At 40.4% G+C, this 133450-nt stretch overlaps 3 protein-coding genes and 1 long non-coding RNA gene across 8 annotated transcripts; 3 read left to right on the top strand and 1 right to left on the bottom strand.

Moving 5' to 3' along the window:
• Nucleotides 1-11899: 11899 nt before the first annotated feature.
• On the bottom strand, nucleotides 11900-70721 carry NCKAP1 (NCK associated protein 1). Of its 4 annotated transcripts, none has more exons than XM_050339293.1 (32): nucleotides 70541-70721; nucleotides 60128-60145; nucleotides 58865-58975; nucleotides 49924-50016; nucleotides 49667-49723; nucleotides 48442-48584; nucleotides 48262-48352; nucleotides 44204-44341; nucleotides 43463-43511; nucleotides 42819-42975; nucleotides 42068-42124; nucleotides 41439-41535; nucleotides 41107-41213; nucleotides 39934-40066; nucleotides 38579-38660; nucleotides 38054-38112; nucleotides 37305-37450; nucleotides 36659-36791; nucleotides 34809-34928; nucleotides 34411-34550; nucleotides 32649-32780; nucleotides 30111-30329; nucleotides 29636-29766; nucleotides 29170-29267; nucleotides 26078-26171; nucleotides 25445-25527; nucleotides 24893-24973; nucleotides 21174-21267; nucleotides 19550-19666; nucleotides 15924-16033; nucleotides 13660-13749; nucleotides 11900-13075 (listed from the first exon to the last, which is right to left on the bottom strand). In XM_050339293.1, the coding sequence occupies exons 1-32, from the start codon at nucleotides 70646-70648 to the stop codon at nucleotides 12959-12961; spliced, it is 3405 nt and encodes a 1134-aa protein (XP_050195250.1). In that variant the 5' UTR covers nucleotides 70649-70721; the 3' UTR covers nucleotides 11900-12958. The 4 variants fall into 4 exon arrangements, with proteins under 4 accessions (XP_050195250.1, XP_050195251.1, XP_050195253.1 ...); XM_050339294.1 differs by having other exon boundaries at nucleotides 49924-50010; XM_050339296.1 differs by lacking the exon at nucleotides 60128-60145.
• Nucleotides 70722-72040: 1319 nt separating this feature from the next.
• LOC126652525 (uncharacterized) lies at nucleotides 72041-86463 on the top strand. 2 transcript variants are annotated; one of them, XR_007631999.1, is made up of 3 exons: nucleotides 72041-72420; nucleotides 83273-83346; nucleotides 85081-86463. It is a non-coding gene; the product is annotated as an uncharacterized LOC126652525 (long non-coding RNA). The 2 variants fall into 2 exon arrangements; XR_007631998.1 differs by lacking the exon at nucleotides 72041-72420 and adding an exon at nucleotides 78799-78889.
• Nucleotides 86464-86618: 155 nt separating this feature from the next.
• On the top strand, nucleotides 86619-93890 carry DUSP19 (dual specificity phosphatase 19). The gene is made up of 4 exons (XM_050339301.1): nucleotides 86619-86841; nucleotides 86930-86976; nucleotides 88255-88407; nucleotides 92687-93890. The coding sequence occupies exons 1-4, from the start codon at nucleotides 86619-86621 to the stop codon at nucleotides 92906-92908; spliced, it is 645 nt and encodes a 214-aa protein (XP_050195258.1). The 3' UTR covers nucleotides 92909-93890.
• Nucleotides 93891-94632: 742 nt separating this feature from the next.
• On the top strand, nucleotides 94633-101753 carry NUP35 (nucleoporin 35). Its single transcript, XM_050339299.1, has 9 exons — nucleotides 94633-94761; nucleotides 95389-95559; nucleotides 96787-96914; nucleotides 98567-98627; nucleotides 99117-99258; nucleotides 99627-99696; nucleotides 99788-99916; nucleotides 100952-101119; nucleotides 101468-101753. The coding sequence occupies exons 1-9, from the start codon at nucleotides 94728-94730 to the stop codon at nucleotides 101543-101545; spliced, it is 981 nt and encodes a 326-aa protein (XP_050195256.1). The 5' UTR covers nucleotides 94633-94727; the 3' UTR covers nucleotides 101546-101753.
• The last annotated feature ends 31697 nt before the right edge of the window (nucleotides 101754-133450 follow it).

Genomic DNA, 133450 nt, shown 5'->3' with positions numbered 1-133450 from the left:
GTATTTTTTTTTTTTTTTTTGGGAGATACCTGGTTTTTGCACACATTGTGCCGGGTGCGGTGCTTAAGCAGGAGGTGCACACAAAGAGCACGTCACCTAGAAATAGTGATGGGTGACCAGCTTTAGAGGAGAGCCTGTAATAATGTTGAGAGGAGAGGCTTAAAAAAATGAGGGAGACTGGGCTTTCTTTTCAGAAGATTAAAAAAACCCACAAAAGATATTGTTTAAGTAAGCTTGAAGAGCAATGGCACAACAAAGGGGGTCCCGACTTGGTCTGAAAGAGCCTTGATATAACCATAGCATGTTTTGGGTTGGAAGAGACCTAAAGATCATGCAGTTCCAAGCCCCTGCCATGGGCAGGGACATCATCCACTAGACCGGGTTGCACAGAGAAAAGGAGCTGACATTAACTGAATAAATCCTTTCTAGTTATAAAGGTACTGAGCAACTGCTCGACTGTGCATTTGTTTTAGCTTTTCTATGGTATTAGGGGGTTTATTATTCCAGCCTCTGCCCTTAAATCGAACCTGTGAGTAGAAACATATCTACAAGCCAGTGCTCAGAAACCAGACCAAAAATGTGGATGGGCTGTGAAAGCAACTATGGATACAGACTCAGAAACACAGGGTCTTAAGCCTGGGAGGGCTTTTTGGCATTTTTTAACTTTATGACTGCAGATGAAACCTTGATCCCTTTAACTCTGCTGCCAAAGTCCTGTTGGCTCCAGCAGAGGTACATGCCAAGCAAACAAGGAGTTGTAATAGGGCCAGTGGAGTGGAGGTATTTTATTTGCCCACCTCCACAGGCAGGTGCTAATTTCAAGGACCAAAGTGTTGTTCACTGCACTCCCAGAAGAAGCTCTGGGCCTTGGAGACAGGCAGAGATGTCCACACACATGTGTGTGTGACAGCCTTGGGAGCCATGGGTCAGGGTGCCTGTACTCCTGAGCCTGCATCCAGGCTGGCAAAACAGCTGTGAGGGCAGGCAAAGGGAAGCTTGCTTGTCTGCAGGGGGAAACAAAGAGACCTCCTTTGACTTACCCTCTCAGCTCCTCAAATTTAGTCACAGCAGAGTCTCAGGCTTCAATTTCTTCTTGCAGTGTAAAAAATAAGTGTTTAAAAAGTATGTGGTGTAATAAAAGCCTTACCCAGCTGGCTGGGAACTGAATATACTGGGACCTTACCTGACAGATGATGGATGTGGGAGTGGTGCATCCCAGAGTATCTGAGTCCAGTGAGATGGGCCAGAGCGATGCAAAGGAACCACTGCTATGAATGAACAATGTGACATTTTCTCGTCTCTGTATTTCTGGGAATATTTTTTTCAGATTGCCTGCAATCTGTTACAGAATTCATAATTACACAGAACAGCTTTTAAAACATTCCTTACGCTTTGTAGGAAAAAAGCACTGATAATGCTGAATATTCCTATGCCTGCTCTAAAGCTATCAATTAAATAAGTTTACTTGTTTAACCCCAAGTCTACATGAGATGACACTGCACATCTTTTTTAAATGGTAAAAATTACTGCAACTTCTTTCTCAGAACATGTTAAAATGTCAACATCCCCATGAGCTCACAACACCAACACATGTTTCCATGTGATCTGGGCTTCACATCTTCCAGTGCTGGTGTGAAGGTACCTCCCATGCATTCAGCTGGCAGAGCTTTGCCCACTGCCCTGCTCTGCTGGCGAGCCCCCCGTGCCGTGGTGCTGGGGGAGCAGGACAGATCAGCTGCCAGCAGGATGGGGGGCTGCTGGCTTATGGGGCTTACTCATCACCTCTTACTGCTTCCAGTATAAATCAGCTTATACCAGGTGGAAAAAAATTCACCTCTGGCTGAAACCTGGCAATGCAGTCACTGCCCCAAACCATGGCTATTTTTACCAAATATCTACACCCCAAAGGCTGCTGAGTTATTTTCTGTTATACAGGGGCACTGTGGCCAGTCTCGACACTTTTTACTGGGTGTGGAGGCTGGGAAAGCAGAAAAGAGACAGCGAGGCTGTGGTTTCATGTTGTGACAGTGCAGCTGCAGTGCTTTGCCCTGCAGGTGGAGAGGTTCCACTAGCAGGGAAATAAAGTGGCTGGATGAAAAGAGCAAAGCAACAACTTGCTCTGTGTCTTCACACGCTGCAGAACACCCAAACAGCCAACTGGAACTAAAATAGGTGCATGCACTTAAAATGGGGACTAGGGGGAGAAAGTGTGCTCTGTGGTATCTGAAATTTGCCACCAGTCTCAAAATAAGTAGTCTTTACTTTGGGTGCCACCACACCACTGTTGGGAATTCTTCTCTCTCCACCACTTTCTTAAGATTCATGAAGAAAACAAAACCTCTCTCCACACTTCCCATCAATAAGGGCGGTGCTAAACCTCTGGGGGTGGGTGGTGACAGCAACTCGATTCCTAAGCTTGGACAACTCCAAAAGGGGTCAGTCAAACTATGGTATCATCATTCTATCAGCTCGATGTCATGCATGGCCAGCAAGAATTTCTTAATAAAATTGTGCCCAGGCAGTAAGCCAGGATCAGCACTGCCTGCCTGGGAGTTTCCTGGTGGGCTTTGGGAGGTTGGTACAGACCTATGAATTTAAAGAATAATAACACAGCCCAGAGTATCACACAGAGTAATTTCCTAGAATAAACAACAGCTCGGTGGGGCTGAGGCCTAAGGCAGGGATTTGCCTCTGGAGTAGCTCCTACAAAAATCACAGGAGAAGTTTATTACTGTGATTATGCTCCACAAGAGTCACGGTAACCCACAACAGTGCACAGCACTGCCCAGCGCCCAGCTTACTCATCCACAGCCCCATTTAACAAAACCAACTGGGTTGCCCTGGAGTGCCATAAGGATGGATTTCAGTGGGAGGTGGCTGGATAACCCTCACAGCTCTGGGAATGGCTGACCAATTTACTTGGGGATGCAGAAGCAGAGCAGCACGAGGAAGGCTGCAAAGAAGATGAAAAGCGATTGTGGGGTTTGTTGTTGCACCTTTCCCCAGAAATGTTCAGGGTCAGATTCGATGGATTGAGCACATCTGAGTAACCTGGTCTAGTGGAAGGTGTCCCTGCCCATGGCAGAGGGTCGGAATGAGATGATCTTTAAGGGTCCTTCCAACCCATGCCATTCTATGAGTCTATGAAATTCAGAAAAGAAAAATCAGAGCAAAGATCAGGAAAAAAAAAAAGTGGAACACGTGTGATTTTATCTTGTGTAGCAACTCTGCCGAAGCTGCAGGGCCCGTGTGTGCAGGTACATTTGTATTTTAGGTACCATGAACCCCACTGGCATAGAAGGGAACATCCTATGTTAGGCTGTTAGATGTTGTAATAAAAATCACCCTTCTCCTTTCAGTTTGCATGTTCTGCCAGCCCCTTGGGATCAGTGACCTGCAAGTGTTCACAGAAGGTGCAAGTTCACCCCGTGCTTGGGGGGCTTCCCACTGTCTTCCCAGTTCAGGGCCCAGTGGGCTGTTGTTTATAAACCAGGGGCTGTGGTTCATGGTCTGCTCCTGCCCATTCCAACTGAAAAAAGGTACAAGTGTGCCCATCTCTATTCAGGCTGTTCCTAAGCATAGAAATAGCTGAGATAAAAATACTTCTTTAGAACAGGTTTTTGTTTTCGTGAACCTTTCTTTAGCAATCTCAGGATTACATACGACTTAATTTGCTTATATACACTGCCTTGGAAAAACAAACACAAAACCACAAACCAAAAACAACCAAGCAACTCACCAAAAACAAAACCCTAAAATACTTCTTACACGGCTGTTGCTAAAACCATAAAATCATTGACTTACAGAGTCATAAAAATGGGATTTATTGTACATTTCCTGTTCCAGCCAGGGTCTTGTTTCAGCTCCCTCAGGTACAAAAAACACAGGGGACTATTCTTTATTTTAATAATTCATGCTCCTCCATGGATTACTCGGAAGTAGCAAGGAAGAAGAAAAGGTTCTTTTAATGCAGTCTTTCAGAAGGTAATTTGTGGGGCTGTTTTTATTAGACAGCTCATCATTAACTATCCCTTGCCCTCAGGGTCTGTATGCCTCATATATAAATTTTTTCATATTTAGATTTCCTCACATTACCTGTCTTCTTGAAGTCCCAGCAAAAAAAAAAAAGAAAAATGTATTTGCCCAGGGTTTTGCATTCATCTTATTGGGTAAAATTATTAGCATGGCTAGGAAAATATGCTGCTTTATCTTTAAATATCAAGAAGCCTAACTAACATGCATTTCAAAGACAAAATTACCCCAATTCTGTTTAATATTGCATATTACAGGTTCTCAGTCTATGCACACAGAAACACTCACATACCTCTCCCATAGCAGTCCCCTTTTGCAGGGTGATTCTGTCTGTCTGCTGATTGGGATTTTTCCCAGATTTTTGTGGCCATCTCAGGGCTTACAGCTTCTCCATACTGAAGTTTGCTACCTGCAATGCTGATTTTCCACCTGGACACTGGAACTTGGATTAGCGTTCCTGCATATCTGTTGAAAATGGTACGTGCTTCTCAGAGCACTCAGCCATTCTGAAGGGACCTAGAGCAGAAGACACAAAGCTGAACCTCCTGCTGTGTCTTTGCCACCCTCCCTGAATCCTCCCAGCTCACTTTCAGTGCAATAGTTGTGCAAATCTGAGCCAAGAGATTCCAGTGGAAGAGGAGTGCTGCTCTTCCTTGTTTAGCTGGAATTATGATGCCCACAGCTCTGCTGACTCTGTGGTTTAGCAGGCATCAAGTGTGCACTCAAGTAAAGCAATGGATGGAACTCCCATTTTTTCCTTTGGGACAGCACATCTTGAATTTGGAGGCAATAAAGACACAGTTAGTTGGGCAGTACCCAGGCTCATGGATGTAGGACTGGGAAAGCATTTGCCAGTGTTTCAGAGCAAAGCAGCTCCATTTTCACTTAACTGCACTGTTCCTGATAGGTCTGTGTTCATTTACCAAATCCCCAGGGCAAAGACAAAGAACCATCTACAGTCACTGAGCTGTACTCACTGAGATGTAATCAGTGTCCTGAAGGCAGTTCTTGCTTAGGTGGGGGGACCTGCTGCTTGCTGCTGCATGGGAGGGCACACCGGGGAGGATGCTCGGCTGCTTTGCTTCCCAGCATACAGCTTTTCTTTTTTTTTTTTTGTTTAAACTCTTGTTCACATGTTTATAACAGCCCAGGCAGCCTCTGTGGTAGCATCATGTACACATGTTCATTTTCAATATGCATTCAATTCCTGTTTCCAATGTGGCAAACTGTTGTCCCCTAATATGATGCCCATGCAGATAACGAAAAATACGTCCTTCCCTCCCACCGTGGTCATGCTAGAGACACAACAGCATCCACCGAGCCCTCTCCAAATTACAGTTACCTCCAGATGGAGTGTTTAAAACAAAAAAAAAAAAAAACCCTTCCACAGTTCTGCAATGCACTATACATTATGCAGCATTTCTAGTCTGGCCACTGCATAAACAATTTGAGAGGCCTGGCTTAAAGGCCATAACCACTCAGAATTTAATTTTGTTAAGCCATAAATTTACTATTTCAGATTTACAACCTCTCTGGTTGCATGACCAGAGCCTGCCTCTGCTGGCTGCTTACCCAGATTTATTAGCAGTGTCCAGCAGCATTAATCACCAAATCACACCCGTGCCTAAAAATAAGCCTTGCACGAACAGTTGAGCTTTGCAGCACCAGCCTAATATTGCCAGGTGCTGAAACTCAAGCTCACCACTCATTTCAAGGGGAGCTCACTGGGTTTGATGTGCCCTAGGATAAAGTATTACCTCTTAAGTAGAAGCCAAACCAGTTTGTGTGTGTATTTTTATCATGTTTTTAGCAGTTACCAGTGGGATCAGAAAGGGCTCTGTATGGAAACCTCAACAAATTTAGGAGAAGGAACATTGCCTCTCCTGACGGCTTTCACTGACACACCTGCAGAGCCATACAAACAGCAGATGCTCTAGAAAAGTCAAAAACTATGAAATCTAAGCCTGTCAAAACAATTTCCCGTTAAGAAGCTCACCCAGGCACACGGGAGTTTTTCACTCCCAGGGTGGGGTTCCCTCCTTACCCTGCTGCCTTGCTTGCTCCATCACACCCCGACAGAGGCAGCGCGAGCGCTCGCTTCCCACACGAGTAGCTCCTGGGTGCTTGTTTTCAACTTCACAACTCAGCTTCTCATCTCATTTCTGGTTTACTGAAAAGATTTAAAATCAGGCAGAGTTGCTGAGGCTGCAGTTGCTGCTGTGACTTTGTGAGGGTGTTCCGTGTTTTGCCGCTTTATTTTTGCTTCTGCGAGAGATATGAATAAGGGTAGAAAACAGGTATAGAAAGATACCCCAGAATTAAGGAAGAGCTTAAGTGGTCTATAAGTATAAACCCACAAATGAGTTAAGTGTGAAGCCATCAGACATTAACATAATCCACAGCCTAAAGTAAGTGCTTGGTCTCTTAGTAGATGTTGTTCTTCTTTTAGCCCTTTGCAGCAGTCCACAGCATTCAGTATGTCCAGTGATTTACAGATTTCAGATCGTAGTTCTTCATCCCACACACACATCAGTTGCGGCAGAACAAAATTCATGCCCAGGAAATTACAGTGCTTATCTCTCTCCAGTTATATGCTCATGACACTAAGTATTTACTTTTAACTAAGAAATTAAAAAAAAAAAAAAAGTTAAAAAAAAAAGGGTGACAGTGTTGAGAACTACATGTTTAAAGTTGCTTTGTCACTCTAGTCAACAACCTTCCACAGCCAAAGTGAAATGGGAAAAAGCTAGTGGCGTTTTCCCAGGAAATATTTATAGGTTTGAAGTGTGGCCATTTCGCTGTTCCTCCCCTAGTATTGCTTTCACAAGATCCATAAAACTAACCTCCCAACAAGCTTTTCTCACCCTAGGGCTGTTTGGGTTTGGGTTGTTGTTCAGGTTGTTTGGGTTTTTCTCCCCCCATGTTTATAGACTGTTCCTACAACAATGCTGCTTTTTCCCCTCCCTCAAGCTACAGGCTTGCTTACTAAAACTGGAAACACATACCCTTTTTCAGCAGTGTAGCTCACAAGCATACATACAAATATTTGCCAGTTTAACTGGGCAGGATTAAACTTGATCAAGGTTTTGTGACTTTGAAAAGCTTGTGCATTTTCCCTGCTCACCAAGGACTAATGAAATACCTGAAGAGCTCGTCCTCTGTTCGCAGGGCTGTCGGTCACCACACTGGAATCATTAGAATATAACTTTAGAAAAAGTTATTTTCCAGTACCATGGGATTTTTTACTGGGAGCTTTCCTTAGGGAGAAGGCAGTAGGGGTTTTGCCTGCATTGCACCTCAGCTCCAATGCTTTTGCAAACTATTCGTGCTGTCACAGCCCCGTCCCGCTTGACTCAGGGGTTTAAAGTGGTCCTCAATGGTTATCAGTGCCTTTAATTTCACTCTGCCCTGCACATGGGCCACTGAGTCCTTAACAACATGTACACCCGGCAGCTGGAGCCCAGGTACCTCACTGTTACACCAGAGGCTGTGTCCTTACTGGCACTTCTCTGTCCCCATCTCCTACCTGCAAAATTACGAAACTGCTACACAACTTCTCTTTTTTACCGCTTGGATCTTCTGCCAGCAACTGGGATTTTGAGAAATGTTGGTTTATGATGCTCTAAGATCCTCCTTGAGAGGCATCTGATACCTATGGCAACTGTGCTAAGTGTCAGCTCTGCCAACAAAGTCCACTTCCACCAGCTGAAGAGACATTGAAAACAAATGAACTCTCATTCCATACACCCGGGCTGTGACCACTTTCAACCAGTGCCTGCGGCGCCGTGGATTAGCCAGCAAACAATTAGTATTGTATGATAAAATTCAAATACATTTTAACTGTCTTGTTGCTAGTTTCTCTCTGAGCTTTTACTAGATACAAGTTGAAATATTTTCTTAGCACTCAAACAAAAATTGGTGTGGAAACAGCGGTGCAATTATTCCCTTAATAAAGTTACCCCTAAAGCAAGTACCACAGGCTCAGCCCATTTGCTCAACCCTTTGAAGTCATTTGTTACCCAAAATAAGAAACTTCTGAGATGAACACTTTCACTTAACTGATCTCATTGTAACGCTCAGCACCATTCCTGACATCTTCCACTTTAGACATACACAGAGTTAAATCTAAACATCACACACTGGTACCTTTAGTGTTTCATAACAGGCATGAGAGAGCTGGTCCTATCCAGTTCTGCTGACTCGAGTTTGGCAAACGTGCTCGTAGTAAGATGCCTCGAAGTTTTACACTTGCAAGGATCCTTTATCTACAAATGATCCCAGAGCCAAGTAAGTTTGCTTCACATGGAGTGTAGAACAAAGAAGACACTTCAGCTGAAATTTTTAAATGCAGTTCTGAAGTCTGTGAGAGACAATTGAGATTTAACCCACAAAGTATCAAATGGCTTCAGAGTCACAAAATGGAATCAGAGTCACTGAGCAATGTCTTTCCGATATTCTCTGAGTACTCTGTCATGAGCACTTTCCTCTCTTACCTCCCTTTTCTCTTCAGTCCTCCTCTGTATCACCATAATTAGCATAATCTTAATTTACAGTGCATTCGTTGTTTTACTTCTCTTTCGTTTGTGTGACTATGCAAGGAATGGTTTCACTGTTGCTGAGTTTGTGTCCTTGCTGTTGTTAAAAAGATAATTGAACTTGTATTAGGAAATAAACCCGATCTTGCCAAACACAAGACTTCTGTTTTGTGCACTGGCTGCCCACTGAGGTTCCCTCAAATTTAGCCAGACTCAAAGGCTAATGACAAAGGCAGAGAGCACAGGAAGAGTTTGCAGGTAACCTGCACTAAAGCCTTTCCCAAATTCCAGCTGCAACCTGAGGTGAGTCCTGACAAGATACGACAGTATGTGTGTGGTTAGTGGACAGTGAACTGGATTTACAAGCATCGGTGTTTAAAACACTCAGCTGCAATAGCTTTGCAGCTCACATCTATACTCACAGGTGCCAGTCTAGTTTTTTATTATTTACCTTTGTTTTTGTGAGAAGGCATTCTGTAAGATTACTATGACCATGAGCAAGGCAACAGCCTGAGAGCCTGCCCAAGAAACCATCCCAACACCGTCACCTCACGTGAAGCTCAACATGCGCTTCTCATTCTGATTTTAACACTCCCAGTTTCTCTCCCTGAGTTATGTAAGACACACTGACACTACATCCAGTGAACAGGTCGTTTTGACCCAGGAGTGCTAGAAAAAGCATGACTAATAGCAAATGAATATGTTTTTGGATACAGGTCAGGGGGACATTTTGATTTTGTTATGAGTGGGTACAAATATTTACAGACTTTGTAACATGACAAATAGCAAAAAGTCAATTCAAGTAAAAAAGGTTCTGCCATTTTAGGGGAAGATTTACCTTTACCATAAAGATGATTCAAAAATTCTACTTAAAAAAAACATAGGAAGAACGCTATTATTTCTGAAAACTGGTTATTTGACAACGCTGAAAACAGTGGTTCTCATCCATGAAACCAAATCAAATGTCATTTAACCAAATCGAGGTCTGCCAACCATGTCCACGTTTCAGCCTTGAAAAAGCCACAAGGATTGAAATGGAAGGAGTTTTTCTGCATTCTTTCAGTCCTTAATTCATCAGTCCAGTTTAGTAGAGAATACAACTGCAATAAATTAATTACTTCTATAGTATCCAAAATGCATTACAGCAGTAAAAGACACCTGAATTAGAACATGAGAACAATCTGAAGCCTATGTCTAAAAACACCTTTTACTGATTCAACAGGTTAATTTGCTACACCCAAAAGCCTAGCTTTGAGTTTGATTCAGCTCGAGGGAACAATTCACCAATAAAATGTTACAGAATTAGTTCAGACACACTTGAACTTACAGAATTTATAAGTTACTGGTAAATAACGGAAGGTTCGCTCTTCAGTATGAAATTACAAAGCTGAATCCCAGGACCAGGGAAACTTTTGGCAAAAATACAGTTTGGACACAAGGCATATGGTCCAGAATTCTTGAATCTGGAATGAATAAGCTCTGAAGTCATACAAGCCCATGATGACCTGCTGGAGAAGGCTCATATCTTCCCTCAAATCGTCAGCCTTGTTTCAAAATTTTCCAGGGAGAAAGAATCCCATCAGTGCATCAAAACTAGTATAGTCCAAGTGTCAAGTTTGGTTACCAATTCCTTTTCCTTTATAGGAAACAAATTGTTACAGCAAAAAAGGTTTAAAAGTAGCCCTTTTTTTCAATGGTAATATTTTGTCTCGACAGACATCTTTTTTAACTATAAAAATAGTTTTCTGGGCAGCAACGGGACATTCTTCTTCCACACTCTCACATGTGATAGAGCCCTCCCCCACGGATCAGACATTTGATCCAAACTGACTCCATATGGGACGAGCTCAGCCCAGCCGTCTGTGCTTCAGGCTCCAGGAATTACAAACACAGCTGGAAATGCACAAAAGGCCACCTGAGATGACTCGACATACAATGGCAACAGCTGAACTTACTGAGCTGTGGACATGGTGTTGCAGGCTCCAGATGAAGGATTCCTTCTCTACCTTCTCCCCCACCAAATTTGGTTTCCCAGGCTTAGGACAGTTTGTGCAGTGCATGGACACAGGTTGCCTTGGGGACTGTGCTTGATGTGCTCTGCCTTCCACCAGCAGGCTGAGCCCTAAATAGCGCTGCAATCCCTCAGCTGAAACCAGAAACAACAGAAATACAGCAAGAACGAAGCAAGGACACCCTCCCACCCCACCCCAAGCCCAACGGACACGTGGATGAGTCCGGGATTCTCCCCCAACCTTCCCGTTCCTCGGTTTGGTTCTGAGCCTGCCCAGGTTCCTGCAGGAAGGGCAGTTAAAAAGGCATCACCTCAGAGGTGTCTGTGCCAGACACCCACATATGTAAAGGGTCCCACAGGAACTACCGAGTCTAAAAGGCTCAGGACTAAATCTAATCCAGTTGTGTCCGAAGCAGCTTCCTGCAGAGATACTCAGTACCTATTTTATCAGTGATTTTTATGTTCTAGGCTTGGTTCAGTAACACCTCAGACAGTGGAAATCCGACAGGTAAACAGACACATGGAATCACTCTGTACTTAAAAAGATTAAAGACACAAAATAGGTTATTTCTTAAACTTGAGTTTTTCAAGAATCCATCTTGAAAATAGGCATTGTTTTTCCACAAAAGGCTACATTACAGTCAAAATTTTAATTGAAATCAGGACATTTGAATGTATTAGATTATAAATATTACAGAATAGAACTGCTAAGTCTTGCATTCAACCTAATTTCTTTATGAACAAACTTATTCATTATGCTACTAAATTATCAATTTAAAAACAGTTCCATGGTTATAACATAAAATGCGTAATTAGGAAAAATATAGATGTACTGTCTTACTTCCTTAGGACAATTTTATTCCAGTACTTTTTTCCTCTGGACAGAGGAAGCTATTGTAACTGAGCACACAACAGCTCTTTCATAATAGAAAAAGTTACCAGCATGCACAGAAGTTGCACCAAGAACAGGGGCTCTATACAATGTCCAGAGCCTGTTGAGGAACACACAGCTTTTATATGCTGGGGATTACAGAGCACAACCATCTGGTCAGCCTTCAGGCGAAATGAGCCCATGCCATCCTGCAGGCCAATTTGCACGACTGATAAAAAAAAAAAAAAAAAAAGAAAGGCCTATTATACATCTGTCTCAGTCATGCCTGATGTTAGGGCTTTAGCAACGTTAGGATTCCGGGATTATTTCAAGTTTTCTGCTTTAACAATACACATTTCTATGGGTACGACTGGCATCGCTACCGACTATATAAATGCTTCCCTCGCTTCATTATGTAAAAGTAAGGTTTAAAGGATAATGGCACTAAACTGAAACTTTTTACATTGTTTTTAATTCCTTCTTCCAACTTTTTACAAGATGCACTATCGCAGAAGCCAAAAGGTGAAGGATTAAAAGAAGTCTTCACATAAAAGCTCTAAGGATTGATATTTAATGAACTGTGAGATGTAAATCAATGCACAACAGCACAGTTTAAGCTTAAAATACTAGGATAACATTTATATTAAAAATAATTCACCTACGGATAATACAGTCTAGTGTTTATTGTATGTTATGGAAGGTACACTTGAATTTCAAAAATTTAAAACATATAAAAAGTGGTTAAGGACTAACATGTTATCAACATGTGATAAATGTGTAAGAATGTTTATTATACAGCAGGGTACAATGGTAGTGTTAATGCCAACAGGGCACCACAGAAGTTAGTTTAAAAAAAATTTCCACTATGCTTTATACAAACACCACCACTTGCTGTTGGTTTAAGAGTATCGGGAGAGGATCGCTGTCTGCAGGATAAGCAGTCCTAGAACATTTTTTTAATGTTAGATAGTGTCATAGTACATAGATCGGTGAACGTTTCAAAATAAAACTAGAAATGCTGTAATTACTTCACAGAAATGCACATCCAATATTTGTTTTCAATAAGAACAATAGGTACAAGATTATAACTCTCCCTATATGAAATAATTTACACACAGATGAAAGCTACACTATCTAAAATAATCACTAAATACATTTTTCTTCTGGGAAATAAACAAGCAGTTTTTGTTTTACATGATCAATATCAAAAAACATATAGCAGAAGTAGTATTTTTAAAACATAACTGATGTTCTAAAGTTAAAAAAAAAAAAAAAAAAGAAAGAAATCAGAAAAAAGATTTTCCATGAATGTGCAACCTAAAATCAACCAAGCTTATATTGTAGTACAACCATATTAAGAAACCACTGATCAGGAATACAACTTTATGGAAAAAGTTTATAATTCACAAAACTGTTCATCAGGCCATAAAGTAAAATAGCTCCACAGTTTACAGATAAAACTGAGGCCACATAGATGCGTGCTATGTCTTATCTCCAGTAAGTAGATACTTAGGCAGAGGATGTGACACTTTGTTTGTAGACAGCATGGTATGCATTTCTCAGCAAGACGTAAGGGAAACAAGACTCCAAGAGATCCATTGTCAGGAAGGGAGACTCCTGCACAATCTGAAAAACACCAGAAACACAGGGTTTTGCAGAACACCTTTTACTGCTTGCTGCTGATAATCTCTTCTGAAGTAGATACTTCTGGCCTGCAGTAACCACCCACGTATTTCGAGGCAAAAACAAAGAGCACAAAGTTTAAATGCAGGGGAGAAACACTGTTATCAACTCACTGCTTGTATTTAGCTTTCCTAGATGCAGTCATCTTCCAAAAGATACAGAATACTGAAAGGAAACCTTTGAGCAGAGAAGATTTTCTCCCACATACTCTGAACACGGGCTCTTTAATGTGAAATTTAGGTTTAGTACTGTAGGTACAAAGTGAACGACGACAATGATCCAAACATGATACAATGTTCTAGGGGACAAAGGACAATGGCAAAAATGTGTGCCATGTGTTTGGAGGAATGAAAAAAAACCAACTCCTGAACCTTGAAATGCCAGGAAGAAGGACATGAGAAATGATTTCCACTGGTCTGCGAGCTGCAACGCCCAAGGTGACACCACCCAAAAACCCCTGGCTGAACGATGCCACGGGAAGCCTGTTCCTCAACTTGGTAGCACAAATAGAACACACAAATGCTCACCATGTCTAGTAGGAGGTAAACAGATTCTCTGTTCCTTGTAGTAGTTTTGTCTGTCTCCTGGCCGATCTTCAGCAGACTGGACGATGCAAGCTACGTAAAAGGAGTATTTCAAAGCAATAAATCAATCAATGCATTGATGGGCTTCTGCTATTTTGTTACACACAGCCAAGGGACTCTGAGTTGTACTAATAATGACAAAGGAAAGGAATCCTGAGCACGTGAACCGCTGGGCTTTAGTCTCAGTGAGCCATATTTGTTTATTCCTAGTAGTGATACGTGCTATTTCAATACAAAATACAAAAAATAAATTAGTTTATTGCAGAGAACTTTTTGGCTGACAATTATAAAGTCTACTGAAATTAATGACAGAACTCCCACGGGATCAAGATCTGACTCCTCTGTCCTTTCCAATATATGCATTTCCAATTGTATATTTCCAATATACATATCAACTTACTGCATTTTTGTGAGATTTAAAGTGATTGAAGTTGTAATTGCTTGAAATTGTAGCCATTTTGCAATAGAAGGAAAAGCTAAATTTTAATGCCTAAGCATTAAAGAAATGTCATCCTAACTGTAAATGAGCAATATTTCATCAAACCACGAGCAACCTATTTTCCCAGCTGTAGAAGACATCCTAGAAACTTCTAACATGCACTTAAGTATTCACTAGCTCAGGATCACAGAAACCAGTAAAGTACTTAATTTACAGATGCCTTGATACTTCATGTCTTCATACCTTACAGAAATTTGAAAAAACAAAAACAAAAAAACAACCTTCCAACTTTCAGATGTACAATCATCATTTATGCCCTCACACCACGAACTGGCAACGTGCCTAAACCACATGTTTACCGGAAAAGAATTTAAATTAGAGCGCTAAGTTTAAAAATCTAAATCAATATTCCTCTCGAACACATTCTGTCACGAATCAATTTGCAATATGAAGTCAATATAGACACTTCAAAAGATGCTTAGCACATACTCATCAGCATTAAATAGCCTCCTAAGTTCCTTCCATATTTAATTAACTTGGACAGGAAAGCAGATCATCTCCAGCAATATATTTTTTTTCCTCGAGAGAAAAGTGTTTCTTTCAGACTAACAGCAAGTGACACATAAAAGGTGCAAGGAAAGAAAGACTAACAAAATATCTAACTATCAAGTCATGGTCTGTGCAGTGAAAGCAGTGGTCTGAAAGCAGTCCATGAACAGTGAAAAAATGCAAACCTCAGACCAAAAGTGTTTTTATCACATGAAACTATACTGGTTTCCTTCACTTGTCAAATGTATGCAACTTGATACAACCATTTCTCTTTAATCTTTTACAGCCAGTTAGTTGCACTAGACAAGGTCAATGGCCATAGGGTTTTTTTCCTGTTTTACAAAATGCAATGAATTTCCAGAAGTGAAAAATTCTTTTAAGGAAAAAAGAAAAAGAAAAATTGTTTCTGTGAACTTCTAGTTACAGAAGGTTACATAAAATAAGGGGGGGTATTTTTGCCCTATTTCAGTGCCAAACAAACAAAAAAAAATCAAGAACCACTCAAAATCGGTAGCAATTTTTAAAAATTTAAGTGCAGCTGCTGTTTTAACCTCTAGTTTCCTTCAAGTATTGGCTAATGAAGAGCCACTTGAACAATTCTATTTCTGCTCAAGCAGCACACCAAAATGTATTTAAAACACATCACCATCACCTAAGGGCTTCTGGTTTTTTTCCCCAAGCATCACTAAGGATTTCAGCAGCTTTGATCTTCAACTTAAAATGAAGCAAGAAAAAATTGTTCTTCCCAACTAGCTCTGTAAGGTGCTGCTAACCAGGCAGTTCATGTTTAAGAAGGGCAGGCAAGTCAAAAGGTGCAGCACAAGAGCCATTCTGGAGTTTATTTTACTTTTCCAAAGAAGGTAACTGAAGTGTCCAACTTCAGGGGAAAAAGTCTGCTAGACAGAATCCTGATTTTGTATGCATTGCACAGGCCTTTTCCCAGTTATGGGCCACACAATGTGAGAGGTGGTATGTGCTAAAATAGTAAAGACTGTACTGAAAAAAAAAATATATGACACTTGTAGTGATTTGCTCCTGTTGCTTTCCAACATCACACACAGCTGGCTGTAAGAACTACTGCTAAATTAAATCTGTGCATAGACTTGTATTAACAACGTGCTTCTCTCTTGTGCAACAAAAGCAGATTTCTATCAAATCAACTGCACTGCACCCCAAACCAATAGTACATTTGAACAATCAGAAGTAAAGTTATACATACAGCCAAAAATTCTTTGAGACGGTCTTCAATGCTTCCCTTGTGGATGGTAAATAAAGCTGCAGCAATCTGGTTGATAGCTTTTGCCAAGCAATGAATGTTGTTGCAATGCCCTGAACAAAAACATAAGGCAAATTACCTCAGCACCGTGTTTGAAAATGACAGTAATTCTTTGGAAAATATCACAAAAGAATATAAATGAAGAAGTCCTCCATGTAAATGAAGAAGTCCTCGTGCCCGGACAGTATTTTCCCAAGACATCCAAAGGCAATCAAGAGCAAAACTGTTGAATTGCTAATTGCCATCCAGAACATCTTGCCTAAAATTCACCCAGGCTTCAGAGCCCTGGAAGGTGATTACATGACACCAGTTTTCAAGGAGAGCAGATGAACTGCTCCTCAGTAAGCCTGCAGTCTCTTCTAGGCAAATTAAGTAAAATCTACCACTTTACAACAAAATTAACAGACACTTGGGCAAGTATCTTGGGGAAGTGCTAGCATATGAAAAGGAGTGGTCTTTGAAGGGGTTAACAAGTACTCAAGCATGCAAACACTGCTGACTCTCACCAATTCTTTTTGACCATTGTTGAGCACTGAGCTAATTTTTTCATTCAGTCATTTATCATAACTCCAATTTCCATGCTTGAATGGCAAGGTCAGCTGGACCCCATCACTCCACATGAGAAAAATCCATTTTCTCCCCATGCATATCACTATGAAACTACTTCAAATTAATTACATCTGTCATTTCATTGCCAAATTTACTCAGTATCGTAGTAAGTTTCTGCAGCTTTTCACTCCTCTAATACCCTCAATAACTTTCCATGATATGAAAATTTTCTCATCTCACTCTTCAGCCCCCCATCCAGGCTGGTATATGGGTATGTTAACTAGTAGGTCCCAATGATGACCCCTGTGGATCCGCACCAGCACACCCCAAAAATTGATACTCCTACTCTGTTTCTTATTTTTATGTGAGCATTAGTCAGGAACATCTGTTCTGCTTAATTCTGATTTAAATTTGTATTTGTTTTTTAAGAGACTGGTTTGGTTTTGTTTTTGGTTTTTTTTAAGTGACTTCATGTATCTGGCTGTAGAAAAAGCATCAGCCAGGGAATTCAGAAGAGGAACTGTTGTCTTCCAACCTACAACAGATTTCAAGTATTTAGAAAAGGCTGTGGCTCTTGCAGACTAGTGTCCTACTCCAGCCTCTGGCTGACAAACTAGCCCTCTAGCCTGGTATTTGATTAGCAGTTCAGATTCCTTACTGGGAGCAAAAGTAAAGGTCTGTTAGTGTTTGAGCCTTTATCTGGAACGAGTGGAGGAAACAGACTTGATCTTGAAGGCAGAGGGAATGCAGACAATGCTACAGCTGTCCAAGCGCTGTCTGTATTTGGGAGATAGCTCTTGCCAGATTAGAAACCTGAAACTCCTTCAAATCTGTGACTTGTTGATGGATAAATTCAGGATTTGTCCCGGGAATTTACTTCATAAAAAGCAGCATTTATTCAGTTCACATTCTGGAAATAGCATTTATATTGTTTCAAGCCAGATGTTCTACAATAAGGGTAGAACACAAGAAGAAGTAGTATTATGCAAGGAAGGCAGGAATGACAAGGTCTATTCTGTTTGTTCGGTTATTTTTGTGGAGTGAACATTTTTTCTGTATTCCTCTTGCCAGACTCTTTTCCTCTCAATAAAAGAACCCACTCAGTAAAGAATTACGCAACGCTGAGGCCACGTCTCACAAAATCAGTACCAACTCCTAACGCAGGCTTGTCTGAGTTCTAGATGTAACTTCTCTCCAGTCACACTTTCTTTCATGCCATCTTATTAACTGGACTTACTTTAAGAACTCACAAGGCTTTGTCTGACTTAGTGTTAAGAGTTATTTAATGTAAAGGAGCCCACGTAAACTGGAGTATTTAAGCTGCATGATACAAAACAAGCAGAAGATAAGAACTGTCTGTTGTTTCAGCCTGCTAAGAACCTGAGGACTAAGAGGGTCTTGGGAAGAGGGAGTTTGAAGAGGGCAAACCTGCATGACCTCTACCCTGCTGGAAAATCTGTAGCTAGCCTGATTCATGTTCTTAGAAATAAATTTGCAGAGAGGGGTAAAGGTGAAAATATAATTACCAGTAAAAACTACCCCCCCCCAGCAAGCCATACAGGCTTTGATGTTTTCAAGGTAAGATGCTTTCAAAGGACAAACTGGTAGCAGAAAATCCTTCCAGAGGATTTTTTTTAACAGAACTATAAGCAAGGAATATATAAGACGTGGTCTTACACACATCAGCAAGTTCATTTCAACCGAGTAGAGAGTCAGTCTGATTGTCCTTCAACTGGCAAGTTTCTACCTGTGCCCCTCACCAAGTCACATTAGATATTCCCTGCTCCTCCCTAAATTCTGAGATTTTCATTCAGGCATCATGGCTGGGAAAAAGCTTGCAAAGATCAGTAGAAATAATGCAGGAGTGCAGATAACATGGAACAACCCTGCAGGTTACAGATTGTTCTTCCCCTTCATCAGGAAAAGCTGTTAACTTGAAAACTTGTAACTTTTCAAATCCATGTTCAAGTTCTACTCATTTCATCGGATTTATCCAACTTTTTCACAACTGGAAAAGGTTACACTGTCTTTTTAAAATGAAACTTGGGTTAACAGATCCCTAATCTCTCAAAACTGAACAAAAGGCTGATTAACCCCATTTAAAACAACAATCTTGGGTCTGTCAAAAAATGTGATTTGCATACCACACTAGATGATACAGAAAACTTGCAGAATTTTTGGTATTTTCCTGGTACTTTGAACTTTCAGAAGTCAGTTTACAATTACTTGGTGAGTTACAATTTTGAGCAGATTAAAAATAATGCAACTTGAAAAAATAATTGGAGAAAACATGCTGCACCCAGTAAATGGATGCAGAATAAACATGGTCTTTTGTGTGAGTCATGCTACACATCACAAAGGAAATAGCTTGGACAGCTGAAAGGTGACTTTTATATGTGTTGGAACAGTTTGTCAGTGTTTTTTAAATTTAATTTTGTGATAAAGAGAACTTTTTTGTGGATTACATGCAAAGAATTTCCTTGAGGCAAAGATTATTTTTTTAAATAAGAAAGCTGAACTACTGTGTGGGAAATCTGTTCACAGCTTACACCTTCCAGATTCTGTTTTCAAAACTTTATGCTTGGTCATATGAACAGCATATTAAATATAGAAAAGACACCTTGTTTGACTGGCCCAAAGCCAGAGTAAAGATTACTAAAATATTATACTTAGACTACAGAGACTATATTATTACATAATAAGTCTCACACTAGTTAATGCAGACTGTGTGCTCCAGCAATTCCACATGCTAGGACAAGATTGCCCCCTACAGTATCCAAACTGTTCTGAAAATTTCAAGCACAAAACTGCTTTTTCACAGAAAGTTATCTCAAACAAGAGTTAAATAAATGCTATTTAAAGTACTTTCAGAAGAGCTTGCCTGGATGAGGGCTAACTGATCTTTAAGTTTTGTTTACTATAAAACGTAATGAAACATTGAAAGCAAATGGATTCAAGAGGCTACCAGGACTATTGTGAGGAGAGCATTCACAGCAAATATTGAGGTGACCCCACATTACCTTCGATGGCAGGGCTATACTGAGACATCACATTACTAGCCAGAGTCGGCAAGGAGACAGCCACGAAGACCATGAGCAGGCAAGCAATTTTATATTCTTCTTCTGGACTAATGTTTTCTAAAAACAAAAATAAGGAAGTTCTGTCATTAAAGAAGTCACCTTGAAATATATCCTTTCAGTTGCAGGTAGATTAGAATGTAAAATGTTCAACCCAACCGAAATTTAAACCCAAAACTAACAAAGACAACGTTTGTGTTGTGGAAGGACGAATATGATGTCAGTTGTGCCAAAAGACACAGGGTGGAGCTGCAAAATGTCCAGTCTGATATCTATGAGAACAAAGGGAAGCCAGTGCCACCCTCTCGCTTTTAACCATTTAGTTACTAAGACTTCATTCTGTTGAGCAGAATAGTAACCTTTTCATGCTGGTGTAAATGCAGTTACCGCTCTGAGGTGAGGAGAGCTTCCCCTGCACTCTCCCTCTGGCAAATGAACAGAGGGTGACCATGAACTCACCCCAAATCCCACAAAACCTTGTGCTTTCAAAAAATAGCAGCAGCATCACGCATTAGCATAAGATTAATTTAAAACAAGTCAACAATGGTGACACAGAACTTGTCTCTATGCAAGCTGAATTACTAAAAGCAAAGTATTTCAGATTGCAAAGGTAAGCATCAAAATACAAGATCATAAACAGTCATGAGAATATACAGAAATTCCCTCTTGTTCACTCAGCTTAACCATTTGAAAATAATCCATTTTAAATGCCCTTTTAGATACGAGGTATTTTACATGGATATACTTCTGTATATACATTACATACTTTCTATATACATATAACAACACTGGGTTGTGGGGTTTTTAAGGTGCACAAAGAAATTGTGCTTGACACTTAAGTTCAAATATTGAAATGCCCCTCATAATTATCTGTGTTTTCCTCTCCCAAAATAACTACTATTAATGCTCAGTAAGTAAGATAGGGAAAAAAGCTGGAGTGTCAAAAAGCACTTAGGAGCCTTAATTCAGGTTTTTGAACATGCCAGAATAAACAACACTGAAAAGCTTGGACAGCAGTGCCTTAAAGCAAATAAGAGGAAGCACTATACATGTTAGAGCATTAACATGTTTATTTTAGCATGTTTTCCCTCCATGTTAACACTTGGATAACACGCTGGTAACACAGTGTTGTGAAATTCATGCAGCACATTCAGCTGACACTTCGACTCCTAACGCTTACTCAGGTGACAGGTTTGTTACAGATCTGTGAACAGAACTGATCTGGAGTTGTTCACAAGACAGTCCTGTTGTCCCTGTCATTAAATTGCAGGAGTTTTCCCCATTCAACTCCTTCAGCATCTGCCTGTTATCCTTTTCTAGGTCAACAAGTCAATTCATGTGTATTTGAAAAGATTGTCAAGCTAACAATCAGCAGGCAGCAGGCACAAATAATTCATGCTCTTATGCCATTTATGAAGTTCATTGAAGGAATACAAAGGCCTCAAGATACACAGGTTTCCCCCCAGCACTGTAAACACTTCTGATGCCTGGGTATATTTACTTTTTTTTACTCTACCACTTTTTTTTTTTTTTTTACATTTGTATTTTTTAAATTGGAACTTCTTACCTGATTTTTGGGAAGACAGTGCTACAACCAAGGCAGGATCAATCTCACAGGGCAGTCCAGCAGCTGATGACAGTTCATATACATTCATTGCCACCTGAGGCAAGAACAAAGACAACACTGAATGCTTTTGTGTAAAGATGATGAAGCACAGTTTTGGTGTCATGGTTAAAATGTTCACATTAAAGTTTGAGGCACTAAGGAATTTCAGAGATTTGGCAAAAGTAAGAGGGAGACTCTGGATTTTGTTTGTTTCTAACCTACACTGAGCAGCTGGGTCAGTACTTTGTGCACCAGATTGTAATTTCTGTGTGTCAAGACAAACAAAGCTTGTATACTTTCCTACATGAGCTCCAAAGAAAACACCCTGACTTCCAATTAGCTCTTTCTTTAATGTACAAAAGGAACTAACATATCTTTTCTACCAGGTCCAAAGTATCAGCTAACATCTGCAAACACAGTGTTTTTAAACAAAAGCGAAAAGCCACAACCTGGTGAAACAGAGTAAGGCAGAAATCTCACAGCATTCAAATTTCATACAGATTCAGTGCTCAGAGATTTCAAGCACAAGGAATTAGACTCCACATGCCCCTAACATTTGGAGGAACTAAGAACATCTTGAAATGTATTCCATTTTCCATGCTACCCCGGGATGTATCTTTTATTACCGTTAACAAGCATTCACCACAGTTGTTTTCTTCTCTTTCCATTTACTATTTTAACAAAGTTTCTGAAACCATAGTTCAGATGAATCTCTGCAAAAACAGGTCTACACCAAATAAAAAGGACTACAGGAAGCACTAGCAATGTGCCATACTACCATTATTATCTGACAAGTTTTACACTCTGCCCATAAATTCTCATGTATAGTTGAGCAGCTGCACGTAGCAAACATTGTGCAGACTATCCTTATTTTTGTGCTCCAGCCTGGCACCTGGACAAGGGCTGATTTACAGCCAACAGCTTAAAAAGAATCATAGAATCATAAAATAGTTGGAAGAGACCTTAAAGATCATCTTGTTCCAACCCCCTGCCACGGGCAGGGACACCTTCAACTAGACCAGGTTGCTCCAAACCCTCTCCAACCTGGCCTTGAACACTGCCAGGGGTGGGGCATCCACAGCTTCTCTGGGCAACCTGGTGCCTCAACACCCTCACAGTAAAGAATTTTTTCCTAATATCCAGTCTAAGCCTACTCTCAGTTTGAAGCCATTCTGCCTTGTCCTGTCACTACATGCACTGTGGAACAAATAACAGCCTGTTTCTAAAAGCCTGTATAGACAGCCCAACAATTTAATATTAAAAACATTCAAGTAAAAGGAGAAGAAATCCTTATTTTGACAGTCATCCCAAATAGTAAGTTTCAGGGATGGAAAAATAAAAATAACATTTCATTACAAGTATTCATTTCATAAACAGCTTTAAAACTATTTATGTTTTGCTTGGTAAATTTAGTACATAGGAAATTACTATGTTATTATGTCCTGAAATATGCCCAATAGGGCAATTCTCCCAATCCACTGTACAATGCCTTGTGAAGATCTGTCTGTTGACATGTCTTCATTTAAGGCAAAACAAAGTTTGCCTTATTGTCCCAAAAGAAGGCTTTGTTGCCTATAGTTGCACTGCTGTATGTGAGGAGGCCAGGACAAAGCTCAGAGCTGCTGATTGTCCCCAGGGCTGAACTGTTCGCAGGCTCCCAGCACAGTCCTGGCCCTTCCAACGAGCTGTTTGCAAGACAAAGCTCTGGCAGAGATCCAGGGGAGCACATGTGAGAGCTCCCAGTATTCCAAACAAGCACTGTGGGCAGGATGACACTGGTTTGGCTTCTTCCCCACGCAGAGTCCTCCAGCACTCCCCAGTCAAGCTGTGCACCCTCCAACCCGCCCACGCGGCATCGCGCCGCACCACGAGACGGGACATGTGCGGTGGCACCACGTGAACACCAGCATGGGAGAGTGTTCCACAGCATTCACAGTTCATTTCACACACTCCTAACTAGAAAAAACCCACACCAACACACGAAATAGGTGGATTTAACAATCACAGCAGAGCTGCAGCAGATAGAGAAAACCAACAGCCAAATATTACGTGAAGCAGAAGCAACCAGGTGGTGCTGCATGGCAAGAGCCAGACTGCAGTGCTCAGCAGGGCTTTATTTAGCAGCAGACAGCTTTCTTTTTTGCCGTCCAGTGATGGATTTTTTTTCCCGTCCAATCATTCCAGTGAGTGTAAATTACTCCACTGACTTCCAGAAAATCAGCAGCCAGCACTATGCTCTCTTGTATCTGCTGATACAAATGAGTTCAGCAACATCTCTGGAGATCCACTGAAATGTTTACAATGATCATCAGCTTAAAAATATCAGTGGTAAAATACTGTCTTTGATGATTTCTGTTGCAGCCTTTATTCCACCCTATTTTTCAGCACTCCTTTGATACCAAGAGGGTGTAAGCAGCTTTCTGAGAAGATCAAGCAAAGGAAGCAGTGAACTTCCCTTCTCATCTCCTCTGGATGCTGATTCCTCAAGTTCAATAGTGGAATGGATGCTTTGGTGATCAATAATTTTTTCTTTAAAAAGGCTTTTATTGAGAAGTGCAAAGGCAACCTGCATCATTTTAGTGTACTTTTTATGATGAGCCTGTACACTTTAAGTTAATTTTCCATGGCATTTCCGCAGAATTCCTCTATTGTGGTATGAATTGCAATGTTTTCTGTGACATCAAATATTCATGGTTGATTTATTAGCATGTGGTTATATTTTGGAATGAAATAGTATGTGAAATTTCAGTAACTTGGTCTGAAAATAAGTCAGAATATAACTGCTAAACAGTGTCTTTTGAATAATGAGGCCCACGATAATAGACTCTGAACCTTTAAAAGGAGAAGGATGTTTCTTATTTAGGCAATCTTCATTCACAAAGAACTTGGTTACTTTCCTCAAGGTTAATAGCAAAATGTAAACTTCAAGTTCAGGAATAACACCATATTTCTGGCCATTAAAAACGATACTTTGCTCAAGAGCAGATTTCTAAAAGTAGTTTCTCAAAAAGTTAGAGAGTTGTGCAATGTATATCCCACCACACATTTTCTGCAAATCAAACTGCTGCAATACCATTAAGAAGCAGGAATCCTTCACACACTCCAATCTGCAATAAGAGATTAAAAACCACCCACTGTGCATCCGTGTCCAGAAGCCACAGGATGGGCCAACAAGAGGTTTTGGATAGGACCATACTACCATTCAGAAGCAAAGTACCTTATTTAAGCTGCTAACTTTTTTTTTTTCCCCAGACAGTGGTTTCACAAGAATTCTCAATTTAAGGTCAAAGTCAAACTTGCAGTTTTTACATGCACAGAGCTCCAACCACATAAAATTTCAGTTTTACCAGCTGTAGTGCTCACACCATGAAGCTGCTCTGCATTCTTCCCTTTACTGCTTAGTCATGTTTTAACACTTGATAAATTTTGCTCTCAATTCTTTCTGTGAGAGTTCTCAAATGGGATTACAGGCAGACAGAGACTTGTGCCTATCCTTTCAGTTGGCTGTAATTTTTTCCCCAGAACATTAGGAGGCTGCAGATCCACAACTACTAAGCTCTTGGATAAAAAAAGGGCATTTTTTGTGCCTGGATTTTTGACACTAAGCATGAAAGTCTTGCCCCTTGCATATTTTCAGTAAGCTCCAAAATGAGTCCATCACCCTTTCAGCCAAACATTACCTTCATATCTGTTTCTCTTGGAATGTGATCTTTGAAGTCCTCAATGGAACTTACAAGGAAAGGAATGTGGTAGGATAAGACCTAAGAGACACAAACACATACAAAATGAGAAAGATGACTTTCCATGTTAATGATCAGTTTGACACTACCATTGTTTTACTGGACTTATTGCCTTTTTAATGAGTTCTTTTTTGCATTTGAATTTGTTCGTGGCTTTAAGACATTAAAACCTAACAAATGCAAAATTAAGCTGTTTCAAACAAAATGAAATAAAAGCTTTTAAAATGTACTAAAGACATTGAGAACATTGAGAGGCAACGTTCTAAACTAAAACCTGGTGTCTTAATGGAACATTTCTCTGAACAGTACTCAAAAATAGATTCCCCCACCCCAACCTGCAGTTCAAAGTTATGGCTGAGTATTGCCATTTTACCCACAGGTCAACTTTTTAAGAGGCAGCATTCCTAAACAGTGAAGCTTCAAAAATCTGCTATCATTCCATTAAATTAAATACAATGAAAACAATTAAGAACATATTTCGTTTTTCCTTACATCTCTAAGTGCTTCCTGTGCCAATGATCGAAAAGACAAGATAACACCAATAATTGTCATTCTCTTCAAAACACTGTCGACAGCTGAAAAGAGAACAATGAACAAGGTGCTGATGTTTAGAAACTCAGTTCTTCAAATAAGGAAATATTTAAAGTACAGAAAACAGCAAGGTACTGAAACAATGGCATTCCTTCAAAGAGCCAAAATAAACAGTGCTAAAGCAGGCTTTATAGCTGAATCCACAGTGGGATTTTCAGTAGAAGACTATCACATGGTGAAACCTGGTACACATAGGTGTCAGTGCTGGATGCTAATACTGGTTCAGTGCTTTCTTGAGGCCAAAAATGTCTGTTTATAGTAATTTTTTTTTTTTGCTATAACTATGTGTTATTATCCCCCAAAAGATGCTCAAAGCTCATCACTGCTATGTGCCCTAATTAACACTGAAATCTCACTTTGTCTGCATGTGAGAGGACTAGAAAAGTTTGAAAAGATCCATCAGTTTACACAATCTCACGTACATTTTGCTGCTTCTGTGTACTTAATAGAGAGAAATGAATTTTTCTACTTTTCTTTACCAAGACAACTATAAAAACCAACTCTATGTTTAGAAGGACCTCACTAGTTACCCACATGATAATCTTTTAAAGAGCGCTGCCATCTGGTCTGGCTTGTCGAAGCTGGTCCTCATTTGTGTTAGAACTTCAACATTCTCCACCACAAGTTTCTGTGAAGAAGCAAGGATTCAGGTCAGCTATAGATCTGGGCATGTTAACTAAGTAAATGCCTGATTTGGGATATTTTGGTCCAGCAGAAAGGCAACTAACCCCCTGGGGTACAGATACACCCACTGTGTTCATAATGGGGCTAAAACATCAGTATTACTGTCAGGCAATACTCTACACAAAAGGAAGCTCTGAATCAAAACCCAGAGGATCAGATATCCCTTGCAACATGATTTTTATTTTGAGCAATGTGTATTACTTCCTAAAGCAAAGGAACGAAACTCGGTAACAGCAGACAATAGCTCCTCATGCCATTCAGTTTTTCATAAGAAAAGTACATATGTATCAATAAAAATGCCAATTCACAAGCTAATCCATTCTTTTGGGGTGCTCCTCTCACTAGCTATGCTGAAATTTAATGTTGGTGAAATTGAAAAGTGGAATTGAGAATGGAAGAGTCAGATTGTTCAGTCTTGGTGCAGTTTACTTGAAAATTTTTTCCATTATAATATAAAATGAAAACAAAGACCTTCATTCAAGTTCCAACACCTTAGCCTGAAACACTCAAGTGCAGCAGTTTTCAGGTCAGTTTGACCAAACAAAAAAGGAAATATGTGTCTATTTCTATTTTTCAACAGCTTTCAGACACGCAACTTGTACCATTATGGTAAATGTAGTAACTTTCCTGAAATCATTCTCTAAACATGTATCAGATTTAGTTTTACATGATAGAGATTGCATAATCCCATCTATAAAATGTCAGATCCAAAAAGGATGCTTGCTAATAGAGGAACTTATGTGTGCCAAGCAGTATTTTTAAACTCTCTTCAAGCAAGAGGGTAGTTTATTCTTACCAAAACTATTTTTGCAGTCTGAGTGCATAGTACCCTATTTCAGAAATGGAAAATATGATTATCTTTCTTTAGATAGAGGACAACCAATGGCAAAGAAAACATAGATCTTTTGTGTGCTTCTGAACATCAAAATTTTTCCTTTTGTTTGAAGATTTCAATTAGTGCTTTTTTATACTAAGCAATATCAAGGTAAAAAAGATGGAGGGAGAAACCAAGCTATGCTGGATTGGGCGTGGCATTCCAAAATGGTTATTAATAGTTTTATTTTTCAAGTGTTTGCATTCCAATCCATCTTAATTACCAGAGGAAGCAGCAGGAAAAATTAACATTCATTAAATATGTAGACCTATAAGCTATTCCCATAAGCTCAAGTCCACCATAATCCACCCAGTGTCCCTATTTTCGTTCTTCTCACCCTCCCTGAGAAGCAAGGAAAGAAAGAAGCTACCCAAAATGCAGCAAACTAACCAACTACAGGAACTTTCAAGGTCCCTTCCAACCCAAACCATTCGATGATGATCATGGGTGCACATGTGCACACAGACCTGACACACAGGATGTACTTCTATGCTGAAAGCCAAAGCAAGACTGGTTGGCACTGAAATCAAGGTAGGCATTTTTAAACCATGAGATGTATCAGAACTTGGCAGATGTGTGGCATTTTAATTTAAATGCCTCAAAACTCGCCAGAAGGCAATATTGAGGGCAATAGCCCGTGCACATAATTACTGAGTCAAGCTTTCAGCTTCACAAAGAATAACCAGTATATTAGTTAAGAATTAAAAGGAACAGGCTGGAATGCAGTTCAAATAGTCACTTAAATGAGGCAATCTTCCCCTCCCTTGCCCCAGTCTTAAACTTCAGATATAAAGCCAACACCTGGTCCCACTGTGGGGAGCAAAGCCAGAATGCTGAACCCTACTCTTAATGAAGTCCCCATCCTATTCTCTTCTTGCTTTCTTCCCCCAAACACAGATGCTTCTCAGTACTCTCTTGCTGAGCCAACTGCACCTCAGCCAAGGAAATGAACATTTTATTACTTCATTTTTTCCATCCAAATAGGTGGTCATACGCATGTGGATCTACATTATGCTCTGGTCACCCTCAGCAGCATCAGAAAATAAGAGATTTCAGACACAATTTAAAGTTCCTTTTAAAAAAAAATACAGAGCTCCAATGTAAATTGTGCTCATTTCGAGGAGGTATGACAAGTCCTCAGTAAGTGCACAACTAGAGCAGGCCTGGTCTGCTAATAATAATAAATTATTGAGGAAAAAATAAATGAATGTTCCTTAGATTGCTGATGTATTCATATGCATTTTTAAAAACAGAGCATGAAGAAATAGTTACAAAAAGCTCCATATTGTAATTAGTGGTTAAATATACTGAAAATTAAGAGATGTGATTACAACTTGGAATTAAATTTGGAAACGACACTAAAAGACAAAGTCATATGAAAAGCAAATCTATTCCAATTAGTGACATTTTAATAGGATGACTATCCTGGGAAAGTAGTACATATTATTAAATTTATTAAAACCTCTTTCCAGGAACAGTTAATTACAGAGGCACCGACTGGGTCCCTTGTCATTGTCTGCTGTTTTGAATATACATGAAATTACCTTCCTTGATATGCCTGTACTTCCAAGTTTTTTTTCATGACACCAACTGTATTATTTGTCTGTGTTGCTGTAGATATGAGGTTTATTTCTCAGAACACAGACATTCATAATACATGGTTACTGTTGAGGGAAAGATACACCTAAAATTGAGGAAAGCTATCAAAGAAAAAAACAACCTGAGTCTCCCATCTATGTAGACGAAACAACAGATGCTGACACACATGGTAAAGAAAGTCCTTAGATAAGACTTAGATAAGTCTAAGATAGATTTCAGATTTTCATGCTTAGTTTGGAGAATCAACAGTCTTGGTATCTAACACAGAAATCTAACACAGTCTGCCCATTCAGCTGCTGAAGAGTGTGGGGTACACAGGTACTACACGTGCAAACAAACTACCAAAAAAAAAGAGTAAAACTCACAGCTTGATCAGTTTGTTTGATGCAGTTATTTCAAAAAAACGGCAAGCAGAAGCACAGCCAAGAAAACTACCTGTCTTTCCACCCACCAGTTTCCCCAAGCTTACCTTAAGCTCAGCAACCTGTGACGAGATGTGCCACATCAGACTTTCACTGAGGAACTTCATGCCATATGGTCCCAGAAGTTCAGAAAGGGCTCTCATTTCTGAGAAATAAAAGAAACTGTTATACTTCAAACATTCCTTCTTCAGTTGTTTGTACCTAGCAAGGGTGTTTTAACTGCAGAAATGTTTTACCCTGCAGTAGAATTTTAGATACAGGAACTTGTATGGTGATGGAACTGAAGCAGCCAGTAGTCACTGATACACCAAATACCCACCTGTGTAGCTTAAATGCAGCAATTCCAATATGACCAAAAATCAGAGAAGCAAAACAAGAGGCAGCATGAATAAAAAGTACTTAAAATACTACTGAAAGTTAACAAATGATAATTCTAAGACTTAACAATAACAATTACTGAAGCAATTCAATAACAATCCCACACAAGCATTCAGTAGAAATATCAAAGTTTACCTGATATGTCAGAATATTCCTCAGCATTAAAAGTCAACTCGTTTTCTGTAGGCAAATTCACAAATGCCTTCATGGCTGGGAAATATGCTATGTGACCATTGCTGACTTGCCGTAGCAAAGTTTCCAAATACCTTATCAGAAAGGGAAGGAGTTGGAGATGAAAAGACACATGGTCATGGACACCTTACACAGATAAAGCATAGTTGTGTGACAAGGGACAGCAAAGCCCACAGACTAAAGTTTTATTTTTATAGTTCAACTAGATGTCTGTATCTTACTCTACATCTCCTCCCTATAAAGCTGAATTTCACAACAGGCAAACCTTAAACTGCTTTCAACTTAAGAGAAATAAACTTGTGATGTTGGAAACTTCAGTAAATTTAAGTAACTCCACTTCTCCAATTCTAGATTTTTCATTAACAAAGAAACCCAAAACTCTAAAAAACTTGTAACAAGCATTCATGTCATGACTTACCAATTTGTGTACAGACTGGTAATGGTTGGCTCACCATGACTATCTAAATGCTGGGTTTGTTGAAGCAGAACGTTGTTAAACACTCGTGTAATGTCGATCTGTACATAATTCTCTATTGACTGCAGGACTGTCATATAGGCTCTCACACTGGTCAACAGCTCTGAAGGCTTTGCAATCTCTTGTGTTGCTTGGTTATACATAGTCATTCCAACAATTGACCTTTTGGAAACAAAAGAATTGGAAACAAATACATTTGTTTATTGGTAAAATTCAACAAGGATGCAGCTGCAGAGAGGATTTTGTATCCACAGCTTTCAACAGAATGCACAGAATGGTTTGGGTTGGAAGGGACCTTAAAGACCATTAAGTTCCAACTCCCCTGCCATGGGCAGGATCACCTTTCCCTAGGCCAGGTCACTCAGAGCTCCAGCCTGCCCTGGAACACATCTGAGGATGGAAAATTTTTATTTTCCTTGAATACTTCTCCAATCTGAAAGTATAAAACTCTGATCAATGCAAATACTACACCAGCACCTCTAAAAACAGTTCTGGATGCCAAAGACAACTGTATCTGTGGTTCCAGCAAAAATTTCATGACACTAAGAAAACTCTGAGTCTTTTTTCAATAAAGCTTTTTTCCCCCCCTAATATATACACAGGAGCAATCCACATGGCACAAGATTTACACAGCAACTATTCTGGCAAACAGATTACTGTTAAAGATTCTTAAAATGCAAAACTTCTGGGAAATGCAATCATGTATTGTATTGAAGTGTTCAAAGCATATTAACTAAGGCAAAAATTATTTGACCAAAGCTGCTGTCATAGTTTCAGTTTGAAATATCTGTAAAAAACCACAGAGCAATAGTAAAGTATGAATTAAAAATATATCTCTTAAGTAAATAAATAGGAATCCTATTAATGAAAAACGAATCTCCCTTTAGCTAACACAATGATTTTTATCTTTATCCAAAAAGTCCAGACTTACTTAATTGGTTCAAATTTTCACTGTAAGTAAAACTGGGCTTCTGGTAATAGATGTTCTATACATTAGTAAAGCTTTCAAGCTAGAGCAGAACTGCACAAAGGACTGTGTATTCCTTTTAAACATATATGGGCTTGATTCAGTATGTCCCTGAAACCAGGTCCTCAAGCAAACAGTATCACGAGGTCATTAAAAGCAAAGTCTTCTTAATAAAAAAATACTTGATGTAGTGTTCATTTTAAGCTTATAATGGTCTCAGACTTTCAGAGTTAAGCTTTTAAGTGGTACATGCTTTTCAAAGGCAAGAACAGCAACATCAACAACAAAAAATTGGTAATTACTACCTTCAGAGGTGAGCAGGATGAGTTATTCTGGAGGAGAACATCTATTTAAAGTAATGCTTTTGTTGCCACTTGGGTGTATGTAAATAAGCACTTTCAAGAGTTTGCTTCTGAGGCAGTCTCTCATTTCAAAATCATTTCAAAATTGGTATAATAACAAGATTAAGTGGCATAATAATAATCTCTAGTCCCATCACACATGAGCAGGTTAAAAGAGTAAACAAATCCTAACAGTGAAACACCAATACTATGTTTAAAGGAAACTGCAAGCCTCTGAAAGAAATTCCACTTAAAGATCTGACAAATTATTATAAATGGAGCATTTAATTACTTTGGTTAGTAAGTCTTATTTCTTTCATGAGGCAAGTAAAAGGAAAGCAGTCCTGGACAGTCATCTGCCTGTCACTTCAGCCCCAGTCCACAAGCCAAAAGTTAAAATAAGCACAGGTGATCAACACTGGTTTAAGTTCATAAACCTGAAGATAAGAGCTAATTTTCATGAAGTTATTTTCACTTTTATGCTACCTGGTCTTATTTGAAAGACTGGAATGCTCCAGTGCCCTAATACTATGTCTTGACTATTAAAGCTTATTAACTCTTATACCCTGCTTCAAATACATAACCAGTAATCTTTGGCATAAAATACATCTAGGATAGCTGGGTGGTTTAAAATTAAGTCCTCTCCAGGAGTTGCCACTTGCCTATTTCTGTGAAAAATGATGTGAAGATCAAAGTAAGAACAGACAGGACTATTAGGTGGTAACAATTTTTATTAAAAAAGTAACCAAAATATGTTCTCAGTTGGCTTTGTCAGGTTCTGATTTTAAGGTTTCCTTTCAGCAAGGCACTGAAAGTGAACTCCAATACTTGAAACAATCCAGCACTATGCAAAAGAATGGTGGGAAGACAAGTCTTTATAAAGTCTTTATAAAAACTAGGCATCACCAATTCCCACAAAATATATAGGACTAGGAATGCAGGATCTGGCTCTTAAACAGATGGTTTGCATTTCAACATATTTTAAGACACCAACTGTCAGTTGTCTATGTCTGCCCACGTAACTTAATAATCATTTAGTTTGAGTTTGACTCATGATTTTCTTAATCCACTTTTAAACCCTCATTTAATGTAGTAAGTAATCAGTATTTCCAACATAAATCAGCAAGGGTTTATCTGGTGCATCAGTGCTGCCAACTCTGCGATGTTTCTTACTTGGTAAAGCGGATTTCCAGGTGAGACGTTAAATATTCTCTTGGGGTAAACGTGTGTTCCCAAACCACCATGTTCGGCACGTAATTGATTGAGAAGCAGAGCTCAGAAAGTGCAGTGTGCAGTTTGTCCAGGCTTTAGGAACAGACAAGAAGAAATTAAGGAAAATATTTAATGTAACGTTAAGTACACATTATCATGCAAAGGACACACTGAATGGATAAGGCCTGAAAAGCAGGTACAGGTCTAACTCTTCATCATCATCTTCTGCTTTGAGACACTTCTCTAGCATGTTTAAAACCAAAGTATTTTGGCTAAGAACACATCCTACAACTGCATATTGATCTGCATCACACAGACAGATATGAGACTGATTTTTTTAATACATATACACGTCTTTTTTTTTCCTCTCAAAAGACCAGATTGGTGTTTTTTCGCCTAACTGATCTAAGCAATACAAGTAATATTTGCTACAAGCCAGTACTAAAAACAAAAAAATATTGGGGGAGGGAATCTGAAGCTACAAGTAAGCTCTTTTCCCTCAGCTTCTCTAATCTTTACAGTGGTGCCTTTGAATTTTTAGGATTTTTAGCTTTTTGCAGATTTTTAAAGGAGCTGTGTAGTAATTGTAGATTTTTAGTAAAATTATATAGTCTGTCACACTTTATAATTGTAGTTTACACTTACCCAATCCTATTACCCTATTTCATATTGAATTTTCTAAGTTCTTTAAGTTTGTTTAGATTCCTTTCAAGGCAGGCCTTCATTCTGTTGAAGAACATTTGCACCCCAGGCCTGAACAACAAGAAACCTTCGAGCCTGGAACCTTGGAGAAGCTCCAAAAGACGGTACGTGTCGTGAAGAAGAGGAAGATGAGGCCACAAGGGGTCTTAGGACCCCCCAGCTCAAATTCCGACGAGGCATGCTGGGGGAAGGATCTGGGGAGTAGATAGTTCTGGGATTGGAGGGATAATACCATAAATTGTGGAACCCCTGGACACGTGTGTACTCCTTGCACCACAAAGGCCTTCATTAAAGGACTCCTCTCTGTCTTATCTCTACTAAATTAAATTTGCCTGGAGGGTTTTTTTTTTGGCTCCTGATCTTAAGGTAACAACAGTCCTCTGATGTTTGGTTGTTGCAACTGTAGCAAAACCACTTCCCCTTCAGCAGTGTGGGGTGTGTGTGTGTTTAGGCACTCCCAGTCACAATACTAAACATTTCTTGTTTCCTTCTTTTAGTTTCCTTCCTCTTCCCACTTCCATCACTCTACCATCCCGTCCCCTGAACTCTCCTTACACCTATCTCATACCTACCTATTCCTACCCTCTTCCTATCTCTTACACTCCAAACTGTGCTCATTAACCTTTCCTCTTCTCTCTTTCAGGTGGTTTTTTTTTGGTTTTGCTATTGATTTATTGCTGTTCTCAATTTTTCTACAGCCACTAGAGCCACAACTCCAACTCAGGAGCCAAAGGTAGCCAACAGTCTTGGAGCAGCAACAACTGTCTGATCCTTTCTGGTCAGGAAAGAAAACAGCCATGGGGATAAATTCAAGAGACACAAATTGCTATTGCTGTATGGAACAGAACTCGGTCTCTGTACAAGGTACAGAAGCATCATATGCTCACAAAATACAAAGCTGCCATATTTACAGTCAATTAAACTAAAAAAAAAAAAAAAAAAGGCAAAAAGCATTCAGTAGGTAAAACACATATGTTTTGACTTGGGATTCAAGGTGAAAGGAAAAGAAGAGATGGCTTACTTTGTCACAACCAATCTGTTTTTCCTCATGCTTTCTACTCCTGGTTTCTCCCTTTCAGGTTCTCCTTTCTTTCCAGTCTGTTTTTTTGACTTCTTGTTCACTGCTTGACTGATAGTTTTGGCACAATGCTTTGGCAGCAACTAGTAAACAAAAAGAAACAGGTCCTCCAAATTAAAAACCAATCTTTTAGCAGACTTCATAACAGAAGCAACACATGCTTCCTTTGACTAAGAACTCACATTTCTAGTATTAAAAATTCTTCTTCAAACTACCTTGAATTTCATAAAAGAAAACTGCCCCAAAACACAGAGAAAAAAGTGAACAGGAAGTAGAACCATAAAAATTCTGGAAGTTGAAAAATCTCAAAGGAGAATTAAAGCAGACACAACCACCCTCACCTGGTCACTCAGTGTACATTGTTCTGTGCAAATGTCTGTGATGAGGTTTCGAGCTTGCTTAGCCATTTCATCCAAGAACATGTTACACAAGGACAGGCTACGATCTCCGATGTGATGCCGCTGTTACAAGGGAAAAATGGAAGCAGATTTTCAGTTTCCCGTTAGTCCTACAACGTTCACACAAAACATGCTGCACGCAAGAGAACAGTTCACTAAGTTGTATAACCAGGGTATAATAAATTAACAAATAAATATTAATAATAGATAATTAATTATGAATAATTAATAACCCAGAATAATAAATCAATTAGCCCTCAATAATTTTGACACCGGGATATTATTTCTCTTTAGAATCAATTTGAACCATGACATTTTCAAAGCCACTGACATGACATACTATCACTAAAAATATTTGCTGTAAAAGGAGGCAAAAAAAGATTTTTAACAAGTAGGTTTTCATGCTTAATTTTGGAGCAAATCTACTTTAACATGTCCAATTACCAAGGTCTCTCTGAATGTCCTCTTCATTAATTTGTGGCAGCACTAAATCTATGGGCAAAAGAGCATGCAACTCAAGCTATAAGAGAAAGCAGTGTCTTTCAGACCACTGAAAAAGTCAATAATAAAGCCTTGCTGCAATAATTTCTGGATTCAGTTCCTTTGTCACTGGATCTGCACAAGCACAGACTCTGTCTCGTCTGAAATCTTCCTTTCACCACTGATGTTTCCTTTACAGCCACACCACCACACATTGTACACAGCACAGCCAAGATTATTTTTCCAAAATGATAATAGTTGCTAAGTCATACAATTCAGACATTGACTTCTGAGTTCTGCTGGCTGCGACAAAATGTCCTTGCTGCAGCTGAATGAACAGTAACTGCTGTCCAGTGGACTTTGGCTACTGATTCTTTACTGTTACTATAATTGTTCTCAAAGACATCTCTTGTCCTGAAGGGAAGCTTTCCTGGAAACCTTTTAGTGGTTGTCTACTATAAATAGCATTTGCAGCTGCTTATACAAGGGAAGTAATGATATAGACATACTATTGCAATGGAGTTTAGCAGAAAAGAATTGAATGTTTAAATTAGAAAAATCCATATTGTGCATATTACACTAAATCTTATTAATCTCATTGTTTCAGATGAGCACTGTTAAGAATAAAAACACTACATAAAAGTAGCCAAGTTAATCCCAGAGTAACTCCAAAGTCAATGCACAAATGTACAAAAGGATCTATTCCATTACAACAGAAAGAATTCCCTCAGAATCAAACTGCTTCCTTTAACAAGGGATCCATTTCTTCCAGCAACACCCCAGTTTTTCATTTTTAACTCTAACCAGCAAGGCCTTGCCTTACCCAGTTCTTACCAAAGCAAATGCTTGCATTATATTGTGTATCTTATAAGATTGTTTTTCTTTCTTACTGAAGAAACACTATTTATAATATGCCATACAGAGAATCTCCTACCTCCTCTTTCCTTTTCCTAACTATGAAATTATAAACCATTTCACAGGAAAAACTGTTGCTTTCAAGTTTTCACAGGCATATGGGATTTATTAGCATCTAAGCCTGAATGACACCAGAAAAGTCATCTAACATTTGCACCTTAGTTAATCTCTCCTTAAAGCCAAGATGATAACATCTTCTCACTTCACAGAAGGATTTGGAGATCTGTGAGTGAAGAATCACGTAACAAGCTATCTATTTGTTTTAATTCCACTTTTACCACTCTCCTCCCTCAAATTTCATTTTGCCGCAACGACCACCTTCTGGCAGTGCTCAGTTCTAGTTCACTGCACTTTGAATGAGAGATGAAAAATAACAAGACAATGTATTTAAAAATTACCTCTTCAGGGCACAGTTCGTGGGTACAGCTCATGAAGTGAGTACAAAGCAGTGGGAATGCAATTGAGTATCTTGATTGAGAGGGAAGCTCCAAGCACTGCTGAAACATCTTCTCAAAAGCACGACTATAAAAACTAAACAGAAAGAATCAGTTATTAATCAGACATTTAAATGCAATACATATATAATTTTGCTGCAAATTAAGTTTACTTCACTAATCAAACGTGCTATTAGTGCCAATTTGTAGTTATACCAAGAACTGTCCCACGCTTTAATAATTTTTTTCATCATCATTTGTTTTCTGCATTCACTTCTTATGCATTTTATTTGCACATCTCTATTATTACCATCATCATTGCCATGTTTTTATTCTGATGTTTGCCACATAGGGACTGCAAAAACTTGCACTTTTTGCAAAAAAGTATTAATGTAGAATCTGCAAACGAGCCCAGATGAATTATGGTACTCCTTGAAGGATCCCTCTAACAGATGTTTAGAAATACCTTTTTCAAATTACTTTTGCTGGAAAACAGAAATGCCATTTTTTTTCTCCCACTGGCCTATCTTCCTATGAATTTTGCCACTTAAAAGTTACACTTGCAAGGACAAATCAATCAAGAAACAATAAAAAAAGTTTAGTAGCATACCAAAATATAGAAAGATCTGAGGTTTCAACCAACATCTCCACCAAAGAATCTACCATTTTCGTGTGGAAAATGATGGTGTTCATCATTTTGCCTAGTTCCCTGTGGTCTGCAAGACCAAGCGAAGCTTTAGAAACACTGGTGTAGGCCTGGAAAGACACACAAAAAAATCTGCTGTTACATGTGCAGCTGTTTTTTTTTTTTTTTTTTTCCAAATTCCATTGTTATTGCCCAATTCTGTTTGTGCTGCGCACAGGACACCTGGGTACTCAAAGACTGTGCAAGTTCCACTTTTATGTTTCTACTAGAGCTTAAAAAAAAAAAAAGCAGCAAACTGACTTTCAATGAAAGCCTCCAAACGTCATTTGAATGTGACAGCAATTCACAGATAAACTGTTAAACAAATGTATTGACAAAACACAAATGTGCACTTGTAAGCCCTCCCTTGACAATGTGGGCAGGCTGAATCACACCCTGCACAGCCGCCAAACGGCTCAGCATCAACACATCCTATTTCTGAGCTGTTACAAACACCCCAAAGGATGATTTGCAAAAATCATGCCAAGCACGCAAACTTATATCAAAATGTAGCAAATTTTCCTCTTTAAATCTTTGTTTGGTTTTTAAGAGGAGGTTATTTTTAGACAGCCTGTCACCCACTTGCAGTCTGAGAGTAATCAAGAAGAGCAGTAATTTATGAAACATTTAGGCTTTAAGTTAGTGATGTGCCGTGTATATTTACCAAGTCTTACCTGCAATCTAAACCAATCTAATCTCATTCCTCTGAAGTCAAATACCTCTCCATCTTCAACTGCATCAGGGAAAAATACAGAATAGAAAACCCTTAGGAAAACAACTACAAATTCAGATATACTACATCAGACCTTCTAAAAAACCCCAAAGTACTAAAGAATTATTTGGGTAATGAACCTCATGCTTTTACCCAAAAATTTCCATCCAGCATAATCATGCTCATAGGAATCGAAAAGATTTACATGGAAATACGTGTAATATCTTTTCTATATTAAATACATTAAAATATTTTGAAATACATAAATTATTAAAACATATTACTACCCAACAGCATTCTTCAAAAGCTCTACCTGTATGAAACTGCCCTGGAAAAGGGACACACCACAAGAAGCAGATACAGTAACAAAAGAGAATCAAGGGAACAAATGCAGTTTATACAAATTATCTGCTTCTACTGATTGCATGAAACCTTTCAGAGGAATCTGCCAGTCTGTTACCATTTTTCTAAGTTCATTTAAACTTACCTTGTTTCACACTTAGTGAAGTCATTGTGTTTACAAAAGAGGACATGATGATTGATTCATCCTCTGGGCATACTGAAAGATTCTAAAATAAATGTTATTATTATTATTATTATTAGGTTTATGAAACAATGTCAGCACCCATGCCCCATATATCAGCTACAGTCTGACAAAAACTTAATCGATGGAATTGATGAAATATTTCAAATAGTGCTACTTAAAGCTTTTAAATTAAAAGCTTTCACTTTTTAATTCACTGGTTGGTGACAAATACCTAGGAAAGTTTGTTTTCAAACCAACAGCTGCTCAAAACAGGAAAATGTGTCAGTAAATGTAACTCTGCATTTTCTGTCCTGTATGCAAAGAAAACCTGGGCAGGGCAGGATACAATGGAGCCCAGTTCAGCATCACTTTGCTTCCAAAAAACCCTCTCAAAACTTTTTTTTACTGACACTGACTTCATCTGAAAAATGGGCTATCGGGTTGTCAAATTTCACAAAATGCAACATAAATCTTTTCACTTTCAGCAACTAATAGGGTCATATTTCTATCAAATAATACAATATAGAAGTTTTTCTTAATTCCAGCAATGACTGACATTTTAACCTAAAGGCTGAAAAAAACCAAATTATCACTCAATCACTTGGTTAGTCTCACGCCTGATACCTGTTATGAATTAACGACAACTAAAATTCAAGCCCATTTTTTATCCTTGTTTCAGTTTGGGCTCCATCTAGTGGGGTCACTAAGGAATGAAACCAAAGCAGTTCAGAAAATTTTATCATTTCTTGGTTGGGTTAACTATGAAAAAGTTTCTACAACCCTCTTTCAGTGATAGTACCTGTTTCACTGTTTCTAAACACAACAGTGCTTGATAATAATAATTTATATATGAATACTTATATATATTAAATTCACATCATTCATAATGGTATGAAGCTGTGTCAGGGGATGTTCAGATTGTGCATCAGGGAAAGGTTTTTCACCCAGAGGGTGGTTGGGCACTGGAACAGGGTCCCCAGGGCAGTGGTCACAGCCCTAAGCCTGATAGAGTTCAAGGAGCATTTGGACAATGCTCTCAGGCACAGGGTGTGACTCTTGAGGATGGTTCTGTGCAGGGTCAGGAGTTGGACTTGGATGATCTTTGTGGGTCCCTTCCAACTGAGGATATTCTATGATTCTAAACAGAAACTAAAAGCCCAATTCTATATCCTAGAATTAAACAGTAATTTAATTTGCTTTATTCCCTAATGTTCATCAAACCCCACAAACCAGGATGCATTTCGTGAAGTCACTCTGGACAAAGAGCCCTTTTTAAAACTTGCTATCGAGAAGCCAGACCCACAGTGGTGCCATACCTGCACGAGCTCATTTAAGACCACAGCATCAAAGCCAGAGAGATACTGCACGTAGTATCTCTGCATCACCGGGCCGTATTTCCGCACGTGTGCTCGCAGCTCCTCCATGTAGAATATGAGCTCGGCTATGTGCCTGGTCAGGAGGGGAAACCATACACATACCACATCAGTGCAACGCTTCTCAAGGCTGTCTCGTCCTCTACCTTGCTTTTAAAACAATTTTCAGTAGGTAGTTTCGGTATGAAGATATTTGTTCCCATCGTTAAAGGAGCTTACATGGGTCATTTACTCCGTGAGGTAAAATCCACTCAACGGGAGGTAAGTTAGCACCATAGTGATCCTCAAAAATATAACTATTCACCACTTTTGTTTGATTAAGAAGCCCTTCTGTAATGTTCAGTTTGAAAAAAACATGTTTCTCAAGAAGTGGTTACACCTGGAAAATACAACTGCAATAACTGCTTTTCTGTTTTGGGTTTTGTTTTTTTTCTCCAAGCCATGAGGTTGGTCAATAGTTGCACAGGCTGTTTCAGGGAGGCTCTGGAATCTTCATCCTTAGCATCTAAATCCAGTGAAGCTATAAATGGCCTTGTGATTGTCACTTGTCTAAATTCCTGCAGTCCTTCAGTTCAACCTTGTGTTCAATAATCTTGAGAACAACTCAAAGTTTCCTGCCTATCCACATTTGTAAGATTTGTAATCACCTTTCTCATTTTTACCATCTGTTTATGGTGATATTAATGCAGTCATAAATTACATGAATAAAGCTTAACTGACTTGAAAGAGTTTTGCCACAAGAGACATTCTACAAATCCACAAATTAAGCTTTTTGACACTTTTCTTGCCTCCTCCACTGATTTAACAATGCAAAATCAGTAACACTGAAGACACATGATAAAGCTTTATTTTTGCTTATTCAAGGTAAAAAAAAGGCATAAAACTTACATAAAATACTTTTATTTTCTAAATTAATTTTTACTGATGTCCTCAACTTTCTAAGGCATTACTTTTAGTTTCCTATTTTGATGGGAAGCTTAATATTCCCAGGTAAAAATTTTCTGAGCAGTCTCAACTCTTCTATATAGCCATCTTTTTCCGAGGCTCCCTTGCCTTGAAATGTATTTTGTCTGTGAAATTCTACTAGTTAGGGTACAACACTACAAATGCACATACTTATCTATGAAATCATCTGCACTCTTCTTTGGCATGTTATCTGCATGACGGAGAAGCCAAATAATTTCATCACGAGCAAAGGATAATGCCATAAATACAAAAAGTGCCTGAAAAAGAAAAATGGTTCACGAGCTTACAGATACAATAGTTGGACAGCTTGTGCACATTAAGAGGCAACTAGTCTCTAAAACCGAATTATTTAAAAAACTAAGTAGGTTTGCTAAGAGTGAAGCGTGGGATTCTTTTCCCCCCCAGACAAACTCAGTGTGGTATTACCACTGAGAAACACACTGTAAGACTGTACAAATGCAAACCATAAGAGGCATCATTACCTTGGGGCCCAACAGGCCTGGCTGATCAGACAGGACAGTGGCCAGCTCTTTGAGTGCAGAACGTAAAAACTTGCGTCTCTCTCTGTGCATTGAACCGCTGCATCAAGAGAACAATCCCAGACATCACCCACTGTGCTAGCCACAGAACATTGGATTTTCTGAAACATTTACGCCCAAGCACAGGCAGATTACACTACATCAGCCTCACAAGTTCAGAATTCTGAAGACTGTGGTTCAATTTAAATTGGCATCCCCATCACTACATTGTATATTCCCAAAGTATCATTAAATTTGAATCCTAAGTTCTCTGCCCCCCCCTGTGACGTGCATTTGACTCCATGACAACATTTCTATTTAATTTGCATTCTCATTAAGTAATCAGACAAAAACTAAAGAATAAACTAAATGCTTCCATCCAGATAACTTGAAAAAAACCCCTAAAACTTGGGAAGTTCAACTGATAGCGGTATTAAACAAATCCAGATTTCAAAGAACAATCAGTACAGCGCCTCATTTGAAAATGCATAATTCAGCATTCATTCCACAGATCCCTTTTATACATTCTTTTTAACTTTGTTTTAAGAAAACCAACACTAAAATCCATCAGGAGAACTTTGTAAGACACTCACGCGTGGGAAACAGCGGCTTCTTTGCACTCTCGGATGTCATTGATACGCTTGTTGTAGCTGCAAGGGAAAAACAACCCAACACGGCAATAAGAATCAGTTCAGCGAGACCCGAGTGCAACTCAAGAGGAGCTGCAATGTTGTAGCAAGCAGGATACAGCAAAAACCTCATGAGATTTATTTCCCTGATTGGAGCTAAATGCCAAAACTGGATACTCAAAGCAAAAAAACTCTCTACTGAAGCGCTACTAATGCTGGGGGTGGAACTCACAACTCTGTTTCTGAGTTTTTACACCACAGACTGCACAAACACTGGCAGCCAGATGCAGTTTTTCAAGCAGACTCTACATTTGTAACATCATTTCCTTTGACTAGATCAAGATGATAGAATTATAGAACTGGGTTGGAAGAGCCCTTAAAGATCATCTAGTTCCAACCTCTCTGCTGTGGGCAGGGACGTCATATTTTTTTTTACACAAGATTTGTGGGCGAGATCATTAATTGTAACTTTTGTCATTTCAGAGACTGATTCACAAGACTTTTTCAGAACTGAGATAAAAAAAAGTGTGGTGGTTATGGAATCAGGCCCTTAAAAGTTATGCATTTAAAGAAACAGTCAAGATACAAGCAAAAATGTTTGCATATTTAAGCAGAACTTAAGTGAAGCAGAAGTAACATTTTTGAAATGGTTCTTCAAGAAATACAGTATTTTTAACAGAGGTTCTGAAAGAATAAAAGGAGAATTAAAACTTACCCTCTTATGTTTACAAACAAGTCTTCTGCAGCTTTGTGAATATGGAATACTTCATCCCGAAACAGAGCCAAGCAAGAGCTGCTTTGAAGTGCAAGTTTCCAAAGGTTCAAAGCTGTAGCATCACTATTTAGGATTCCATGGCACAAAATAAATCCAACTTCAGAAGTTCACATTGATGTATGGCACAAACAAGATGCACAAAGACAGTAAGAGAACAGTGAGATGATTATGCATTTTCTCTTAAATAGTTCACACAGAACATTAATAAACTCTTTAATGGATAACATGAAAAAAATACCCCTCACGCTTCTATGAGGTATTTTTGCAATATTTTTGCAACATTTCTGTAACATGAACTACTTCATGCTGATACTACTTGGCTATTTTCATTACAAGTACTAAAGCCCTCACTGTCAGTCAAAGTGTGGAATAAACTGATGACAAAACTCCATTCCAGCAGCACGTGCTGAATTCTCACTTCACTGCATGTAAAAGTATGATACAGACAACTGAGATTTAATCAAGTTCTCCAGAATCTTATTTGAACACAACAGCTTCTGCACAGTATAAAAAAACAAGTAGTCTTTTAAATGTTAACTATTTTTTTAATACAACCACAAGCTGTTTCAGAATATTTTACTCACAAATGATCCATTTCTCCATTGCATCCAGAGAGAGGTACTCACAGGGCATCTGTTCAAAAAAACAGAACTTGTAGCACACCAATTATATAAAAGACAATACATTTCATGAGCAGTAGTTTTTAAGCAAGAAGGGACATACAAAGTCTTAAATGCTGATGATCAGACTGCTGCTGATCACTAACAGGGCACCGTTTCAATGTTTTAGAAACAGGGTTTGAACATTAAATGAACTTCAATACCCTCCAGCACCTCGAACAAATTTTGTCAAATGTCTAATTTCAACAAACATTGTATTGAAAAAGGCATTTGATGTATACTAATCAATACTTGACAGTCTGTTAATGCTTCAATTTTTTTTCAGAACAATAACCATTCACATCACAACTGATGGGGCAAGTGCAAACACAAATTTTAAAGGAAGTACCAGTTGTGATTTCCAATCTCTTGGCTCACAAACAGCTGAGACAGTACACAGGATTCCCTCCCTCCACACTGCAGAAGTTAGCATTGCTTCCCTTCATTTTCTGATTTTCCAATACTGGAAGTGGAGGCACGAGCTAATGTAACAGAAGCTTTACTTAATGCAAGAAACACTTTTCCCTAGTACTCCATTATTCAGTTCTCCCAGTGAGCCTATTTACTTCTCTGATTAAAAGTCACATAAGAGATAATCCAACAGAAAACTATTTTGTAGGAAACCCTGCTTAACTGTATCATCTAATGCAAATTCAAAGGCCATACTGTGTCAGACTGTGCAGGATTAAGCATTGTGCTGGGGGCACTGATGAGGCTCAGTAGTTGTGCGTTTCTCCACTGGTCAGCTGAGAGATTTCGTCGAGGATAGACCATCTGGAGTGAAATCAGAGCATCTGAAAGGGACTGAAAAAGGAGGGTAATGGTTAGTTTGAATGGTTAGTACTATTTTATCAGTACTCCTGCTTTCTCAGCGTTATTACTAACAATTATCAGAACATTCTACTGAGTTAGTTCTGAAATTAAACAAGGTTAAAACCCATTGCATCCAGTTTAACACATAAAAGACTACTCCAGGCTAAAGGAAGGATGCAGAGAAGCAAAAGTGTTTGATTTCTATTATTTTTAATTAGAGTTACAAGATTCTGAGTTCAGAATTACAGGACATGGTGGGGGGGGGAATCAACAGGGGACAACAACCCTGTCACTTACAACTGGAATTATTATTTATTTATTCAAGTATCCCAATTATTGTGTTATTCCCTTCTCTGCCACATCATTTACTATCTCCTTCCCCTTTGGTAGCAAATTATAATTATTTGAGCAGATAATGTCTACAGGAGCATCTTCATAACAAATGAAGCTTATCCAGGTAAGTGTATCCTGTGTCTTTTCCATTACTTTTGTACCAGTAGTGGTGTTTGTATGAATCCTGAGGGAGCCAGGTCTGAGCAGATTCTGTTGTGACAGCAGAGAAGGTCACTGAGACAAGAAAACCAAAGTCACCTGCCAAAGCTAAAGCAAAGGGCTAAACCACTGCCAGGTTTGCTGCGAAGCAGCGAGATGATAAAAGGACAACCTAAGTGTGCAATTCCACGAGAGTGCAACCCAAGAATGTGTTTCTCTAGCACAGTGCCTGAAGAGATCTCTGACCCCAATTTATACCTCTAGCACAGAATAAGCACAAGAGGGAAAAAATCAGAGCGATAGGCAGCTTTACAAAACATTTCAAGGGAAAGGATTGGTCCACTATTGAATACAAGAGATAATAATGAAAAGTGAAGCATCTTTGCTAAAATGTGCACCAGAAAAGATTATTTTCAAATGAGATCCTTAGCTAAATAAGAGGTCTTAACAAGACAAGAACTATGCAAAGGGAAGTGTAACAAAAATAACACTACAGATTATTTAGACAAATTAGAAGTATTCAAAACTGCTTCAGAACACTTAGGGAAATAGAATCACAGAATCAATGAGGTTGGAAAAGACCTCTGAGATCTTCAAGTCCAACCTTTCACCCAACAGCACCTTATCAACTAGACCATGGAACTGAGTGCCCTCCAGGGACGGAGGTATCCACCACCTCCCTGGGCAGCCCATTACAATGCCCAAGCACTCTCTCTGTAAAGAACTTCTTCTTAATGTCTAACCGAAATCTCCTCCACTGCAGTTTAAGACTGTGCCCTCTTGTTCTACTGCTGGTTGCCTGGGAGAAGAAACCAACCCCCTACACCCTCCTCTCAGGTAGTTGTAGAGTGATGAGGTCCCCCCTGAGCCTCCTCTTCTCCAGGCCAAACACCCTCAGCCTCTCCTCATAGGGTTTGTGCTCCAGTCTCTTCACCAGCCTTGCAGCTCTTCTTTGGACCTGCTCCAGCACCTCAGTATCCCTCCTAAACTGAGGGGCCCAGAACTGGACAGAACTGGCATTACTTGAGGTGCTGCCTCACCAGTGCCGAGTACAGAGTCAGAATCACTTCCCTGGTTCTGCTGGTCACACTGTTCCTGATCCAGGCCAGGATGCCATTGGCCTCCTTGGCCACCTGGGCACACTCTGGCTCATGTTCAGCTTCCTGTCAATCCAAACTCCCAGGTCCCTTTCTGTCTGGTCACTCTTCAGCCTGTAGCACTGCAGGGGGTTGTTGTGGCCCAAGTGCAGGACCCGGCACTTGGCCTTGCTAAACATAACACCACTGGATTCAGCCCATCTATTCATCCTGTCCAGGTCCCTCTGTTGAGCCCTCCTAGACTCCAGCTGATCGACACTACCCTCATCTTGGTGTCGTCTGCAAATTTGGTGATGATGGACTCATTCCCCTCATCTAAATCATCAATAAAGATGTTAAACAGGACTGGGCCCAGCACTGATCCCTGGGGGACACCACTGGTGACTGGATCCCAGCTGGATGCAGCCCCGTTCCCCAGCACTCTCTGGGCCCGGTCCTCCAGCCAGTTCATAACCCAGCACAGAGTGCCCCTGTCCAAGCCGTGGAGCACTCTCTGCCAGGAGTACATTATGGGAGACAGTGTCAAAGGCTTTGCTGAAGTCCAGACAGACACATCCACAGCCTGCCCCTCATCCACCAGGTGAGTCACCTGATCATAAAAGGGGATCAGGTTGGTCAGACAGGACCTGCCCCTCCTAAACCCGTGCTGGCTGGGTCTGATCCCTTGTCCATCCTGTAGGTGCTGTGTGATTGCACTCAGGATGATCTGCTCCATAACCTTGCCAGGCACTGAGGTCAGGCTGACAGGCCTGGAGTTTCCTGGATCTTCCTTCCAGCCCTTCTTATGGATAGGTGTCACATTGGCCAACTTCCAGTTGTCTGGAACCTCCCCAGAGAGCCAGGACTGTTGGAAAATGGTGGAGAGCGGCTTGGCAAGCTCTTCTGCCAGCTCCTCATCACCCCAGGGTGGATCCTATCTGCTCCCATGGACTTGTGAGGATTCAAGTGGCTCAGCAGGTCACTAACTTCTTCCTCATGGATTACAGGGGGAATATTTGGCTCCCTGTCTCTGTCTACCAGCCCAGGAGGACAGTTGTTCTGAGGACAACCTGCCTTACTCTTGAAAACTGAGGCACCTTTGGTAACTATATTCCCCTCTGTGTCCAATAAAGAATGGAGGTTTTCCTTGCCCCTCCTTCTGCTACTGATGCATTTATAAAAACACTTTTTATTATCCTTTATTCAAGTGGCCAGATTAAGTTCAAATTGTGCTTTCACCTCCCCAATCTTCTTTCTGCATTCCCTAACGACATCCTTACACGCTTCATGAGTTGCCTGCCCTTTTTTCCAGTGGTGATAAACCCTCTTTTTTTTTTCCCTAACTCTCTGAACTCGTAGTGACAATCCTAAAATGTTTAAGGATCAAGAAAAATCTCAAGTGGGTCAGAGAAGGAAAAAACAAACAGTACCTAGACACCAAAACAGAGAAAAAAAACCCCAAACCTTGCAAAGTTTAGGCAATAACTTAGTATTTAACTTCAGCTCCTGTCAAAGATTCAAAAATAAATTGCTATGCAATCAGTTTGGAAGCACAAAGAAAATAACACCCATATAAATAACACTTGGTCAGTTATGTTCAGACAAAACTAGCTTCCTCTGACAGAAGAGCAAGTCTAGTGGACAAATGGGAAGTGATAAACAGGATATACATTGACAGAGCTTCTGTCACTTTTCCAAGGTATTCTTATATGAAAATACAGCCTAGATAAAACATCACTCAACTGCAACACGACCAGCTGTGTGAGAACACAAGCTTAAAAACATCTGTAAAGAAAAGGGTAAAGGAATTGGGTTCATTTAACTCATTGAAGGCAGCTGAGGAGAGTAAACAGTGTCAGCTTTTAAATCCAGGTGCTATTGTTAAAGGGGCAGTGGTGATCTCCAGGATTCCTACTTTGAGGACAGTCCAAAGCAAAAACCCTCAGGTCACAAAATCGAAAAATCACATTCCTCTAAAATGGCAAACAAGCAAAACAACTAAGTTCATAGAAACACTGGGAATCTCTTGAATTTCAAGCTACAAACCTACACAGAACACGGGTGTAGCTGTTTTCAGATGATCTGCAACTGATTTTTAATTAATTTCTACTCCTTAGTGAATACAATGGCACCTTACTAGTGGGTCTCACCATTTCTGTACTTCTATAGGTTCTGCTTTTTAATATGTTATCAATTCCCAGCTCCAGACATTCATTATAACTAACACCTGATGTAAAATTTATACCCAATAGCCTTTGACAAAACAAACTCTTGCATATTTACTTTTCAATCTCTGTTTCTCCCAATTAATGGAGTGCATGCCTGCAAAAAGTAGTTACTTACTTTACTGTGAGGTACAAATTCCTCCATCATTTTCTTCAAAGGATTTTCATAATCCACAATCATCTGGCCAAGGCGTGGATATTCTCTGTCACTAAAAGCAACAACAAACAGTTGACTTTAGGTGCAGTTTTTACTGTTATCATTATATAAATTTCTTACACAACAGATTTCTTTTTTTACCTTGCTCCATGGGTCATTTCATGGGCATAGTTATACAGTCCAATGATAGCCTTCCTTTCCTCAATTCGGGACAGCAGTATCATTAGAGTGGTGTAGGTTATAATCAAATCTAGGTAGTTCTTTGTTAAATCGAAGTTTACAGTCTAGAAATAGAAAAACCCTGTAAATTATCGTTCTAAAATTTTTACAAACAAGCATAAAACATTTTCTTTACCTTTCCACCAATTTCCAGCATTTTTTAAATACAATAGGCTCTCTTTTGAATAAAGTTCTTGTCCTGGTTGCATATGACTTTGTATAATCTTGGTTAATTCACTCGAATTCCCAGAACTGTTTGCACTCATGAAAGCAAGAAAGCAAATAAATCTTTCCAGGTTTAAAAGTCACAGGTTACCTGACAGATAGGAAAGTTTTTCTTGGATGTTACTAATCAGTCAGCATTGCCTTGCCTATGAAATCTATTTTAATAAGACTCTGTAATGTAAAAAGCTACTGACCAGGTAACATCATTCCATGGGATATAAACCTGCTCCTTTTTTATATAATGAAACTAAGTCAGCCAAATTTAGATTAATGACTCAAACTAGCAAGGTGACATTATGAACATTAAGAAGGTTGAAACAAAGAGGAAAAGGCATTTGAGGTTTTCTTTTGGGGTTCTACAGTGTTGGCTGTGGAGTTTTGAGGTTTAGGGGCCTTTTTTTTTTGGTTTCGTTTTTTTTTTGGTTGGTTGGCTTTTTGTTCCCTGTGGGTTTTTTTTTTTTGCATATTGGGTTGGGGTTTTTTTGTTTGATTTTTTTTTTTAATATAACTCTTTTAGATGCTTTTGTACTTGCTTTAGTCAACCCCAGAAGTGACCTCCTCACATAGCTTATGTGGACACCAGTAATATTCCTGCCCTGTGAGTCTCATAAGGCTTAAGCATACAAGGAACAGTAGAATCTAAGAATTAATTTGCAGATGCAATAAAGCAAAAATTACAGAAAGATCTGTATGTCTGCTAACAGATAATGCTGTTACTGCTGTTCATAAGAAGCCCATTGAAAACAGTCTGTCTATCTCTGATTTCAAGCTATTATAAAAGTTAGAAATTCTGAAGACTGGTGTTTTTATTTCTCTTGCATTTATATCTAGTAATGTCATGTTTCTTGGGCTAACCTAAGCAAGTCCTTCTCCCCACGGGACTCTGATTAGAAACATTTCTGAAAGTGCAAAAAAAACTTACAATATCAAAGAAGACTTGGCAAACATCAATAGTGTTCAGCAGCTCACAGACATGGTCCTTGAAAAACAAAGGAATAACTTTAGTCTAAAAAGACCTAATTAAATCATTTTTACAATGACTAGTGATGGAGTTTGAGTCTTCCTTCGTTTGAAGAACAGACCTACACGTTCAGCTATTTCATTACATAGTTTTATTTCACAAACAGAGGGACCAAAGCCTGATGTGACGGGAGAGCTGACACATTTGTGACACCTTACCTTAAATTCCATCACATCAACAAACGTGAAGTAGTATAACGCCAGGTTCTTCAGAATCTCTGACTTCTCCTTCTGGAGCTGAGCAAGCTGTTGCTAAAAGAGAAACATAAACAGGCACGCTGTTCTTAGAGGATCTTGAGCAAAGCGCTGAGCAGCAACACCTGTGAAGCGCAGAGGAACCACCGGGCTATGCAAAGAAGCTCTAACATGGGTTTCTAAGGCTGAGGTTCTGTGTGTCTCAAACACACACAGAGTTCTCAGCACACGTCATTTTAACAGCTGCCAACTCTACTTTGAAGATAAAAGTCACATTAGTACACATTAGTACCAGAGTCGTATTGTTTAGCTCAGCTAGAGATGACAATGGGTAGTTAGGAAAACGGTGTTACCATATGTATAATTAGCAAAAGCAGAACGGGACATGAGCACAAATCAGTATGCCAAAAAAAAAGAAAAAAAAATAATGACGTTACTTGAGGTGGGAGAAAAGAAGGCGGCAGGTTACAAACGTTACTACGGAAAAACAGTATGCTTTTAAATTCTGAACTTACCAAAAAGAATATCCAGGCAAAGCCACGTTAAGCATGCAAAATAAAATGTAGATACAAACATAAAATACAGTAACGGTTCTTGGACCAGTTCCATATAAACACAATAATACATTCAAACAAAAGCAACAAAATAAAGAAACAAAAGAAAAAGAAGCAAAACACTAGCACTAGAAACTGGTGGATAAAATGGAAAAGGCAAATGTGAATACAAAGGCATAAAATCGTTCACATGGATCTTTTTTATTATTTTTTTAAACAGACAGTGAAATATCATTTATTTTTCAAAATCTGCTGGGGGAAGCAGACACTTGGCCAACTTAGAACACAAAAATCTCCAGCTGCTATTGAACAGCTATTCTGTTTATCTATGTATTACAGTCTGACAGCACTGAAGAATCCAATTATTTAACTTGCAATATCCAGCTATGAATTAAGTCTCCTTCCTGACACATGAATTGAATTAAAGGACTTGCAACACTCAACAAGAAAAAGTGCCCTCCAAAAAAGCTGCAAGATTTTAAATCAGACTGATCAAGTCAAATAGGATTCTCTTCTCAAAAAGAGCAATCAATTATAAGAAAGAATAAATAAATTGTTAGCTTATTTTCACTTGAGAGATTAGAACTGAGAATGCTACTTCAGCTCCCTCTCGTTATAAAGCTGTGCTTTGTGGTCTCAGTTTTATGTAAAGCATTAAAATTCCCCTAAAAGCACAGAGCAGACTGCCTGGACCACCACTGCATATCCCACGTAAAATAATCTGCTTCTCTCCTCTGAATTTTTAGAGGCGATGATGATTTTTAGAAGCCTTGAGCCGTAAGCCTTCCACTATAGCCAAGGAAGACAGGAATATAGAGAGTTATTAGCAACTTGGAATAACTCCATTATAAAATACTCCTGTCTACTCTTACACCCCTGCAAAGGATCAGACTTTGAAGGCCTCCCCGCTATATTACTGAGTCTCTGTCACGTAGCCATCAGCTGGGACTTTAATGAAAAGGAGTTGCAAGCACTCATGTTTATTTTGTAACTTGTCCTGATAAATCTCATGCACTAGGAAATGCGTTATTTCCATTTAAATCTATTTTTAAATGATGCTACTATTTTCCTACAGAGTTAAGATGATCGTTCTTGGAATTCTGAGCGTTGAAAGGGTCAGAAAGGTTTTGTTTAAAATAGTAGTATCAAAGTTTAACAATACATCAGCTGTGACCACTGTTAGATCAGTATGGGGCAAACAGCTCCATTCACAGGGCACAGCCTGATGGATGATGTTTAGAACAGCTTACAGCATGCAGCATCTTGGAAGTTTATTTGCATTTTTATCACTCAGGAATGTGGGTGTAGCTCTTTCCACACCCACTGCATCAAAACTTTCCATTACTAATTTCCTAACAGCTGTTGACAAACTGCTGATGCTTGTATCATTTTGTATTTGCTTTGAGGCTTTTCTCCTTTGCCTGTAATTTATTATCAAACATTTTCCAGTATCCAAAAAAAGTTTTCAAATAGGATAAACTGAAGAAATAACTCTTAAAAACATTACTAGCATTAAAAGATTATTTTCTCTATAGCTAACCATGCCTTGCTGACTGATTAGATGGAAGTGGTTTACTTATTCTCTATAAATTTAAAGTACAAATTATACCAGCAGTATTTTTGTTTAATGAGGTAAATTAGATTTAAGACCTATGAAAAGCTGTAGAAATTTCAGTATAATATAGCAAGATTAAAGAAACCCTGAAATAATTAATCTGAAATTATTTCTTTTGTCTATTAATAAAATACCACATCTCTGATCATATTTGAGTATTATTTACAAATCAGGATTTTAAATACCAGAGAGTGAAGCTACCACTTTGTGAAGTATATTACCCACAAGATATTCATATTAAACCCCCAAAATCTTTACACAATTGATTATGCACACAGAGAAAGCACATTAAAAGAAGCAAAAAACAAATCAGAAAGTGTAAGACAGACTCACTTAGAGCCTACATGAACAATGGCTCAGAGACAAGAGAATAATGATGCAGACACTGAGATATTAACCATGTGAATAAATACCAGCTCAGGAGAAATATCAAGGCTCAGGAGAAATAGAAGACAACTAGAAAAGGTTGTTCAGAAAGTATTATGTGTGAAAAACCAGAGGATAACTGTACTCCTGCAATTTTTTGTCGCATTTGTTTGACTGGTAGCAGTGGTATGTGAATAAATGACTTATTTCATGGTCCAGGAAGAGACACAAGGGGAATTTTCTGCTTCTTGCATCATTTTTCCTGCAAGTATGATCACTAAACACCTCTATTTGTGTTCTACCATCCGACATCAGAGACATTACAATGTCCTCAGAGAAAACACCATCCCCTAAATCTCACTAGCTACAATATAAGCCCCAAAAAGCAGTACTACAAATTCTGACTTAAAATTCTGAGGATAGGGGTAAATCAACACTGTCAGTGTTCTTGCTGTCATTTATTGCAGTCACTACACTTGCCACCTGTAGAGTCTTTAGTGGAAGATTTGAAAAACTCAATTCATTTGAACAAAGTTCCATGTTTACAAAATCCATAGCAGAGCAGCAGGGAAAGATAGAAGGATCTAATCAAATGAAGAAAATTACTTTTAAATTCTGTAAACTAATTGCAGATTGACAGGTGTGCCCTTGGTTTTCTTATTTCCAGTTAAAAGCAGTCTCTGAAGTGCTGTGCTCCATATAAAAAGATGCAATAGAATATTTAACATGTTTACTAACTAATGTGTGTCTGCTGCAAAATCTATTTTTGGTTTGTTTTCATGTTCTTAGCACTAAGTTAACTGTTTTAAAAAAGCAAATAGGCACCCATGATCCTCTACAACTGTTGCTGCCTCTGGGGTTGATCATATTATTAGTAACAATTGGAGCAGGGAGGCTCCTCTTCATAAACTGACCTACCTGTTAGCCATAAAGAATAGTTTTCCCACCCTCTCACCTTCATTTACAATTTTAGCAAGTTTTTTTACAGTTCATTTACAAACCTCACAATTTTTGGAATGTCATGTCAAAAATACTGTTTAGGTAATAATAAGGGGTGGTTTTTTGTTTCTTTGTTTTTTCAAGGCCAAGTTCTTCAGTTGTTAATCAGGAAATCAAAAGAGAGTTTTAATGAAGGAAGCAAAGAGCTAAAGTATTACACACATTTACTCCTCTGCAGGTATTGCAGATACTATGAAGCAACAGGAGCAAGCACATGACTCGTTTGATTTGCCTTGGCAAGTGACTCATATGGACATTTACAGCAGTGTGCTACAATGATTTATGACAAATAATGATAAAAATTACACTGTATTTGGATGCTACTCCATCTCAAATTCATGCCCAGTCAAAGGTTAAGCCATGAATACAAACATGCTGTAAACACTGCTGACAGTGCTTACAATTTCAAATAAATCCAAGTTACATTATGGGAATTCTGCTCAGTCAAACACTTGAAAGGGATTTCAGGATCTTACATTACTTTTTGGAACTACAAATGAAAAACTGCCAATTGCAAATGGCTGTTAGACTGAAAGATTTTACATATTATACTCCTGATTACATTATGGGATGAGGCCTTTTAAGTCAGTCTTATGTAGGTAACAGCTGAAGACTTCAGACACATTACTGCACATGCAACCAGAACAGCAGGTACGGCTGTGTCAGAGCAAGGCACCAGAGGAGTAATTCCAATTCTGAATCATTTTTTAGGAAAACGCAGATAAAATTGTTTTTGTTGTACACAGTTTATTTCAGAAGAAACTGCAAAATATAATTAATTTATCCTATTCTCAAGCATAAGTAATCTTCACTGTTTGTACAAAGCTGAAGAGAGAACAGTTACTCATCATCTCACTTGACTCATGCAGGAGGTACTCCCATAAAATCAACTGCTGCCTCAGCAGGTTCTGGAAAATCCATCTCCTTTGTGGTCCTTTCAGCACTCTGAACTCCCTGAGCAGGAGCAGAGCTGGGCAGGCAGCTGTGCAGGACACCCCCTTACCTGGAGAGGGTTTAGATTTTCATGGTCAGGAGGCCACTTACTGTGATGGTGGAGTATGGGCAGTTGGAGTTTTATTGCTTAAGAAAACTGGAAGTTACTTGAAAATCAAGTCTCCCATATATGAGATCTATCATCCCAGAAAGCTGGAGAAAAATGTTAAAATTTACTGGCTCCGAGGATAATTTAAAGGAAACAGCTGTCATATCTGTAATGACCATATAATTTCCTCAAAAATAAATGACTGTTTCCTAGTGAAAAAGGATTACCAACACATGAGGCAGCACAGCTGAGATCCCAAAGTTATGTTTCCACAGAAGACAGTTTCTAAATTATCTTCATTAGTGCTGTGCAAATTATGGTATTAAGAGCTTCAGCAGAAACAAGCAAATAAATGATACTTTCCTTGAGGCACTGTACCCCTTGCAGGGGTTGAAAAGAAAGACTTGGAAAAAACAAATGATTATTTGTATTAGGTGTTTTGAAAAAGACTAATTCCTGGATGCACCTCTCACAAATTAAAAATCAAGACTGGTTATAAAGCGTGTACTTCAATTTTTTGTTACAGAAGAAAGCATTTAATAAAAACATGCATTAATGATTTCTAATAAGCTTTAGCCAAGGAGGTCCAGCCACTCTGTGCCCACAACACCTCTCCCACATTCAGCTAATTTGCTATGCAAACAGCTCACAATTAAGTGAAACTGTAAGCCAGAGAAAGCAGAGTAAGCATGTACATTGGGATCTATAAGGAAAAAGGCTACACAGTCGTGGAGAAAAATTGAATAAAATGCCGAGTGAAATAATTCAAAACTAAAGATCCTCACTCAGGCAGGTGGAAATGCTCCCACAGTATGTACTCTGCCCCTATGTGATCTTATTTCCAGTCCCCACTGACACAATACAGCAGAAAATTGGTGCAGTTAAACCAGGTAAATAAACCCTCAGGATATTATCTCCTCAGAAATTCAATGTGTAGTGAATACAAACCACAAAGGAATTGACATGAACAATACTGAGAACACAGCTACGAGATGATGAGGAACCATCCCCTTAGAAACTTCCAAGTGATGCTTCACTGGGGTGCTCACTGCTGAGCAATGACATTTAAAAATTCAAAAAGTTATTCTACGAGGAAATTGCTGAGGAGCAATCTGAGTAAAAGAAAAACATATGTTCAAGAAAGAAGGCAGATATTCTCACTACTTGCCATATGTGGTGTTTGGGAAAGCAAAAAGGAGGCTACGGCTTCATCAGACAAAGACACGGAGCTTTACCTGTGCAGGCAGCAGATTTTACAGACTCTACCCACAATCTACAAAAAAAATGTATGTCCTTTCTCCCTGCACCTCCAGTTCCCCATTGTGAAGTATTTTATTTTGGTTTTAAAAGGCATTAAGTATAACACTGACTGAGAACAGAGTAACTTACAGGTCCTAAGACATTATTTTTTTAGTTCAGGAGGTTTCAATTTCTCTGTGGCAAGAGCCTTGCCTGTACACCTCATAAGAGGCTGAGGTCTAAAAAGCCTTCAGAAAAACCAGGCTGCTTCTGCATCCCTTACTTTGGAACTTGTCTTCTGATGCTAGACCAGGAAATTCAATAAAAAATAAAAGCTACTCTGAGTCAATATAAGCACAATCAGATCACTGACCTGACCAAGAATGATGGTGCTAAAAAGCTTTTCGGAAGGCCTGTGTAGCTTAGAAAGCTTGTTCAAAATAAAGCTTAAGTCAATCTAAAATAAACAGTACAGTTTCCCCAAAATCAGAACATATTTTTGTTTTCAAACAGGACTCCAAAATGTTTGTTTCTCACTTTCTCAGTCCTTCAAGTTCTTGCTTACACACATCCTTCCTTTGCAGATATTTCATACGCTGTGCAGCAACAACTACACTGCTGGCCCATTTCCTCAACAGTTGATTTAAGAGCCCGGTCTTCAACCTGCATATTTTCAAGGTTATGTGGTTCACAGTGGTTATTGGAGAAGAAATGTCAAGTGTATTTTTCAAGCATAAAAATCTATAAGCTATCAGTAAAAAAATATAACATAAACCCTTGTTTCAACAGAATGAAAATTTAGGCATTTCAAGCTCATCTGATTACAGCAGACGCTGCTCATGTTCTTCAAAGTGTTGCTCATTTCTGAGACACAGAACACTGTAGAAGATGGTACCTGAGAGAAAACAAACTAACAGCTAAAAATAGGGTAAAAGAAGAAAAAAAGCCATCAGTACTTATTCTCTATTTGTTCTCTATTTGAATGCCAAACTTGTTTGGCAACATGACCTACTCACATGTCCAAAGAAACTACTAACAGTGTAGGTGCACAGTGCTAAGCAGTGTTTGTTGAACATATAAAATCCAAAACTCCTTCCTGAAAGGCTGTTCCGGAATTTTCACGGCAAGGAGGAAACACAGCTTATGATTTCTCAACTATTTCCACTGCAGTAATCCTTTGTGATATTTCTTTAATTGCTGTGTTCCTGTTCCAGTGAGTTTCTTGCCCTTTTAAACCTCTGATGACCCATTTTCCTACTGAAGGAAGTCCCTGGTGTGCCCTCCTGATACATTGTGAGGTAGTTGTTGGCCAGCGGCAGGAGAGAAACAAAGGAAGATCAAGGAGGGGAACATCTTCCTGACCTTACACCTTTCTGAAGCTAAGGTTTATAAACAAAAATGGATTTTACCTCAAACTAGAACTTTCTCTGCACATGACACAGCTTTTGTTTCATGAGGTATCTGTAATGGGTAAAGGTTTCTTTTTTGGGAGATACAACACTCTACAGGAAACATCTATAAATAACAAAGACAAGCAAACTGCCATCAGCTCTGACCACAGGAAGGAAACCCCAGCTGCCTATTGCTAGAGCTCAAAATCCTACTTTAAACTGTGCTCATACATAAGGAGGGTAGGCTTTTGTCAACTGGCTGGCTCATGGTAAATAAACACAAGGCAATGACAAAACATTACGAGCGTGTCCTATTTTAGAAACTATGATTGTCAAAATACAGCAAGTTAGCTTTGATCTCTTTCCACAAACTTTACAGCACCAAATCCTTAAATATCTACCATTAGTTAAGCTCCAAATGCACAGTCAACAACTGCAGACATTTAGAGCATACATGCATATACATTAAACAAATTCTACATACATCATTTTTTACTTTCAATAGTAGATCTGCCACTCAAATTTAGAGAATACAGAAGCATTTACCAAACAGGGTTAAAAGGGCTTATTCTTTCTGCATAAATTTGATAAAGAAATTCCATATTTGTTACTCACACAATCTAATTCCATGCAAAAATGAGCAATATTAAAGAGTACAAAGCACGCACAAGTTTTAAAGTGAGAAAGCACATGGTTATTGAAATTGTTTCCTCCATAAAGGAAAGTTTTTCTCTGGTTTGGTTTTTTTTTGGATTTTTTCCCCATTGCTATTACTGGAGGGATTACATATAATTTTGAGATGGCAATGTAAAAGAAACTCATTATTCCCATTGTTCTTACCACTACCATTCTGTAGAAACCTGAATGCTTAAAGCAAGCCTAAACCTCCCAAGCACACATGCACGTAGCTGCATGCAGGGAACATGCAAAACCCAACACCTACCTCCACTTTTCACCTTTAGAAAGAAATATAAGCAAGTGAAAAAAAATATAAAAAAAAATCTTTCCCTTGTCTTTCAAATTGAAACTGGAGAACAAGTGCACATCACCTGCCAAAATGCCTACCTGTAATCAAATAATGTTAATCACCTCCAAAAGGCTACAGAGTCTAATTCAGCAATACTGGCTCACTCAGAAAGGTGAAATATAATTTACTACTGGAACTGAACTCACTGTCTCAAAAGGAAACAGTTATATTTCCCTGGTTTTGTACTTTATGAGGTTTCTCCTTATTGATTAAAGCATTCTTTTTTCCCACAGGGACTGACCCCATAGGCAAGAGCACCTGTAAAATACAAACATCTTTTCCCACTGTGCAATCAGGTGTCCTTTACTGATCTGCTGGTCAGGACACATCACAAATAAGTTATGCAACTTCTTCTGCAATCAGTCCGGTCATCAGGAATTTCTCCTGTTAAAGCAAGGCATGATTTTTTCCAAGGATTTCTTATCATTGACCATTCTCTGGAATGGAACAGAAGAGAGCAGGCTAAAAGAAAACTAGAAAGTGTCCTACCCTAACAAAACCCACCCAGAGTTACAGTGTAATATTCTCTCAGACATCTGAATCCACAGCTATATTCCAACTGCAACTATCAGTCTCTGGTGCTTCATCAGAACACATAAAACCTCTCAGACTTGAACAACAAGTGGTGAAAGGGTATTGAGAAAAATACTTATACAGCCATAGGTTACTTACATTGTTGTTGCGTGTTTCTACTGCTGGAAACTTCCTGACTATGAATTTGACAGCAGATTCCAGGTTTTTGTCAATAAGATAGGATGGTTTGGCTTTGGGGTCACCACATGCCTATAAAAAAAATACAACAAAAAGTGAAGTAGAAACACAGTCATCCACCTAAAGCTAAGTGATAGTTGCAAATCTGAAGACAAACTAGAAAGATTCTTTTTCTGTTTGATATTTTTTTTTTTTTTTGGTGAGCAGGTGATAAAATGAAAGGCAAAGTGCAGGGACTGTCACAGCTGAAATATGCAATGGGAAACAGTACAGAGATGCTCTTCTACTGAAAAAGATGCATGGAAGTATCAAAGCAGTTAGTGCAGAACAGCAGTGAGGGAAAAAACTCAATCCTAAAAAAAGGAGAAAAAAAAATGGTTTCCTTTTAATGCTATTCCTGGTTTGAGGTAGTGTTGTATTCATCTGGAGTTAACAAACTGTTAGAAAATTCAGTCATGTCATCATCTGTGGAGGACAGTGTTGGGCACGTTAAATGATTCAGCTATCCTTTGTGAAACAGAACTGAACACCCCACCACCAATCTGCGTTGAATTTTTCTTCCAACTGTTCAGTGCCAGACAACTTTCCATCCCGCAGCCAAACCACCGGTACTTGCCTAAAGCAGCCTATTCCTTAGGTTAAGAACGGAAGTTTTGCTCGTGTTCTTTACTCCTAGAGCAGCATGGGCCGTGCTTTAAAAGCAGGAGTCGAGAAGCTTCATTAAATTTTGATGTGAAGTCGCAGCTATAAGTGTTAGGTCTCTCAAATAACTTACGTAGGCAGATCAGAGCAGCTTCTGTGGACAAAGGACTGAGGAAGCACCTGCTGTTGGCGGCTCCAGTGCATGCTGTCAGACACACCACTACTTCTCTACTACTCTGACTAGCCAGCCATGCCAGACCGTTCAGTTTGGAGGAACACATGAAAAGCAGCGTTACTTACATGACAGAGTTTGCGCTCAAACTGCGTTTGTCTCAAATATTGCCTTAGTTTTATTTTCCTCACGGGGATTGGCAAAGGAGTTTCGTGTCTCATGCAAAACTAAATTACATGCTAGGCGTTCCTACGCAACAGAGGGGACTCGAATGAGGCAGCTCGTTTAAAAACTCTCCCACATTGCTTTCTATGACCGAGTTGTGGACTGTAGAGACAGAAGTCATGGAGTATGAGACCGATTCTGAAAGCGGGCAAGCGGGCAAAGGGAAGGTGAAAAGCTTTGCAAACCTTCCAAACTTGTCCTTGCTGGGAAAGCAGTGTAATAAAAAGAGAGAAAAATTACATATAAACAAATTACTCTTAAATTCTAAAGTATTACATTTAAGTGAACTAATACACTATTACCTACATCCAAGAGAACATTATGACCATCTGTTACTCCAGGCAGCACACTTTCTTACTGCATGGTGATTATTCTAATACTCACAAACAACTTGACAGATACTTATCAGAATTCTACTACTGTGCAAATCACTGCAAATATACTGAGACATGTAACTACTAATAGTATTTCCAAACTAAGTTCAGGTAGGGAGAGAAAACAAGAGTTAACAGACATCACATGCAACTACAGGGGAAAAAAGGAGAGAAACTCAGTGAAGTTTTACATACCTGAAAAAGAAACGGTAGCCAAGAAAAAAAACAAAAGAGTCATTATTGTAAGTTTCTAAAATGTCTACCGGCAGTACATGACCATCATGAGGTATACTAACGTACTACTCTAATATCAAACCTCTCATATTTGCTAGTAATCCCAAAGATACAGTATTTTAATAAAATTTAGTATCTATTATACAAGAATTTATAATGAAAATAAATTCAGCAACATTCACAGCATCAGTTAGATATTAAACAGTTGCTTTGATATCCTTAGAGTAGCAAACAACACGTGCCACAAGAGATCTATTCTGTACACACTTTAAAGTCTTAACACAATTTCAAAAGTAAAAGCTATACTGTAAATAGGCATTAAAAAGTTAGACAATGCACTTCAGATTTATGAAGTTCTAATTAACTCCGTGTCGTGGGTTTGTCAGAACCTTTGTCAGATTATTTCAATTTGTTGTTCTTGCCACACATCATGCAAGTTTCTCTATCAAAAGAAAGATTACTGAAACAAGTTAACAGACATGTATTTGTGCCCTGTTAAATTCCAATATGGTTGCTGTTACACGGGAGACAACAAATCTGCCACTGTTGACTTCATAAATTTTTCAGTCTGAATTAAAACACTCCTTCTACATACACTCCTTATTTTTCCTAGCAACAGATGTTTTTCTTCCTATAAATAAGCTCTCTGAAATGTTTACTAAAACTTACATTCTACCCAGGCCCTTACACACAGATCATTCACATGGAAACAGACCTCTGTAAACACCAACATACACATCCTCCTGTGGCTTCAGGAATTCAGCTGTTACCCTCAGTTTTATCAGTATACATAATATGCTCCTCCTGTACTCCTTCCCACTGTTTGTTAGCTGACATCACACTTGAAGCAACTGTAATTCTTCCTACTAATAAACTACCCTAGATTGATTCGTAGATAAGAACATTCCTGCAAGGTGTTGAAGGTATCCTTCACACACATCAAAATTGCAGCTTCTGGAAAGCTGTGCAAGCTGAATGTGAACTGAATAGACAGAGGATGGGAGACATCACTGAGTGAGCAGGTCAGTGCCATTTTCTTGGCTCTTGCACATTCCACAGCAGCTCAGCTCCTCTCTAAGAACTGGTATTAATCGATGTTGTTAGCTGTTGTTGCATCAGTGAAATTTTCATCCATACTGTTGCCTGCATTCAGCATCACAGCTAGAACAGTCTGTGCTTAAACCAATTCTAAAATGGTGAACAGACCTGTGAAGCTCAACCTCACTGTGGTTCACTCTAGAAAGCACAACAGAATGAACACACAAACCCCAATCCCAGCACTTCTGCACGAGTGTGAAGGTGTGATAAGGCACACACACAACCACAACCCTGCACTGTGGAGAGAACAAAGCCACTGAGGGCAGCAGTCTCAGAATGCAGGTAAGAAATGCAGCTTTTGCTTTCAGTAGCTGTATCAGTCAATATAAAATCCCTTGTCAGTGCTGTAATGGGCAGGAACATCGTGGTAGAACATACAAAGATCACTTGGCCATACACAGCTCTCCAGCATCACATAGAATTCTGAGCATTAGCCAAAAACAGCAGCCCTTTTTTAATCAGCCTCAGATACTACTTTTTCCCCTAAGTGGGATACAATAACCTTCCTTCATTTCTTATTAAAAAAAACCCAATGAAACAAAACACAAAAAAACCCCAAAAAATCACAAACAAAAACCAAACCAAAACAAAAAACAAACAAACTAAAAAAAACCAACCAAACAAAAAAAAAACAAACAAAAAAAGTTCTCACCAAACCAACACGGAATGGTTGCATTTGGTTTTTTGTTTGGGGGTTTTTTTTGGAGAACAGCCACATTTTTTGAGCATCAAAAAAGAAATTCACAAATTAAAAACGTTCTTACTACTGCAGCATTCCTGGAATATAGCTCTGAAGCTACGTGATTCCAGCTGCTTCAGCCCTGAAATGTTATACTGAAAGAATCTCCCAGCAGTCAACTCTGACTTCTTTTGTATATTACTAAACAGCTGTCAAGCAGTTATGCTGAAGAGGATGATGCCAAGCTACAATTAGAGACTAATCTAAGTAATTAAAAATTTTTTTCAATGGACTAAAGCACTACAGCATTTCTTTCCACAGCACTTAAGAGGGGTACCCTGCTATGATAAGCTCCCAACTTGGTGAACAGTGATTCTGTGCATCCAACCCCTAACAAGAACAATATGATTTTTACAGCTAATAGTTTGGTTAAGAATACTCACTTGCTATCATCACTGGCACAGGCATCAAGCTTCAGAGAGATGGGCCTACATCACTGGTTAGAGGTGCTTCATTATGCCACATGTTTTGAATAAGACCAGCATTTTCCTACCTGTCCTAACAAGGTAAATACTATATTATTATTATTTAAAAAAATCAGACTCTCTTCCTCACTTGATGCTATGAGGTTCTTCTGTACTAACTTCACTTTGACAATGAAGAATAGTACATGTATTTACTTTCTAGGTTGTACTCACTCAAAAGCAGCCATCAAGAACAAGAGTTAGCAACAAAAACCTTCTTCAGGCATACACTGAAGTAGCCTCCAAAGAGGAAAACAGAATCCAGTTGAAGTGCCTTTGGCCCAGAATACACTGACTTTATGAGACAGCAAAGAGACCTTTTGCCCAAATACCGTTACAGCTCTCACTGCAAAATCTAAGCTTAACATTTTACCTCCTAGTTGAGGGTAGAAGATATCTGTATCCTACATATATCCAGCTGAAGTGACTTAAATTATGTTGAGGTACAATCACTGTCAGTAGTCAGTGCCCCCAGCTTGCATTTAGAACCCTCAAACTTCACTCGTGCCTCAACATAAACCTCTCACTTGCCCTTGAATTGAGAATCATTACCTGAGTTAAGTGGTGTAGAATGGTAAAAAAGCCTAAATATTTTCTTCTATTGTCAGCAGGGTTATCTCCTAACAATAGAGAAACAGAGCCATTTGAATCAATAATTTCCTATTTTCGTCCCCCAAGCCTCCTACGTCAGCAGATTATCATAAATCATCTTTTGCAGCAATTTAACATGGGTTTTTTATTTCAAGAGATCTTGATGTACTCTTACTGCAGATTGGAGATAAAACACTACTGAGCACAGTTCCACTGGACTGTGACAACATATACAGAAATAATCATAATCAACAAATCACCTCACCTTCAAATTTCATTTGCAAGTGATTCTGCACTAAAAAACTACGTGAATTTAACCAGGAAATGGATGGAATTTCAATGATAGCAAAAACTACACCATCCCCCGAGTTAGTATCTGCACTGGTAAATGGAAATACTCTTAAGATTTCCTGTATTAAAAAATGGGACAATCTCCTGTACATCCCATTTACAGTTTACTACAGCACATTCTTCTGACACGCCTGAAAGACAGGCACATTAAAACTATTCTTCCCTTGGAAGAGCTGCTGGCATTAAAGACTTCACCCTAAATTGTATCTAAGTTTGCATGCCTGGTTTGTAGCTATGCATCCTCTAAATCACACTAAATAATAAAAGGCAAAGAATCATTCAAAGAGACATTTTCACCATTAACTCCATACTACCTATTACACATTCTTTGTTTCTGCCACGCATTTAAAGCTGAGATTATCAACTGGCAACCTCTAGTTTTGAAAAAGCAAAACGACTCAGAAGGAGAGGTGAATAATCAATAAAGAGCTGATTTCAATAGTGGTTCACAATACATTTCCTCCTTTAACCCCTCTGATCAAGCCTATCCCAGCTGCTTGGCTGCATTTTAGGTTTTGTGGAAGCCCAAATCCATTCTTAAACAGGCTGGTCCCAGATAAGCTTTGTGAATGATACTTGTACAAAAGGTAAACCCGCATCTTGATACAAAGTATGCTCAGAGTTTCAACCACAATCTGGAAGCCGAAGAAAGCATACAATTTTTGGACAGTCTCTAAAGGCCTTGGACATATCCAAAATATGGCTCAAAATTATTAGAAATTTAACAGCTATTGCACTTTTCGTTCACCAAGGTTCAAAAGTCTGAAAGATAATGTACTTTCATATTCATTTAAAATTATAACTGAAGGTTTTAAAAGTCAGACCAATGTTTCATAGAGCTAAGCAAGACATCTTCCCTGCTACTACTCATTATTTGGTGTGTGTTCAACCCCAAAGTATATACTTTATTTTAAATCCTAGCATATCTCTACTCAGAGATTCAACCCATTAAAATGCAAACTCAGATGAAATCAGAAGAAAAGGCTAAAAAAGACCTCAATAAATTGCCTATTTCTTCTCCTGTTCCAAAGCAGGATCAACTGTATCTATGTTGCTCCTGGGAGATGTCTGCCAAATCTTTACTTACAGGTCTCTAACAGGCCAAATTAAAAAAACACTCTCAGTCTTTTCCAATATTTAATTTAACTTTCCAATATTTAATTTCATTTAATCCATTACTTTTTGATCTCTGGTCATACTGAATCGCACAGAGTATTCCCCTTCTCTCTGTAGCAGTCCTAAATAGTTAAAGAATTGCATCACTTATTAACTTACTTAAAAATAATTAATAATCCCATTTTCTGAATGGGTGAAATTTTCTGCACCACCCACCCCTCTCAATATTCTCCTCTGGACTTTCTCCATTTTGCCCATACCTACTGTGAAAAATGTGTTTAATCAGACGTGTTTTGGATGCATCTCAACATATGCCACGTAGAACAAAAAGGTTACTTAATTCTTTTTCATCTGGTCTTGCTCACACGTGTATAAAACCTCATGTCATCCCTGACTTTTTTCAGCAAAGCTTAGTTGGTTCACATGTGCCCTGGTACGTCCCTAACCTTTCCCAGCTATTTTCTGCAGCCTTGCTACCTCATTACTTCTGACTTGAAATTTTGCTGAGCACCTCAGAGCTTACAATCCTACCTGCTCAACCACCTCCACATTTATTAACCATACCTACAATTTGTTAAGCTCAAACTGAACTCCAGTCAGGTGCTGTAACTTCTCCCGGTTCCCTATCTATAAATTTATTAAGCCCACTGTAGCCATCACGGTTGTTAATGCCAGAGTGACTGGAACCCGAGGGATGACATGCCCCAGTGAGACCCTGCTGATCCACTGTCTGACAGTGAGATCTTCACAACTGCTCCCTAACACGGTTATCCATCTGCTTTCATCATTACAACTTCACCCAGATTTGTACTTCCTCAGATTGTTTGTGAGAACAATCAAATGAGGTTATGTCAGCGGCCTTGCTAAGGTCAGTATGTAAAGTATCTCCTAAGCTGCCCAAACTAGAAACAAATATGTGGGTTTGACACTGTCTGTACAGTGATTAACTCACACTGTCCTCTTGCGTGTGTAGTACCTGTTTAAGCACTTGGTTCTGTTAATCAAACAGGGGGCAGGTAAAGCGCAAAGGATAAAAAATTAAGGAAAGTACCACCACCACAATACTTTTCCTAAATGTTAGTTAATAAATAATGTCTTAATAAAGGAAAGCGAGGCAATGGGAATGCCTTGTCTATTCTGAATCTAAAACGTGAACTGTTACAACTTTTCAGGTGTATCTTCTCTGCACACAACCTTAAAAATCTCCTGCAACTAAAACTGGATTTGTTTTTGTGTCAGCACATGACGAGACACATGAACAGTGATGGAGGCACATAATTTGTACTTGTAAGCCAAAAAAACAAGGCAAGAAAATTATGGGCATCTACTTTGGATGTGAAAAAAATATAATGTGATATGGTATCCCCAGTCTGTGTTTGCTTCCTGAGCAAAGGAATTTTTTTCTTTCCAACTGCCAGCACTGTGAGTTTGCTTGGGGCTTCCTCCTATGCTTATCAGTGGGACAATATTCTGAGCCATCCCTCCAAGATCACAGACACAAACACCTTAACCTGTAAAGAACTGCCGACATCTATGCTGCCCAAAACACTTCCCAGTGACCTGCAGACATTCCCTCTCCATTCCAACCAACCTTACTATTCAAACCCAGATTACTGGTTAGCTTTTCCTCTCAGCTCAAAGCTCTGCACTCCAGCACAGAGCTCAGTGTCAAAACAGTGATCTAATCCTACACCCTTCCAGCCTTCAGAGCTCTGCAGATTGGAAACTTCTCCACGGTTTCCAGTCACCTAAAATCTCTCCTAGTTTTTTCCTGAAGAACCACTCTAGTGCCTCAGCAAAACAGTACACTTTATTAACTGGTTCTATTAATTAAACAATCAACTGGCTTTAATAATTTCTAAGTTTTAAGTAGTAACATCCTCAATATGGGTAAAAATCCAATATTCCCACTATTACATCTTTAAAGAACTAACTGGCAATCACCTGCTAAATTATTTTAAATCTGGCTTCACACCAAGCTCTGTGTTGCTACCATAGGACTGGGACCACATTTTTAGTTTGGAATGGTAAATATGAAGTCAGCTAAAACCTCTGCAAATATTTATTAAGTTCCTTATCTATGACTTCAGTTCAGTTATGCAGTTCACATCTAAGAATTCATTTAAGATTCTCATTTTTCAGATACTATGTAATCATCAGAGTTGGGAAAGTCAAAAGAATTTATTTCCTTAATGACATTTTAAGAAATAAATCTTGCAAACAAACATAAAGCCTGTACTGTGAAAAACAACAGAACACCGGTAGCAAAGCAATTCATGCTAAATAACAGACTCATCAAGTTTGATTAACATATACTCTAAATAATTCAAAACTTTCACTTTCATCCCTAGCAGGTCTGTTGATAGTAGCACTGCTGAGACATTCTTCAAAATCACACTCCCTAGATCTGCTCTGGCTAAATCTGTACTTCAGGTATTTCAAGATGAAATCTTTCATTGTAAACACCTCTCGGTATCCAAGGGCTTTATAAACAACCAACCAACAGGCCCAGAAAAAACAAGATTACTTCTCTGCCACCACTGCTCTCCAGCAATGCTCTGAGTTGAGAGTACTGGCAGCACTACACAGAGTTCACCAACACAAGCCACGGTCTGCTCTGAAAGGTAACCATGAAATCCAAGCTTCACCTGAGACACCATAACATGAAAAACCCCTGTTGTGTTTGATTTATGTGTAGTTGTAGTGAAGGACTGACAAAAGAATTACAGGGGAAATAAACAATAATGCAAACCTAGATAACTGAGGATAAATTCTTAAAAAGCAGAAGGAACAAACCAGGAGAGAAACCACAATGGTAAGAATTCCAAGTCCAGGATTAATATTGGTCACAATGCAAAAGAGACAGCTGGAAGCAACAAGCAAAGCGTCATCCTTCAAAACAACAACAACTACAAAAAGTCCACGTCTGTACAGATCTAACATGAGTTTTGTCTCATCATCTGCTATTACCTTACTATCTCCACTTTGCGTATTTTCCATGGCACTCTCAGAGGTAAAAGCAAACATACACTCAGATGCTCTGTCTTAAAAACAACAAACTTTCAACTGTTTCAAAAGATAACAGCAGCACAGAAGGTCAGTAAAAGGGAACTATGAACAATTAACAGCTGTAAGCACAATGACATCAAAACTGAAATTTGAATAGGAAGATTAAGTATAAAAGTTTCTAACTGCTTTTAGCAACTGCTGTGACTCCTTGGGAAGTAAAATTTTCCTGCTTCGTTTCTAAGAGTCAAGAAAATTCTTAATCCTTGAAAATCTCTCTTCTCTAGACAGCATCTACAGCAATCTGTAACGCAGCTACGAATACTTCAATCTCTCACTTCCTCTTATTAAAAATAAGTCTTAACCATTTCCTTTAACCACAAAACCACATATTGTGTGGTTCTCTTTAGTAACTTGAGTTTCGATATCATATTCACCGGAGGAATCTATGAGAGAATCTCAAACAGCAGTTTTGGAATTGAGCGATTTCAGAAAGGAAAAAAAATAAAAAGGAATAAAGAAAAACAAAGTGCTCCAAACAGCCAGTTATGCTGCAGCTGGGCTGAAGAGAGACCCACAGTAAAACACAGTAGTCAGTCCTGACACTTCTGGGCTCACCATCAGAGCTAACCAGTTCCCCCTGTCAAGCAGTACTGACTGCAGCTAAAGAAAACAACTATTTAAATCATAACTCACTACATGAATACACACAGTTCTGCCTGGGACATCTCCAGATTTGCAAAAATACACGTCACATAACAGTCGAGACACTTGGTCACACCTCCTCTCTCTCTGTGTGCAAGGCCTATGCAATTTTGGACTCAGTTCTTGGAACTTGCAGGAAAAAATGGTGTCACCTCCAGTGCTGATGCTCCCCTACGGAGAGCCTGTCCACCTGCATCACTTCACTGACAGGAGTAACAGCAGAAGCTACCACCATGTGGGCCAACATGCTCAGGACTGTGCCATCCAAACATGCCAAGCATGTCTGTAGGCACTGGAGCGCTTAATAGGAGGAAGTGTCCCTGGGAATGAAAACAGAGCCTGCACTCACAACGGCTTAGGCACAGCCGTGTATGAAGATGGGTTTTAATTTTTCCTGTCCTGTTTCCTGCCCCCCAAAGCAGGGCCACGCTCAGGCAAAATTCCCCTGGCCTGTTTTTCACCTGGTATATTTCTCGCCAAGTCTTAACAAGTGCACACACAAATGACTTCCCCGTTTTGATGGTTTTCCCCATATATAGGGAATTTCTGTTGTTAAAAGTGTAACTAGATTGTTGCCATTATTAAGCTGAAATGATTTTCCAATGTACAAAGCTGCAAACTAAAAGGAACCCTTTGGAGAGTCAGGAACTTACAATAATTTAGTCAGAACGCTTTATCTATGTCAGTGAAGATTTGCAGAAAACACTCAAGCGCACATCAAACACCGAAACAGCTTTGGATGACTTCTGAATACTTTAATCACTTGGGTTGGGTTTTTTTTGCTGGAAAAATACCTTACTTAAAAGCCACAATGCACGTGGTAGCCCTTAGGAGTACAGGTCTCCCACGTCAACAAAACTCTTGGACCAAACACATCTTTGAGCTCATATCGGTCAGGCAGGGTCACTCCTGACAGAAAGCTGTTTCCATAAGTCAGAGAGATCAAATAAGCACCTAAAACTCTCAAACTCCCTCTGCCATTGCAATTGAACCCAGCATGGGAATAGGGATGAGACTTTAATCGGGAAAGGTGTGTGTGCTCGCTGCTCAAAGGTAATAGCTAACATTTTCTTTGAAGTATGACAAACCTCTTAGAAATATTCGTGTAGAAGGCAAAGCAATAAAACCTAAGTAGTATTCACTACTGGAAGTGGACAGAGCGGCCGTACACTTTCAGATGATGTATCACACGGTAGGAAAATGAAGCCGGGAAGGATACATGAAGCACCCGGCACGGGGTGGGGGCATGAACTACGTTCTTCCCTACAGGAAAGCACAGCGATGACTTCCCGAGGAGAAATTAACCGAGCAGGGAGGCGGGACCCATCCCTGCCTCAGCAGCGAGACCTGCAGCTTCCTGCACGGCCGAGCCGCCTCACCGAGGCCAACACCGATCCCTTCGGGAGCAGCTCCAGCACCCCCGGCCGCTTCAAACACCCGTTCCATCTCACGCCGGGAGCTGCTAAGCAACCGCGCGCCTCGAACTTATCGAAATTAAACTTACTAATTTTACCCCAAACCCCCTTTTTTTCCCCTTCGGTAGCGACAGGTTTCGGCGTGGGAAAAGCCCGGGCGGCGCTGCCCACTCGCGGCTCCCGTGAGTCACGCACGGCAGCGGGGCGGGAGCGGCTGCGGGGCCGCGCCGGGACCAGGCCCCGCTCCCGCGGCCGCCGCCAGCACCGGCCGGGCCTCCCCCATCCCTCCCTCCGCCCCTCCCGGAGCGATGCGGCGGCCGCAGGGCAGCCCCGGCCCTCCCCGGCCGGGCGGCGGCCCCGCCCAGCCCCCGGGCCCCGCCGCTAGGCCGCGGCACGGCCGGCAGCGCCGCCAGCCCCGCGCAGCGCCGGCCCGAGCGCCGGCGGGCACCGCGCCGGGGCGGCTCCCCGTCCGTCCCCCCCCGCTCCCCGCCGGGGCCCCCCGCACCTTCTTGATGTTGTAGAGCCGGGTGAGCATGCCGACGCCGCGGTCGTTCAGGATGGTGAGCTTCTCCGCCAGCTTCTGCTGGCTCGGCTGCAGCACGGCCCGCGACATCGTGGCGCTCTGCGGCCGTCCCCGGCGCTCGCAGCCCTGCGGCCGCCGGCCTGGCCCGGCCCGGCTCTGCCTCCCGTCCCGTCCCCTCCCTCCCTTCCTTCCCCTTCCCTTCCCGTCCCTTCCCGTCCCCTCCCGCCCGGCCGGCGCTGGAGCCTCCGCGGGGCGTGGGCACGGTCACGTGGGGGGCCTGGCGCGCCCCCTGCGGGCGGGCGGCGGCGGCGCGGGCTGTGGGCGCTGTGAGGGGGCTCTGAGGGGGCCCGGCCCCGGCCCCGAGGGGTGCTGCACACCCGCGAGGAAAGGCCGTTCTTCCGCAAGGTTTATCGCCAGTAAAGCTGTGGGTGTCCCATCCCAGGAGGCCACAGAACCATAGATAATAGAAGCGTAGTATCGTAGCGTGGTTTGTGTTGGAAGGGACCTTAAAGATCATGTAGTTCCACCCCCCTGCCCTGAGCAGGAACACCTTTCCCGAGCCCAGGTTGCTCCAAGCCCCGTCCAGCCTCGCCCTGGACACTTCCAAGGATGGGGCAGCCACGGTTTCCCTGGGCAACATGTTCCAATGCCTCATCACCCTCGCAGTAGAGAATCTAAACGTAACCTCTTTTAATTTGAACCCATTCCCTCTTGTCCTGTCACAACATGCTCTTGTAAATAGCCTTGCCCCACCTTTTCTGTAAGTTCCCTTCAGGTGCTGGAAGGGTGTTCAAGGCCAGGCTGGATGGAGCTCTGAGCAACCTGGTCTGGTTGAAGGTGTCCCTGCCCATGGCACAGGGTTGGAATGAGATGGCTTTAAGTTCACCTCCAACCCAAACCTTACCGTGATTCTATGAAAACCCCATTTTTTCACTTAATGAACTCCATTTTTTCACTTAATGAACTCCATTTTTTCACTTAATCAATACCATTTTTTTTACTTTAACAACGTGTAAGTCCTACGCTTTGGCCACAATAACTCCCTGCAGTGCTGCAGGTCTTGGGCAGAGTGGCTGAAAAGCTGCCCAGCAGAAGAAGACCTTGGAGTGCTGGTCACAGTGACTGACCACGAGCCAGAGCGTGCCCAGGCAGACAAGAAGGCCACAGGCACCCTGGCCTGTGTCAGAAATAGGGTGGCAGCAGGACCAGGGAAGTGGTTCTGACCCTGTACTCGGCACTGGTGAGGCTGCACCACGAGTGCTTTCTTCTGTTTTGGGTCTCTCACTTTAAAAAGGACATTGAGGTGCTGGAGTGTGTCCAGTGAAGGGCAGTGGAGCTGCAGAAGTGTCTCGAGCACTTGTCCTAAGAAGAACACCTGAGAGAGCTGCATATATTTAGTTTCAAGAAGAAGAAGGTCAGGGGGGACCTCATCACTCTCTACAATTCCCTGAAAGGAGTTTGTGGTGAGATGGGGGCTGGTCTCTTCTGCTATGCCTGCAGTGAGAGGACCAGAGGAAAAGGTCTAAAGCTGAGACAGGGGAGATTCAGATTAGATATTAGAAAAAATTGCTCACCTTTAGGGAGGTCAGGCATTGGAATAAGTTGCCCAGGCAGGTGATAGGGTAGTGTTTAAGGGACATCTGGATCTGGCACTGGGTGAGATGGTTAGTGGTTTAAGGGTTAAAGTAGTGATACTGGGTTGACAGTTGGACAGTTGGACTGAATCATCTTAAAGCTGTCTTCTAATCTTGAAAGTTCTATGACTTTCAGCACTGCCATTCACAAGACTCTCACCGTTCCCCTGAGCTGTTGTTCTAGAGCAATGTATGGCAAATTCAGAGAAATACCATTTCTCCAATTAGGTGAGTCACATTGCTGCTATTTTTCCTCTGGAAGCCACAGGAATTAAAAGCATATATTTTAAAGAAATGGTGAGCTCTCCATGCCGTGAATGCCAATAAGAGACTGCCAGGGGAGCCATCCCTCACTGCAACCTGTTAGTGAGGCGGTTGCAGCACTGAGCAGCAAGCACAACCAGCTGGGATGTAGGGCTCCCTAGTCTAGGGAATGAGAGATAGGCTTAAGAATTAACCTTCTAATCTCATTTTTTTTTATAATGGAACCACCATCTGTGCCTTTTTTTGCATATTAATACTTCTATTTAATTTTCGGTTTGCATGTTTGCATTAGAAATCAGAATCAGACTGTTTCAGTCCTTCAGATACTTTTAACTAATAGATTTGAGAAAGCAGAGAAATGAATGTGAGAAGCCTAAATGAAATTAAATTGTTACTGACCTCCCTCTTCACTTTAGCACTTACAAGTTAATTTATGATTCAGAATGAAACCAGGAAGGAAGAACTTGGAGTTCTAATCTGAAGTCTGCTATTGAGTCATTCTTTGGCCTTTATCAGATGATTTTCTGCCTCAGCTTTGTGTCCAAGAGTCAGGAATACCTAGCAACAACACTGTAATGATTAATTAGGTTAGACCTGACCTTTCACTACTGGAGTCTATGGAAAACATCAGAAACCTTCAAATCGGCATTTAAATTTCTAAAGCATAAAATGCTACGTGATCTCAAAGTATTTATTTAATGAGTAATATCTACAATAGTATTTTACACAAAGCATCTTCCTCCTCTTATAAATTATTTTTCAAATATAAAATATACTATTTCTAGTGGAAATAAAGGTGTTTCTCGTGTCCTTGTACTGCAAAATAGAATCATGGAACGGTTTGGGTTGGAAGGGACCTTAAAGAGCATCTTGTTCCAACACCCTGCTGTGGGCAAGGACACCTTCCACTAGACCAGGCTGCTCAGAGCCCCATCCAGCCTGGCCTTGGACACTGCCAGGGATGGGGCAGCCACAGCTTCTCTGGGCAACCTGTGCCAGTGTCCTCTTAGTAAAGAATTTCTTCTTAATATCTAATCTAAATTTACCCTCCTTCAGCTTAAAGACATTTAAGAACAAATACTATTGCTGAAAGCAATTTTTTTTTTGTTCCTCACCTACAGCTAACACAACAGCAGCCTGATTTTTAATTCCATATTGAATTATTTTCCAGCCCTATGGGGTGTTCTGGGAGTTTCAAACTGTAACAATCAAAGAATTTGTTATTTATATACAGCCAAGCAAGTGGAATGGTATCAACATTGTGACAATCTCTCAGGAGTTTTTTGTGCATCATAATGAAACATCCATGACCTAACATCCTAATCTTTCTTTCTCTGAAACTAATAGAAACAGATGATCTGAATTATCACTGCAGTGTGGCTACACACGGACTTTTAACAATATTCTTGGTCAATGTGAATGTGTGTGCTTAAGCACTCAGTGGTTTTGTCATCACTTTCAATGGCAGCAGGGTAAAGCCCACGCTGTCAAACTGCTTTTGCTGCAACTTCACGCAGAAACTTCGGCAATACATGTAGATTTTCCAGCAGGAAGATTTGTTGCATGTTTGGTTATAGAAATTTCTGCACTGTACGATCTGGGTTCACCAGTCTAGCAGCAAGCATAACAATAAAGTGGAAATACAAGCTTTGTCAGTACCAGCATAGCTCTTACAGGTGTGGCAAAATTAAAAGAAGGGCAGAGTAAGGCTAGTAATTATTTTTAAAACACACAACTAGTATTTGCTTGATGATTTATTAGTTATTAAAGTTTTAAAATCTTTCTATGTTTATTCCAAAACTATGAGTTTAGGGCAAGTTTCAGGCAGCACTTCAGATTTAGCTCACACTCAGCTCTGCTCCTTTTAAAGTCAGTTTTCTGTTCAGTTCAGGGTTAAATTGTGCTATTCACTATGTGGCTTTCAGACAGCAATGAAAATCACAGTATCATAGAATGGCCTGGGTTGGGAGGGACCTTAAAGGTCATCTCAATCCAACCTTCCTGCCATGCAGAGGAACACCTTCCACTAGACCAGGATGCTCAGGGCTCCATCCAGCTGGTCCTTGAACACTTCCAGGGATGGGGCATCCACATCTTTTCTGGGCAACCTGTTAACATGTTCCAGTGCCTCACCACCCTCAGAGTAAAGAACTTCTTCCATATTATCTAACCTGAATTTCCCCTCTTTCAGTCTGAACCCATTCCCTCTTGTCCTTATCACTACAGTTCCTGATGAAAAGTCCCTCTCTGGCTTCCTTCAATACTGGAAGGCTGCTATGAGGTCTCCATGCAACCTTCTCTTCTGCAGGCTGAACAGTAAACAGGGATGTTGTAGACTTTTCTAGCACTGCTATTTTAAAACCTGTAATGGGCAATTTACAACTGCAGAGTAGGCTGTTTTGCCACCTAAGTCTGCTCCACTTACACTTGACATCCCTGTAGAAGTATTTACAAATATATACATTTTATCCTTTCCTGTCAGTTCTTGCTTGGTTTAACTTCTGGCTGGGGAGCTGTTCAAGACTCCATGGGCAGGATTTTCAGTGCAATGACAGACACCAGCTGCACTCTCCATGAGTGATCCAGCACAGCCCACTGCACGGCCTCTGCCCCTTTGTCCAGTGGAAGCAAAGATGCAATTTTTACAGACTCACTTTGTTCAATATTTCCTTTTCAGGTAAAAACAAGTCAAAACAGGAAGGCAAACTGTTATTTCAACAGACCAGAATTTTTAAATGGTCCTCATAATCCCAACTATTTGGTCATGCTACAGTATTTATCTGTTAATAATACATAAGTATTTATGACATTGTTGAACTTGCATGGAAAGGCATACAAGCTGAAAAATTTACTACATAAAGGCTATAATGCTGTTGAGAGACCCTAAAAATGTAATAAATAGCATTGAGCAAACACAGTTGCCTTTGTCAGACAGATGTTTAATCTTAACTTATGCTTAGAGGAGCAATGGGTTCAAAAGACCTATCAAGCTCACTAAACCAAGCTGACAGATTGATTATATTTTCTTGATAAATTCAAACCCTTTTCACTATTTAATCCATCACAAAGCCAACGTGTGTGCAAGTTCCTATGTTCTCCTTTTACCTCTCATTGAAGGTATCTGGGCATTATTTTAACCAGTTTTTCCACTAACATGCAAGCTCATGTGTGTGCCAGCTCCCTGCTGAATTTTGTGCATGTGTTGGAGTCCTTCTGGCTGAGGCTGTTTATGGCACACAGCACTTGCTCAGAGATACCAAGCCTTTGAATGTAAAAGAACATGGACATAGGAGAGGGAGGACAGGAAGGAGGTGTGCAAAGCCAGTTTGAAACTGATGATGAATCCCAGAGTAGATCTTCTCTCAGGAAGTGCAGACACCTGCCAGTTTGAACAGTGCATGAGCACTCCTGCTCATACTGGAGGGACAAGAATGACAAGCCTGCTCCAGGACTTCTAGCCTGACACTGCGTGAATGAGGCTTAATCAATCGAGAAGCTGGTCCTTATCAGCATTTGAGAGCCAGCTTTCTTGCTGTGTCCCAGGTCCATGACTCACCAGTGATGTTTAACTGGCAAATCAAACGTCAGCCCACTGGCTATGGAAGTTTGGAAGCAAGAAGAAATTTGTTTACATGTGAATTATCAGCATGGCTAAACAGAATGAGCTTAGAGAGCATTGGTGGCCTGAGATTTGGCTTGTTCCAGCCTGAGGCACTGCTTACTTTTAAAGGAAGAATCAAGAGGATAAATTAGTTCCAACTGCTTAGTTTCAGGGTTAGGATTACAGTTAACTCCTGCAGAAACCACTGAACAAATGGATTAGAGTTTTCTCACTGCCTATGAAACAAAGTTTAGGAGGGCTGTCAGAATGGGTCACCCAACTACATTAAGTCTTGAACTGATACAAGTATAGACCTTAAGTTAGGCTTGTAGGCAGGGGTTACATCACCAGCTTAAAAAAACCTGGTAAATACCAAAATCAGAAAGGGCACTGGATTAGGAGTCCACCTAGATTAGAAAGGGCATTTTATTTCCAGTTTCCTTACAGGGTGAAGAGTAAAGAAGAAGCAGCAGTGATCTCTGAGATGTTTGTGAGTCCACTAAATAGAGACAGAATGCTTAATTACCTTCAAATCTTTATCACAGGATGAGTTAGCCTACGCTAACTGCCCACTGTCCAGAATAAACCACGAAAAATCCGTTTGCAAAGAACAACCTCTGACCTTTCTGAAAGTGGATGTGGTCAGATGGTTGTGCAGTGATGCTGGCATACAGATGCCAGCTGGTCAAATTAGCCCCATCATGATGGTCCTGCACACAAGAAAACTGAGGGGCTTCTGTTGGGCCCACATTTTTCAGTACCTTCATCTACCTACAGAGCCTTTTTTGGCAGGCACATACCAGCTCATGTGCTCTGACCTACTTTGTTCAGCCTCTGTTACACTTCTGTCCTAGAAAAATGGGGTAGCACCAGTGGCTACAGATAAAAATGTGCCAAAATAACCTATGAGAGGTTGCTTTGTCTCCTCCCTTCCTCTCCCTTTCTTTCATGAGAACCCAGTGAAAGAGCAGGTACCTCTTTAATTGCCACAGCTTTTACCATCCAGCCAGCAAAGGCTAGGAAAGAAAACCTCTGCCTTAAACTTAAGCTACATCTAAGGGAGGAAAATTTTAGTCAAGGAACACCCAAAAAATGAAAAGTTTTCCCCACTCTTTCTAGGACTCACATTTACCAGTCAGTCAGGTTCTTGAATAAGGATTGTAGTAAAATCCAGATAAAATGTTCCCTTTAAAACTTAGATGTTTAAATAAGACAGAACAGTGCAAATGTATATTTTTGTAGTTTAAATGTATTTTGAAAGGAGAGCTAATGGAGAAGGATGATGTGAGCATTACCCAAATTGTCACATCTATGATTGAACGGGGGGAAGTTGGAAAAAATACTAAAGTTATCATCTACATTTCCATCTGAAATGTACAGATGTTCCATTTACAAAGAAATCTGAATTCTTTGAGGGTATAAAAACCCCCAGCTGTTTCATACAGCACAGAAATATATAACTTAAACCAGAAACGGAATGTGATACGACAAAAATCTGTCCCAAATGCAGTGTGAAACCCTGTGTGTGGAGAAGGAGAAGATGAGGAACGCTCATACTTTGAACAGTTGTAGGTAAGAACTAAAGTTCAGTGGTTGTTACAATTGCTACAACGAAAATTATATGCAGTCATTACTTCAAACTGTCATGACTCGATAAAAACTGATGGGCTGACTCTGCATCTTAATTTTAGCTGTTTAAATAGCCTAGTTTGAGGTCTTCTTTGAGATAAGATGCAGAAAATCTTGTTCATGGAAAAACCAGCGATGGTAATTTTAATAGAGGGAGCAGGAGTACCTCAGAAGTACTTATTTTCTAGTGATCTGCTCTCTAGGAAAACACTGCATGACTTCCTTCACTGAAGTAGAGGACTAGATATCAAAGAATTTGCTTGTATACATGAGTTGAACAATTAATTTTTTGTGTATTTTAATTTTTTTTTCATTTTAAGTCATACTTTTATTAGTTATAAACCAGAATGGGAAATAACACGAACACAATTTTAAGGGTGTCTAAAAGGTATTACAATCACTAATTAGGAGAATCTGTACCAGTTATTACTGGTGGATCTCTTGACAAATTAGTTCTGCTGCATTTAGAGCTTTTCACATACATTTCTTCAGGGAAAAAATTTGCAGGGTTTTGGTTGTTGTAGTGTTTCTGGGGTTTTGATTTTTATTTTTTTTAAAGGTTATTAATATCCTAAATACCTTTTAACATGATTGAAAAAAGTTTGGCTTCTAGATATAACTCCATATATATGTATATATATATATCTCTATCTCTTCCAAGGTTGTGCTTTGGTTTTGTTTTCCCTGCAATATTTTTTGATGTTGATAATGAAACTGTTAATTTGTGTTGCTCACAAAAAATAAATCCTCATCTAATCCAGAAAAATCTTTTCCCTTCCCAGTGTTCATGTCAAAAATAGTCTCTTATTCAACTTGCTGAATTATATTCCAGTAACAAGGAATGCCATTAGCAAAGTAGCATCAGAGATTTCATCCACTTCAGTTAATGAAGCTCATTGTTCAGAGCTGGACAGAAAACAGCTATTCCATCTTGTGAAAAATTGTGAAGTTTTAAAATTAAGGTGAAGCCAAGAACACTCAGTGCTGCTCACAAAGAGTCATTGACTGGTATTCCAAATACTAAAAAGCCCTTTTGGTAGGACATTTGTCCTGTCAATCAATCCTGAATGGAAATCTTTCACATTCAAGGACCGTGACTCAGTCAGCTTCTGGTGATTTTGAAAGTGTGGTTAAAAAATGTGGAGGGAAAAGGAAGAAAGGGAAATACTGCTCATGACTTGTTTTCACAAGATATTCCCAAAGGTAAGAAATCTTCCCAGTTAAGATGCTATCAAAATAGTAAATTAATTACAAAATTGTAAATGAATTACATAAAATGTATTCATATTGATATGCAAATCTAGTTTTCTACCATTAGTTTAAGTCTAAATGATTTATATGTTTTTTCTAAAGCAAATCAGAAAAGATGCCTTCATCATCTTGAACTTTGTTTATGGTCTACAAGTAAAAATGAAATCCATATAAAAAGAAGCAAATAAAGATTCAATTATTTTAATAAGCAGAATGGAAGCTTTGGCTACTTTAAAAGTAATTAAGTAAGGTAAAGAAAGGAGTAGCTTTTGAGTTGAAGCAAAATGATTCTGTACTTTCTTTACTGAAATTCTCAAAGAGAAGACGTAGTTAAAAAGACCTTGGCCTTTCAGTCTTCTAGTTATTAAAGAAAAAAAGAAAAGTATTAAACACTAAGAGACAGTTTAGGTCAATCTGGGTCATTCTTTGATTCTACAGTATACCAAAAAATTACTGGTTTTAATCTGAGTGTGCCTTTATGTGTACATTCCAGGATGTCACCTTTGTTCCAGAAATGTCTTTCCCTGGAGTTAACAGCTTTCTTCTTGTTTTTTAAGCCCTGGTTTACAGATACAATCACCTATCCCCCAAATATTGATAGATGCATCTGTCTCAGTCCTCACAGCAAGAATAAATCCCCCCTTTGCTGACCTTACAACATTACAAACTTGGTTATTGTGGTAGCTTTTACCCCATCAACACTATTGACTAGTAAGGCGTAGCCTCTGGAGCCAGGGATTTATGTAAACAAAATATGAGGTGATTTTATGGAATTTTTAAAGTTTAAAATGGTAAGCTTACCAATTTTTATTATTCAGTTGACCAGAAGGAAAATAAAAACATAAGAACTCGGGCAGATCAAAAGCCCCTCCAGTTCAGTAGCCTGTCTCTATCCCATGCCCAAAGAACGGAGCACTAAGGAAGAGCACAAGCACCACTGCTTCCAAAGAGTGTGCTCCCAAACTCCAGCAGGCTGTGGCTCAGGGACTCTGGGAGCTGGAGACAGTCTTGCATTTAATACCTGGTGATCTACTTCTCTTTTATGACTGTGACCATCACCCTCTGGACCCACACAGACTTCTAGGATACTGTAGCAAAGGCTCACTTAGCTTAACTGTGTCTTGGATATAGAAATCAGAAGAAATAACAGCTCCTGCCTGAATATATTGAGAGGGAAAGGAAAATTAGATCTGTCCTTGTTAATGGGACAGAAGTAATTAGGAAGCTCTGGGCTGGCTGGATCAAGCCATAGACACAGGATGAGATAGGGCTCAAATAGCTTAATTTTTCTTCCCTGCCTACAGGGAACTGCTTCCCACACACGAGCATCAAGCACGGTGCAATATTATCCGTATGCCAGGCAGGAGAACGCCCTGCAGAGGAACAGTATTCTCCTGGGTTTTTTTCCAGGGTGTGAGATGCCGTGCTTATGCATGTTCCACTTCACCTTAACCCAACTTATAGAAGGCCTCTCCTCGTGGTAAACAGTAAGAGTGGGTACTACTTACATGTCTGACTACACTAATCTACAAAATAATTCTCCTACTGCACTTGTTTTATGATCCTGTCTAGAAGCTATAATGGTCTCCTTCTTGAACCCTGTGAAACTAGAAAAACTTGCTATGCTTCCTGCTACAAATTGTAACATTAATATTTTATTATGCCTGTGAAAGCTACACATTAGCAGAAGCTACACAGAAGATGCTACAAGAACTCTGAAATAAACTTTGATTTTTACCTTCATTTTTAACTTTCCAGCCTGTAGGCTTGGTCTTCGCAGTAAGAGAAACTTTTGTGGGCTTTTGTTCTGAGGTAGCTCTTCTATCTTTGAATGACCACTGAAACAAACCTTTAGGGAAACAGGAAGGTTGGGAGACAGATTAATTGCATTTTTGCAGAAGTAGGCTGCTAGAAGCTGAGGTACAGAATGGAAAATGCTCTTTTGAGTATTCTGACAAAAAACAAGTCATGAGTAGTCATAACGGTCAGCCACTGAAAAATTGTAATTTTACTTTTCACTTCACCTCTTCCCCCTAAAATGGAGAAAGAAAACCATGTTTCAGGTTTCAAAGGACTTGAAAGTGTTGCAGAAACTCACTTATGTTAACATCATTTCTCTTGAACAGCTCAGATTTTCTCATTTCTATCTGAGGGCCCTGACCCTGACATGTTCTTTTCAGGCTTTACTGCAAGGTTAACTTCTCTTAGGTTGGCTTTTCTGAAGTGAAGTTGTTCTTAAAATTAAATAACACACAAATGGTTGAGAACAATCGTCTCAGTGACGGATGGTCTGTGCTAAGGGCAGAGTTGGTCATCGCTCCCTTGCAGAGCAGCCGGCCTGCATGGAAGGTGTTTCATACATGTGCATTTCTGTTAAAATGGGTCACGCTCTTGTGGTCTCTTGATATTGTTCCTTTCCCTGATTGACTTTGCCTGTGTTGCTACTACTGAGCTGACATACCCGGTTTTACATCAAGCTTCATGAACACACGAACAATTTACATATGTGTGTGTGCATATGTATCTGCATGTATCTTCACTCACACATGAACGCACTGAAGCAAGTTTAGGGGAAGTCCTGGGGAAGAGAAACCCGAGCACAAATAGGAGTGGAATTCAGGTCCTACTTATGTAAAGGAGGTATGAATACTGCCAGATCCTCCTCACACCAACAGGTCCCCAGGAACACTCTCTTTGGCTATTAAACGTTTCAGCTTTGCATTCTACCCTATTCCTCAGTGCTCATAATTCAGCATAATCCCTGACACACTATAAAAATATACATCTTTGGATCAGTGAATCAGCCTGTTCATTTGCATGGATTGCTCACAAAGTGTGGTGAGAGCAGAGAGGAATGCCCTGACAAGTGTTTGTAGGGTCATACCCTTTGGTTATGGGCATGGCTTTGCTTCTGGGGAAATTTCCCTGCAGCAATATGAGGAGCTATGCCAGTGGAAACACTGCTGGCTCAGGATAGCTTTATAGAAACCAGCAAACAATGCTGCTTGAAATAAATAAAACAAAGAGAAGTAGCCTACCCTTCAGGCCAGGGATAAAAGGTTGCATTTGGAGGTTCACAGACTTATTTATATTATTATTATTAGGAGCAGCTACTGGGCTTCTTCACAGACTTTTGCAGCATGGACTGGGCTTTTCATCAACCCAGTCTCCCAGGCTGTAGACTCAAAGAGTTGAAGAACTGGCTCTGCTTCTGGGCTTGACCAAGATGCATCCCCTGTTCTCACCTGAAAACACACTACATGGGTAAAACTGGTCAAGAATGAGGCAGCACAGCTTTAGTGGATGCTTTGATTTGGATGTTAAAGCGGTAGAGGAATAGAGGCTATGAAGGAGTGTGCTTAGGATATATACTACCCTTACAACAGAAACTTCTGCAGTAAATGAGCACCACGATTATGTAGAAAAAGAGCACAAACGAATATAAAGACGACTCTCACCACCACTCCCCCACACAAGTAACTGCACTGTGTTTAGCCAATAGGGTCTAGCACTTACAATGTGTTACAAACTGGCAAAGCCAGCAATCCAGAACAAACTAACACTTTGCAGCAAAGCTTATCTCACTAACAACCAGGTCACAGGACTTGTAACTGCAGCACTGTGTGCAGGGATGCCCTATGACACTTCTATTTTGATAACTTTCTGTACACAGCCTTCAGCAGGGTCCTACTTCCCGTAATATTCCAGTTTGGACCAACTACAGCAACACATTTAAAATGCCATATACCAAATTTGCCCCTGCCTTCATTCTTTCTTCCTGTATCTTAGGAAAAAAACCCCAAAACCTACAATAATTGGCAAACTTACAGCTCACCTCAGCAAAGTAGTGATTTCAGTACAAAAAATTGAGAATGACTGTGGACATTTTGCTATATTTAGTTCCAGAAGTAGCTTTGTTACAAGTTCTTTCTTCCTCATAAAATGGCATTTCAAGATTTTGTCTACACTTCATTAGCTTTTTAAGGTCATACATTTCACTTCCCAGTCAGGATCCCACCTAAGATAGATTTTTCCAGCATGTTACTGGATACCAGGACAAAGGAGTTAATATCTGCATCCTCATTCAGGATATGGGAAAAAGGAGGACAAGTCATGTTTCTGAGACTCTAGTTTTCTTCCAGAATATTTTTTTCATGCCTACCAGATACAGGCAAATCTAAAGGATGAAAAACAAATAGATGAGAACAAATGAGAGGCTGGTTGTCTCTGAGGGCAATGGCATGGAAACGGGAGGATGGCATCCCATGTACCATCTTGCCCTGTTGCTCAGGGTGTGAATGATCCTGAGCTCGTGCCTCCAAACTTCTGTTTCAGAAACAGAAAAACCAGCAGGAGTAACCATCATGTCTTGACAACTTTGCAAAGCTGAGGTGGAGACTCTGCACCAGGTAAGGGCCTCAGACTGTGTGGGACACACCATCCTGGGTTGTGGGAGGCAGGTAAGTCATTGCTAGAAGTGCTTATGTGTGTGTTGGCACAGATGGTGGGGAAATAGTTGCTGTGCCAAGGGCTACTCCCTCCCTTTAGGAGCTGCCTGTCCCGAGAGCTCCCAGGACCACGGAGTGCTTTGATGAGAATCTAACATTTGCAGTGCAATTTAAGTTTTAAGCTATTCCTTGCACTTGTTTCAAGTATGAGATCATCTTTGCTGAATACAGTCATCTCCAAATAGCACAATGCACTTCCGAAAAGGCTTGTTAGAACTTTATACAATAGCATTATTATTTCCCTCTCTCTATTTTAAATACCTCCTCATGCATTCCACAGTCACGCTTGCCTTTCTCATCACCACACCATATTCATGATTCACAGTCATCCTGTGATCAACTGGTGCATGCAGTTACTTTCAACTTCTCTGTTATTTTCAACTGAGGAATGTGCAGTCTGCAGCAGAGGCTTGTATTACAACTAGATAATAGCTGACAATATTTTGATTTTCTCCCCCGTTTCTCGTACTCCTCAAAGTCATCTGGTTATTGCAGTCTGAAATGAGATGTAATTAGTGTACTGATTAAGACTTGATCCTCCACTTACCAGCATAACAATCAACTGTCCATTTTCAGTGCATTTTACAATCAAGTTCAACCCTTTAACATGCATTTTTCAGAGTGCAAGGCTAGTTTTTCAAAGTCAGCTCTCTGGAGAGTCTGGTTATCACTGCTCTGATAGAAGCCAGCTCTTTTGCATCAATAAATACAGGCAGTACCTAAACAAAAAATGAGAGATGATGTTCTGTCATAGGAGTCTTCTGAACATGTACAAGTTGCTTTCTGTAATAGTGACTACAATACTCATTTCTGAGTTTATACCTACTAGAACAGGTTCTGCTGAATTTCCTGACAGACAAAACAGAAGAACCATGTACTTAAAAATTACTTAAAACTACTGCATTTGCATTGGTAGGTATGTCATTCAAAACCTGAGAGGTTTCTGCCACATCTTTAGGGAATTCTCATGCTCTCAGCAAAGCACACAAGAGGAAGTGTTCATCCATGAACTGAGATCCCAGTTTTAAACTCTAATTCATGATTATCTTCTCTTCTATCCTGCAGTAAAGACTATTAACAACTTGACAGCAGCATGAAGTGCCTGCGTCACAAACAATAGTGTCTATGAATATTCAGGCTAGATCTAATGCTTATGATATGGTCAAACTAATTTAATAATAAGACACTAATTCTGTGTATAAACATCTGCAGTGTGTTTGGATTTCAGAGAGATAATAGTACAGATTTTATGTTCAGTAGGGACCCCTGGTGTTTAAGGCAGTCGTAACAAGGAGCAACATTCCCAGCAGAGAATGAACCCTTTACTTGAGAATCAGGTGCCTTTTTGTGTCCACACCTATTGAAGATTCCTCCTCAGAGGTTAAGGAACAACACGTAGGTGTATTATTAAGCTCAATTATAACTGTCTCATGGATATGCCTTAGTCTTTTAAATGTTCACACAGCAAGCCCCATACTCGTACAGGGCTGAAGTTGGTTACAAAGCACATTTCACAGCCTGGCCAGGCTGCTGAAGCTCATCTGCAAGAAAATTTTGCTCAGGCCTTGCCAATCTCCTGACACATAAGGTTCTCTGCATTCTTGCAGGATCCCGTGATGTTCTTGTCTTTCACAGGGGAAGCTGCTGCGAGCCAATACCGCTTGAAAATCAGCCATGAAATACAATGTAACTGCTGGTGTAATGCACAGACCTGAAGCTCTCCATTCCTTCCTTCTGATCAACTTCATCAAAATTACTGGTAAGGCTTTAACAAAAAATGAATTAATCAACTTCTACATCAAATTGTTTTAAATTAACTGCTGTGAACCACACTCCACTTTCAGAGAGGCCCCACATCTACAATGCAGAATGTTACAAAACGTCCTACATGTACTTAAAATATAATTTTTGTTGCAGAAAGTGATTGCTGAGAATTATGTTTTGTCCTGGAGTCTTCTGTTTGGAGCCTCTTTCACCCTGACCTCTGATCCAGCGCAGATCTCTGTTCTGTTCCTCTCCCTATCCCAAGCATCTTCCTTGATTTTATCTCTTGGTTTAGAGGTCTTGATTCTGCAGACTGTGTGGGGTATTCTGCCTTTTTCAGATGAACTTGATTTTATGTCTACTCCTGTTAGGACATTTGCCTCTGGCATTCCTAGAAATAACTCATATTCTTGCAGTTCCTAACAGTGTTCTCCTCTTCTTGAATTGACAGGGCATTTGTAGACCTCTTTACATGGAACTAAGTTGTTTTGTTCTGTACAGCATGCTAGGGAACTATCAGGAGGATGTTTGCAGAGTCATCATATCCTTCTAACATAGATTTGAGGAATATTATAAGAGGGGAATATGTAGTAATATGTCCTTATTCTACAAGCCAGCACAGAGGATTGTTAACAAACTGAAATCTATTTCTGGAAGAATTTAAGTTAAGTATTATCATCTAACTTCACAAACAAATATTTCACATATTTAATGTACCCTTCCAGTATCTAAAGGGACATATCTAAGGAAGCCAGAGAGGGATTCTTCGCAAGGAACTGTAGTGACAGGACAAGGGGTTATGGGTTCAAACTGAAAGAGGGGAAATTTAGGTTAGATATATGGAAGAAATTCTGCGTGGGTGGTGAGGCACTGTCACAGACTGTCCAGAGAAGCTGTGGCTGCCTCGTCCCTGGCACTGTTCAAGGCCAGGTGGGACAGGGCTTTGAGCAAGCTGGTCTAGTGGAAGGTGTCCCTGCCCACGGCAGGGGGTGGGTATTGGGCAGTCTGGAAGGTCACTTCCAACCCAGGCCAATCTGTGATTCTAATACTACGTACCAGCTGTGTAACACTACAAATAGCATGCTATAGAGAATACACTAGTCCAATACTCCGGGGGAAAAAACACCCAAAGCACCTAATTCTAATATTTTCCGTTTACCTCCTTACTTTTTTCCCCACGCTTCCCAAGAAGCAGGTCCCAGTTAGGGACAGTCAGGCACTGCTGCACGGCTTGCTGTCCGTAGCAGCAGGACAGGGAGCACAGGCACCAGCCGTTCGCAGGCTGCTTTAACTCCGCCGGGCAGGGGGAGGGCGGTCGGTGCTTTGCCGAGGCCCCGCCCGGAGGGCGCGGCGGCAGCGCGGGCGGTGCGGGGCGGGCGGCGGAGCGGAGCGGAGGCGGCAGTCGCGCCATGCACTCCCTCGCCCAGGAGATCCGCAGCTTCTCCAGGGCCAACCTGCGCAAGCAGCGCACCCGCGTGACGACGCTGACCGGCCGCAGGATCATCGAGACGTGGCGCGGCGCCTGCCTGCAGGTGGAGGAGGAGGAGGCGGAGGCGGCGCCGGGCGGCGGCTTCGTGCAGGACCTGAGCGCCGACCTGCAGGTCGGCGTGGTGAAGCCCTGGCTGCTGCTGGGTGAGTGGGGCTGGGGGCGGCGGGCCCCGGGGCCGCCGGCCGGGCGGGGGCTCAGCGCAGCAACCGGCCCGATGTCCTTTCTCCGCAGGGTCGCAGGATGCTGCTCACGACCTGGAGACGATGAGAAAGCACAAGGTAAATTTACGCGGACGTACAAACGCATCTCGCGCCTTGCGCGCAGCGAGTGTCTCTTAAGTTAAAAATTCTAAAATATTCTCTAGCAACTCTGAGAAAAACTGTGTTCCATTCGCACTGTCAAAAGGCTACTCCATTTGCAGATGGACGAGTGCCTGTGAGCTTCACGAGAAGTTGAAATGCTGTCACAGAATCTCAGAATCTTGCAAGGGACCTCTGTAGATCATGCAGTCCAACCCCTCTGCCAAGGCAGGGTCACCTAGAGCAGGTGACACAGGAACGCGTCCAGGCGGGTTTGGAATGTCTCCAGAAAGGGAGACTCCACACCCTCCCTGGGCAGCTTGTTCGCTACCCACAATGGAAAGGAGTTCTTCCTCAAGTTGAGGTGGAACTTCTTGTGTTTTAGTTTATGGCCATTGCTCCTTATCCTTGCTGGGCACCACTGAAAAGAGTCTTGCTCTGCTGCAAAAGTGATGATTGTTTAGAGCTGTTAATGGAAGAGATTCCTGCATTGCTATGTGTGTTTACATTTCAGACACTAAGCAGCACCATCCCTCCTTGCCTTATGGGTATTGATGAAACTAGAAAAACAAAACAGCTCAAAGTCTGTCCCAAACTTTAGTCTTTTTACTCTTCTTTGTTACAGTAATGGGGTGATAAGGCCTCCGGACAGTGGTGCTTCTGCAGGACAGGGAGTGCACCAGGCTGGGATCTGGTGCTATCTAAATGTCACTTCACTGTAAGTTAAAAACCCCACAAAGTGGCTGTAGCCTGGACAAAGCAGAGATGGCAGGAGGCCAGAAGTGGTCTTGCCTGCCAAAGGCAGGTATACTTTAATCTGAAATTCTTCTGCTCCTGTAAATGGTTCCAGTAACTCACCAGAAGGATAATTAAACTGATGGGTTAGGGCAGGCTTGAAATTTAGGGGATTGTTGGGTGGCCTGTGCTCTTGTTCCTATTGCTTCCTCTTTTATTTTCCACCTACATGCTGACATTTCCCTTTTCTGTTGAAAATCCATGTTTTAGTCTTTGTTTGTTTGAGCACTGATTTTTCATTTCCTCTCAGAAAAACCCTGAAATTTCTCACAGTGTGTTTTATCACACATTGAAACTTTGCTGGGAGAAAACCACACCGTAGACAGCATATGTATGTAAAACTGAACATTACAGTCTGTGTATACCTAAAGAATAATTAACCTCTGCTACTGATAACCTCTGCTTGCTGTCTTCAGAAAATGCCCTTTTCATTTTTTTCCTTTTATTTTTTTTTTTACTTAGGTTACTCACATTCTAAATGTGGCATATGGAGTCCAAAATGCCTTCCTCAATGATTTCATATACAAGACCATTTCTATTCTGGACCTCCCAGAAACTGATATTACTTCCTACTTCCCTGAATGTTTTGAGTTTATTGAGAAAGCCAAGATCCAGGTATGGTATATCAATAATTAATGTTAGTCAGTTACCCTGTTTACATTATTTATTACACTATTTAAGAACTAAAGCAGCTTCTTTTGTCAAAAGAAAATATGCTACCAAATGAATAGCTTCACCATTGCCTTTTAAAATTTTAAATAGAGAATCCAGGCAGTTCCTGAGCATTCCTAGAAACATGACACTGCTGTTAATCTCCATTCCTTCCAACAATGTTTTTTCAGAATGACTGTCTTGAGTTTTAGAGAAATGCTTCTTTAATGTAGATGTACCAGTGGCTGACTTTAGATAAAGAAATCCTATCCTAAGTCACTACCCCTGACAGAGGGAAAAGGAGGAAATTTACTCATCTGTTGGGGATCAATAGATAAGTAATCAACTTTGGATTAGAAACAAGCCTAGCAGGGCTTTTACAGATCTGTGTGGTTTGTCATCAGCTGTTCACCATCCTTGAACTTTTCACTGTAGAATCATAGAATAGTTTGTGGTGGAAGTGACCTTAAAGATCATGTCATTCCAACCCCTGCCATAGGCAGGGACACCTCCCACTAGACCAGGTTCTCCAAGAAGATGCCACACACTGAGCTATGATGTGGGTATGTACCAAGGATGTCAGAGAATGTGTTAGTAGTCTTGGAGCCAATAACTGATTTAACTGCTCCCAAAATCCTGAAAAAGATGTGACATGGGAAGTGGGCTGAAGGGACTCCTTCTGGGGTTGCTTGACAGAATTGTCTGTAACCAGGAGCATCCCTGACTCACAGCTCTTAAATTCAGGCTTATTGTGTAATTTACAACAAACATTGCTTTGGTATGAAAACTATGACTTGACAACCAAACCTTATTGTGTGTTATTCCACCAAATCTACCAAATTCATTATTCATGTAGGGTGGGATAAAAGAAGATAATCTTGTCCCAGCTTTCTTTGTGTTGCAGTGTTCTTTCCTTCTCTCATTTATCATTTATGAGCTATGTGATACACATTGTCAGTTAATGACCTTTTCAGGGTATCTAGTTACGGTTTCCACTTCATTTCTAAATGGGAGTTGCCATTCATAACTGCACAGTTTTGCTTTCTGCCTCTGGTGTTTGTGTCCTGGTTACTATTTTGTAAGCTAAGAAGTTTTCAGGAAAACTTTTACAGCGACATTAACAGTTTTCTAATGGGAGAGGTGGGTGACAGAGCAGGTAATTGGTGGAATAGTTATTCCCCAGGATCAGTTCACAAAGCAGGTGATAGTGGTATGCAGAGACAGATCTCTGGGTGGCTTGAATCACTTTATTTACTTTGTCAAAATAGGGTTAAAAGAGCTTATGATAAAGTGTGTTGTGAAGTGCTCTTCTGTTCAAGCAATCACAGAGATACCAGTGCTTCATCTCTTAATCTGAGGGAAGGAGAGATGTTCACTGGTGAGAGAGTGTGATACGTGAGAAATATAATTAGAACGTGATTAACTCAATGAGAGAGTATGAGAGCACTTGAATTTGAGGATGCAAGGGAAGCCTGCCCTGTTCCTCAAGTCACTGCCAGCTGGTGCTCGTAACTGGATCAACTTTTCGAAAACTGTAATGGCTCAAGTCTGTCAACACCACGGTACAAACTCTGATACTGATCAGAGCTCACCTTTTCTTCTAAGCTCCAAATTGGCAGGCAGGTTTTCCATGACATGTTAGGTGACACAGGTCAGGCCATACTGCTATGAATGAGGGATACTCTTTTATGTTTGCATTTAGTATCTAATAATAAAACCTCTAAAATCTTGTGTTTCCAAGGAGGAAATCTCTGTTTATTTATGAACATCTCTCCTTACTGCTCCTTTTGTCATTCCTAACGAAAAAGACTTGGTTCCACTGCAAAGTAGAATGGATCCATCCATAACTAACTACATTAGCTTAAAGCTTTATGCTTCTTTTTAATTTCTTTCCTTGGTGAGGCTTTTTGCCCACTGTGCATAATTATTGTATAATGATTTTGTTTCCCTCTCTATAAAAGATTAAACCCAACTTGGTCTTGTGTCTTTAAAAGATGTTCTTGCAAGCCCATGGACCATTTCTTGGTAGGCAAAGGTTACACTATCGGGGTCAGAGCAAGGAGTTGCTGGTAAATAAAGATGAATTTCCTATCTGCAATCTGTTTCTCACTTCATATTCATAGCTAACACAAAACGAGTCAAGAATGACATGTCAAATTAATCTTTGTATGAATTGTAAACAATGGGGTTTAAAAAGGAAAGATAAAAGTTCTCAGTGTTAAATTTGGTTTAATGTTATTGCCCATTTTCAGTCATGTTCAGGCATTTTCAGGATCCATGGATATCACTAAATAATTTTTGACAATGTAAAACAGAACAGTTATTAAAAAATCCAAATCAAACTTATATGTGAAAGTTGAAAACAAAGCATGAACTGTACAAAGTGAAAAAACCAAGGGTGACTTCCAGTGTGTATTATTTACTCTCAGTGCCACTGCTGAATATTGATCTCGATTATGGTACGTTATGTCTGAAATAACTCCCCTTAAATCAGTAAAAACTGCTCCACATTTACCATAGATAACCTTCAGCAATTGATTCATTAGCAGTGGCATAATTTTTAGTGTCATTATTCTGGATTTACAGGTCACCACTGACACTTCCTCAGGTAGTTGAAGAATGTGGACAGGTCTGCTTCCCACTCTGCCATAGTCTGTGTGATGAGGAATCACAGCCCTATGACTGTGAGAAAGGGAATGAAGAGTGCAATTTGCAGCAGGCAGAGCACAGGGAATGTGATTTTCATTGCAAGAAAGGATGATACTGTGATTCATTGTGCTGGGATGCAGGGGCTCAGACTCAGTTCCTAGCTCTGCCATAATCTTGTTGTGCAAGTCATAATTCTAGTCTCAGCTTGGCATTTCTCCAACATGAATAATAATACTAAATTTCCTGCTTTGTCTTGTTACTGAAACTGGGAAATTTCTGGAGCAGGAGCCATTTTCTGCTCTTGTGTGCTTATTAATAGACCAGATAATTGCAGCTCCCAATTCTGTAGCATAAACCATTGAGCTCCTGGAAAGGAACCCTGGTGCTTTTTGTCACTGGTCTTTTTGTCACTGGCTAAAATGCCCCTGAAATAATTTGTGCCTGTTAAGGGCAGACAGAGCAGGCTGTTTATATCTAGAATGGATATGCTTGGTCTCAAGTATCTGAGCAAATCATGTCGTGTTTCAGTATCTTCATTCAGAATATGGAGGTGCTGTGGCTTTGGTGGTTTGTTTTTGTGTCACAGTGGCATTTGGCAGACACTTTGGAGCCTTTTCCAGGGCATAATCTGATATACAAACATGACAATATTATGAAGCCTGGACCTTGCAAATATTACCTGAGCCACACTAGATTGTCTAGTTGTCCGTGGGTTAATTCGTGCTCGTTACTTCTTAACAAAATTTACAGTGCCTTTATAGAGCCATTCAGGTGACTCAGAGGTTGTGTGGGAAATGTTTAAATAGAATAAAAACCATTAATTTTACACATAGTTCAGGATAAGCCTGAATTCAAGCCTCAGGAGAAGCATTTGTGAATTTATGGGAGGTTCAGTAGTTTTGGATTTTGCACCTTGGCCCCGGTAAGGGACCTTAGTTGGACCAGCTGTCCCAGCCTCTGCAGTTGTACCAGCAGGGTGATGGGGAGGGAGATCTGTTGCAAATCACACGATATCTGTTCTGATTTTTCTGTTCCTACGCATGATCAAGCTTACCCAGAATCGTCTCTCAGGAACTCCAGAGGACACAAGAAGCTGTGACTGGAACTACAAGACATTCCAAAATCTGCCTCTGTGCCCAGCTGTTTGTTGCCTTGCTATGTTTTTAACCTTTAGCAAGATACTGTCAAGTTCCTTTCCATATCGCAAATAAAATCCCTTTTAAAATTGGCACCCAATTAGATCAGATATCTTACTATCCCGGGAGTCTGTGATTTGGTTTTTACATGAAGGGGCTCCTGTAAGGACTCAGGGAAAAGGACAGAGGAATATTTTTTATTTTTAAGGCATGAATTAAATTTGAAGTACTTAGTAATTATAAAGTGGCTTTGGTTAGAGTAATACTAATTTTGGGCTTATATATCTGTGTTTGCACTTACTTGTGTACTTATTTATGTTTATGTGTATAAATATTTTGCTTTGAGCCCAGCAAGGAGCTCTCAGTAAGTCTTAATAGATTTTTATATAAAGTTGCTACATACTTGTTTTTATCTGCCTTGTGAATATCCCAACTTCTGTTTAATTTCTCTTCTGAAGGATGGCGTGGTGCTGGTCCACTGTAATGCAGGAGTCTCCCGTGCAGCAGCTGTAGTCATTGGTTTTCTAATGAATTCAGAAAGACTGAGTTTTGCCAGAGCCTTTTCAGTGGTGAAAAATGCGAGGCCCGTGGCTTGTCCAAATCCTGGCTTCATGGAGCAGCTTCACAAGTACCAAGAACAGATTGTAAAAGAAAATGGAAGCATAAATGATCATGACTGATCAAAAGGGAGAAGGGAAGCAGTCTGTTTTGACTATACAGGAACAGATGTTGGATGTCCTTTAATCTATCATTTTGCAATCCCCTTTTCACTTGTGCATTTTCGAGTCATTACATATTTTTTCTTACGTTCCTTTGACCCTGTTTCTTTCAGCATGTCATCTATAGGCCAGATGATATTCCACTGACTTCAGAGAAGTTTTGCCCAAGAACAAGCTCTTCCTAGAGTGCTAAGAGAAAGATAAAGTTCAATTTTCCTTGAAATAGTAAAAAAATACAGAATGATGGCAGGTTTTTTATGATACATCAGAAAATGCAGGCAATAGAGAAAGATAATAAAATAACTGAAATAAGTCGCCCTGTTTACTTTCCAAATGTACGCATTCTATTCGGTTGTAAAATCTAGATAATAAAATGTTCATATAATGAAGTACCTTGATATTGGATTTTAAATTTATATTGCAAGTAAAGAGGATTTTATTGATTTTTGTGGGCTAGCCAGCCATTAAATTTTTTTGGAAATTAGAACAGATGGTCTTTTGAGGATGCTTAAAATGTGTAGGATGCTTTCATGCTTCATGTCTTTCTACCGTTTCTCATCAAGTAGTGATTTGAAGTGCACTAACGTGATGTTTCCAAAGAGCTGGAACCAGCAGAGGTTTTTTTTTGTTAATCACTTTGGTGGATATATGAAAAATGTTGTTGATAACAACCTGTCTGCTCACTGCTATTTCCTTTCCTTCACATTCAGTCCACTTTTTGTTCCCTCACTCCATTCCACACCATGTCTAAAGAACGGACATCATAGGATAGGTAACTTAGACATCTCAGGCTGGAATTACTGTCTTAAGATGGCATGTTCACACACACAAAAAAAAATCTGTGAAAGATTTTAATAGTATTTTTTGTGGCCTTCACACCAGTTCTTAATGGTTTGATATATTATTATGCAGTAAAATAAAAAGAACACCGTGTTTGGATAAATTGTGTGCTGAAGTGACTCGAAATGTTTGGTTTCAAGATTGATGTTCTTGGTACCAATAGTCCAAACTTCTGCGTGCTGCTGTGTTTGAACCACACCGTGATTGCTCATGCTCAAGAGTGTAGTGCCAGGGCAAGAGGGAACGGATCCAAACTGACAGAAAGTGAGTTTGGATCAAGGAAGAAGTTCTCTGAGGGTGGCCTTCCCCGAGGTGAGGTCCTGACACGGGTGTCCCAGAGAAGCTGGGGCTGCCCCATCCTGGAAGTGTTCAAGGCCGGGCTGGACGGGGCTCGGAGCAACTTGGGCTAGTGGAAGGTGTTCCTGCACACGGCAGGAGGGTGGAAGATCATGGTCCCTTCCAACCCGAACCATTCCATGACTCTGTGCTGAACGCTAATGCGCTAGGTTTAGGCAACCCCTCTGCATCTGATCGCTGTCCCTCGGTCACCGTTCCCGTGTCGGTGAGGGAAGGGTGGCAGCGCTGTAGCCCGGGCAGTGACCGCAGTCCTTTCCCTGGGGAGTCAGGGTGGCAGCAGCACTGAGTTCTCAGCCCGTGGAAACAACGCAGGACAAGCTCTCGTGACGGATACTGCGGTTCTTTCAACTCTTTCGCGACCTGGCCCTCCGCGGGGGGGAGGGGGCCGTTCGGCGGGGAGCCGTGACGGGAGAGCCGGGCCGGGGCAGATGCCGGGCCCTGTGAGGGCGCTGCCGCCGCCCCAATCCCGCACAGGATGGCGGGGGGCGGGTCGGAAGTGACGGCGGGAGGAAGCTCCGTCCCGTTTGAAAGCGCCCGGCGGAGCCGCCGCCGCCGCCGCTGCCTGTTCCCCGCCCGGGCCGCCATGGCCGCCTTCGCCATGGAGCCGCCGCCCGCAGGTGAGCCGGGCCCGGGCGCCGCCTCAGGGGGTGCCCCCTGCTCCGGGCCAGGAGGAGTCTGGGTGCCGCCGGGCTGGAGGGGGCGGTGGGACACGGGGCCGGGACGGGGCTGTTCCCTCTGGGGTGAAGCCGAGCTGAACCGAGCGGCCGCTGCTCGTGGCCGCGAAAAATGCAAGGGTGTGGTAAACTTGGCTCGCTTGCGAAATGAATTATTAGAACCCTCTTTGGAATCGTTAACGCACCTAAATATCTCGAAGGCGGGTGTTGAGGAGGATGGTGCCAGGCTCTTTTCGCTGGTGATGAGAACAGGATGAGGAGCAATGGCCGTGAACAAAAACACAAGAAGTTCCACCTCAGCATGAGGAAGAACTTCTTTCCATTGCGGGTGGCAGAGCACTGAACAGGCTGTCCCGGGATGTCTCGGGGTGTTGCTCTCTGGAGGCATTCCAGACCCGCCTGGGCACGCTCCTGGCTCACCTGGCAGGTCCCTTCCAACCCTGAGGGTTCTGGCATTCTGAAATCACTTGCTGTATCTTGTGTTACATTGCCTTAATAGAACCACAATCTAAGCAACTTGAAAAAAGCTCGATCACTCATTTTTTTCCTGGTTTTGCGTTTTGTTTTCAGGAGCTGAGCCAATGACTCTTGGCTCCCCGACATCTCCCAAACAAGGAGCTGGTGCTCAGTTTCTTCCCGGGTTTTTGATGGGCGATTTACCTGCGCCAGTGACTCCCCAGCCACGTGCTTTATGCGGCCCTTCAGTTGGAGTAATGGAAACGAGGTCTCCGCTACTTGCAGGTCAGAATTTGTAAAATGCTGAAAAGTTGTCCTGAAAGTCAGAAATCGCTTCGTCTCGTTATTCTGCTTGGCTGTTGCAGTCTTGAATCCTTGCAGTTTCATAACTTGCTGGTGTCTGCTGTCATTGGACTGAAGTAGCTTTGACTCTTGCTAGCTGTAGAGGCTCATTTCTTTTCAGTGACCTGATTGATTACACTAGGAAGAGTCCTTGCCCATGGTTTTAAATTGATATTATTATGTCTGTTTTCTTCTTTGAGAAGTATGAGGGAGTAGTTAACACATCAGGGGTGATCTTGACTTTTTTACCAAATCAGTTGGCATAATTTAATATCTGAGGATTAAGGTACTGCAAGATAATTTTAGGTATTCTCTTCTTTGAATGTCAGGCAGGACTGGACTTCAATGATCCTTCTGGGTCCCTTCCAACATTAAATGTTCTATGATTGTTGGTCTGTTGGTCTCCTACTTCTTGCTGTTGTCTGCCTTTCCTGACCCCGTCAAGTACAAACCTCTTAGGGAAGTATTTATGACGTTGAAAGTAGTCATGTGGATTTCACCCAACTGATTTTAAAAGGGTTTATTACAGTCTCAAAGTATCAATTTTAGAAAAAGAGGAAAGAGTAAGGTACTAACACAGGCTTACCAAAATAAGGGATTAAATACATCACTAGAACTGAAAACCTTGATGGGAGAGTGCTTTATATAATATACAGTTATTGCATGTAAGGGTAGCAGTTCCTATATGTGTTTAACATTTCAGAGTGGAGTCTTGAAGCTCAGAATTTTAGGATTGAAAAGTACTTTGGAAAAGCTTAGTTTCTAAATGTTTTGCAAGTGAAAACTGTTAGCTGTGTTTTTTTTTTTTTTTTTTCCTGAGGTAAACCCACACAAAGTGGTTCTTTCAGTCAGTTTGATTCTGTTTTCTACTGGAAGTCCCAAAGTTTATGGGAGAGAAGGTGGCTTAAAGAACAAGGGCATGTTAACAGAGTATAAAGGGTCAAGAAGAGGTCTAAAAGTTTGAGATGGTACTTCTGTAAGGATACAGTTTAACACATGATGTGTTATGTAGACCGTTCAAACCTGAACAGATCGTCTTGCAAATGCCCAGTGAAACAACCAGCAGTTTTTTTTCATGGCTGAATTTACCACTGGAGATTCAAAAACAAGTAGCAGTCGAGTAAAGTGGCAAGTTTTCTGATGCTCTTCCTTCATTCCTTTGAATTGCAGGAGGATCTCCCCCACAGCCAGTCGTCCCTACTCATAAAGACAAGGGTGGTGCTCCCCCAGTTAGGAGCATTTATGATGAGTTATCTAGTCCTGGGCTTGGATCAACACCTCTAACCTCAGGAAGACCAGTAAGTGTCTTTGGGACTGGCCTGTTCTTAGCAGAAGATGTGGGGCAGCTTCCTGCCTCAGTGAATTCTTCAACCTGGTTTTGTAAACTGTAAAAAATGATGGGTGAGCCTTCAGCTCGTCTGGGTGTTTGGTGTGCCTGCTCCTGTGCAGACTAAATTGAGAGCTGCTGTCATGAAGGAAACCCCGTCATTACAGTAGAGAGTGAGAAAAGCAAATTGTGCCTCAGCTGTGCTTTATATGTACAAATTGTTGCAGATTTTCACCTTCTTGTAAACTTATTGAGCTGCTGATGGCCAGCAAGGCGCTTTCACTACCTGAAAGGAGGTTGTAGACAGATGGGGGTTGGTCTCTTTTCCCAGGTATAACAAATGATAGGAGAAGAGGAAATGGCCTCAAGCTGCAGCAGAATGATGTTTAGATTGGATAGCAGGAAGAATTTCTTCACTGAAAGGGCTGTCAGGCATTGGGAGAGGCTGCCCAGAGAATTGTTGGAATCAGCATCCCAAGAAGTGTTCAAAAATCACGTGGATGTGGCACCTGGGGACATGGTTTAGTGGTGTAGATGGCAGTGCTGCATTAATGGTTGGACTCGATCTTAGAGGTCTTTTCCAGCCTGGACAATTCTATGTTTCTATGGTTATCTTTTAGTGGGCAATAGAGACACCTCCTGAAATAGAAGGAATTTTTTTCTGAGTAAAATATCTAATCAAAATTTGGGTGGGCAGGTGGTGTTCATTTTGAAAGAGGAACACTAAAATTTCTGCCAGGTAATTTTTATAATAAGCTCCCCTACTTACCTCAACTGAGTAGTCGAGCATTATTAGGTTCTTTTTCATGGGACATGATCCTTCTGATGCAAGGAGGGTGCTTGTCACTGAATGAGCAGTCTTTCTATTGAATGTTACCTTGTGAAAAGTTTGTTCTGAAAGCTGAGGTTCCCTGTGAGAGACAGAATCCAATAGTGTCTCAAAAGACTGGCTGTTAAATTAAAAAAAAAAGTGTTGAGCAGCTATCAGAACACATGTTGCTCTGTCTACAGGTACTCCAGCTTGTTTGGTTTTGTACCTAAGAAATGCCATGATTCAGGTTAAAAATACACTAAAATTATTTTGGATGTTGAAATCCTGTGTTAAAAAATAAAGAAAGAACTAACAGCTAAAACTTGAAGTATCCTTTCCTTCAGTGCAGTTGCACTAAGTAGTTGAGCAGGAAAGTAAGTCTAGTTGCGAGGAATACAAGTGATCCCATGATTTCTGAACCCTTTAGGAAGTGAAAATTAGATGCTGGTACCTTAGGATACTGACGTTGTTCCCATCAGCATGCACGTGAATGTGTGAATTACTGTGCTGCAGCCATAAGGGGGATGACTATTTTGAAAAAGCTAAACTATAAGGTTTCTGAGTACTGCTACTTAAAGCTACTTTGCTCACAAAGCATATGTCAAGTACATTTAGATACAAATAATTTTTCATTAGTAACTCTTAATAATCTCGTATCAAACATACATGTTCTTACTCTTAAAAGCTAGGAATAAGTTAAGGCAACAGTTAATTTTCTTGCCTGGTGCTTGAATCACCTGAAGGTGATCTCTTTTGATCTGAGCAGTGTATACCTGTAAGAATGATTTGTTACTTTCTGTATTTTACTGCAGGCCAACTTCTCCTTGACACAGAGCCCATCTGTTGGAATTCTACCATCAACTCCAGGCACAGGTAGATGTCCTGTCAAAAGATATAATCTGCTTTCATATTGCTGTCCTTAATACAGAAGAGTCATCACTGTTGAAGCTAATTTGCAAAGGAGTTGTGTATTAGCTTTTCAGAAGGTGTATGGGTATGAGTAGGAAATAATTATCCTTTCTGACACTGACTGAATTTTGGTCACCTTTACTTATTCCTTATTCAAAAAGTGTTGTGGAACTGAGCACAGAGGTGGCTGTACTTGAGTGAAGCAGCTGAGATTGATGGGTTACCTTCCATCTTCATAAGGTTTCTGACCTTGTGTTAGTCGTGAGACTTAGTAGGCTGCTTGTGGATATGAGATTTGGGTTGACTTGCTTTTTGTTTGTGAGTAAATCTCCATCAGACTCCTCTATATACTAGTGAGACGCTTGATACTGAATTTATTCTTTTATTATAGACTTTTAAGCTTATCTGTTTTGCAAAAGAAATCTGTTCAACAATGCCATTTTAATTTAACAGCTTCAAGTGTGTTCAGTCCTGCAAGTATTGGGCAGCCTAGGAAAACTACTCTATCTCCTGCTCAGCTAGATCCTTTTTACACTCAAGGTGATTCCCTTACTTCAGAAGATCAGCTTGATGACACATGGGTAACTGTATTTGGGTAAGCTGATTTCCAAACTATTAGAAAAACCTGGGTGGAGTCTTTCATGACATATGAAGGGAAATACTTGGGCATTGCTGTTGTCTGGCATTCGTAGGTGTGCAGGAAATACAACTGTGGTTAAAGCAAGCAAACGTATTTTCTAGCAAGTCACCTTAACTGAAGCTAAATGTTATTTTTTTCAAGTTAGCAAGGCACCATTCTGCCATGGAGGTGTGGTGAAGTAAAAGTGCCTAGGAGGTAGTATGGCTGTAAGGTGGTTTCACATTGCTCTTTTCTGGATTTCTATAAACTCTTAATAGGGTTGTATTTTAGCACCTGAATTCTTAAACTGCTAGTAATTTTTTTCCATTTTTTCTGTCCTTCAGGTTTCCTCAAGCATCAGCTTCCTATATTCTTCTACAGTTTGCTCAGTATGGAAACATATTAAAGCACGTGGTATGTCTTAGTTTGACATTTATTTCTGAAAGCATTGGGACTCCTGGATTTAAGAAGCTCCATTTCACCATTTTCACCTCATGTCCTGCAGATGTCCAACACAGGAAACTGGATGCACATTCGATACCAGTCGAAGCTTCAAGCCCGGAAAGCCTTAAGCAAAGATGGAAGAATTTTTGGTGAATCCATCATGATTGGTGTCAAGCCCTGCATAGATAAAGTAAGTTAAGAGCTGCTTTTAGTGAAACATGAAGCAATTTTCCTTTGGTCTTCCTTTTTGTTTTCCCTGACCTATTTAATTTTTATTTATTTTTTTTAAATTTTGGAGTTGCAGAGTGTATATAGCTGTATAGGTATAGAATGTTACACATTGCACGAGTTCTTTTCTTAAGTATTTGTCAACATTTCCTGCTGAGGAGGATCATTGTGGGCAGTCTCTGCTGCTTGGAAGTTGCAATGCACAGAATTATATTGCTGTCAAAGATAGTGAAATGAAACTGTAACATGAGACAACTGAGGGAAGTTTCCCAGATGGAATTTATGGTGTTCAGTGGCTGCAATAGATAAATGATTGCAGACTGAGACTGTTGCTGCTCCTCCTTATTGTCCCTCTTTAATGTGACTATTTATGTGTTTCTGGCTTTTTAGTTTATATCAGTACATTGGGCCCATCAAGTACGTGGTGCCCATCAAGTTCCTTGATGCCTCTTTCATTTTTCATGCATTCCTATCTAAACATAAGCGTACAAAATGGAGCCTTCTGACTTCTTTTCTAGCATTTGCTAAAGGGAGTGAATGAAACTCTTTGGCAAGCTGAGTCTGAGCACAAGGTGAGAGTTGGTAAAGACTTGGAGACAGTCTTGTCTGGATCAGGTCAAATATTTTGGAAGTATTTAGAAAGGGAGTATTACGCTACTTTGTTCCACTGGGCCTGAAACAACTTGAAGTTTGTTGCAAGAAGTACAATGTATTTTCTCTACACTGTTTCAAGCTTGGTTGACATTTAGTACGGACAGTGAACAGATTCCAGGCTTTCACCGGTTTGCAATGGCATAATCCAACATATGAATGATTGCAGTGAGGAAAATGCTTGGTGGTGGTCTGTGCCTGTGTGATCTTTACCAACAGGCCATTTATCTTTGGGATGTGCATAGATTTTTATCAAACAATTTTAGATAGTAGAGAATTTTAGATAGTGAAGGTTGGAATACTGCTTTTTAGTATTTGTTTACATTATATTAACCCTCTTCTTAAGAGTGTGATGGAAAACTCTGAAAGAAGCTCTGCCTCCTCAATGTCTTCGGTTTTCACTCCACCTACAAAATCTACTGGCACACCAGTACAGCCTGCAAATAATACTACGAGGATTTCTACAATGAGACCTCTTGCAACAGCATATAAAGCTTCCACCAGTGACTATCAGGTATTTTAAAGGAGAAAGAAGCATGTGTTTTTGTGCTGTCTCCCCTGGGTTGTATGAGGCTGTACAGACATTAACTTCAGTGTGACCTTAGCTTTTGTCTTTTGCTGTCATTTCTGTAAAGATGTGGTCCAGTCTGTTCAGCCTCTAAAATAATAATAATAAATACTAAAGTAGTTATTTGTCTCTTTTACGGGGATTAAGGTCTTGTTCTGAAATTATTTCAAACGTGTTTTGTCAAAATATAGTAGCCCTTAGGAAAAGAAGAAAAAATGGGTTAGTGTAAAAAGGATTAGCTATATTGACTGACTCTCAATTTTCTCTCTTCTTTTTTTCTCCCTTCCATTGTAGGTGGTTTCTGACAGGCAGACTCCTAGGAAAGATGAAAGTATTGTATCCAAAGCAATGGAATATGTGTTTGGCTGGTAATACCCAGGAGGAAGTACCACACTCAGCTGGTCAGGGTTTGAGGTGTCATCCGTGGTTAGTTGTATAACTACTGGTGTAATTTTAGCTCCCACTGCGCCTGTTATGCCTTCAGTTAATTCAGCAGACATGTAGCTTGCACTTTAAATGATGGCAATGTACACATGGTTTTGCAAACTGAGTAAGTGTAAATAAAACTGCTTTATTCCCATTTGTGCTCCAATTGCATGATTGTAGAAAAAATGTCAGCACTGACTTCTCTATAATTGCTTTCTGTGAGTTATTTCCCAGTAAGCTGGAAATGCTTAAAATGGCAGCTACATTTACTGATACCTTTAATTATTTTTTTTTTTCACCCCTCTGGAGAGGTGATGTGCTACTTGCAAGAAGAAAACTGCACAGCTGGCTCCCAGGGACAGGGTCTGTTCTTAGTATGTGGGATTTTATTTTATTTTTTATTAGGATTCATTACTGTTTTATAATTATCTCCAGCATACTGTTCTAAATGTCGTAGCAACCTTTTAACTCTTTTTTTTTTTTTTATTAATAAAGATCAAATGAAGTTTTTTCTTTAGTTTGGTTTTTAAACAAGTATGAGTTCTTTTAGGAAAAACTATCTGCAGTGCTCTTAACTATTAAGCATGATGCTGTTTAATGTTTATAGAAATGTTGTCAGCAGAGGAGGTGCTGCTGATTTTTCCAAAGTAGTACCAACTGGGTTTCAAACTATCTAGTCATTAAATGTCATCTCTGTGGGTATTTTATAGCACTGTGCACTTAACAGGTAACAAACTGTAGCATTCTAAAGTATAAAACATGGAGTTGAAATAGCTAAATAGAGAAATGTTTGGTGACCACAGCTTTTCAAGGCTTTTCTAAGAAATTTTCTCTTAAGGTATTGGCTGAATGATTTTTGTTCTTTAAAGGAACTTTCCTCCTGGAAGTTTTGGAGACGAGCCTCTCAAGTAGTCATTTGTGTCATTTAAGCTCATAGTCTCATTCCTCTGGGAAGAGAACAATTTTTTTCATAATACTTGGGAAATTACTATTCCTTTTACAGCTTTGGGGCTGTGTTAGTGTGGCCAACATCAGCCTTTTAGTTTGGGTCAGTCCTGTGTTGGTCAGGTGAATCCAATTATACCCATTTCCATGCTTTGCTTCCCACTACAGTGTGGTCTCAGAGTCCTTCAGCTGCATTCCTCTGATAAAATGAGATTGAAAGATTAGTCCAGCAGCATGCCTAATGTCCCTCAGGTGCTAATGGGCATCCAGTTTACAGGATTAAACTAGAGAGAGTCCTGACTAAAATCCCTGAAGCAGTTAGTGAGAAGTAAGGTTTCTACCTCGGGGCACTTTGTTCTTCACTGAATGCTTTAGAAGTAACCTCCCTGCAGGCAGAATCAGAGATTTTTGAGATGCATTTGACTGATTTTCTGGCTTACACTTTTGGAATAGTGCTTTCTACTTGTCCATTTGCATTTGATCCAAGGGAACTGCTCAAACTTAATACCTGAACGTGTTTTCTCAAAACACCTCTGTTTTTTTCTTGGCCAGAAAGATTTGCCGTGCATGTGACTTGAGAAAAATAAAGATGGTTCACCTAAATTGTTGTTTTGCTAGTTGCTTTGCAGAATACATTTCTGGTGTGCTGCAGAGCTGTGCTATGTGCTGGGTTTGGTGAAGTGATAACGTTGAACTTGGATCAAGTAAGTCTGAAGATAAATACATAAGGAAGGAGCTGGAGCCCAAGACAGTTGTCTGGCTGATCTCCTTTACCAATAAGTAACAGATTTAAAACTGTGCTGTTTGCTTCCTCAGTTCTTTACCTTAGTGTCTTGTTTCTCCTAACTTGAGGAATGACTATTGTAATAAAGTTATTGCAGCTTCCTGAAGAGTAGACTCCCACACTTGGGAGTAGTGGATGTTGTTTACTTTGCTCTGGAGGTAGTAAATAGGGGAAGAAGAAAGTTCAGAATGTGTGAATCTGTGCACTTCTGGACAGGATCATTAAGAAGTTATGTGGCTACTGCTGGTATGTTACTCAGGGATCTAATTCTCTTAGTATATAGATCTGCACAGGTTTTAAATTTTAAAAGGGTTTGTTGTATTGTTTCAATGACAATTACCCTACAGTTTAAAATTATTTTTGTTAATGACTCTTATAACTTGGGGATGGTGTTATTTTTTTCCTTCTCTTTCCCTTCTACCCCTCCTCAGTTGAGCTTTCTAGTAACTTTCAAAGCAAGTAATGTGGTAATTAATTCGGGTAATTAATTCACACTAACATAAAATGAAGACACTACATCACTTCTGCCTCTCATTTCAAGTTGTAGGCATCTACCTCCACCGTGTGGCAGTTCTTCAGAACTTTAATGAGAGATTTAACTGAGAATGAAAGGAATATGAGATCTTAATTGTACTTCAGTTAGGAAGTACATAAACAAACAGTACTGTGAGAAAATAGTGGTGCTCAAAAGTCCCTTGAAGTGTTTTTGTCGTAAAAGAGGAAAGCACAAAGATAAGTTTACTGAATAGCTTAATTTGTAATTCAGACTTTTAAACATTGCATCAAGGAAATAGTTCCTAAACTTCATTTAAAATCTTACCAGTATTCACTCTTCTCCACTTTGAGATGCATTAGTTCACCAAATGATATTTTAGCAGGATATGCCACAATATCCATTTCTTATATGAACAAAATTGCCCTTTTTCTGACAGTTTGTGTTCATGTGTAAAAAGGCAACCCTTGCCTTAGTTTCCTTTACTTTGTCAGTAGGTGGCTACATTACAGAGGAGTCTGCAAAAATATGCTGCTTAACGGTGTTTAGGAACTATGAGCTGCTCAGCTGTTGAGTGAAACCAAAATAAGCTGGCTCACAAACAACTTGGAACTGGGAGCTGGTTTACTGAATTTTGGACTGCAAGTGAGAAGGCTCTGGAATAAACGTTCTAGATCTTTAATAAAAACATCAGTCCTCGAGTTACTTCATGGCTTTATGGTTCTGCCTTTTTGTACTGGCTTGGATAAGAGTAAGAAGTGTTCTTGTGGTGTGTCTCAAAATGCAAACAGTACTGACTGTCAAACTTCTGCTAGTTTTTATAAATCAGCGTTCAGTCAGTGGAGTTGCCTTTCAAAATGAATCCATAATTAATAGCTTTGTAAAATGTGTTTTGCTTTTATTAAGGAATGCTTTGGTGCAGGTGTGTGGTTGTGTTATGTGTATGAACTTTGCTTCTATCAACAAAATCATATTTTCTGCTTTTTCGCAAGTAAAACGTGCCTTGAAATCAGGAGAATGTCTGAGAAGCTGTAAATTCTGGTGTCCTGTGTCATCAGATGTCTTGGTTCTTCAAGTTTGTCAGTTTTGTAAGTGAGCTTCCAGCTTAAATAAAGAGTTTGTTGCTGATGTAAGCAGATGGCATTTAAAGGGACCCCAAAATTCTGGTCTCTGTAGATGAATTGTGGGTTTTGTTCCTTACAGTCTTTTCCATGAAGATGGAGACTCTCTTCTGATTAGAAACAGCATGTAAGTGAGGAATTGCTCTGAACTGTCACTGTTTTATTGTTCTCAGTTTTTGGTATAGTTTACTGCAAAAATCAGAATGTATTATGAACATATCACTCGTAGGGATGAACTGCTCTTCAATATGAAAAACTGAGAACTTTTCAATGATATTTTTTCCTCCCTGTTGTATATGTCAGCCTCCTAATTTTTGGGTGCTAGTATGTTAACTGGTGGTTGTTCTTTTGCCAAAACTGTTTCCTCCTGGCAACTAAATGTGTAGTTGGCTAGAAAGAATTACAGTTATCAAGTTGTTTATAATGACAAAAAAAGCACTGTAAAATGGATTTTTTTAAGCTGTTTAGATATTTTAATATGTTAATAACATACTTTATAAATTCAACTAGAGTCAGTTTCCAGCCTCCTGCTGAAAAATGGTCATTGATCCAGACTACAACAGAAGTCAACGCTAAAACTGTCACTGAAAAAAGGTCTTTGCTGCAAAGTAACCAACTTCTTTTGCCCAACGTGCTTTCTCAGCGGGTGAGCGCCTTGACTTACTGGGCTATCTGGCAGAGCATTCTTAGCTCCCCTTTCCAAGTTTGCAAATTTCATTTCTCTCCTGTGTAGAATTGCACCATGGATCAGATGGAGCTGCTGACTTCAGTGAAATGGAGCGCTCTGCAATGTATTCTCCAAGCATGTCGTATCACATTTCAGCAGATGAAATAAAGTTCAAAGTGTCTATCATAGGCTGCTATAATGGGCTATTGATTTTTTTTTTTTTTAGGTGCCATAGTTGCTCTTTTTTGTAACTGAGTTGTGCTGGTGAACATATGAAAGTGTTTGTTTGCAGATTGAAGGTCATAAAGCGTGAAATGCCTCATGTACAGGCTGCACAACGGTCTCTTATTAATGATACTTGTGTTTTCCAGATGACTGCATTAACAATAGGGCTTGCATTGGTGTTGAATAGTGCAGGTTTTGTTCTTGCTAATGGTAAATTGGGGAGAAAAAAGGTGTAAATTGTTATTCTTATGCCCTTATTTAGACTTGCCAGCTTTCCAATTTCTAGCAAGTGCAGTGACTCTTCACACTGAGAAGTATCAAACAGCTTTCAATCCAGGTAAACAGCAGAATTGGGATAGAATGGCTTGGAGCATCTTTCTAAAAATTGATGTTATGCACAAAGACCTGCATAAATAAGAATCGAAAATGTACTTTTAATTATGTTGTTAAGGGGACAATCAGCCTAATAGACACGTAATGATTAACTGCAATAGGAGTGTTTTAGGGGCAGTGGGTGGCAGTAATGTCTGCCTCTTCAGCTTTGAGCATTTAGATACTGCTGAGCATCTTAGTAGTTGAGCCTTGAAATGTTTTGGCTTTTTTTTTTTTCCAAATCTAAATAAGAGTTTCTTGTGGAAAAGGTCCTGAAAGGTAGTTTATGACTCTCTGTCTCAAGTTGGAAGGGACCCATAAGGAACCTGGAGAAATGTGTGTGTGTATGCCACAGGGTTAGGGTGTCATTGGTCCAATGTCTAATGTGACAAAGACCAGGTCAAGTGTCGTTAATCAAAAATGAAGAGTGACATTTGTAAGGCATGAAAAATAGTTTGAAAAAGTGATTGGAAAACTTTTTACTTTAAAAAATATCACCAACCTACTTTTAAAACACAGCAAGTATTGGAAACTTATGTTCTGATCTCTTCTGCCATCTCAAATGTGTTTGAAAAGTTGAAAATTCTAGTTTAAAATTGTAGGTTTCACATATAGCAATGATTGCACTTACCTATGAACCTTAACACCTTGCATGAACGAAATGAGGTTATGTAAATTTATTTGCTTTTACACCTATCACTGCATATAAAAGAGTAAGAAGTAGCTTAGTAGCATTTTCTCAGTATTCTTCCTCTGCCCTTCTTCTGTGCAGTGAAAGTAGCATGATAAAAATTGCCACCTCTGTTTCTGGCAGAGCTGCTGCCTCTGCACTGTGCTAAGTGGGAAGCTTATGAAATATGGTCGACACAGCAGCGCTGTAAATGCTTGTACGAAGGAAATGCAGTGTTTTTCTACTCACCCTGGTTTTTGCTTGGCATTCTGAGCCAGGTTTTTGTTTGTTGGATGAAGGATTTCTTTTGTAACACCTAGAAATGGCTTTGTGGGTATTGTGTGCTCTGACCATCTGGAATCGGTGACTTTTGTGTCCCATTAGGATGGAGTGGGAACAACTATACCTATAGTTTTGATGAACTCTTTGGGCTGTGTAGGGATTTGATTTCACAATCTCTGTGTTAGGTTCTATTTGGTTTTTCTGTTTCCCCTCAAAAAATTATTATTTAAAAACCCTATGAGGTAACAGTACCACAAAAGTCAATCAGTAGGAGTAGAAAACTTATTCTTAAAAAAAATAAATCAAAGCCACACCAAATCCCAAAACACTTAGTGCATATATAGACCTCAGCTTTTGGGTAGGACTGATGGTTGGCCAGATCATTTGAGGCTGCATTTGAAGAGTTTATTGTTTTTGCTCTCTGAAGTCACTAAGAGCCAAACTGCAAATCTAATTGTTCTTTTCTGAAATCTTGCAATGTAATAGGTCATATTCTGTGGTTTTTACCATAAGAGTGTTTTCTCAAACTTCTGTCTCCTAGAGCCAGTGAGAATCTTAAAATTGAAACCTCCAGCTGTTCAATGACAGGACTAAAACAGTTGGTGAGTTTGGCAGTCTGTTAAGTGATCTGTAGATATATTTAATTATTTTAATCATAGCCTCACAGAAACAAATGTACTAATCATATCAAAGAAAATTCAGTAAAAATAGGGTAAACCTCACAAACTATTGGAAAAAGGCCTCAGGTTTTCAGCACAAGCTCTGAAGTTGTCTTTAACATTCACATGAAATGTTTCTGGGAGGGTTTGGTTGGTTTCTTTGTTTTCTTGTGTCTGGAGAGGTCTTTTGTTTGGTTGGTTTTTGTTTTTGTTTTTCTTTTTTTAACCTTCCAGCACTTAAAACTATTGGATTAAATATGAACATCTCTTCCTACAGCTATCTGCAAAATAGAAGAGGATCTGTTGCTAACCTGCCTGCTATGATTGTGAGTGGTTGCTCACGGGTCCCTCTTGACTACCCATTTCTGTCCTGTGTGTTATTCTGTGGAATACAAATTAATGTTCCACCATGGAAAATGCAGCCCCCATTGCACAGCCTTTGTCCTGTTCTTCAGGGCACTTCAGTGGGCATGTGAAACCCTTTTTCTTTATTGCTGTGGCAGTGTTCAGAGATTCACTGATCGCATCTGCTGACCTTGGCACAGCAGGAAAAGCCTTCTTTGATAGAGACACCAAGACCTGGCAATTCATCTGATAAAGCAATGAATTCTTTTTATACATTTTAATTGCCAAGATTCTAGGCAGGGAGAAGGTCACATGGTTTTCAGGGAGAAAAAGCGTGGGAACAGCAAATCACATCAGATGATGGCTGAGGAGCTTTTAGATTACCATTAAAATGTGTGTTTCCAGAATTTCACTGTTGTGTGGCAAGTGTGAAATTGCTCTTCCAGGAGAATCTCTTTCTGGAGCCCAGGGATCTCCTCTCTTAATTTGCTGAAGATTGTCTTCAGAGAAGTACTCAGTGTCTTCTGAAAACTGCAATCTTTTAAGTCCTGTGTGGGGTTCTGAGACCTGGGACACAGAACTGTTTGTACTGGTGCCTGTGCTCTCATACTGGTTTTAGACTCCCACTCTTATCAGAGTGCCTTTGTTAAGCACTGCAAAGACACTGTGGAAGAAGGAGGTACTGCCCTGCAGAACTTACAACCTGAAAATGGGAAATTGATGGAAATTGGGGTCTTTATTTTATAGATACGGAAATCATTGAGCTGAAAGGTTAAATTACTGGTTCCAGGATTACATGGTGGATCTGGAGCAGCAGAACACATGTAAAATCATGGCTTAGCACTGTAATAAAGAGCATTCTTAATTTTCTGCTCATGTCACAATGGAACTGGCAAATTTATTTTAAGAGAATTCAGTGTTGGGCAGCTTCTGCTAGAAGAGTGTGGTTAAGGCTGTATGAGTGCACCTTCTCTCTTGGTACGTGAACACACAGAGGTGGAAGTGCCTGCTCCCATCTTTTCCCCCTTTTGTGCTTGCTGTGTGTTTGCAAACAGGAAGCCAGATTTATTGAGGGGGCACAAATAATGATCTCATGCTGCATCTTAGCTTGTCATCTTCAAATGCCTCTCGTCATCTGAAAGTCAAGAGCTGTACACAAGTGTTGTTACTGCAGTGCAGCTGCTTTTGTGTGATAATAGCAAACAGAAAAATAGAAATAGCAAAGTGTGTCATGGAGCAGTAGCAAACATTACACACCTGAAGGTTGTCCCACTGTCATGGAGAAGCAACAGGAATCTCTGAATAGAAGAGAACAAAGGAATCTTGTGTTATGGAATGGCGAAGGGAGAAAATCCCCCATACCTCAAGTATTAACTGCACAGTACAGCTTCTGTAAGTGAGGGGGAGAAAGCTTGTTTTATTCCCTCCTAACAGAGGATCATGTCAGATTGAGATTTAACTGGCCCAGCTACCCTACAAAAATGAGATCTATCCCAATATATATATAAAAGATTTCCTAATTTTTTTTTTTTTAAAGCATAACTTTGGTAGGAGTGTTTTGGTGGATTGAGATTTTGGTGACAAATAGAAGCGATCCATCAAATTTTCCTTTCTTTCTTTTTCTACCTCTAAGATTTTAATAATCTGTCTGAATTACTATATTTTCTTCCCAAGGACAGGGAATGTGAGCTTAAAATGAGCATCTTGGCAGCAGGAGTGTAGCCTGTACAAAAGCCAGGTGTGCATGTGGACCACAAACTTTGCAGGCCTTGGCCTCTGGAGGAGCCACATGGCTTTGAAAGTTGGCAGAGGTGACTGCAAAAAATAATGAGCTCATGACCTGGCATTTTGAAGCAGAGCAAGAAACTATCTTAGGTATTGATCAGAACATGTCTAATTGGGATCTCAGAAGTGGCTGCTGCAGCTAAGAATTCACACACTCTCTCTACTGGCAGCCTGGATTTAAAAAAAAAAAAAGATGTCTGCAAAAGATTCCTAGGATGAGAAAGAAAGATTTGTGAAATATAAAAAGGACAGCAGGCCTTGAGACAGCAGTACTGATTGGGGTAGTGTTACCTCCTGAGTGCCTACACTCACACATTTTTCTCCGTGACGTTTTCTGGTCATACACATCAGCTTTGCTTCTTCTACCCACAAGAAATAAGAGTGAGAAGAAGGATGTCACTGGGTATCCAATAGTGACTTCAAAAAAGTCCAGTTCAAGATTTAGGTCCTTATGATAGAGGCGATACTAGATTGAGTTTTGGACTGCAGGTCCTATGTAATTTAGAAGAGAGATAGAAACAGATCAAACTAAAACTCTCACTTTGTGTTTAAAAATCAAAAATTACAAAGCACGTGAACAGATTGGCCTGGGTGTGACAATCAGGATATCTGTTGTTGTGTTGAAACTAACTTTATACAAAATTGAACTAAATAATGTAAACTGTGTGTGCATCTACTCCTTTAGTCATCAGTTTAGTGATTATATTTAAATTTATATTTTCTGTCTTTGGATTTTGATAGTGTAAGCTTTTGCTTTGCTTCTACATCACCAGGAGGGCACACAGAACCTAATTCTTCAATGGACTGAGTCCTATCACAGGTAAGGATGGTATAGTAAACAAAACCAAATAAAACCCTGAAATGGTGCCACAGTGTATCTCATGCTGGTTTACAAACTGTATATCAAGCTGACTTAAAAGACAGGAACAGTTGGTTTGTTCTGTTGCTCTTATTTTATGATGATAGTCTAATTCTGGCTTTTATATTAGCCATATCAAGGAGACTTTCTCAGTATTGCTAGTATTTGAAATACAAAATTTATTCTGTATTGTTGTTTCTAAATGGGAAATCTGCTTTTGGCCCAAACCCAAAGCCAGGTATTTGATTAAATCATAATTGACTGTAATTACCACTCACAAATCCTTGCTTACCAGACACAGTTTTACTGGAGACAGGTAAAGTGGGCTCACCTAACTAGACTGTCAGGCGGTCCCTTGTCATGAAATGCAGTAAAGCAGCTCATTCCTTAATTGTCTGTCCTAGTGCTGCAAAGAGAATCCTTCTGCTCATGGAAATACAAGGCAAGTTTATAAAAATGTTCAAATTTTAAAACACCTTGATGTTCAAGAGAACAGAAAATTTTTATAATTCAAACTGTGATTTGTGTTCTGCTGTCTCACATCTGGCTTATCTGGTTTGGAAATACTGTGTCTGTTGAAACATATCCTATGGAACAGCCTGACAACAGCCCTGGATAATACTTTTTATTGGCAACAATCAGTTCAGGTTTGTGTTGAGCCAGTCTGAGGATGAAGGTCCTAATTCAAGGAAGGAATATGCAAGTTCTTAGGATATCCCCATTTAGCAAATTATTCAGAGATATGTTGCATCTAAATGATGTGTTTCAATAATATGGACTTGAGTGAAGGTTTCACAGGAGGCCTAGAGCTTATTTTAAGCATCAGTGCCTTGTTGAATAAAAAAAACCCACCAGTGAATAGCAGAAATATGTTAAACCGAGATACAATTTTTTGATAACAAGAAAAAGTCTTCAGTGAAAATTAGCAAAAAGTGGTTTATGTTGAAATTCAAATGTTTGTTTTTTATTTTTGTTTGCAAGCTGAATGCAAGGTCACAGACTACTTAAACAATGTTGTTTTACCTGAAGTGTTGGCACAGAATCTACTCTCCAGATAATGCCTTTTAAAAGCCATCCAGCAATGGTTTAAACTAAGCCAGGTTAGACTGAACTCTGTTCTATCATTAGCTCTTGTTCATTAGTTTTAACATTTGAAATTGTAATGCCACCTGGGTGAGACTGTCTTGGATTATTTTCTGCAGTGCTGTCTGTCTTAATGCAGTGCTGACTGTAATTCTTGCATCTTAAGAATGAAGACTGGCACGAGTGTGAAAGGCATAATTCTCATTCCATGTGTGAAGCCAGGCAGCCAGGGAAACAAGCTTGACTAAATGCCTGGGTTTCAACCAGTGGTGCAGCAAACTAATGTTGGTTCTGAAAATGAAAACTGTTTCACCAGCTGAAAACACTGTGAGCTCTAAGAATCAGTATTTATAAAAAGAAACCGAGGACAATATTCATCAAGTTAACCCTCTTCAGCTGAAAAGCACCAGAATGAAAATCCCTGTGAATAATGAAGGTACTTTTTACTAATAACAATTACTGATTTTATGCTGAAGGACATGAGTGGCACTTTTATTTTGACTTGATGCATTCCTTGGCAGCAGCAGCCAATAAAAATGGATAGAAATGTTCAGTAGCAGAGGCTGTTTCAAGGACTCTTGTAGGTCAGTTTTTCCAAATAGGCTTTAGAGCTGAGTAAGTCGCATCAGCAGAGTTTCAGTTGTCCTTGAGAGCTTCGTGCCAACTTAGAGCTCCTCACTTTCACTGCAGTGTCCAATTGTCCCACGGTATTTGTGGGCTGGTGCTACTCTTGTTTTGAGCCCTGTCCTGCTCTTGCAAACAATCCATACCCATTTTCAACCATTTTTGAGATTATATAGCTCAAAAGCATCTTCATCTACTTTTTTTCCTTTCCAAATGCCCACAGAATGCACGACTATTTATTAGTGTGTGTGACAGCTTAAATGGCCCTTGTCTACAGTGCCCAGTTGGAGTCTTCATTTGTGATGCTGAAACAAAATGATCTCCAAACAAAAGCCTCATGTATTTCTTAAAGTATAAAGTGATATCTCTGGGATATGCTCTGTGAGGCTGAAAACAATTCAAAGAGTAATTGGTGCTCTATAACAGGTGAATATGGAATAAAAAATGTTAAGGTTTTTAGAACTTATCTTTGCAAGACCGCCTTGTTCTTGTGCTTACCAGCAAAGTTCTGGCCCCACATGAATCCTGATGGTTATAACAGCACTGACAGAAGTGGTTATGACAGAGCAAAGGGAGTGGCATTAGAAAAAGTGATATGTGTCAAATGCAAAATGAAGGGGAAGAGGAAAAAGAAGAGAAAAAGGGGGGTTGATTTCTAACTGTTCCAGCAATATTGATTTCCTGGAATATTGGCTTTTTAAAAATTCTTATTGTTTTTTAAATAGAGCAAGGAACTCTGCCACCACTGAAACTAAAGGGTAAAAGTAAGGGGTAAAAATGATTTCTTGCATGGTCAGGGTTTGACCCTTACAGTCCTCAAACACTGCTGACTGTTCTCTATGGGGAAATCAGATCTGCAAACCCTAAAAATAAAGATTCACCTTTGTTTTTCCTAAATAGCTTTGTGAATAACTACTGAAATCAAGGATGGAGTCAAGACTACAATGTGTATTTTTTTTTTTTTTGGTAAAAGTTTAAGCATGAAAAAAGATTCCTGGAACAAACTTTTATCCAGCTATTTCAGTGTAAACCTGTTTGCTATGTGCAGGTGAAATCAGCCTCAAACCTATTCAATTTTTCTCACACTCTTACTGTTCCCTCACTTGACAGTACAACTTCAAGCTGTTTATAGATCACTGAAGAGGAGAGACATAAACTTTGCTTACCTGGAGAGAGAGCATGCATACTTAATAGAGTATCTGTCTTTTTGAAGCAGGTAGAGCAATTAAAATTATTTAATCATTATAATTTATGTGCATAATTATGTGCATGATATGTGTATAATTTATGTGTAGACAGCCGGGGTAGGGGAAAAATACCTTTACTGGGGAAGTGGGACTTAGAAAATTGAGAGGTGAGAGATGACTGCAGATTTCAATTTCATACTTTCCCTTTTCCTATCCACTGTTGCTATTTTATGAGCCTACTTCAGTGGAAAAGTTAGTCCTGACCCAGATCTATTTAGAGAAGAAGCCTGAGAATTGGAGTGGAAGTGCCGTGATCTCTGTGGGGAAAGAATTTGAAATATCCTGTGTATGCAGCATATCTTACTGTGTCCTATGGCTTCCTGGTACAGTGGGGGCTACTTGATTTTCTATTTTTTTTTCTGGTTTATTTTTCAAAACTCAGTGATGTCACTTTTGATTGCTGTTGAGTGTTAAATCCATGAGATCCAAAGATCTTATTGTGGCTCTGTTAGGGTGTTCCTGTCCTGGAAGATTCGAGACACAACCCGAACCACTACTGATACAAAGCTTTCATGGAAGTCCATAAATTGTCCTGTAAGCCTTGCTTAAACTGGAGGAAAAGGTGACCTACTTGATGAATAAAGGATGGACTGTGCTGGGCAGCCTGGAAACAGGTCAAGGAAACACTATGGCTGTTGTCTTGAAACATATTAAAATACTGCCCTTCAGCACATTTTTTATGGTAGTCTGTAGCCCAGAATTAGACCAGTGTAACATAACCTTGCATCCCATTCCCCTGCCTTTTTTTTTTTTCCTTTCTTAGTTTTCTTCTATTTTTCTGAAACAACTATCCCATTTTCCAGGGTGTTTCAAACAATACAAAAACGTATTTTAGGTAAACTGACATCCATACTTAATGAACAAAGTCTCTGATGTGAACATCTTTCATTTCCAAAATTACTTGTCTTTAGGTCAGGATTATGGGCTCTGAAGATTGTGATTTATTGTGCTTCTTGGTTTTGAAGTAACTTTGTTTTAAAGTAGGTAATTGTTTTTTGGTGTAGTTGTTGTCTGAAGGGCACTGGGTATCCAAAGAAGCTGCCTTAGGTGTAATAAATACATGTACAGACAACCAGTCTGTGAACATATATTACCCTTTATCTATGGGAATAGTAAACAGTGACTATGTGGCCTGTTAAGACCTAAATTAGTCTTTTGTGCCACTGGAGTTTTTTTACTTTAATGAAACATCAATTCACTTGGCATTTTTATGAACAGCCCCCGTTTTTCTTTCTTTCTTTCCAGTGAAGCAAAATCTGACAGAGCTGCACTTTACTACCTTTTTTACTTACTATTTTTGGAGTGTCCTAGTGGCTTTGAAAACCAATTTACTTCCCATTTAACTTCTCCTGCCAACTTGACTAAAAATTACTCGATTGCCTACAAAAATAGAATAAATGCACAGGTGAAGAGAAAATCATATTAAAGAACATGCAGGTTAGAGCAGAGAGTGATACAGCTGAGGGAGCAGAGGCTCTTGTCACAGCTATAAAAACAGCTGTGTGGAGTTGCATACAGTATAATATTACAGTATAAATACAGTATAGTCTAAAGCATGATAGGAAAGCAGAGCAGATGAAACTGGAGAATTTCATCTGTGCCACTCAAGGCAGCTCTGTTGCATTGGATGAAATGATGATAACTTTAATAAATAAGGCTTCCCTTTGAGGTAGTTGTGGCAATGTGACAGCCTTCTCAGCAAAGCTGTAGGGAGAGCTGTGGGAACCAGAAATATCCATTAAATGTGGCTGGTTACAGCATCTCTGCAGGGGCACACTGAACAAATGGATTTATTTCCAATGGAGGGAAGGAGTCCCTTAGCTTTGCCCTGGGACTTTGGGTTAGGGTCTGATTCTGTAAAGCTCAGGGCAACCTTAAAAGTGCTCATAAAATGCAACTCCCCCGTTAAGTCTGTGTCTGTATCACCTTTGGAGAATTTTTGATAACAGTTCCACAGCTTTTGTTATGAATCCTAAAGCAATCAGCCTCCTCCTTCCTTTTGTTTGAGAAGGAATTAAAGGTTTAGCTGGGTTCTTGTGAATGTTACTGATTGCTGAACTGCACTGCAGTTGCTGTTTAGCTGCTGTGTTTTCCAGTGATAGGATATTTGAACTTCACAAATATGGTGATAGTGACCTTCAGGATGCTTTTGGGGAGATGGAAACCTTGCAGTGATAGATGGAGGTACCAAACAGGGAGAAATAAACAGTCACATTGGTGTGACTGTTGCTTATAGAGTAAAACTCTCCTGTTGTTGCAATGTGAACCACACACCTGAGCTGCTCAGTGAAATGGTGAAATGCCTTTAGTTTTCTCTTGGATCACTAGTAAAGAGCAGAGAATATGGTACATATACCAGCCAGGACAGTCTCTGTTGTGTCAGGGAACACCAAGGATTAACAAGAAGAGCAGAGCTGTATAGATCTTCTTCACAACTGAGGTGCAAGTGAGGCCGTGCAGTTTCTGTCCAGTTCATCTGCAGGTGAACAAATTACGGCTGCTGCAAACTTGGAATTTATTTGGAATGGTGGTAGATGCAATCCCGTAGCCATTCTTCCCAAAGCTTAATTTCATATTTTATGCATGTGAATGCAAATCAAAATGCTTGCTCTGTAGAAACGTGGGTGCAGAAAGCAGATTTTAATTAAGCTTTATTAAAGTTTTAAATAGGTAAGTACTATAAGGCATTCTTTTTATAGTTTGACAGGGGATGATTTCATAATTTCCTTCAGATTAGGAGTAACTAGTTTATAATAAGGCCAGGAAGAACAATCAGCTTTAAAATTGAGGTTATCTACTCCTTTATTCACTGTACCACCTACTGTTTGATGAAGATTAATCAATTCACCCCTTGTTCTGCAAATACAGAGGCTATGAAAGCTTCATGATCTAAGTCTAAAATACTCTTGCTGTTTCTGAAGTGGAAGCTGCCATGGCTTGTCACTAAGTAGATGCACTGGGCTCATCCTTTTTCGCTTTATAAGATCTGCAGCTTTCCCTTCAGCAGAACTGGCCAAATTGTTTGCAGTGGGACTTTGCTGAGTAAGGACTCTGCATGGTGTGCCTGCCCTGACTGAATTCCTTCCACCAGTCTGGGAACTGGGAGTGTGTTGGCCCTGGGTAGGGTTAGGAGGGTTAGTTGTGTAGGGATAGTGGTTTGTGAAGGAGTTGAAAGCACTGATGCTGGGCATCTTTCCCTCAGAGTTTTTCACTGTAATAATCCATAGCAAAACCTGGTGTTCTGATTTTAAAACTCTAAATAATTTAGCATAAACTCGCCGTGAAGAAGGTGGAATCTTCCTCAGTTTTAAACTTTGGGTCGACAGAATAATTTAATCCCTAAATTCTTAAGAACCGTAAAGCCCAGACCAAGCAGTGATAGCTTACTTTTTTTTCTCGAGGCAAATTAAATAATAGGAACTTAGGTGTTGCTTTTTTTTGGGGGGGGCAGCCTGAAGGTCTTTTGGTCTTTTTAGTTGTTACAGATAGCTAGATCAGGGATCTATACCACTTTCACCCAAGAAAATGACTCTCCTCCATGACACGCTGTAAAGCGTTTCACACTGACTGCCCTAGGAAAATGCTCTGCACTACTGGATCTGTAGGCTGCTGTTGGACTTTGAACTAAGAGTCAGGGGATAAAACCTCAGTGCTGAGACCCTTATTTTCCAAACAGCATTCAGAGGGAGCTGACACTGGACAACCAAGAGCTTGTTGGGGTCCCGAAGCGAGTGGCAGTGAGCGAGCCCTCAGTGTGCGACCACAGGCCAATGTCAAACAGTAGAGGAGAGCCCTGAAAGCAGCGCAGCAAACTGGCAAGAGGAATTTATCCAACAGCAATGATGGAATCTGAAAGAAAAAAAAAAAAGAAAAAAAAAAGAAGGTTAAAAGATAACTATTTTTCTTTTTTTGCCAGCTGGTGACAACCAGCAGGGAAGCACTGGGAGGTGGGCGTGGTGCTGGAGGCTAAAAGGCATTTTACTCTTTAGTTTCATTGCGGTTTGAAATAGTTTTCTGTGAAGGAGAGACTTAGCACCAGGATTTTGTGTTTGTCAGCCTTTTGAGGGAGAGCCATAAGCTACAGACCGGCCTCAGGAGAGGGCTGGTGATGGTTAAATACTGTTCCCCTTTCCTTTGATGGTATTTATTGGAGGTCTCCAGTCTGTCGCTCTCCAACTGAAGAACTCACGTTTCACTCCTTCCAAAGAGACTGTAATCAGTAGGAGCCCACTGAGTTAATTGTTTGCTTGTGTCTGTGTTTTGAAACAGCAAAATGAAGGGAGAAATGGAAAGAGGCAGGCTGCCTTCTTAGCAGAGTCCCAGAAATAAGTAATTTTCTGTGTGTTGAACAAGCCTGCAGCCCAAATCTCTTTTCTCTGAAAGTGACATATTAGTCTCCAAGTTCCTTAGAAAAGAAGAAAATTGCTGGCCAGTGGGGCCATTTGTTTTTGTTTCAGTGTGTTTAAGGAGAAAGAAACACAGTAGATATGGTCTGGATCGAGTAGCTCACTCTAAATTCCACCCCCTCCCCTTCCTAATTCACAGAACAAATCCCCATGGTGGTATTTTAACGATGCTGCTCTAAATTTTGTTGCCTTTCCAGTTAAAATAAAATACAATGTTTTGTGACTGTGAAGGAACTGGGTGTATAGAACTCCGTGAAATAATGGATTCATAGTTGAATAGCTCTCTCAGCTATTTCTCTATTGCACCCAGGGACTCAGCTGCATATCAAAGAGCAGAAATTCATACATAGGTTATTCTTTGACCAAATTTACTCCTTTCTACAAAGAAACCTGCAAGTAAAAAGAAGTAGATATGATTCATGTTGAGTAACAGGGCAGTGGCTAAGACGATATTAAACTCTAAATTTTGAGTAATTAAAATGCATGAGAGGAACAGAAGGGATGGGGTGGGGAGAAAGCTGCGAAGAGGTGAATTAACCTGTCTCAAACAATGTAGTGGTAAAGCTGGACTAATCCTCCAGATCCAGTGTAAAGATTTAGGGCTCATGCTCACAGAATGAGCATCTGGAGCAGTTTGAGATGTTGCTGCCCTTTGGCAGAGTGTTTCTGTCCCCACAGAGACAGGATGTGGCTCAGAGTCCTGTGTTTTTGAGTGACCTGCCTCATCAGAGATTAGCAAAACTCTGCCCTGTGAGAGGGACATCCTGTCCCTGCCCTGGTGGCACTGCAGCCTGCAGGGGTACCCGGAGCTGTAGCAGCTCCAGCACTGGGACACAGCTGGGGGAGCAGAGGCTGTGCCCACACCTATGGGAACAGATGGTCAGAGTGGCAGTTTTGGTGCTTTGACTCTGCCTTACGGGGTGCAGGGGGAAGGTGAATTCTGAGATGAATAGAATACGTGATTCTGTCTCCCAGTCCAGGGTACTTGTGTTGCATTTTGAGATGTATTTGTTGGGGTGACCTTGCAGAACTGTTCCCTCATGTTGGAGCCTGGGTCACTCTTTCGTATGGCAGTGACAGTAGTAAACTGGTTATAGAGTTCCAAAGCTTCTTGCTGTTAGAGGTGAAAGGAACAAACTTTTATGTATTGTAGGCTTGTTGGCTCCTTTTGGAGCCACTTTCAGATTTCTTTCATTATTTCAGTGGTCTTTACATGCCTTTGAGTGTAATTTTTTTTTTTCTGTGGAAGAATTCAGTTGATGAGCAGTATTTTTTTCTGCTGCTGAGAATAACAGCCCTGTGTTTTAAAAAAATATGTATTTAATATATGTATAATACAAATTTGTGTATATTATGTATACATCAGAGTTACAGCTAAATGCAGCCCTATCTTAAGTAGATGAAGGATGAAGTCCATATTTAAACACCACGGATCTCCTTTGCATGCATTGTGACCTCTGGAAGCTGCTTCCCTCCGAGTCTGTGCTGATCACACTTCAAACACCTTCCTGAGTGCACTGAGGTATTACATGCACATATATATAAACATAAGAAGCCTAGAAAGTCTGGAAATCCATGTGGAAATTGCATCTGAACTCTTGGCAAGCAGCCAGAGCAAATGTGTGAGAAAATGAATATCTTTTTTTTTCCCCAGCGAGCTGGGCAGTGTTTGGTAATCAGGTCTCTCCTGGGCACTAAGAGATGCACTTACATGCAGTGCAGCTGTAATTGTGTATTTCCTCATTATCCTCAGCTCTAGATTTGTCTTCCAGCAGCAATGCTACACGCTGAGAGTCGTGGGGCTCTTTACACCCATGTTCAAGATGATGTCTGGTCTAATGAAATACATTCTCTACTTAATAGTTCTGCTTTAGAGCATGATGTCAGCAGCAGGAATGGGGAGCCCAGTTCTTCAGCCTCCCAGCCAAGTACTTAATTAATAGGCCCAAACTGATGCTTTGTCAGCTCAGAGTGGCCAAAAGCACTTTGTATTTTATTCCTTCTGGCTGTGATTTCAACCTGGATCATGTGAGTGTTCAATCTGCACCTGCGTATTCTGATATGCACGGAAGGGATGGCAGGATAAAAGATGTTTGAAATGATAATCACTCCTGTTTCTATTCAGTGTGTTTCCAGGAGGTCCCGTGCTTGGTGACTGCTGACTCACTGCTGTACAATGTTGGTTGGGCCTCTAAATCCCTTCTGAGTGCCCTCAGTCTTGTAAACCTGGGAAGCTGTTCTGGGCTTGCAATAGCAGTAGAGTCTCTCAGCCTCTGGAGATCTCTCTCTATATGCTGCCAGTGTCAAGGCTAAGTTATGGAGCAGCCCATTAGGACCCATACCCAACAAATTCTCCACTGAGATAAAGCAGTTGGCAGAGAGGTCTTGTTTCTGCTTATAGAGGTGTTTCTTAAGTTCCAGCAGATCTAGGAACAATTGGATCACTAGAAAGTTTCTCAAGGGGGCACTTGAAAGGTTATGGAAACTTGAATTTTCAGGATTGATTCTCATGCCTGCATGAGGCACAGTGGGGGAGGATTGCAGTCTTTTCCTGGGTGCATCTTGCTTTACCTCTCTTTCTCTCCCTATGAACTTGGTGCAACTGGAGGAGGAGGGAAGGAGAGGGCAAAGACACTCAGCAGAAATCAGTCAGCTACAATAAAAACACAGAGATGTTTTAAAGCTGGCTTTACTGCTGAGACTGGAGGGAGGAAAGGATTTTGAAGTCGTTAGCTGGGCATCAGAGCTGTTGCAGAGTTTGGTTGTCCCTGAGTTTTGAATTCTTAATCAGATTTTTGCAATAGTGTAGAGTCTCATGTTTGATTTCAGCCACTTTAATCTCCAGCAAGGAGGAGGAATCCAGGGCAATGGTGCCAGCTGAACTGTGGGTGATTGCTGGGGCTGGAGATTGTTCTCAGTGACGTTTGCTGCAATAGCCTGGGATTGCCAGGCTGGGTGCTTTTCTTCCTGCTCAGAGCCCCTCTCACCAAGAGCAAAGGAAATGGAGCTTTCAGGTACTACTGTCACTGAAAAATGGGGTAAGATGTGACTTAACTCTGTTCAGTTATTTGTTTGGCCAGCAGTGTACAGAGCTACTGAGTTCTATACCCGTGGTTTTGGTCCAAGAATGACTTGCCCACTGCCTAGAGGGGAAATAATGGGGTGCATGAACAGACCTGAGTCAGAGTCCCTGACCACTGGCTTAGGGGCAAGACATAGAAATGCAAGGAAAAAATGTTGCAGGAAATTCCAGGCATGCCAACCATTGCTGCTTAATCTGTAGCATCAATTGCTGTGATGCCTTAACTGTTTTACAGGGGAATTCAGCCTTTATGATGTGGTCTCCTGGAAGTTCTTAAGCAGATTTTTCTGTTCCTCATCCTCAGTGATTGTGTTAACTCTTAATACCTGCTCCTCAAAGGTCCAAATTTAAATGTGAAACCTGTGAATATAGTAATTACTTTCCTCATGTCTTTGCAGATTTGCTGACAAAGCATTCAGGGGACAGAGAAGGCCTAAAATGAACAAGCAGGTGATAGGCACGTTTTTATGGAATTCAAAGTGCAGTTGTTGCTTCTGTCAGCTGAAAAGTTGTGTCTGAAAGAAACTGCCAACCAAAATGTAAGAGCTAGATAAATTTTAATGTGGAAGTATAATACTCCTCTTCCCCTTCTTCCCTTCTGTCCTTGTGAAAACAAGATGTTTGGGCATTTTGGATAGATTGAGTTTCAAGCCGTGCATGGTGTTTGTGATTAAAACCAGCATCAAAGTAGGGACTAGAAATCAGGTGAATTTTTCTTCTGGTAAAACAAAAAAAAACCCACCTCCATGACAGAAATGGTTTTCCTCCTGGAGTCAGAATGTGTCAGAATATGGCCCATTTAAGATTAACACTGAGGATCCCGTGGGGATTCAGGTTACCTGCAGGGCTTGAGGATTAGGTTACTTTTTTTGCTTTTATTTTTTAGGATCCAGGATTTTTTGGTGACAGAATCATACTAAAAAGTTACATGAATTCTCCTAAATCTGATGGTGTAAAATTAATTCCCTGAACACCTGGATTTGAACAATTTCAGATTTTAAAACCTGTGCATTTTGACAGAGGGCTTCTGCCTGAGCTCAGGGGTGGAACAAGCAGCCTGTGGGCTGTGTTGGCTTTTCCAGAGCTTGCTTCATAAAGTGCCCAGAAGATGGTGCCGTGGTGTTGGTTTTGACTGCAGGAATGCTGAGATCTGGAGATTTCCCTTGGGTTGAAATTAAATGAAGCGATTTTATATGCTCTGATCGGAATCTAACATTTTAAAAACAACAACAAAAAAAGAATTTTAAAAATAATTGTACGGTTAATGTGTGTTCTTGCTGCAGAAAGCAGTTGGATTTGATACACATTTCCCAAATACCTCCTCTGTCCTTATAAATGCTTCTGAAAACCAATTTTTTTTAGGGAAGCCATGACTTTGCTTAATCCCTGGATGTGGAGAAGTGCAGTTGTCACCCATGGCTATTGCAGATTCTGACATGGTGGGTTTAACACCTTTGCCTCATGCGAGGAACAAGAACTGCTTAATGCTGTGTCTATAGAAGGCAAATCAGTTCCTAGTAGAGTAAGTCTGCAGTTTAAAACCAGTTAGTAGTTTAAAATCAGCTAACTTCTACCCCAAATAGTAATTTCCTGATGTTAATACTCAGTGCCAGACAAGACATCTCAGTGTTTCCACTTAATAATGATTTATCACAATTGGTTAGAAGGCTGTTTTTTGCACAGATAAGGAAACAGTCTGCCTGTTTGTCCTTCTCACACAAATCAAAGGCTTCATTTGGTGCTGGTAATTGCAGGACAAAATGCTGACCAAAGCGAAGTGGAGCAACTCTGTACACAGTAGGCTGAGGTAACACTTCTGGGTATGGGCACAGTTGGATACATCCCCTTCCCAGCTCCTAGGCAAAAACCCCTCAAACAAACAAAGAGATAACCCCTGTGTGTGTTGGATAACCCTAATGTGTTGGGTCACAATTAGCAGCAATCACAGTAACAAACAGTCTTACTGGCAGAGCAGTGCAAAGATGATATAAATTAGTTTTTCTTCCCTGATTCGCTTAAAACAATTTGTCAAAGCTTCTGGGAGGCTGCAGTGTTGAAAAATGCATGCTGAGGAATGGAGGGAAGTTGTACGGCTCTACAGAGAATCCTTTGCAGCAGATGTTTGCTGCTTCTGTGTTCCCTTTTACTCCATTTCTGAGTAAGTCACACAAGTTTAGCTTTAGAGCCAGAAGCGATGAGTAAGGAGAAAATCGTGTTGCCTTGGGAGACAAGAGTCAAACTGCATCTAGAAGAGGATGCACAAATTCCTTCCAGGGTTACACAGGCTCGCTGCACAGGTTTGTTCATGGCATTTAAAAGAACCATTAAATTATTTGCCAGCCTCCTGTTAATAATGGAAAAGTCCTCATAGAACCTGAATACCTGAACAATGGAGATGCCCCAAAAGTGCAATAGGTTTTATTGTAATTGTGAAACCGTGGTCTATAAATATTTTAAATCCCTTAAAATTGTGTTTCTAACTCTCCCTTCTGTGGGCTCCTGAATGCAGCATTAATGTGAAAGAAATGCTTCTGGAAAACCCAGGGAAATGCAATCAAATCCAATTTAATATTGACCTACCTACATTCTTGTGGCTGCTGCTGGGTTTTGGTGGTAAATCAGCCATGAGCCACTTAGTGTTTATTTTAACAAATGTGAGCACTGCAATCCCAGTTCACATCCAGAGTCCAAATATTAACTTCTTTAGGCTGCTGTGAGGTGGAAGCATGGAAGAAGCAGTGAGCCTACTTCTTGGAGGAGGAAATACAACACTTGTTGTGCTTTTATCAATATTTTTCTCAGTTTAGCAGCCACTGATGCAACTCCTCTATTGAGTGACAAGTCACTCAGGATGATGTGCCTTACCTGGCAAGTCTCGTCGTGGCACAGACCTCGTGGGTAACAGAGTAGGACATCTGCCACCATCTTGTGGGCTGGTGCAGGGTATGTGATGTCACTGGGTTTTGAGTCATTTTTCAGCCTTTAATTCCGTGACTGTTTTTGAGTTAGAGAGTTTCTCACTTGCCATACAGGGGGTAAATTTGCAACAGAACATCAGCTGGCCTTTCACTGAGAGGCAGTGTCAGGTTTGCTGACTGATGTGCTTTCTGAAAGTGCTTCACTGCTAAAATGGTCCTGATTAATAAAATATATGAAGATAAAAATTAGTCCTCCCTAGCTGAGGGGTTTTTTTTGTACTTATGACTAATTTACATGTGTAGCACCTTTAGTACCTCTATGGTCTTTTTTTTTTCAGGTGGTTCTGCTTGCGTTTTGGCTTTCAAATGCAGACTTGGTCTAAACTGGCAACTCTGTAGTTACATTAGTACAAGGCTTTTTCTAAACTAATAATCCTTGGTGAGATGCAGAGTGCTACAGCAATGCAGGTGAATGACTTTTTGATTCACACAGAATCACAGAATATGCTGAGTTGGAAGGGACCCACAAGGATCATCAAGTCCAGCTCTTAGCCCTGCACAGGACCATCCCCAAGAATCACACCATGTGCCTGAGAGAGTCATCCAAATGCTTTTTGAACTCAGACAAGCTTGGGGCTGTGACCACATCCCAGGGGAGCCTGTTCAGTGCCCAACCACCCTCTGGGGGAGGAACCTCTTGCCAATAACCAACCTGAACCTCCCCTGACACAACTTCAGGCCATCCCCTCAGGTCCTGTCACTGATCACCACAGAGCAGAGATCAGTGCCTGCCCCTCCTCTGCCCCTCATGAGGAGCTGCAGTGAGGTCTCCCCTCAGTCTCCTCTTCTCCAGCTGAACAGACCAAGTGCCCTCAGCCACTCCTCATACGGCTTCACCTCACCATCTTCACTGCCCTTCTTTGAACACTCTCTAACACCTTAACGTCTTTCTTATATTGCAGTGCCCAAAACTGTCACAATATTCCAGGTGAGGCTGCTCCAGTTCAGAGCAGAGCAGGACAATCCCCTCCCTCAACTGGCAGGTGATGCTTTGCCAGATGACTGGAAATGCTGAGGTTCTGATTGATTTTCAGGATAAGCTCTTCCACAGTTATGGCCAAGAGGCAGGAGTCCATTGTGCTGGGATTCTTACAAAACTATGAAAATACTTAAAAAACCCAGCCAATGCACTTCTCAAGGTGTAATTCTTACCGAGCCAAATCCTGAAGTCTTGTCTACATAAAGGTAAAATTAATATCTGATGTCCCTGAGTCTTGAGTTAGTCCTTCCTTAATAAAAGACGTGTAACCAATTTTTTTCCTTCTACTTTGCCTCCTAGGCTGGTAGCAACACTGGAGTGTATGTCAAAGGGAGTGATGTGTGGCCTATCTGGGCAACCTTTGTGAGCAAAGAGAAGTGCTCTCTTCTTCCAAGCACGTGGTTTCTCATTCCTTGGAACACCAGCAAATATATATTCAGTATAGCAGGAGCTTTAGCAGTATTTAACCAGGTGAGCATCTTCCCCTCACCCTGCACGAGTTAATGAGGCATAATAGGGTGATGGGCACGCTTGGGTTCAGTGCATATAAGCGTAAATGGGCTGTCCAGTGTGTGAGTGAGCCTGCCTTCATTCCTTAGTTGTTCCTCCAGACAAGTCTTGCCACAGGTCCTGTGAGGAGAGGCTGAGGGAGCTGGGGTTGTTTAGTCTGGAGAAGAGGAGGCTCAGGGGTGACCTCATCACTCTCTACAACTCCCTGAGAGGAGGTTGTAGCCAGGTGGGGGTCAGTCTCTTCTCCCAGGCAATCAGCAGGGGCCTAAGCTCTGCCAGGTGAGGTTTAGGTTGGATATTAGAAAGAAGTTCTTTACAGAGAGAGTGATCAGGCATTGGAATGGCCTGCCCAGAGAGGTGGTGGATTCACCATCCCTGGAGGTTTTTAAGATGAGGCTGGATGTGGCACTGATTGCCATGATCTAGTAATCACAGTGGGGTTGGATCAAGGGTTGGACTTGATGATCTTGGAGGTCTCTTCCAACCCAGTTAATTCTATGATTCTATGATTTTGCTCCTTGGCTGGCAGTCCCCATATTTCTCCCCTGGGTCAGCATTGTGCCTGCATGGCTGTGAAATGCAGTTGCTGCAGGTGGTCTGGATTTCTCTTTTGTGAATGATTATTTGAGGAATTGTTTTATTTTATGCCTCTCCTGGGAATTTGGTCACGCTGCATTTGGGGTAGTCAGCACAGACCAATCAGTTTCCAGAGCCCTGCTTTTCGACTCATTCAGTGTGATTGCAGCAGGTCTTCCTGCTTTTTAAGCCTGCTGGATGTTTTATGGACTCCTCTCCTGCACAGGGTCTTTTTCTCTCCCCACCCTCTGCAGTGAGGCAAAAGGCACTTGCTGAATAACCCACAGTGCAACTAAGGGGGATCAGTGACTGCAGCAACTGATTAAAGTTAGTCAGGAAGAGTAAAACAAAGTGAGAGGCTTGCAGGGTTGTGCTACTTGTTAGGTACTCTCCTAATAGTCAGAAATCAAGTCTTTTAATCTCACATATTAAAGCCTCAGGTATTACTAAATTAAACAGATTATTTACCTATTTGATTTTCGTGTTTGGGAGTAGCACAGCTGACATATCTGTTGAGAAGAGGAGAGAGAGAGGTGCACACAGCCCACTCTTTCTGATCAAATGTACATAGCATCTTAGGTTTATAGTTATAAGCCTGGCAGTGTCACTCAAGCTCAACTTCTTAACATACCAGTTGTGGTTAGGAAAGCATATCCACTATAAACAAGAAGTAATTTAGGAGATAATGGAGTACCAGAGTTTTAGGTATGTTTTTACCAGAGTTTTAAGTATGTTTTGTATCTGTAGAGCAAAGCTGGAAGCAGTGATCAAAAGTCATCGCTCTGCATTATTTTTTATCTTCTTGCTTTTATTGGTATGATTTGAATTTTGAATGCTTTGGCTAAGCAGCAATGCTGCAGGGCTAAGTAGGACCTCTTCTGACTCTTTTAGTTAAGTAAATCTGAGCTAGCTTTTTCAGGGGAAATATTCTGAGATTTCCCATTCTAAAACTCTGTATTTTTTATATATATCTGATTTATTTCAACTGAAATATCTGCTGTGTTCTCAAACTCCCCTTTGCCTTTTCTTCCTTCTCAGGGCAACAGGAAACTGCCCTGTTGGGTCAGGGCCTTTTGCTTCTGTCGTTCCCATGGCCTTCACCACAAGTGACAATGTGGCTCCTTTTCTCCACTGGAAATGGAACAGGGGTGGGATGGGCAAAGTCATTTCACAGGCTGTGTTTTGCTTGAGACTGTCCCCTCCTGCATGTCCTGATGCCACTGCAGAACCTGGCAGGAACAAAACCTCTACAGTTAGGACTACACAGATTATAGTAATCATCATAATGAATTTTTTATAATATGGAACACTGAGAAAAGGGCAAGTATCTAATCAAAATAGCATGGAGTCCCAAAGGAAAGATAAAATGGGTAAGGCAGGAGTTGCAGCTTGATTTTTGAAGATTTATCGTCCAGTTCATTCACTTTAATTCAGGCAGATTGAAGCTTAAACTCCATCTATCAGCATGCAAATATCAACAGGATTAAATCATAGAATCTTTATAGACAGGTATTTAAGCCAACTGATTCAACCAATCAGTTAAACTTTTTCCCCTCAAACATGCCTTTCACCTCCCTTATCTGCAGTGCAGATCACTTGTGTCCCGTTTGGCCTGTGTGGATCATTTCCAGTAGCAGTTCAGGATGTGAAACAAGGCAGGAATTGCCTGCAGAGCTCTTTAGTGGGCTGAGGGAATTGAACATCTGTATTTTGAAAAAAGGGCACTTCTGTACCTGCAGTGATCCTATATGTGATCCTATATAGGTAACAACTTACCCCCTGTATTTGTGCCTTTTGTTCCACTGAGGTGTTGATGTCGTCACCTGTTGCTGGTGTTTCTTGGTTGGGAGGAGGGTCAATCACTGCTTCCCACAGGCTGTTTCAGCCTGAAGAGATAAATACCACAAACATCCTGCCTGATCAATAGTGTATTAAAACCTTTGTCATACTCAGAAAGGAAAATGTTCACGTAGTTGCGTTAGAGACCAGGGTAAGCGAAGCCTTTATGACCATGTGTGGCATGTTCAGTCCCTTCCTTCTTGTGATTTTTGTTTAAGGGTCATGGAACATAATGATGGAATCATAGAAGAGACCTCTAAGCACTTCTTTTCCTGCTTTGATTTCCCCAACAGGTCCCTTCAGCAACTCTCTGGCAGTGAGGCAGCCCCAGGGGCTGGCTAAGGGTGGTGATCCTTTACCGTGGACGGGTGATGTGACGTGGATGTGGAGCTGCAGGATTGGTACATGCACACATCTTAGGCTTGAATGTAAATGCGTTTTGGTGTTTTGGTTTCAAAGAAGTCAAACCAGTTGCATCTTCTCAGCTCAAAACTGATGTGGGGAGGCAGCTCCTCTGGCCCCAGCCTTTCCACTTCCTTATCCCTCTTTTCATCCCTGAATAACCACCTTCCACTTTTCTGAAGAAAACAACACCTTTTTTATTGTTTTCTGAGTGTTACAGTTTTTATTTTTCCCTTTGTTGTTATTCACATTGCTGCTACTTGGGTTGCTTTTGTTGTTACAGCTGTTAATGTTGCATGATAAAATGAATTGTTAATTGCTGAACGGCTGAAGAGCAGACACAGGCTGTTCACTGCCTACAGGAGATATGGGAGGCTGTCAAGGACATGTGGGACCTAGTGTCAGATCAATCATGCACTGGAGGTTTGCATCAGAAGGTAGTTTTGCAAGTGAGGAAGTAGATCCAGCTCAGAATATTCCTCAAACTGATCTGCTCTCCTTGAAGTGTCAATCCGGCTTAGCTGTGCGTTGCTTGCTGGATAGAAGTGGTACCAACTCGTGTTAGTACTGCCAGGAGCTGCTACAAATCATGTGTCTCTTGATGTATTTTTCTATCACAGGATTGTCTAAAACTGTGTCCTGCAGTGTGGGAGCTGTTTAGAGATGTTTACAATGTACAAAACGAATGGTATCAGTGCTCAAGGACGCTGATTTTGGTCTTTGCCTCTTTCCCCTCCTATTCCACCAAGGCCCAGCTGTCTCTGTGAGCACGTTGTGCTGCCTGTCGTTCTGTGCCTGCTGTTATTTAAGGAAAGTTGATGCAGATTTGTTGTTTTCGCTTATTTCTGTGAGCATTGAGGATATTTTGCCTCCTAGGCAACACACTCCCCATCCCCCCCAGCTCATTTTTAGCTTTCCCAACAGTATTAGGGAATACTACTTAGAAGCACAGAAGGGAAAAACTGGAGAGCAGCTTGATGGGTCCTTTCATTTGAGAGCAGACAAATGATTCCGTACAAATGTGATGTGATATGACAGTATAAAGAGCAAATGTAATTTCATGTTGCATTATTATTTATTAGATTTATAACAAAACTGCAATTACAGGAGAGCCTTTCTCATTCAAGTATGCTGAGACAGGCTCAGTTTGCACACTAGTATGAGTTAATACTATTACAGTGAAGCTGCTGCTACCACAAAAATGCATTCATTAGAGATAGTGGTGAGGGTTTACCTAAAAATAATGAATCTGTGACTTAAAAGCATGTGCATTGTTCCAAAACCCACTTGTGGTAGCAGTGGCCTCAGAACAGTGGAGGTGGCAACAGACCTTCAGCACAGTGACATTCCTTTAAATCACTTCAAGTCACTTCTATGAATTAAGCTCTGTCTACAGATGGATGACCCACCTACTGTTTCTGCTTCTGCTGATAAACAGAGTTGGTGAAATATCAGACCCTCTTCTTCTTCTGCCAAAAAAAACCCACCAAATCCTCTACAATACCTCTGTGCTGGTGTCACAATTAGGAAAAAGGTCAAGAGTAGCAGACCAGTACAAAGGTGACATGAATTAGTTTTTCTTCCCTGATTCTCTTAAAATATGTATACCAGTTTTTTAGGAGTTGAGTGGTTGCAATGTCACAAAATGCACAGGCAGCCAAAATAACTTATTTTTGGAAATGATAATGTCCACTGCCTTCCATTTTTCTCCTTGAATCTTCCATCTTAGACATTATGTAGCAACGGAGGAGGATGGAGAAGGGTCCTGGAGAAGATCAGCCTGCCTGCCTTTTAATCTGCATTGATTCTATTTCAAAGACAATTGTTTCATCTACAGAAATGAAAACTGCACTGATGAAATACAACAGTGCTATTTGGCAACTGGCTTTCAGGAAGACAGTCATTCACATGCTCACTAGAGAAATTCTTGCTAGTCCACTCACTGTACTTCAGAAGGGCTGTAAGGGAAGGTGATGATATGCTCTGGTGTTTGGTGATTTGATTTTTTTTTTTTCTTCTGAGAAATTGCACCTGAAGAATATTTCACTTAGAAATCAGGGTAGCAAGAAACTAGAAGGAGCTTGCAGAAGGACAACAAAAGGCATCCAACACTAAAGATATCCAAGTCTCCCTTTTCTCACAACAAGCAGTGTTGTAGGGTACCTAAAACACGGACAGGTGCTGTGGATAGCAGATGTGTGGGATCATGCCCTTGTTCCACTGGCAGCTCCCTGCCAGAAGAGCAGTGCTCCCAGGTGGACCCTGGTGCACCACTGCAGACAATGGAGGTCTGATGAAGGTTGGACTGCTGGCATGTCCTGAAATCCACTTCCAGGCCAGAGTGGATTCACATCCAGGCAGTCCAGAGCACGACCTGTGTCTGCAGCCAGGCCAGATAACGATCTCTGGGCTTTCATCCTCTGTGGGTTTTTTTTTTTTCGTGCTAAAAAATCAGCCCAGTGTGTGTGTTGGAAGAGAAGAACATCAGCATGAAGGAAGAGTGAGTAGGCTGTGCTGGAACTGGTCCATACTTGTAAGTATAAGTTAATGATCAAATGCAATTGTAGTGGAACTCATTTTCTTGAGAGCATACGTTTAAAAAGAGATATTAACACTGTAGTGTGGTAATCAGACACTGTGATGTCCATGGTAAAATGCCAATGTTCCAGAGATCTGACAAATCCAGCATTTGTTATTTACCTATCCAAAATGCTTGGCTTTGAAAAAGCAGTGCTGAGTGCCAGCAGAAGGGTGTTCATTACAAATTCAGCACAACATGTAGTCAGCTGCAGCAGGGAGCTAACTGTGGCTCCGCTTATAAGGTAGAAACTATATTAATTGCTCCATAATTCAAGCTGAAATAAGGAAAGGAGAAAGATAAGATGAGCTGTCAAGGGACAGCTACATTCACTGGTGAATTTTGGGTAGTGAATTGAGGGAAAGGAGCACTTACCCTTGAGAACTGCACAAGATCATTTGTAAAGTCATTAGTCTTATGAATTATTTTGACTGTTATTGTTATTAATTATTTGTACTGAAGTAACACTTGGAGAAAAGAGTTATGCTAAAAATCCTCCTGACTTCTGCAAAAGCACACAATAAAAAGGTAATCCTTCCCTGAAGAGCTTTCAATCTTAATGCCACTCTATATTCATGCTGTTCATCATTGCATCTGATATTTCCGTCCTCTCTTTTATTCTGGTACATGGCGCCTGAACCTCTTCCTCAGAGCTGTGTTGGTGTTTGGCAAATATGGAATTCATGCATCTGTACTCTCTTATGTCTGACTATTGCTCGGTTTTCCTCTCCTCAGCAGTGGTTCCTTTTCTCACAGTTAACATTCCTCTTCCTTAATTTTCTTCTCTCCTTTTCTGCGACTTCTTCTATTGTCTTCAGTCTCCATTTTTAAACCTTTCTCACAATTCTCTCATATCTTCCATGGACTCTTTTTGTCTGCTATTTTCCCTCTTGGCTCTTTTTGCAATTTTGAGAGAGATCTGGGAATAAGCAACTCCTGTCTTCGTTTGTCCCATTACACTCTTTCTGGTCAATTGTTCTACCCCTCCTCACTTTCCACAGCCAGCAAGACTCTGCCAATGGGAAAGGTCATTTGGGGAAGCACCCCTTTTAATAGAGATGATTGCATTGCATTAGGAAGAACATTTCCAGCAGGTTGAGGGAGATGATCCTGCCCATCTGCTCAGCCCCAGTGAGGTGCATCTGCAGTGCTGTGTCCAGTTCTGGGCTCCCCAGGACAGGAGGGACATGGAGCTCCTGGAGTGGGTCCAGGAGCTATGGAGGAGGAAGGAGCTAGTGGAAGGGCTGTGGAGATGATCAAGGGACTGGAGCATCTCTCTAACCAGGAGAGGCTGAGGGAACTGGGCCTCTTCAGCCTTGGGAAGAGACAACTGAGAGGGGACTTCATCAGTGTCTATCAGTATCTTCAGGGCCGTGTCAGGGGATGGACCAGGCTCTGCTCGGTGGAGCTGAGCAACAGGGCAAGAGGTGACAGGCAGGAACTGATGCACAGGAAGTTCCACCTGAACGTGAGGAAAAGCTTTACTGTGAGGGTGACTGAGGCCAGGATCAGGCTGCCCAGAGAGGGTGTGGTCTTCCTCACTGGAAATATTGCAGAACCATCCGGATGCAATCCTGTGCCGCGTGCTCTGGGATGACCCACCGACTCACTGTGGTCCCCTCCAACCTGACCCATTCTGTGATTCTGATGCTGCACCATCACTCAGGGCTGTGTTGGGTGTCACCAGTTGCTGGAAGGTCCAGCTCGGGGTCCTGGTTCTGCACTGAATTTACTTGGGATACGGCCTGGATTTTATAGTTTTATAAATACTAAGTGTTGGGGGCTCCCTGACAAAGTCCCAGAGTTGTCTATGGGATCATGGTGAAGAATCAGAAACCAGGCAGAAAGGACCAAGTTAACTGTCAGCAGTTTGTCCTTCAGCTCTGCTATTACTTGTGGTGACTTGCCATGGTTTGTTTGCAATAATTCCAGCTGTATTGCCAAAGGAGCCTTACAACAGGATTGTTGTTTTTGCCACAACTGTTATTGTTCAAGAACTGCATTTTTCAATTAGAGGGAATACATGAGATCTATTATCTATAATAATCTCTTTTAATGATAACAACGGATATGGGAATTAGTCCAGTGTATGAAATTAAAGATATTTAAATAATTATAGTGTAATCAAGTCAAAATTACTGAGGCTTTTATTTGAGGCTAGATTATGTGGAAAACAACACAAGAAAACAAGTGCTTTGAAATCTGAAAGGCATCAGTATTTGATAGCACATTTGCATATATTGCATGGAGTGGGTTTGGTTTCTGTCTGTCAAAGATTTAAAATATAAATAACAGCCACTAGGCCAGGTTTCAGGGGCTTGGGTATGTTGACAGCAACTG

This window comes from Myiozetetes cayanensis, unplaced genomic scaffold, assembly GCF_022539395.1.
Source record: "Myiozetetes cayanensis isolate MyiCay16 unplaced genomic scaffold, myiCay2020 scf9, whole genome shotgun sequence".
Taxonomy (NCBI): Eukaryota; Metazoa; Chordata; class Aves; order Passeriformes; family Tyrannidae; genus Myiozetetes; species Myiozetetes cayanensis.
This window is presented reverse-complemented; position numbering and strand designations above follow the sequence as displayed.

Excerpts from the sequence above, each read along its gene's own strand:
- NCKAP1 (XM_050339293.1), bottom strand. The coding sequence starts at position 70,648 with ATGTCGCGGGCCGTGCTGCAGCCGAGCCAGCAGAAGCTGGCGGAGAAG. Across the intron at positions 34,551-34,808 it reads AATGTACACTGAGTGACCAG|TTGCTGCCAAAGCATTGTGC; the intron begins GTGAGGGTGGTT and ends TTTGTTTACTAG. Across the intron at positions 19,667-21,173 it reads ACTGTCTTCCCAAAAATCAG|AAAACATTAGTCCAGAAGAA; the intron begins GTAAGAAGTTCC and ends TTTTGTTTTTAG.
- NUP35 (XM_050339299.1), top strand. The coding sequence starts at position 94,728 with ATGGCCGCCTTCGCCATGGAGCCGCCGCCCGCAG. Across the intron at positions 99,697-99,787 it reads GAAACATATTAAAGCACGTG|ATGTCCAACACAGGAAACTG; the intron begins GTATGTCTTAGT and ends CATGTCCTGCAG. Across the intron at positions 101,120-101,467 it reads CTTCCACCAGTGACTATCAG|GTGGTTTCTGACAGGCAGAC; the intron begins GTATTTTAAAGG and ends CTTCCATTGTAG.
- DUSP19 (XM_050339301.1), top strand. The coding sequence starts at position 86,619 with ATGCACTCCCTCGCCCAGGAGATCCGCAGCTTCTCCAGGGCCAACCTG. Across the intron at positions 86,842-86,929 it reads GAAGCCCTGGCTGCTGCTGG|GGTCGCAGGATGCTGCTCAC; the intron begins GTGAGTGGGGCT and ends CTTTCTCCGCAG. Across the intron at positions 88,408-92,686 it reads TTGAGAAAGCCAAGATCCAG|GATGGCGTGGTGCTGGTCCA; the intron begins GTATGGTATATC and ends TCTCTTCTGAAG.